Source organism: Amborella trichopoda, chromosome 8, assembly GCF_054954075.1.
Source record: "Amborella trichopoda isolate Santa Cruz 75 chromosome 8, AtrichopodaSantaCruz75HAP2 v2.0, whole genome shotgun sequence".
NCBI classification, from domain to species: domain Eukaryota; kingdom Viridiplantae; phylum Streptophyta; class Magnoliopsida; order Amborellales; family Amborellaceae; genus Amborella; species Amborella trichopoda.
Genome location: NC_142343.1, coordinates 24,459,791 through 24,603,969, shown reverse-complemented (window position 1 = coordinate 24,603,969; position 144,179 = coordinate 24,459,791). Strand labels below are relative to the sequence as shown.

General features: G+C 38.4%; 2 protein-coding genes and 1 long non-coding RNA gene across 13 annotated transcripts; 2 read left to right on the top strand and 1 right to left on the bottom strand.

The window, feature by feature from the left end:
* The first annotated feature begins 31,680 nt into the window (after nt 1–31,680).
* LOC18427365 (uncharacterized) lies at nt 31,681–35,499 on the top strand. Its single transcript, XR_966448.3, has 3 exons — nt 31,681–31,963; nt 34,399–34,616; nt 35,258–35,499. It is a non-coding gene; the product is annotated as an uncharacterized LOC18427365 (long non-coding RNA).
* Nucleotides 35,500–37,391: 1,892 nt separating this feature from the next.
* Nucleotides 37,392–40,605, top strand: LOC18427364 (Concanavalin A-like lectin protein kinase family protein). Its single transcript, XM_006836410.4, has one exon. The coding sequence runs from the start codon at nt 38,241–38,243 to the stop codon at nt 40,368–40,370; it is 2,130 nt and encodes a 709-aa protein (XP_006836473.1). The 5' UTR covers nt 37,392–38,240; the 3' UTR covers nt 40,371–40,605.
* A 1,790-nt stretch (nt 40,606–42,395) lies between these two features.
* IVD (isovaleryl-CoA-dehydrogenase) lies at nt 42,396–130,596 on the bottom strand. Of its 11 annotated transcripts, none has more exons than XM_088874377.1 (16): nt 130,466–130,596; nt 130,025–130,233; nt 127,504–127,587; nt 127,368–127,429; nt 100,812–100,936; nt 100,644–100,688; nt 80,250–80,298; nt 80,010–80,119; nt 71,726–71,802; nt 71,432–71,482; nt 71,280–71,344; nt 56,599–56,753; nt 56,408–56,448; nt 56,254–56,308; nt 49,349–49,405; nt 42,396–42,867 (listed from the first exon to the last, which is right to left on the bottom strand). In XM_088874377.1, the coding sequence occupies exons 3-16, from the start codon at nt 127,539–127,541 to the stop codon at nt 42,721–42,723; spliced, it is 1,077 nt and encodes a 358-aa protein (XP_088730503.1). In that variant the 5' UTR covers nt 127,542–127,587; nt 130,025–130,233; nt 130,466–130,596; the 3' UTR covers nt 42,396–42,720. The 11 variants fall into 11 exon arrangements, with proteins under 11 accessions (XP_088730503.1, XP_088730504.1, XP_088730507.1 ...); XM_088874378.1 differs by having other exon boundaries at nt 127,368–127,425; XM_088874381.1 differs by having other exon boundaries at nt 100,844–100,936; nt 127,368–127,425.
* Nucleotides 130,597–144,179: the final 13,583 nt, after the last annotated feature.

Below are 144,179 nucleotides of genomic sequence, written 5' to 3'. Positions count from 1 at the left end.
AGCGATGAAGCGGCAGCGAGGTTGCTGCCTGGTCGCAAGGAGCCAAAGGGGAAGAGCAGCAAAGTGGTTGAACAGGGGAGTGTGACTGAGATGGTGGTGGAAATGAAGACGAGAAGAGCAGGGGGGCATGGCTGTTGGTTGGAGCTGTTGAGGAGAGGCGGAGGTGGTTCGCAGGTGGGTGAATATGAAGAAGAGAAGGGCAGGGAGAGAGGAGTGAAAGAATCGCCATGGAGAGGAGTGTTGGTGGATGGAATGGACAGAGGAGAGATGGCTGGAAACAAAGTGGTGGCAACGAAGGTGAGGCCACGAGGTGGGGTAAGCTGGCCGGGAGGAAGAGCTGAGGCACCTGAAGATGGGGAAGATAGGTTGCGCCCGGCATTAGGGAAGGTGGGAATGCACGCACACTAGACGGCGATGAGGGGAGACGAGTGCGCACGACGACAAATCCCCATCACGCGCGGGGATAGGTTACGTTCATGCGACTTTAGGGAAATAAGCGTTTGGGGTATGATGGTCTCACGAGACCATGAGATGCGAGGAAGGGAGAGTCTCCACGAGGGTGCACCGATAAAAGGACTATGAGGAAAAATGAAAAAAAGAAGGGGAGACGGGTGAACGTGAGGGGCCATCAGAAAAAGGAAGAAGAGGTGGACCCGACGGTCCACATGGAGGAAGTGGTTATATGGGGAAAAAGAAAGAAGAAAAAAAGTCGGTAATCACAAGGGACCACGGAGAGGGAAAGAGAGAATAAAGAAAGAAGAAAGAAAGAAGAAAGAGTGACACAGACGGCGATAGGCTCTCGCTATCTGTGAAAGAAGAGAGAGAAAGAGAAAAAGGGAAGAAGAGAGCGAAGAGAGAAAGAGAGGAGAGAGAAAGAAAGGAGAGACCAAAAAATTTCTCTCCTTTCTATCTTTCCCAAGATGTGACCCAAATTTAGGCAAGATGAAAATTTTCATTTAGCAAATGAAGGGCATGTGTACAATGGTAGTACGTGGTATATATAGAAGTGTGCTCAAATATGGGTGGATGATCAAAAGTAACCCTAATTGCTTGAAATTAAGATTAAATTGAATTAAACGAAATTAAAAAATAGGTTGCAAAATGATAGATTTGCCCCTTCCTAACAATTCGTGGAATTCTAGAACAGTCCCTATATTTTCTTAGAACTTACGTGATCTTGCATGGCTGATCCGAGGTCGTTCTGATGCCCAGTTGATGTAAGATGATTGTTTTCTTGTAGGGCTCGGCATGACGATCAATTTGATACCAACTTCGAGCCATGAATTGTGTTTTTAGTGCACGATCATGTGACTTGAAATTTGAATGGATCTTGAAACTTCGGATCAATAGTGTATTCGTTCTATGATGTTTTTCAGTGATTTCTTCGTTAATTTACACTGAGTATGCCGTTACGATCGTGGAGCAACAAATGTAACTCAATTCCGTGCCCGAACGAAAATTTTGCAACTTTAGAATTTTGGCTGGATATTGAAATTCTGGTGATGAAATTTGCAGTCACTTCGTCAGCTTCGTGTGTAAAATCCGATCTTTCGTCATGTACGAGGTTCGGTTAGAGATAGCCCGAGACCTTATGCACGTGATGGAATTGGTCTCACATCAATTGAACTCGCGAGCGGCGTGATTTAACTGCTTGAGCGAGGCACGACGCTGCTGATTTTCCTACACTTTCTTCACAGATCAGCAACTTCTATCTAGCTTTTGTTCATGCTCGGGCATCGTCATGAGACATGCCACATATTGAAACGCTAGTCTTGATGAGACGAATACGCTCACAAAATTTGGGCTTGATCCGACCTCAGACGAGTGAGATATGAGCGTTGAAAGTCACTGGTCGTGACTGTCCCTTTAATGGTGTGGAGTTGCAGGGTGGCCCCACAAGAATAGTGTGCGGCTCCTCCTGTTTTACTCTTTTGCCTATAACTTCTTCCTGGAGTGACTGTTAGGGCTGAAATTTGACCCTGGGAGGTTTTTAATGGTGCAAAATCTAATTGCGGTGGTCTCATAGCAATTTGAGACACCAAAAATATAGCTCTAGTTATGGGGCCGTTTTAGGGTGCTAGAGGTCGATTCTGCCAGAACTGTTTCATAGTCTGCACTGCCTTAGACTTGTCGGAATACGATGAAACTTAGAAGGAGACTTTTGAGCGACCTTATGAAGATCTTGGCCGATTCCAGGGCTATTATGAGACAACAAAAAATTTCACTATTTGCTAGGATTTATTGAGCGTGGGGCCCCATTTTGATGAAAAGTACCTTCCAACAATGATGTCCTCCTCTAGAACACATATAATGAACCGGGCCTTAACCCAAGTGGCAGGCTGGGCCTCTATCTTTGTTTCTTCCTTTGTCTATGTTTTCTCTATTCTCTTCCCTCTGTCATGAGCGGAAGCCCATCGCCATCCATGTTTTCTTTCTCTTATTCCCTTTGTCATGGACGACAGAAGCCCATCACTGTCCGTATTTTCTCTTTCCTCTTCCCTTTATCATGGACGACAGAAGCTTATCGCAGTCCATGTTCTCTTTCCTCTTCCCTTTGTCCTGAACAGTGGAAGTCCATTGTAGTCCATGATTTCTCTTTCCTCTTCCGATTGTCATGGACGGCGGAAGCCCATCACTGTCCATGTTTTCTCTTTTTTCTTCCCTTTGTCATGGATGGCGGAAGCCCATCACCGTTCATGTTTCACTCTCCTCTTTCCTTTGTCATGGACGGCGGAAGCCCATTGTTGTCCATGTTTCTTTCTCTTCTCTCCCTCTCTCTCTTTCTCTCTCTTATCATGGACGGTGGAAGCCCATCGCTGTCCATGTTTTCACTCTCCTTTTTCCTTTGTCATGGACGATGGAACCCCATCGCCGTCCATATTTCTTTTTCTTCTCTCTTTTTACTCATGGACGGCGAAAGCTCATCGTTGTCCTTATTTTCTCTCTCCTCTTTCCTTTATCATGGACGACGGAAGCCCATCGCCGTCCATGTTTTCACTCTCCTTTTTCCTTTGTTATGGACGAGGTCCATATTTCTTTTTCTTCTTTCTCTCCTGTCATGGATGGTGGAAGCCCATCGCTATCCTTATTTTCTCTCTCCTCTTTTCTTTGTCACGGACGACAGAAGCTTATCACCGTCCATGTTTCTTTCTCTTTTGTCTCTCCTGCCATGGAAGGTGGAAGCCCATCGCCGCCCATGTCTTCTCTCTCCTCTTCCCTTTGTCATGGACGGCAGAAGCCCATCGCCATCTATGTTTCTTTCTCTTTTCTCTCTCCTATCATGGACGGATGAAGCCCATCACCGTCTATGTTTCCCTTTTTCCTTCTCTCTCTTCTTTCTCTTCTTCCTCTCTGTCTTTCTCTCTCTTCCCTCTTCCTTCTCTTTGTTCTTCTTTGTTTCTTCCTTCTTCCCATCCTCTTTTCTTTCTTCTTTCTTTTTCTCTCTTCTTTTCCCTCTCTTTCTTTCTTCTTCATTCTTTTTCTCATCTTCTTCTCTCTTCTCCCTTCTTCCACTTCATTCTTCTCTTCTTTTTCTTCTTCTTCTCTCTTCTTCTATGTTCCCTTTTCCCTCTATTTTCTCTCTTCTCTCCTCTTCCTCTCTCATTTGACTAAGGGAGGTTAAGACTAGCACTGTCATAATAGTACTGACGTCTAGCGGTAATACTGTCGTGTCGGTCTAAGTTACTGTGCCCATCTTGCTGCCACGACAGTTTAGCCATCGTGCCAGGCTAGTCAGTGCTGGTTTTATTATCTAGTAGCATTGCCGCCGTGCTGGTCTGAGTTACCATTCCCGTCATGCTACCACGCCGGTTCAATCACCTACTGGTCTAGCCACTGTGTTAGTCTAGTCGCTTGGTCAAATACTCCTCTCCCCTTTCTTTTATTCTATCTCTTTCTTTTCCTTTTCCTCACCCCAATCTCTATCCTCTTACTCTTCCCTTCTTCTTTTGGATGTGCATGCCTATGTACATTCACCCAAAGACAAGGTGGGGTCCCTTGGTCCACTTGTCTTGTAAAATTTACCATGTGTGTGTGATTGCAAAAACAGGACAGTACAGGTCAAGGGAGGCAATTTTGAACCAGTTGTCGGACTGGGGGGCTTTCTTCGTGATCAAAGAGGGCACTCATGTGAGCCAGCTCGAGTATGTCCCGGACCCAAGTGAGGTGTGTTCCTTCTCACATCAAATTCCTCTCTCACCGGTTGCTGTACCTTCCCTTATTCTTCAACAAGGTTCTCGAGAGAGTGATTTCAAGTATTGGGTTTTCTTCGAAACCCGAGACACGTGCCTTCAGGTCATCCTGACCCGGAGGGCGAGATCGAGGCATCTAACCAGGTTGGTGACTCCACTAGAGACTTATTACCTCTTTTGTCGGATTGTCCTTGTTTGACTAGTCTCTCCTTTGTTTTATTTTTTTCTGCATACACATGGCTTTTGGGTTCTTTAACCCATTCATCTGGATCGGGGATTTTCCTATCCCCGCATTCGTGAACTTCCCCCAGGAACAAGTTCCTCGAACTTCGTTCCCAACTTTCCTTCTGAGCAAAGACCTAGTGTCTAGCTCTCAAGTCTTAACCTGGATAGGTGTGAAAAGTGACTTAAAGGTTCCTAATTCTCCATCTCCTGGCTCTGGTGGAACTTCCACCAAAGCACTATGCATCGGTAGCACATCTGCTACCACTCGCAGCACACACCTCGCCACTGGCAAGTCACTTGCCAGTCGTATTGCCAAGGTATGCCGAAAGGCTGCCTAGTCCCTTTTTACAAAGGCAAGGAAGTTGTCGTTGCTCATGTGGGTCGCCTCAAGGCTACCCCCCACATTCCTCTACCACCTCGGGTCTCTATGTCTAGAGACCCAACACAACGAGGCGGAGACCATGGGGCCTCCACCTCACGCACACACCCTAAGGCTCGTGGGTCATTCACTCGAGCCTCGTGTTACCTTGAGTACGCGTCCAGGATAGGGCCTCCTTGGGTTGAAACACGTACGCATGCATCTGCATCCCACCACTCGAGGCAACGCCATTGCCATGCCGATCCGAGTACACGGAGGACGACCCCCTCGTCCTTCCTCTCAGCGCACACTAGCGCACCCTGTAAGGGGCAGGCCCTCACCTGTTCCCTTGCAGACACATGTTCACGGTTCTCGGCCTCCTAAGGCCGGACCACCTGTTCGAGCCCCCCTTAGTCACCTAGAATGCTACTTTTAGAGGCGCACATGCGCCACCTCCACATACCGCTTCTTCCTCTCGACTCAGACATCGTCGGGAGCCAGTCCCCTCTTCCTCCGCCCTTTCTCCTTCCCAAGGATACCTCAAGACCTGATACTCGAAGGTTTTCCCTAAGAGTACTATCCTCAGTCAGCCCCTTCAGGTAGGCTATGCCTTTGGAGCCCACAAAGGAGCTGGAGGCAAAGGCCTGATGATTGATGAAGTTTTACGACTTTCAAGGCAGCAGTCCAAGCTGGCCCCTGTCCATGGTCCCCATTCGTTGCCCCATCTTATGGACACGACCCTCTCATGCTCTAAGAAGGCGGGTCAACCTCGACCCCAGACACAGTTCTGTAAAGAGGTCTATCGCAGTCTTAAGCTCAAGCAAGACAGAGGACTGCAGATCCTACTAAGGAGCTGACTAGAAACGTCGGGGCACCCATCCCCAAGGGTCTCCTTCCTAAGAATCCTTTCTAACCTCTTCAAATCACATAGCCTAAAGGAAAGGTGTGAGAGTCCTGCACAGTGGTTAGTGTCATAGAAGATGACCCGATCACCCAGCAGTCGCGGTCCCATGACCGTTGAGAACCGGCCCTCACGCGGCCGGCATACAAGACTCGAGTCCAATTGGGCATGCTGAGCCATTGCTGACCGATCTGCCGCGCATGACCTGCCAACCCCGGAAGACTTCAACTGCACTTAAGCTTGACTTCCCTAGAGAACGAAGCTAGCTACTCTCACGAAGAGCACATGAATAGGTTCGAAGACATGGTGCGCGCAATGATGGAGAAGATTGATGACATGGAAATCACATGACATTCAATTAACGATGAGGCAAACTCCCATCACTCTGATGATGCAGCTCTAAGGCAACCTCCTCCCCCAGCCTCACGGGACAATTCCGTCCCTCACCCTGTCTCATAGGCAAACATCGATGCTATGGTGATGCACATCCTGAAAAATAGACAAATCCCAGGAATCTAGGGTGCAACACTTTGCTAAAAGCCATACCCCTCTTACATTGATCAGGTTTTGTTTCCCTCAAACTACAAGAAAGGGAAGTTTCCCCGGTTTAATGGTTCGACATCCCCACACCAGCATATCACACAGTTCCAAGGGGCATGTCGAGAAACAGTGGCTGAAGGGAGACTCCTCCATCAGTTCCTTGAAACTCTCGATGGCCCAGCCTTTCAGTGGTATGCTCGGCTTCCCCCAAATTCAGTACACACTTGGGAGGAAATGGAGAAATTATTCCACCAATGCTTCTATGAGGTCAAGAGAGAAGTCCAAACCATCGAGCTTCTCACCTTGGCCCAGAAGCTTGATGAACCCTTGGACCAATTCATAGCAAGGTGGAGAGATTTAGCTGCTCATCACCCTAATCCTATGCTTGAGATGGAAGCAGTCCAGACCTGTGTGCGAAACATGCGACCTGAGATCGCTCTACATGTCGAGGCCTCCAATCCGACCTCCATATCAGAGCAGATCTCTAAGTCAGTGCGCATAGAGAGTTTGTCATGCCACCATAGCGGGTCACGACAATAATCTTCAAGCTTGAGAAATAACTGTGGCAATGGCAATTCCCGAACCAACGCCCGGGGCAATAAAAAAAAAGGAGTACTCAGTGTGGCTGTCACTATAAGGGATCCAAAGAAAGCTACCTCTTAGACTTTGAACCTCTCCAAAGGGGTAGGCATAGTAAAGACAACGCCTCAAGGTGGCAAGCAGCAACAATCCTACAACCGAGTACCCCCATATGCGAACCTTAATCGAGGTGATTATTGGGCCAGGCACAAGAATAAAGTATATCCTTTTGAAAAGGAATGGGTTCCCGCACTACTCCGGTTGTTACTGGAGCAAAACATGATCGAGCTGTTTGAGACCAAGTTCCCTGATCAAGCTGGACTTGACACTCACACGAACTACTATGCTTACCATCGGAGGATAAACCACTTCACAGAGGAATGCTACACACTTAAGGACATCATTGAGGCTCTGATCCAGAAGGGCCAGATAAAACTTGAAGAGCTCAATAAAGCATTCGGGGCAACTGAGGCTGCCCACGCGATGACAGCACAAGAGGAAAGCAAAGGCCCATGCTCTTTTGATGAGCTCTCATTAGATCTCCTTCAGGCTTTGTTTTACATGAGGCTCCAACAAGGACTCATTATGCCAAAGCCGGTAAGGCAGCCCAAACGCTTTGCTCAAGGAACCGAAAGTCACTGGTGCCCATATCACCAAATATGGGTCCACGAGCTAAGCGAATGCTATGGGTTCGAAGTTGTGGTTGTGGAGAAAGTCCAGATAGGTCATATTACTTACGATGAATACCCACAAGCCAGTACTCCCATTCAGAAGAGTGTCTCAATACAGGACACCCATAAGGATGCCTCTGATCTGGCTAAACCCTCAACTTCCCAATCATGGAAAGTCTATCACGGGCGGAGCAGACTCAAGTCCTTAGAGCGAGAGGCAGTTCGTCAGGCTAGGGCTATTCACAAATCTTGCAAGATGGACTAGAAAGCTTACTAAGAGGAGACGGGCGCCAAGGGCTGCTCGATGAAGTAACAAGGTTCCTCAACCGCTGATCGAGCAGGAATTTCTCACGCCTCTTCCCCCTTTGCCCACTTTAAAGGATTTCATCCTTGTTGCCATCAACCTTACTCCTTCACTTCATTAAGAGAACATCCCTAGGCCATCTTGTACTCGGGGCACGTCCAATGAGGGTGAGGACATTAAAAGCACCCCCCAATGGTCCAAGCAGGGTAAAGACCTAAAAGACCCCCTGCACACGTCCAACTCTGATGATGACGTAAGAAGCTGCCCAAAGTGGTTTGATGAGGGGAATGACCTTAAAAGCCCCTCACCTACTAACCCTTCTTCTTCTTCCCCCTCCTCCTCTTCCATGTCTCCTGGTACAATCTTGAAATGCCCAGACTTCGAGGTTCTTGACAAGAACTCGAAGGAACCAATATAAGCAGGACACACCGGAGGTGGCTAAGAAAGAAGTTAGCCTAGCCAGCTGGATTCTTAAAAGTCGTTGATGCCTTGGTGGCTCGAGCCAAGTCAGAGCCATCCTCTTCTACTGGGAAGCGTAGAAGTCAAAGCCAAAGAAACCCCAGTGGCCACATAAGCCCGATTTTGAATAGAGGCTGAGGGAATCTAGGGGATAGAGCTTCCATTCTCAAGAAGTCTGTCACATGGTGCAGACCTCAGAAGCATCACCCAGCACGAGGCAAATGACCCTGAGATCAGGAAAAACGCTACAACCGCCACCTTAGAAGCTAGGCATCCTAAAGTCTCCTAGTTCTCTACTTCTCCCTCACCCAAACAACTTACCCATCCTTAAGCTCCCTGGGCTCCTTCCTCTCCCAAATACCCCGAGCAATCGACCCATCCTCCAATACCCTGGGACGTCTCTGGTCCTACATACCCAGTCACCTCTTAAGCCTCAACCACAAATCTCCACTTCACTAAAACCAGTTTTGATCACCCAGACTAAGCTGGTTGTGCAACCAAATTAGCCAGTAGGCCAAAATAAACCTCAGCCACCTAAACCTGCTCCTCAACCCATTATACCAGCCAAACCAATGGTAGGACCTGGAGCACAAAAGGCTGACCAAGAAAAGGTAACATATGATGTGATAGGGCACTTGAGGAAGCTTCCAGCCCTTCTCAGCATCTATGATGCTCTCATGCTCTCAAAGGATTACCATATGGCTTTGGTTCTGGCTCTTTCCAATCCAGAGGTGTATGAGACTGAAGTGGAACCTATTGAAGTGGACCTAGCGATCTTGAGTGGATGTATGGCGATCACCTTCTTAGAGGATGATTTGCAATTGGGAGAAAAATTTCACAATCGCCCTCTCTTCGTGACTTGTGAATTCCATGCATTCCCCATCAACTAAATTATATTGGATGGAGGCAGCAGTCAACCTTATCCTAAGGAGAATCCTCACTCGATTGGGATTAGGGTCTGAGGATCTCACTCCGACCCATATCATAGTGCAGGGATTCAACTAGTCAAGAGAGAAGCTGACTGACACGATTCACCTTCATCTCAAGATTGGTGAATTAAATGATTATGCCCAATTTCATGTAATCGACGTCGACACATCCTACAACATACTTCTTTACAGCCCGTGGTTCCAGGATCAAGGGTTGGTCCCTTCCACATTACACTTATGCATCAAGTATAGTCGAGATGGGAGACAATATACGATCTATAATGATAAAAGACTATTTCCTATAGCCGAAGCTCACTATGTTGATGGTAAGTATTACTTCACGGATTTGGTGTCACCCCAAAGTCAGATGATGGTGATCACAAGTCCATGAGAAAGACAAAACCTTCCCCTCATGAAGATGTTGAGGATATCAGGCGAACACTGGTGAACATGTTCAAAGAAGAGGAGAGATAAGGCAAAATCCTCCCTCTGACTCCCATTCATCCCAGCATCCCATTCACTACCCCTGAAGAAACTTCATCTTCGCCTGAAGATGAGGCTTCCCCCTCTGCTCCCAGTCTTGAGCCACCTTCACGAGAAGATGGACCAGAAGCTACCCATGAGATTGAGGAAGTAATGAGGATAGAACTCCCGACTCCAAAGGTCACCTATATGCCGGACCAACAAAACGTCCTGCATCTCCCTATTGCAATCTTAAAAGCAGAATTGACGCGCTATTTGCCGCGGAAGGCCTTCCAAAGCCCAGTTGCTATAAGTAAAGAGGATGCTCCTCGTCCCACCCGAGTCAGTTCAGACCAGTAGTCAGCTACAAGTCCTGCGCTTTCCTGATCCTATGGAAGTAGAGCAGTTCGAGAAGGATCGCTTTCTCAACCTCAAGAGCAAGATCCCCTGGCAAAGTTATGAAGCAAAGTTTGCAGTCTCCAAAGTCAATTGGAGGTTATGCGTATCACTTCAAAACATCTAAAGGAGTTCGTGCCTGAGACCAAGAGCTATGACAAACTTGCAGTGAATGTGCCTCGAGTAGAAGCCAAAGCAATCACTCCCTCTTGATTGGACCATTTTTAGTGATTAGGTTCATCAAATGATGAGAAAAATGAATTATGAGCCTCTATCCAATCAAACAGTAAGAGGAGAATAAGCAATCACTCCCCCCTTTGAGGTCATTGGAACCACATCAGTTTGTCACAAGACAAAGCAAGGCTTAGGATTTCCCTCAGTAAAAGGGAAGAAATAGTGAATGTCATAAAATGTGGCTTGCCTAAGAGCGAGAGATGAGATACAACAGAGCAAAAAGAAAGAACAAAGCCAGAAACAAAAAAAAAATTCATTTTATTCATGAATCCAAGGTTTTTACAACTGTAAGAAAAAACAAAGAAAGTACATTCTAAAAAATGATCAATGATCTTATTGATCTCTGCTCTGGATGCTACAGAAGAAGTCTCAGCATGATGAATACGCTTCTTCAGTCCAACCACCATTTATGCACAATCAATCACTAAGACGCCGACTAATGCCACATGTGAAAGCCACTGACTAACGCCGGCTGTGTTCACAAAGACTCAACCTCGGCTGTGTAGTCAAGGCTCAGTGCCGGCTGTGTTTGTTGAAGTTGATGCTAGCTGTCTTGTCAAGGTCCAATGCCGGCTGTGTTTTCAAAGCTTAGCGCCCACTATGTTTTCAAAGGTTAATGCCGATTATTTTTTCAAGGCTATTGTCGATCAACGCCACATGTGACCAACGCCGCGTGTGTTACTGACGATTGCTAGCATCATGCATGTTAATGCTACTGCCACCCGTGCTAGCGTCGTTTGCGTCAATGCTACCGCCGTGTGTGTTACGCTCCCCATGCTAATGTCGTGCATGTGCTAGCACCTGGTTACCACGGTGTGTGTCCTACAACTATCCCCAATGGAGTTGCACCCAGGCCGTGACCTGTCATCCCCAATGGAGTCAAGAGCAGGCCACTGTCTCTCATCCCTAGTAGGAGTCACACCTGTATTGCAGCTCATTGTCCCCAATGGAGTTAGGGTCATTCTTACCTCTTCGATTCCCAGTGGATCTGTTTCACTCCAAGTCATTAGTCCTTTGCTATGGGTTGCCTATTCTCAATGGAGTCTCATTTTTTACCCTCTAGAAAATCATACTTACCCTTAATCACCAATTAGGTCCGCTTCTGTTTTCCATCCCTCGTCGGGTCACCATTTCCATCTAAACCCTCTATTAGCCTTAACCATTTTATCCCTAGGGAGTCAGATTGCCATCAACAAACCTATTCCTCATGAAGCTTTGCCTACATGGCAACCCACACAATGGTTCGTCCTGCATGACCTTAAATTACATAGCCTTGGTCTAGGGGCACGACCCTAAACTGCATGGTCCAAACTATATGATCATAAGCTATAACGAAGGTCTAATTACACAATCTTAAGCTTCATGGTCCTAGCTGCAGGACTTTAAACTGTATAGCCTTGGTCTAGGTGCACGACACTAAACTGCATGGTCCAAACTATACGATCATAAACTATAGCGGAGGTCTAGTTGCATGACCTTAAACTACATAGTCCTAGCTGTAGGACTTTAAACTGCATAGCCATGGTCCAGCTGTATGACCCTAAACTGTAGTGCATGTCCTGGCTGCATGACGTTGAAAGACTTAGCACCATGGTTCGAACTATATGACCTTAAACTGTAGCGAAAGTCTAGTTGCATGACCTTAAACTACATGATTCATGCTGCATGACTCTAAACTGCACAACCATGGTTCAAGCTATATGACCTTAAAATGTAGAGTACGTCCTGGCTGCATGACGTTGAACTGCTTTGCACAGGTCCAGGAGGCATGACCTTAAACTCGTCCCCACACATACGCGCTCACCCCCTTTGCATGCACCACCTTCAACTCCCCAGTAAATCCATCTTCCTTCATTACCATCCATTATTCCCCAATGAGTCTCACCCACGCTCACAACATAACGGCAAACCATCCCACCACCCATACTTACTGTCAACTAGTCAGTCACCACTTTCCACCTTCCATCCATACATCATTCATCCCTTATAGGCAGCCTCGTGCCATCCCCCCCAAGTGACTCAAACCACCACCATGCTCACTCTATAGCCTCCACAGACTGCCATCCATCTCCACCACGGTTCAACTGTATGACCTTAAACTATACTGTACGTCCTGTTTGCATGACGTTAAAAGGCTTCGTACAGGTCCTAGAGGAATGACCCTAAACATGCCCGCACAAAAAAAAAAAAAAAAAGGAAAATAAAAACCATGAGTAAAAAGGAATAATGGGCATGGTGTATACTTGAAAAAGGGAACCCCATGAGTAAAACTGACGGACAGGCATGGTCACGAAACCATGAGTAAGAGAGTTCCTGAAAATAAAAACCCAGGCACGGTGAAACCCGAAAGGGCACCGTGAGTAAAAATGGAAGAAAAGGGTGGACATGGCCGAAAGGTCATGGGTAAAAGAGCCCCAAATAAAAGGAGGTGGGTGAAAATAATCTCTATGGTGCTGCTTCCTAGTCCAAGTAAAAACCCACAGAGGGCGCTTGGAACAATAAACAGGTTGATGCAACATACCTCCCATGAGTGGCTTCAGCCAACATTCTAAAGAAAAATCCATGGTGTCAGGATGCCCTGATATCAGGACCCAAAAATACGTGCTTCAAGAAGAATCCGACAGTCTGAGTCTGCTCATGAAAGTACTCCAAAGTCAGAAGAATCGACAAGACGGCTGGTCAGGGTCCAATGCTAAAGGATCGCATTCTCATGAAGTCAACCAAAAACAAGAAAATCACAATGGCAAACCAAAGACGCCCCCAAAGGCTAACTATAAATCCAGGAAAAGACTCCAGGGTGACGCCTCGCCAAACCCCTCATGACCGACAGGATCAGACCTTCGGGACAAGCCAACAAATAGCGCCCGACTGGACTCGACAGGACAGGGACCATAGAGGTACCCTGCTTGTCAAAACAAACCTGAGTGTAGTAGCACACATGCCCACCTAGGGTTCTTTGGTTGTCTATTAAAAACAAAATCCTTGAAACGTGGACCATAACCAGAGGACACAAAAACCCCGACTGATTGAGAAGAAAGTCCTTAAGCAAGGCACCCAACTACCAGACAAGCTTGAATTCTGACTAACTAGGTCTACAAGCTTTTGAAAGCCCCTAGCTGTCGGAACCCGAAAAAGGCTCCTGACGTGGATGATGGGCCTTCCATGAGTTGTCCCCCACCAGTAGCTCAAAATTCTCTTCTTCCCCAAAGTCTCCATGGATGGACCTGCACATTACATCCAAACATCTGAGCATCCTAGTTGCAGCATTGCGTAGATATCTCCTCGACGTTCATGTGGTCCTGTGGATAGGAAGAAAAAAGTAATAAAGCTGAGGAAATTTTCTGAATGTTGTCCTTCTCGCTACTCTCGAAGCACAACATTTGGCGGGGCAAGCTGTTTGAACACATTTTTTCAGCACCTTGGGTCCCTGATGCGGAATAAAGAAGAAGCCTGCCAATAAAACCCTGATTTACAGTGGAATTCTTGACAGTCTCAAAAATTCCCCAAAATAAGTGAAAATATTCCTAAGCACTTCAAAAGGCTGCCTACCATGTTTCGTCGCAATCCGACATGTCTAAGGCAGTGCAGACAAAGAAATAATTTTGAAAAAATCAGCCTCTAGCACCCTAAAACAGACCCTGTAACTAGAACTCTATTTTTGATACATCAAACAGCTGTGAGAATACCGCCATTGGATCCAACACGGTAAAAAACCTTTAATGGTCAAGTTTCAACTCAAACGGATGCTCTAGGACAAAGTTATGGATAAAATATCGTAAAGGGATAGGCCGCAAACTATTCCTGTGTGCTCTGCCTGCACCAAATCACCATTAATGGTTTTCACAGTTTCAGGTGGTGACTTCCAGGAGCCATATCTCCCTCGTTCTGAGTCAGTTTGCGCTCAAATTTTGTGAGCATGTTCGTCTTGCCAAGACGAGCGTTTCGAAATGTGGCACTCCCCGTGACGACGCACGAGCAGGGAGAAAAGCTAGAGAGAAGATGATGATTTGTGACAAAAGTTACAGGAAATTCAGTAGCGATGCATCTCGCTCGAGCGGCTATACCACGACGCTCGCTCATCGGATTGATGCGAGATTAGTTCCATCGCGTGCATAAGGTATGATGCTACATCTAGGCTGAGCCTTGAACATGATGAACGGTCGGATTTCACACACGAAGCCGATAAATTTGCTCTAAATTTTTACCACAGGAATTTAAATTTTGATCAAAACTAAAAGATTGCAAAATCTTAATCTAGGCACAAAATCAAGCTGTGTTTGTTGCAACGCGATCGTGATGACATGCTCAGTACAATACAATGAAGAAATCAAAGAAAAACATCTAGAAATGAGCACACCATCAATCGAAATTTTTCAAGATTCATCAAAATTTTGAGTGGCATGATCGTGGCCTAAAAACGCGATCCATGGTTTGAAGTTGGTATCAAATAGATCGTCAAGCTGAGCATCACAAGAAAGAAATCATCTTTCGGTCAAGCAAGCATTGGAGCAACCCCAAATCAGCCATGGAAGATCACGCACGTTCTAGGGCAGCAGCAGGGACTGTTTTGAAATTTCATGTATTATTAGGCAGGGGCAAAACCATCATTTTGCATCCATTTTTAGATTTTTCTTTAATTCAAATAAATTTTAATTATCATCAATTGGGCTAGATTTTAGGCATCCACCCATGTTTGGGCCCAATTCTAGAAATACATGTTAAACCTAATTGTAAAAGGTTCCACACTGATGAATAAAATTTGAAAGTTTTACATTGAAATTGTGGGCACGTCCAAGAGAGAGGAGAAAGAAGAATAAGTTTAGTACCCCTCAGTGAAGGTAACTTTCTCTCTCCTCTCCCCTTTTTTTCGCTCTCCTCTCTTCTCTCTCTTTTTCTCTCCTCTTATTCTCTCTCTTTCTCTCCTCCTCTCTTTCACTCTCCTCCTCTCTTTCTCTCTCATTTTCTTTTCTCTATCTTTCTCTCTCTTTTTCTTTCTTTCTCTCTCTTCTCTCAACATGCATAGTAGTGGGTCATTGCTGTGCCTATCTTTCATGTTCTTCTTTCTTATTTTTCTCTCCTTTCTTTCCTCTCTCTATCCTGATCTTCTTCCTTTCTTTCCTACTCTCTTATTTCTTTCTCCTTGCTCTTTCCATTCTCTCTCTTTGCTATTCATGCATGACAGAGCCTATCACCCTTCTCCTTTCTCTCTCTTCTTTCTCTTCTTCCTCTCTTTGTCTTTCTCTTCTTCCTCTCTTTCTTTCTCTCTTTTCCCTCTTCCTTCTCTCTCTTCTTCTTTCTCTCTTCCTTCTTCCCATCCTCTTTTCTTTCTTCTTTCTTTCTCTCGCTTATTTTCCCTCTCTCTTTCTTTCTTCTTCATCTTTTTCTCGTCTTCTTCTCTCTTCTCCTTTCTTTCACTCCATTCTTCTCTTCTTCTTCTTCCATTTTCACTCTCTCTTTCTTTTCTTCTCTCTCCTTACTCGTTCTTCTCTTTTCTTCTTCTATTTTCCCTTTTCCTTCTCTTTCTTTCCTCTCTTCTTTCTTCTTCCTCTCTCGTTTGACTAAGGGAGGTTAAGACTAGCACTGCCACTGTAGTCTTGTCATCTAACAGTAATGCTAACGTGTCGGTTTGAGTTACCATGCCTGTCTTGCTACTACGATAGGCTAACCATCGTGCTAGGCTGGTCAATGGTGGTTTTGTCGTTTAGTAGCATTGTCGCCGTGCTGGTCTGAGTTACCATGCCCGTCTTACTACCACGCCGGATAAATGACCTACTGGTCTTGCCACTGTATCATTCAGCCGCTTAGTCAAATTCTCCTCTCCCCTTTCTTTTATTCTATCTCTTTCTTTTCCATTTCCTCACACCAATTTCTATCCTCTTATTCTTCCCTTCTTCTTTTAGATGTGCACGCCTGTGTACATTTGCCAAAAGACAAGGTGGGGTCCGTCAGCCCACTTGTCTTGTGAAATTTACCATGTGTGTATGATTGAAGAAACATGAGAGTACATGTTAAGGGAGATGATTTCGAACTAGTTATAGGACTGGGGGGCTTTCTTTATAATCTAAGAGGGCGCCCGTGCGAGCCAACCCGAGTAAGTCCCGGACCCAGGTGAGGTGTCTTCCACCTCACACCAAATTCATTTCTCACCGATTGGTTTACCTACCCTTGTTCTTTAATAAGGTTCCCTAGAGAGCAATCTCAAGTCTCGAGTTTTCTTCAAAACCCGAGACACGTGCCGTCGGGTCATCCCGACCCGTAGGGGGAGATCGAGGCATCTAACCATGCACGTCTTGGGCACATGACATTAAACTGCTTTGCGCAACGGTCCAATTGTATAACCTTAAACTATAGTGCACGTCCTTATCGCATGATGTTAAACTGCTTCGCACAACAGTCCAGCTGTATGACCTTAAACTATAGTGCACGTTCTGACCGCATGACGGTAAATTGCTTCGCACAATGGCTTAGTCATATGACCTTAAACCATAGTGCACGTCCTAGCCGCATGGCAATAACGTGCTTTGCACAATGGTTTAGTTGTATGACATTAAACTATAGTGCACGTCCTGGCTGCATGACGTTAAATTACTTCGCACAACGGTCCAGTTGTATGACCTTAAACCATAATGCACGTCCGGCCGCATGATGTTAAACTGCTTCGCACAATAGCCCAGTTGTATGACCTTAAACCATAGTGCACGTCCTAACCGTGTGACGCTAAACTGCTTTATGCAACGGTCTAGCTGTATGACCCTAAACTATAGTGCACATCCTAGCTTCATGACGTTGAACCACTTCGCACAACGGTCCAGCTGTATGACCTTAAACCATAGTGCACGTCCTGGTCGCATGACACTAAACTGCTTCGCACAACGGTCTAGCTGTATGACCTTAAACCATAGTGCACATCTAGGCCGCATGACATTAAACTGCTTCCCATAATGGTCCAATGGTATGACCTTTAATTATAGTGCACATCCTGGTCGCATGATGCTAAACTTCTTTGTGCAATGGTCCAGATGTATGACGTTAAACTATAGTGCACATTATGGCCGCATGACGCTAAACTGCTTTGCCCAGATCCCGATGGCATGACCTTAAACACGCCTCCACTCACATGTGCTCCCCCATTGCGCTTATGCCTTTTTCATGCAGGCCTCTCCGTGCACTCATTTACACACCATCTTCACTTCATCCCCAGTGAGTCTTACCCCTGCTCATGAAATTGCAAGCCATTCCATCATCCATACTAGTCATCAGTTAGTGGGTCACCCATTATCCACCTTCCATTCAAACACCATCCATCATCCATAGACAGTCTCGAGCTATCTCCACCAAATGAGTCAATACACCACCATACCCATTCCATGGCTTCCACAGACTGTCGTCCACCAACACAATGGTCCAGTTTTATGACCCTAAACTATAATATACGTCCTGGCTACATGACGTTAAACTACTTTGCCAAGGTCTCGAAGGCATGACCTTAAACATGCCCCCACCAAAAAACTGGGCAAGGTGTAAACCTGAAAAGTGAAAGCTATGAGTAAAAATGACAGACGGGCATGGTCACAAAGCCACGAGTAAAATCGTTCCGTAAATAAAAACCTAGAACAGTGAAAACTTGAAATGGCCACCATGAGCAAAAGTGGAAGAAAAGGAAGACATGACCGCCATGCCATGGGTAAAAGAGCCTACTAAAAAGGAAGGTGGTGAAAACTGTCGTTAAGGCACCGCTCCCCCAGTCTGAGTGAAAACCCGTAAAGGGTGCTTGAATTAATAAAAGTAGGTTGATGCAACATTCGTCTTCACAGGCACCTTCAGCCGGCATTTCGAGAAAAAAAAACCCTCGATAACAGAATACCATGTTATTGAGACTCAAAAACAAGATCATTCACGAGGCAAGAAACTATCAATCCAGGCCAAGCAAAACCTGGTGAGGCCGCAAATAACGTCACTCATGCGTCCAGCAGGGTGTAGACGTTAAACTTATCTCTCAACATCCTCAACAGGTAAGAAACTGTCAAACCAGGTCAATAGTTGCCCACAACAACTAGGGTAGAGCCCTTTCAAGGCTGTCTCAACAAAACCTCTCCTTGACCAGACCAGACATTTGGGCAGGCCAACAAAAAGCCCTCAATATGACCCAGCAGAATGAGACCTCAGAGGTACCCTACTTGTCAAAGCAAACCTGGCGTAGCAGCAAACAACATCACCAAGATGTCCAATAGGGTGTAGACTTTAAAATCATCCTTCACATGCAAGAAACTATCATACCAGGCGCCCTACAAACCTGGTGTGACTGTCAACAATGCCGCTAAGATGTCCAACATGGTGTAGACTTTAAAATAATCCCTCATAGGCAAGAAACTATCATACAAGGTTCCCTGCAAACCTGGTGTGGCTGCCAACAATGCCTCGAAGATGTCCAACATGGTGCAGACTTCAAAATCATCCCTCAAAATCTCTTCTTCCCCAAGAAAAGCCTCTATGTCTGAGCACCTTGGTCATCCCTCCAGGAAGCAGCTTCTCACAACTACCCCTTCGACGGACGTGTTGATCCAGTGACCAAGAAGTTTATTTTTTAAGGCTGAAGGACCAATTTTGATTCCGAATGTTACCCTTCTCACTTCTCTCGAAGGATAACATTCGGCTCCCTGCTCGGGTGTCGTCACGGGGCGTGACACATATCAAAATGGTCATCTTGACAAGACGAACACGCTCACAAAATTTTAACGCAATCTGACTCGAGATGGGGGAGATATGGGTCTTCGAATTTTTTGCTCGTGACTGTGAAAACAGCCACCATTAATGGTGACTTGTTGCAGGGAGGCCGCACGAGAATAGTGTGCGACCTACCCCTTTTTAATGTTTCACCCCATAACTTTGTCCTCACACATATGTTTGTGCTGAAACATGACCCCCAAGGGTTTTTTACCGTGTCAGATCCAATGGTGGTGGTCCTATAGCTGTTTGATGCACCGAAAATAGAGTTATAGTCACGGGGTCTGTTTCAAGGTGTTAGAGGCCGATTTTTTCGAAACTGTTTCTTTGTTTGCATTACCTTAAACATATCGGATTGCGACAAAACCTGGCAGGTGGCCTTTTGGAGTCCTTAGGAATATTTCCACCAATTTTGGGGCAATTATAAAACTATAGAATATTCCACTGTATGCCTGGGATTTATTGGCCGACTTCCTCTTTATTCCGCATTAGGGACCCAAGGTGCTGAAAAATGTGTTCAAACAGCTTGTCCCACCGAATGTTCACCGAATGTTGTATTTCGAGAGAAGCGAGAAGGAAAACGTTTAGAAAATTTCCTTGGCTTTATTTTTTTTTTTTTCTTAGCCACAAGACCACGTGAACACCGAGGAGATATTCACACAATGTTGTAACTAGGATGCTCAGACCTTTGGATGCAATGTACAGGTCCATCTCTAGAGAATTTATTGGGAGAAGAGACTTTTTTGAGGGATGCTATCAAATTCCTCACCCTCGCGTGGACTGTTTCACTACTGGTCGGGGACATTGTATGGAATGCCCATCATCCATGTCAGGAGCTCTTTTTGGGTTCCGACGGATGGGGGGTTTCAAAAGCATGCAGGCCCAGTTAGTTAGAATATAGGCTTGACTGACAGTCGGGTGCCTTGCTTTCAGACTTTCTTTCTAATCAGTCAGGGTTTTTGTGTCCTATGGTGGTAGTATGCATTTCGAGGCTTTTTATTTGAATAGACAGCTAACAGTATTTGTTAGATTTAAAATGGGATGTCTACAGTTGCCCCTCTTTGGCACTCCCTATCCTTCGGGAGACAGGTGAGTGGCAAAGAAGTAGACACTCTGGCGTTCCCTGTCCTTCGAGGGGTAGGTGAGCATCAAAGATTTCTTTTTGAAATCACGTGGTCAGAGGGCACACCAACTAATCCATCCAAGTCATTGCGCTCACAGAGCTCACTCACCTAAGGCATTTTTCCTCATAGGGTTTTCGGCGTGAGATGTCAGTGAGTTACACAAGCTCGAAACTCGAGTTGGATTTTTTGGCCATGCCGCTTAACTTCAAGCGTTTTGTAGTTTGAAATTTTTTACCCTGACATCTTCTTTGATTTCCTTAGGGTTTTCGAAGGTTGTCTATAGGAAAGGCTTCTTATAGGAAGAGACTCATTTGGTCGAATATGAAGAGAGAGACGAGGCAGCAACGTGGTAATCGCGGCAACGTGGTAATCATCATATACGATTGTCCAAGGTCCTTCGTTTTAAAAGTATTTTTAGAAATTTTAAAGATAGAGGGATGTTTGAAATAGAATCCAGAACTTGGACAGGTTATGATTTTAATAAAAAAATTAAGGTTTTTGAAAACACAAGACATATAGTGAAATTTTTTGAAAAGAGAGATATTTCAAAAAATAAGGTTGGTTAGCAATTTTAACTCCTGCAACCGTATATCTCTCTAAGAAGTTTAGCATCATGCAGTGATGGACGGGATAGACGGAATACACCCGACCCTCTTACGTCATACAGGGATAGACATTTTTCGTTGAACAGGGTGGTTGTGTCATGAATACACCCGACCTTTTGCATCATACAGGGTTAGATGTTACCAGTCTCGGCTCTTTTATGTCGCACGAGTTTGACGTTGAACTGGATACACCCGACCTTTAACATCATATGGAGCTAGAAGGTACCTGCCTCGACTCTTTTACATTGCACGAGTTTGACGTTTTTCCATTGAACAGGGTGGTTGTGCTCTAGATACACTTGATCTTTCACGTCATACGGGGCTAGACGGTACCTGTCTCGGCTCTTTTACGTCGCATAAGTTTGACGTTTTCTGAATTGAACTTTGGTTAACAGTTTAGGATCATGTCATTGAGGAGCATTTTCTATTTTTTTTTTATTTTACTTTTGAAATTTTTGAAAATTGGTTGGCAGTTTAGGCTCATACCACTAAGGAGAGCTTCAAATGTTTTTTCAAAAAAAACATTGGTTGGCAGTTTAGGCTCATACCACCAAGGAGCGCCTGAATTTTTTTAAAAACAATTAAATAAAATGTTTTAAAATGGTCGTAAAACACATGAAAACACCAAGAACAATCCCTGGAATACCCCAAAATTGAGTCGAGGAAAATTTGAGCAAACGTTTTTTAGCGACATCAGGCGTGTCGCCCAGGTCTAGGCGACACGGCTGGTATAGCCCACCAAATAAAAACACGGCTGGTATCACCCACCTATAACAAAAACAAAAAAAAAAAATTATTAAGTGGAAATATGGGGGACTAAAGAAAAAGATTTTGGACAAAAGATTTGGGCAACACGAGGAGTGTCAACCTCACAGACTGGGTGACATGACTCGTATCGCCCATAAAATTTTATTTTATTTTTTTATTTTTATTTCAAGTTGGGGAACTAAAAAGGAGAGGTTTTGGAAAAAAATACTGGTGCCGCCTGTACGACACGCTTAGGTCACCCTCACAAACTAGGTAACACTAGGCATGTCACCCATACAAAAAATTTATTTTATTTTTTATTTTGGGGAAATGGGATTAAAAGGGACCTTTTTTTCAAAAACAAATGTGGGCGACACTACCAGTGTCGCCCTGGTGACACGGGTGGTGTCGCCCAAGTCTTAGTATGGAATTGGGCGACACCAGACTTGTCGCCCAGACCTCCAACCCTCAAAATTCATGTTTATCATTTTTATGGGTTTTAAGGTTATCTAAACATGCTATTGGTTGAAGTGGATAGCTATAGGACACATTTTGGGTCGGATTTCTTTTTTTTTCTATATAAATCATCCCCCTCACATTCTTCTCTCATCGTTCAAACTCAATTTTCTTCCTTCCATCTTGATCTCCTTCCTTCTTCGCCATATTCCCTCTGATCAAGCTGATTTTTCTTGCACTCTTCCTTAGGCTTTCATGGCTCCTAAGAAGGACAACGTGATCTCCAAGGGCAAGGGGAAGTCGAGTGGGTTGACAATGGAGGAGAGGAAGAGGCCTCCCTTCTTTTTCCTAGGGTTAGGCACTTCCTTGAAGGCCTGCCCTTCCATATTTTGCAGGGCCTTTGATCGGGTTAAGTCCCTCGATGTGTCAACGGCTTTCCTGTCATCGGGCCCTGGTTTGGGGATTGGTTTCTTTCCGCTCGACAATGGCCCGAGCTTATGGCCCTTCTGGCTTCAATTTCGATGATAGGCATCTTGAACATGGCCTCTTGCCATGTGAACTTTCCACTCCTTGAAGCTCTTGCTGAGAGGTTCAACCAACAAACAAACACTTACACTTTTTTCCTTCCTACAGGCGAGACAACGCCAACTTTGGAGGAAGTCACCAGGATTTCTAGCCTAAACCTAGCCGGGATTGCATGTCAACCTTTTACTACCACCGACGACCATTCTATCATGGGTGCGCGACTATTAGGGCTGCTTATTCTTCACCCGATCAGTGGGTAGATATGGAGTTGCTTGTTCGAAATGGAGAGCAATCTCAATCTGCCGAACATATTCGTATTTTTCTCTTTATCCTGTTGGGTTCCATTCTTTTTCTGAGTGGCCATAAGATGGTTCGCGCTTCCCTTATGCCTTGAGCCCATGCCTTCTGGAAAGGAGCGGGTTACACCATTGTTCCGACCGTGCTGGCCGGGTCACGCAAGGTGACCGATTTATTGAGGGCAGTGTCCTGATTTTGTAAGTATTATTTTTAACACAATTTTATTTTATTTTGTCTTTGGAACTCAATTTTTTGTCTGGTTTTGGGCTCTAGAACCCCTATTTTATCTAGAGGAATTAACTGGAAAAGCTTGGCCCGATCCGAGATGAGTTGGGTGACCGGCTAGTGTCACCCGGGCGGACAGTGTCACCCACATAGGCTGGACAACACTACTAGTGTCGCCCAGGTCAAACTGCCCCGGATGATTTCGGGGTCTAGGGCTCTTGTTGTGTGACCTTTTGTGGTGATTTTGGGTATTGTTTTCTGCATATTTGGGCCTATGAACACATTGTTATTGTCTGTCCTCCTCAATCAATGATGATTGTATCTGTTGCTTTAGGACTAGCGTATGTCAATGATACCTCTCGACTTCATGACGTCCACCATTATCGCAGGATTCTTGACTAGTTGTCGTCCTTTGATTGGGTGATCAGGGGTCTTGAGAAAGTGTCCCTATTGATGCCTGCTATGGGGCATTCATGTCTTATTCTGGCAAGGCAACACTTCGCAGAGGGGTACTTCCTTCAGAGGGTGCTTCGCCAGTTTCGTCATACTCAGAATTATACTTCTCCAGGAGAGGCGATCGATCGTCGCCCTATCTTTCCACTTCGATGGCACTCTTCCACTGTTCTAGTCAAGGCTGGTTTGTTGTGGAAGGGAAAGAAATCATCTTCTAGTGAGGGGTTAGCTAAGCAAGACAAGCCCAAAACCACTTCAAACTATGATTCGTGGTGGGAACGTGCCTGCCCTCTTCCACTCTGCCTCAGATCTTCTAGACTTCATGGCGAGTCTTCTGCTCCTGTTCGAGATCTCGTGCCTCCTCGAGAAGATGGTGCCTCATTTTCAAATAAACGAATCAAATCTAATGAGGACACATCTGAGATTAGCTTGGAAGAGGCTGAAGTTGAATTAGCTCAATGGGTGGCCTTCGTGGCGAAACTCAAGGAGAAGGATGTTGATCCGAAGTCAAAGACCGAATAGCCAAAATTTTTTCTTTTCTTTATTTCTTTTTTTTTTTTGGCATGAATAAGTTGATCTCATGATCATCATTATTTTTCAGTATTTTTATTTTTGTTGAAGTCTGTTAGGACAGTAGGAATTTCGGTCATAGGACCAAGTTTAATTTGAGTAAATGCATGTAATAAGTCAATTTCAATGGATAAAATCAGAGTCTTGAAATACCCAAAACTTTGTTTTCTATTCTGGTTGATCTCTGCCCCGTTTTTTTTAATTGCCCCTGTTGGAGGGTATTTCAACTTGTATGCGTATAATTGAGTCGTCAAAGCATAGCGGGATACTTTCTTTGCACACGCTTTTCACACTTAATTTTTACAAACTCAACCTCATATTTGTAGGTTTTTGTCTCGAATTTCCAACTATTGGGTCATCATACACACACACAGGGATGAGCTTGCCTCATTTTGCCTCATGGGATCCAGCCGAGAGAACGATGCTCCCAGACTAGCCAATTTTGTCATTGGCAAGGTTCACCCATCTCCAATATGTGGTAGTTGGTAGTTATACTCATACAACCATGGAGTGCCTGACTAGTTTCAAGCCTTCATAACAGGATTAGGAAGTTGGCTCCGAGAACAAGGCCAGATTTACTAACAGTTTCACCTCTTGTAGTGATGGAGGAAGTCCTTTCTAAAAGAGTTTTGTTTTTTAAAACGGATGATTTAAAAGTCAATTTGAAAAACATTCTCAAAAGGGATGAGCCTTTCAGTTTTGCCACATGTGGCCTCTTTGGTGGTCATTTTCTTTATTATATTTTACCCGAAGATGATGAAAGGATTTTCTTGTGGGATTGTGAGAACTCAAAAGTTTCGAAGTTGTCCTTTTACAGTCCATGAATAGTTCTTTAGATTCTTGCTGGGCTTCCATCTTAGAGAGGTCTCGACATTCTTCTAAGATTCGTCGAAGTCACTTCAGTTTTCCATTCATGTCATCCTCCCACATATTTTTGAGTTGGTTCTGTTGGAACTGTGGGTTTAGGAGGAGTCTTCTTCCTCAGGGTTTGCTTGTGTACTATTGCTGAACCTTGTAAGTACTTGTTTGTACTTGAGTGTTTTGAATCGAAAGCTCCTTCTTGGATATGGTTTATTCTCTTTTTTGTTTTTTTACCCGTGATGCCTTTTCAGGTTTTCACCACGTTCATTTTTTCCTTTTCTTTTTTTTTTCTTTGTGATGCCTTTTCCGATTTTCACCACGCCGTTGAGCTCATTACGGTTAGTATTTTTTGAGATACATCGCATTAATGGGATCATTGAGTTCATACCCCTCCTGATTTTTTACTTTGTAAGAATTGCCTGTGTGCTCTTAGGTAACCACGAATGGCCCCTCCCAATTAGGTTTGAACTTGCCTAACGAGTGTAGATTTGCAAGAGTGTGGAAGATTTTCTTGAGTACCATGTCCCCTTCTTTGAATTGTCGAGGAACAACTTTCCTTTGGTATGCCCTCTCGATCTTACATTATAAGTAACGATATTTTGTGTTGCTCGTAATCGTCTTTCATCCAAATTAACTAGAGCAACGATTTGTGCTTCAATCTTTTGTTCATCATCTATATTTTTATGAATGAGCACTCGGAGAGATGATATCTCAACTTCAATGGGTAACACTGCTTCCATACCATACACCAATGAGTATGGAGTCATGCCAGTAAGAGTCTTCTCAGTTGTCCTGTAGGCCCATAGCGTGTCGTTTAGCTTTTCATGCCAATCTTTGCCACCTTCTATTATTCTGTCTATTATTCTGAGAAGTCCTTTGTTTGTGGCTTCTGTTTGTCCATTTCCTTGAGCGTAGTAAGGTGTGGAGAATTTTTGCATTATCCCAAACTTTTTACACATTTCATTTGTGAAATTGGATCCATTGTCAGTAATGATTGACTCAAGAACACCAAACCTGAAAACAATGTTATTCTTTATAAAACGTGCGACAAGTTGTCTCTCAATTTTGAAAAATGATACGGCCTCTACCCATTTGGTGAAGTACTATGTAGCTGTTAATATGAAACGGTGGCCGTTTGAGGCTTTTGATGAGATCATTCCGATGATATCAAAACCCCACATAACAAAGGGCCATACGGGCGGTGTTGAATTGAGTGGTACGGATGGTGCATGGATGAGGTCTCCATAAAGTTGACATTTGGGACACCTCTTGACGAACTTCCAACAGTCTTCGACCATGGTGGTTCAGTAATAGCCTTGGCGCCTGATTTTCTGAGCTAAGGCGGTTGCTCTAGAATGACCTCCTTCATTGTGTAACTCTGTCAGTACTTGGTCGATATTTGGTGATCGAGACACCGTAGAATGATGTCATCGAAGGATTTGTTGAACAAGAGATCACCTCTTACTAAGAAACCCATAGAAAAACTTTGAAGGGCTTCTTTATCCTTTTTGGTGGCTCCTTCAGGGTGTAATCCATCTTTCAGCAAGGACAGAACATCGTGGAACCATGGTTTTTCCTTAACTAGTGAAGCCACGAGAGACACTTCCGCAACATTCTCATTTTCTTGCTCTAGTTCCTTTTTAATTCTTGGTGGGGAAGGGTCATGTTTGTTCCCGATGTAGAATGACAGCATGGTGATTTCTGGAGGAATATCAACCATTGAAGCAAGGGTCACAAGGGTGTCGACGAACCGATTATTTTCCCTAGTTACATGTTGAAAGGTGATTTTCTTAAAACATGGGATCAGCTTTTCCACCTTTTCTTGATAGGGTTTGAGATTTTCTTCTTTCACCTTTCCAATCTCTTGAACTTGGTTTATGACGAATAAGGAGTCCCCAATTACTTGTATTTGTTGGATTTTCATTCCCATGGCATTCTCACGCCTGACTATTAAGGCTTCATATTTAGCAATACTATTGGTACATGGGAAATTCAATCTGATGGCTGTTGGCATTAAAATCTTCTCGGGTGAGCATAGTATGACTCTTATACCTAACCCGTATTCGTTCTTTGCACCGTCGAAATATAGCTCTCAAATTGAGTCCTCAATTATGAAGAGGGTTTCATCAAGGAGATCTGTGTTGACGGGAGTATTATTTGACAATGCATGTTCAGCCAAGTGGTCAGCAATGGCTTGTCCTTTGATTGATTTTTTAATAACATGTTCGATCTCTAACTTCCTCAATAGCATTCTCCACTTCACCAAACGTCCATTAAGGACTGGTCTTTCCAATAAGTACTAGAGTGGGTCTATTTTTGAGATGAGCTTGACTGAATGAGATAAGACATAATGTCTTAACTTCTGCATGGCCCACACAAATGTTAAGTAGTGCTTCTCCACATTCGTGTAGCTTGTCTCATAGTCGACCATGGTTTTGATGATGTAATATATTGTTTGTTCTTTTCCATGGTCGTCGTGTTGTCCTAACATTGCCCCCATAGTCTTATCTTTCACTGACATGTATAGGAACACGGGTCTATCGGGATTAGGAGGACTAAGGATGGGAGGTTTGGTGAGGTACTCCTTGATTTGGTCGAACGCTTCTTGGCATTCATTATCTCATATGAATGGGGTATCTTTTTTAAGGAGCCTATTGAAAGGCTCACACTTGTTTGCCAGTTGTGAAATAAAACGCCTTATGGCTTGTATGCGACCTTGAAGCCCACAGATTTCTCTAATAGATGTATAGAGCAAAAAAAGAATTATTTTTAGGGTTTTCTCTCTTTAAAACTATTTTCTCTTCCTTTGACAAATAATACCATATATTTGAAAATAACAAAATGATGGGTCAATTCTTGTATCTGAAAGTTGAGGTAAGTTTCTACGTTTATTAATGTAGATATTTTACCTTAATTTTTTCTTCTTTTGGAACAGCTGACTATGAAATTAGGGATTAATTGCAAATCATATTTTTTAGCCGTTTACCTGATGATTATGGATAATGGAATTTTATTTCGTGTTTGCATGTAAAATTTCAAAGAGAAACTATGGAATTTTCATTTCGCTTTTCGTAAATTGTTTTTATACAAAATCAACAGCAACATATTAAGGTTTCCAATTTTATAGCAAGTCCTAAATTGATTCCTCTAAAATTAGGGATTATGCAAAATCAACAACCACATATTAATAATTTGATTATTTATTGAGCAGGTTGAGACTTTTGATTATCAAAGTTGAGGTAAGTTGCTCAATTTGTCTTTGTATATGGATTTTAGCCGATATTTTCTTTATAGAAGAGAATTTAGAAGCAACTCCTGAATTGACTGCTCTGAAATTAGACAATAATATTGAATTTGTATTTTTTTATAGTTATTTGCTATGAAAATGGGATGTTGCTTGGTTTATCTTTGTGCATAGATTTTGTCTAAATGGTTTCTTTGTAGAAAATAATTTTATAGCAAGTCCTTAAGTGATTCCTCTGAAATTAATAATTAATACCAAATTTGCATTTTTAAATATGGTTTGCTCTGAGATTGAGATGTTATGTGAAATTATGTTGAGGATTGTGAAGAAGGGAATTTTTTAATAATCTTACACAATTTTGCCGAATTTGCATTTTTTAAATATGGCTTGCTCTGAGATTGAGATCTTATGGGAAATTATGTGAGGATTGTGAAGAAAGGAGTTTTTTAATACTCTTATACTATTTTTTGATGTTGATGTTGGGTGTGCCCTTAGTCACATACAATACTAGATTCATTCTAACCAATGCTCGATAAAAATTGAGGTGATTATAAGACAAATATTCTAATGTACGTCAAATAAATGTCTTAATGGTAGATTATCAAGCGTGAAGATATGTCGTGGGTTAATTATGCTTATACTTGTCATATGAGGCTAAGTGTATTATAATTTACGCTTGGTATAGGTATTAATAAAAGCGTGAGTTTTATAATGAACGGTGGATAAACTGTCTTAACGAATGCTGGACAGAAGATATATAAGTTCGACAAGCTTAACCTTTAAATATATATCTTGGATGATATAAGTATTTCTTATTCCTCATATAAGACTAAGTGTGTTCTAACGAACACGATATATTGAAGATGTCAAATATACAGCAAAGTCGGTAATGCACGCTGGATGTCTTAACAGATGATCGATAAGATACGAGCATGGTTTTTTATAATACTTACTCAGATATGCCCCATGATATGAAGATATGATATGGAAGATATGCTCAGGATTCGTGATATGAAGGCCCTAATATGCATTCAGAACCCTGATCGTCAATCATCTTCTATATGTGTTCGGAACCCTGATTGTCAGTTAAACATATTCAAGTTTAACTTACGGTTGATGATTGAAGATATGAAATCCATCTCATTTTGAGACAAGTTCTAAGATACATATACTCCTAAGGCTTGATATAGCTATCCATGTGATATATGTAGCAACCTAATGCAGTTTTATATACATATTTTTTTGAATCCATCGTTAGTTACGCATGTGCATCATAACTTACTGTCTATGAAAAGAGATCATAAAGTTTCAATTTGAGACGAAACTCTGGGATATATATATATATATATATATATATATATATATATATATATATATATATATATATATATATATATATATATATATATATATATATATATATATATACTCCCATGTCACATGGGTGCCTCTCTATTGGATATTGGAGAAGTTTTTGTTGAGATGTGATATGACTGGAGTTTTTGTTGTGATGTGATATGACTATTAACTCGTCAGTTATGAATATAGGGTTTTAACAGACGGAGCATGAAGGAAACCTCGCCATATGTTGATATATTAAGGTAAATCCCTAAAGATATGCATGTTGAGGCTTTATATGCCTTAAAGCCCAAGAGTACTATAACTTGGGGAATATTTGGACTTGGCCTAATCCATGTCCATATCTACCGTTAGTTAAGGTATGTCTTGACTGACACCTTGGAACTTCATGTATTCGAATTGAGTTGAGACTCTCAGGGACCCATGTTTGATGCATCATATACCTCACCGTAAAGGTTCATGACAATCGGAGGTGGTTTAACCCATAATCTGCATATCCCAAGCCTTAAAAGCTTTATGCTATGTGCGTTATAGCCAAGATGACACCCAGTCACTAAATGGAGATTTCTCTTTCAATATGTGGAATTTTATCATGAGACTCAGACCATTGGATTCCTGACTCACTGGTTTATTACTCTTAAAAGGTGTGGCAATGATTGATTTGTATAGTGGAAGTGGTTGCATCCGCAATCCACTAATATTGCTGTGTAATTTTTAGCAAAAGCACAGTAAATTGGACGAACCATATCTATCTCATTTGAGATCCATTTGAGGTGATCTCTGCGTCCTCTCTAATATCACCAAATTTCATGTTCAAAGGATTTTCCATTTGAAAGAGGTTGCACCTGGAATCTACTGGCCTTGCTGATGCAATTTCTAGCAAAAGTAGGTTAACTTCGACGGACGAGATCTCTCTCATCCATAATCCATTTAAAGTGCAACTTGAATCGTTGTGTTCATGTCGGAGTCCTATTTCATCGTTCCAAATTTCATGATAAATAGATCTACCATCTGAAAGCGATTGAAGAAATATGAAGACATGTCGAAACTATGCTACAGAAGCTTAACTTACACTCGATAAGAGATAACAGAATCCCTGAATTTGCTCACATGATGACTCCATTAATTCTGAATTCAAATTGGTGATAAGCATTGATTGAGATGTGTGATTTATCATTAGTAGATACTCTCAGAGCATTTGAAATACATAATTATCACTTTGAAGACTGGATTAAGAAGATGAAGATGTACAATCAAAGGATATGCGAGGATCACACTTTTCGTACTTATCACTTCACAATTATAAGGATGCAAATTAGTTGATGGATAAGGATTGAAGATTTCATAGTTAACAAATCTATATAAATCTCTTTCCTTGATGAAGAGGGGGTTCGATTCCTTTAGATTGAGAGGATTGAATCAACGTGATAGGGTGAGAGAGACATAGAGAGTGATTGTTTCACCAGAACCAGTCTCTTTTATGACTGGTTTTTGAGCCATATTTGATACAGAGAGAGATATTATAGTTTTTCATGCCCACGTGAAGCCCGATCTCAAAGAAGAACAGGTCATACCACAACAAGCTCCGTTATATAGGCCTATATACCCATGATATTATTTCTATTTATATATGACTGCATATATTCTTTCCTAGAATCTAATGTATAAGTTTTAAGGCTTGAATCAAGGGTATTCGGCCCAAGTCAAGTTGATATAAATTGTAACAGAGGATTAAACCTCTGGAACTTGTCTGTTCCTAATATAAGATATTGAAAAACTTGTGTATCTATGATATAGAATGCACTAGCGAATTTGGCCTTGAATGTGTTGTCTTTTGGTCTTTGTTTGGAGTCTAATGTTTGCTTAAACATTTCAATCGATATAAGCCATCACATTTTCGGAGTATCCAGCTGAATAAATGGCTTTTCATGTGAAATCTCGAACGTCTATCCAGTTTAACAAAAACAACTAGAACCTTCACTTTAAGCAGCAACTTTAATGTCCAAGATGCATTCTTCTCTCTCTAAAGTTTTTCAGTTGAATGAGAGAAAAAACTGATCATTTTTTATTTAAATTATAAAGAACTTTATCAAACCGAAGAAAGCCATTTCTAGAAGTACAAATCAACTAATTGGGTTATTATTCGGTCTTTAATATTATAAAGGCAAACTTGAGGTAAATTGGTCTTTCATATCTACAAGAACTATTATATATGAAAATAGGTGTCATCTATATATCAAACGTGAGATGGTTTGTGACCAGCTGCCGATCAAGGGCTTTATCTCAGCCTGGGATTTTAGTTTGGATGCTAAATAAAGAGTAACAAAACAGTTACGGTTGGACAAAGCATCATCCTATCAGCACTGGTTCTCTCTCTCTCTTCACATAAAAGCAACACCGCCTCTCTCTCTTCACAGAAATTCAACCAGCAACCCTCTCCTGCACCATAAACTCACCACGGGCTCTCTCTCCACCACCGATTCTCTATTCCCACCGCATTCACACTGTTAAAGACAACCATTCAGGTATGTGATTCTAGAACCTACAATATATATACAGATGTTTTCTCAATAGATGTATAGAGCAAAAAGAGAATAATTTTTAGGGTTTCCTCTCTCTAAAACTATTTTATCTTACTTTGACAAATAGTACTATATATTTGAAAATAACAAAATGATGGGTCAATGCTTGTATCTCAGAGTTGAGGTAAGTTGCTATGTTTATTAATGTAGATATTTTACCCTACTTTTTTCTTTTTTTGGAACAGCTGACTCTGACATTAGGGATTAATTGCAAATCATTTTTTCAGCATTTTCCCTTATGATTATGGATAATGGAATTTTGTTTAGTGTTTGCATGTGAAATCTCAAAGTGAAACTATGGATTTTTCATTTCACCTTTTCGTGAATTTTTTATTATACAAAATTAGTAGCAACATGTTGAGGTTTCCAATTTTATAGCAAGTCGTAAATTGATTCCTCTGAAATTAGGGATTATGCAAAATCGACAATAACATATTGATATAGCAAGCCCTCAATTGTTTCCTTTGAAATTAATGATTAATATCGAATTTACATTTTTAAATGTGGTTTGCTCTGAGATTGAGATATTATGTGAAACTATGTTGAGGATTGTGAAGAAAGGAATTTTTTTAATGCTCTTATGCAGTTTTACTGAATTTGCATTTTAAATATGGTTTGCTCTGAGATTGAGATGTTATGTGATATTATGTTGAGGATTGTGAAGAAGGAAATTTTTTTTAATGCTCTTATACAGTTTTCTGATGCTCAATAAATGGATTTCTCAGGTGCAATATACAACATTTTTTCAGTTTCAAAAAAAAATCTAGAATCTTTTTCATTTTGAGCTGCAACTTTGTTGTCCAATAAGTGTTCTCTCTCTGAAGATTTCTAACTAAACGAGAAAAAAAACTGATCATTTTTATTTAAATTATGAAAAGCTTCATCAGAACTGAAGAAAGCCATTTCTAGAAGTACAAAAGGGCTAACTGAGTTACTATACGATCTTTAATATTAAAAAGGCAAAGCTGAGGTAAATTCCTCTTTTTTTATTTACAAAAACTATTATATATGAAAATAGGTATATTAGATATTATATCTCACAACAAAAATTAGATCTTAGAATTTTTAGTATAAATTTTTATTGAGCCACTACTTGAAAGGAGAAAAAAGTTACAGACCCAGAACATGCTGATCAAGTACAGACTTCATAAAATCACAAAGGTAAAAGCAGAGCTGAGGTAAGCTGCTCTTTTTTGGTCCATAGGAAGTAATTTTTTTTTGAACTCTTGATCATTTGTATTCTTATTATATTTCATAACATATTTAAGTAAGGGTGCAGTGTGCATACGGATGCATCCGTAGGTGTAGAGGTAAGGTGCAGCTTCAAATTTTATCATAGTATGTAATTTTGATGTAAAATGTTCTTAGGATTATCTCAAAATCTATTTTTATATTTTATTATAAAATTTTAAATTTTAAAAATGGTTAAAATCAAGTAGATCTATAAACATGTGAAAATCTTGAAAATGGATGGTGTAGATAATATGTTGTAAAATGCACTATTTCTGAGGCTTAAAAACTTTTTATTTTTCATGGTCATACATCTCGATGTCAAGATGATCAATCAAAGGGTTTTTCAACATTAAAACAAACTTTTCCGATGGATTTTTTAGGTGCATTCGTAGCTGTAGAGGTAAGGTTGCAACCATATATAAACTTTTTCCTTTTAAGTAATGTTTTAGATTTCTTTACTATGACTCTAAATCATTGGATTAGTAGATGCTTTAGTGCATTAAGTAGGTTACTTGATAGCTTCACGGTTGCTGAAGTGAGAAACATGTTGATAACTTCACATAGGCTTGATGAGATTAAAGGCTGTAGAACTTCAACATTGCAGACAACATTTTTTTATGAAATTTATAGAATGTATTTTTTTTATCTATAATGGTTGTTATTATCTTCAGTATTATTTTAGTATCTTATTCCAATATTCTGGAGCCACAAATATTGACATAAATGAGTGAGTTCAAGTAAAGAGAACAAAGAAAGACAATGTTTTAAATTCAGAGTCAAATCAAATGCTTTTAATCCTGTTGTTCATATATAAGCACACAAAGAGAGGTTAAACCGTAAGAGTAGCCTTATGCTGAACTGAATGGAGAAACATGCATGTCATTTGCCTTGTATCTAGGATTTATGGTTTCCATGCACAATGCAATGCTAAGGTTACACAATTTCACATCAATTTTGAAGTAGGTGTTTTCAATGAGAAACTTGCGTTTCAAACCAAGTATAGATTTCATTATGTTGTCAACCTACTGGTTGTACATGCATATTATTATCAATTAATGTGTTTAACACTGCTTCATCATGTTTTATTTTTCTTTATCCATGTGTTTATATTACCGCATTGTTTACATTTCTTATTACAAATGTAGCCTATGCAAGAGCTGTTGCAAAAGAAACTGATGTTCTTGAGTCAAAGGATTCATCGTTGGATGTGTCATTTGAAGAATTGCTTATTGATTTTGTCTCAACTATCGATGGACTTTCACTAGCTGAAGCACCTGCGTTTAAGATGACTCCTGGAGAAGCACCTGCCAATGTTGCGGTTAGCATCACCAAACTTGGCGGTTCATCCACTTTTATTCGGAAGGTACTTCTTAAAGCATAGAAGTAACAAAGCAAGTCCTGAATTGACCGCTCTGAAATTAGAGAATAATTTGAAATTTGTATATTTTTATAGTGATCTGCTATGAAAATGGGATGTTGCTTGATTGATCATTCCCTATTTTTTGGAATTATACATACTCTCTCTCGTGCATTACCCAAACAATAATGTGACTAGCTCTATATGTACGTTTTCCATATGTAACTCCAGATGAATATCTGCAACAAAATGTGATTTGTTTAAACCCACATTTCTTGACATTATGGTTACAATTTAGGTTAACATGAGCTTTTTATCACATATGCAACTTTCTATGAGTTTGTTATTACATTAAACTTTCTTAAATTGTAATCTGCTTAAATTGACATCTTATGGTCATTCTATAATGGAAAATACGTACGGTGATTTCAGAACCTTCTCATTTGATTGCTTATATGATTATGAAAAAATATATACATTGATTTGTCTTATTATTATTGATCACTTATTATATCATGCCAATGTTTAGATGTATCAACCCTCATTTTTCAATTCATAATCCTAAAAACGATCAATACTATAACCATAGTCAATTATTTTCATCATCTCCTCCTAATTACTAATACATTTTTATTTTGTATCCACAGGAAAACTAGGTCATCAAAATTGCCCATCACCGATAAGGACAACTCTGAAACAAGATGCCTAACATGGATATCAATCTCCTTCACCGTCTGTAGCTCATCTATTATCATATATATATAGTTATTAGTACCCATTTCTGTCACTCTTCTAATGTTCACCAATGCCATGTAAAATATTTCGCTTCTTCTAACTATTGTATCTTACACACCCTTCGCCTTGCATAATACGATATCGTCCTATTAAATTGGGTCTATTTCATAGTTAGCACATTTCCAAACACGTGCAAAGCACGTGCAACTTACTAGTAAAAAATAAATTGGTGCTAGATTGGCTAGTTCCTACCGGGAACCTCACAGTCCTAAAACTGATTGATAATTTTTGAAACATTCGATATATTTTGTTGTATATTAGTCAGGGCACCATTTACATCCATATTGTACTAAAAAAATCACTTCTCCATTTTTGATGAAAATAGGGGTGCATTTTGTATCACTTCAATAGAATAATTTTTTCATTTTCCCCATTATCTTATTAAAAAAAATCTAAAAATGCCTAGAAACTCCTACAATAGAGTATTTCTATGATTTAACCTATATTGAGCTAAATTATCAAAATTTCCTTGCCTAATGTAACAAAAAAAAAATGAGAAATTTATTATAATACACCAAATATTTGAAATATTAAACATTTTACTTCAAGGGCGTATTTGTTTTGCAAAAACTTTTAGATAGTGAGAGGCCCAAGTTCCACCAATCCTTCTCGCATATTTGTTGTACCCCTATAAAAGCTGCTAGATAGAATTAGCTCTACAACATCAAAATAAATATCTGGTAGCTCGCCTTCCACAATGAAACATACCATGAAACATGCCCATGGTGTATTTTGATAAATTCCAAAACCAATTTTGATGTGTCATTGGATGGGGCTCTTTAAAATGTGGTCAAAAGAAAGTTGGGTAATTTGAAATTACATAAAAGCAATGGGTAAGATGTTACATAGCTCAAATTATGTGTAGTATGATAACTTTATCAAAATACACATTCTGAATTTATTACTCAAAACAAGCTAGGAGCAGGAGCAGTTCATCCTTTCACTAGGCCACTTAAGCCTTGCAAAATGACACGAATACTTCTAAATTCCAAACTTATAATTAGAGTTTACATGAAAAATGGTTAGGTTTGATTCACCATACAAGTACAGTATCGATGGGATTTGCCTAGTTTCATTTAACTTGCGAGACGGTTTCAATGAGGGAAAATTGTTTCATGCGGGCTGGATCGCATTTCTACAATATGCACTCCAAAAGTATAAAGCATCTATCTTAAAGATAAATGCAAATAAGTTGTCCATCTAAAAATAAGTGTAACCAACAGTCCAAATGTTTTCTTAATATAATTATTATATCTAGTTTTTAATTTTCTTTTCATATTCATGATCTCCATGGTAAAGATTATATATTCTTTAAAACTTAGGATTAAATTATATTTAAAAATAAATTTATTGTCAAGCCTGTATTTCTACAATATGCTGGCTGGCCGCATAAAAATTGCGTCCTTCAATGAGTCGCTAACTAATCTGTTTATATGAGTTCTCTATTTGAAATCCATCTTAGTAATGGATTTTAAATCTGATAATTTTCGAGGTTGACAGTCTATGCTATGATAAACATGAGTGTAAAAAAAGTAATAATAATATTATGTAATTTATTCTTTTTAGATCATTAATTTGAAGGTGGTGGTGGGACCATCACTTTTTAACATAGATGGATTAGATTTATTAGGGGATACACATGTAGATATGCATCCTCTAACGCATGCTAAACTTTCCAAACAAGTTGGGAGTGGTTTAGTTTTTCCTTACTCAAGCTGAAGTGTATCTACATGTGCGTCCCCTGAAGAAACTAGCATCCACCTCAAAGAAGGATGCTGAAAAGGTGGTGGTCCATCCACCACCTAAGAATTAACGGTCTAAAATAATAAATCACAAAATATTATAGTAAAAAATTATATTTTATGTTTGTTCATTTTACATTTCATCATGATTGCCAATCCCTAAAAATTTAGTTTAAAATGCATAACCAAGATGTGTATTTGAGACAGAGGACTCATAAATAGATGCGTCAGCCCACTCATAAAAACCTTGTTCCCAACTTGTTCTTGATTTTAAATCCCAAATACAATTTTAGATGCATTATAGCAAACAAGTAAAGTACACTTTGACTTCTTAAATGCAAACATTTTCTAATAAGGGTACCGTTTATATAGAGTCGTGGCTCTAAACAATCAAAGTAAACTGCACCTTGAAACAGTAAAAATATGGTTCCAATTTTTGAAACCTTTGTCATAGGCTTAAAATATGTTTCTATCTTTAATTATAAAGCTTCAAAAATAGTATAGATCGAACAAATCTACAAAAAAATCAAAATCTTGAAAATTAACCGTCCAAAAATACATTACAATATACACTGTTTTTAAAATTTGAAATTCTTTTTTTTTCTCACGTCCATGCATATTGACACTGAGATAATCAATTTGAGGATATTTGGGCTTAAAAATAACCTCTTAAAGTGAAATTTTTGAAATGGGTTCTAATTTGATTGTTTAAAGCCTCGGCTCTATATAAACTTTTCGCCTTTTCTATTCTACCAAATCATCCGTTGGGTTCTATACGTTCATCCTTGGATTCCCCCCCTCCGTACGCTCCACAGCTCATTTCTTCCCTTCTCCAGACCAGTTTTGTCTTTTGTTTTTTGTTTCTCTCTCTGTGGTTATCTGTTCATCATGTCACTCTCCACCAAAAATCACACTTTTCTTCAATCCTAAGCTTCCCAAACTCTCCTGCAGCTGCCCTCCTCTCTATTTTGGATGCTTTTCTCTATCACCAACCTCGTCACAATGGATGAATGGATGTAGATGACCTGTTCACCCCAAATGGAGGACTGTGCAGAGGCTTTTGCAAGGGCCACTGCGGGTTCCTGATACAGTCATGGTCGCCTTATCTGTATTGCCACTTCTGGTGGCAATGTCAACATTAACCAGTTTCTGTCGCAGTGAAACCACCCAATTTGACTTGGCCTCTCTTACTCTCTCCAGTCTCAAGCTCTTAGGGGACTCCCATTTCAAGAATGGCACGATCGGCCTGAGCCGTGAGCTTTCTGTCCCCAATTCGAGCGCAGGCCGTGCTCTCTATGTCAAACCGGTGCGTCTCATGGATGAGAGTGGCCAAATTCCGGCCTCGTTCTCCACATTCTTTACTTTCTCTGTCACCAATGTCAACCCTGCTTCCATAGGTGCAGGCCTCACCTTTCTCCTCGTGCCTGATGACCAAACCATTGGAGATTCAGGCCCTTACCTAGGCCTCCTCAATGTAACTGCTCCTTCTTCCTCTGTAGTCGCCATAGAATTCGACACTCTCATGGATGTCCAGTTCATGGATATCAATGGCAACCATGTGGGTCTTGATCTCAACAGCATGGCCTCCTTCAAGGTCTCAGACCTGGGGGACATCAACCTAGATCTGAAGAGTGGGAACCTCATCAATGCCTGGATCGATTACAATGGCGAGAGCAGAGTGATGACCATTAGCGTCTCTTACTCGAACCAGAGGCCCTTAACTCCCCTGATGTATGTTGAGGTTGACCTAGCGCCCTACCTCCATGAGTTCATGTATGTGGGGTTCTCTGCCTCCACACAGGGCAGCACAGAGGTCCACACCATCGCGTGGTGGACCTTCTCTGCATCCACATCTCCATCTCCATCTCCGCCTCAGCAAATGCAGCAGCAGCAACAACCCCCTTCTTCAGCTCCGGTTCCTTCTGGTTTAGTCACAGTTGGAACCACCCCTTCACCGCCATCACCAAGGACCTCATCATCTTGTCACAACCAGCTCTGCAACCGTAAGCCAGCTGCAGTTGCAGGTGTTGTAACAGCGGGGGCATTCTTTCTGGCGTTCGTGACGGGTCTCCTCATATGGGGTGTCCGCTTGCGGAAGAGGCCCCCTAAACTTCTCCAAGACGAGGGGTCCAACGATTCGGACATGGACATTGTGGTTGAGGCTCCAAAGAAATTTTCATATGCAGAGCTGAGGGCCGCGACCAATGCATTCGACCCCACCAGGGTCATAGGCCACGGTGCGTTCGGCACAGTGTACAGGGGTGTGCTCCCCAGTATTGGTGTGGCGGTGGCCGTGAAGCGGTGCAGCCACGAGGGCAGTCAAGGGAAAGCCGAGTTTTTGTCGGAGCTGTCAATTGTTGGGTCACTGAGGCACCGGAACCTAGTGAGACTCCAAGGGTGGTGCAGTGAGGGCGGAGAGATCCTCCTTGTGTATGATTACATGCCCAATGGCAGTCTCGACAAGGCCCTCTTCAACCCTCACCATTACCATTTGAACTCCTCCGCTTCTCTGCCATGGGCCCACCGGCGCAAAATCCTGGTCGGTGTGGCGTCAGCCCTGTCCTACCTGCACGAGGAGTGCGAGAACCAGGTGATCCACAGGGACGTTAAGGCGAGCAACATAATGCTGGATGAAGGGTTCAACGCAAAGCTCGGGGACTTCGGTTTGGCAAGGCAGACACAGCATGACAAGACCCCAAACCCTACTGTTACTGCAGGAACAATGGGTTACCTGGCGCCCGAGTACTTGCTCTCCGGTTGTGCCACTGATAAGAGTGATGTGTTCAGTTACGGGGCTGTGGTTCTAGAGGTTGCCTGTGGTCGGAGACCCATCGACAAAGAGGGTGGGATTGGTAATTTGGTGGAGTGGGTTTGGGGGCTGCACGGGCAAGGGCGGATAGTGGAGGCGGCCGACCCGAAATTGAGAGTAGAGTTCGAGGAAGAGGAGATGAGGAGAGTTTTGATGGTGGGCTTGGCGTGTTCGCACCCAGATCCCATTGGCAGGCCTGCCATGAGGAGTGTGGTGCAGATACTGAATGGGGAAGCGCCGCTGCCACCATTGCCGACCACAAGGCCAACTATGAGCTTTACCAACGAGCTGCTCATGAATTTACAGGACAGTGTTTCAGATTGTGACTTCAATGGCAGGATCAACCATTCTGATGAGTCATCTTCTGTGGGGTCTTTCTCATCGATGATACCTCCTCCACCCCTTCCAACATAATAAGCAGCATCTGGGATTTCTTTCTTTCTTTGATTCTTAAACTGCCATGGTTTGGGTGTTGGAGCTTCAATGGGGAAAGAATGAGGGGAAGGACGTGCAGGCTCAATTCATTCTTCTTTCCTTGAAGCAAAGAAGAGAGCCTTTCATTGTTTGGGGGCTTTTGGTGATGGTGAATTAACTGACCCCATGGATGTTTTTCTAATTAATCATTAATGAATATATTCTTTCTTTTACATATATACACTTAATTTAAAAAAGGGAGCATCCAGCATCAATCACTCTCTCTTTACTCCACCAAAAACCTGTTTGCTTCATCGACCCATCCCAAGCTCCCAACAAATGAAGCAGCAGCAGCAGGCCTTTTGCAAATAAAAAAGTAAAAGGCGTCCTCTCCCTCTGCTTTTCACATCTTAATTGGTCCATTCAGGAAAATTATTGATTGATTTCAAGGATAGGGTGGTGGTGTATGTAACAAATCAGGTAGGAGTGTGCTATATATCTGTGTTTTTTTTTTTCTTATTAATATTGTTTTGAACATTGCTCTATCTCTGTTTGTTACTAGGTTTGAGTAAGAACACAGCTTCGTACTCTATAGTAGTAGTACAGAGAATAGGGAGTGCTTCTATGTTTATTTGTAGGACAGCTTCTATGATGAGTCCACGTGGAAATGAGTCACCTCTTAAAAATTTTATTTTTGAGATGGATTTTTGTATTTAATTTTCAAGAAAATGTAATCTCTAACATGGAGACCATGAATATGAATATGAAAATGTAATCTCTAACATGGAGACCATCCCAAGCTCCCAACAAATGAAGCAGCAGCAGCAGGCCTTTTGCAAATAAAAAAGTAAAAGGCGTCCTCTCCCTCTGCTTTTCACATCTTAATTGGTCCATTCAGGAAAATTATTGATTGATTTCAAGGATAGGGTGGTGGTGTATGTAACAAATCAGGTAGGAGTGTGCTATATATCTGTGTTTTTTTTTTTCTTATTAATATTGTTTTGAACATTGCTCTATCTCTGTTTGTTACTAGGTTTGAGTAAGAACACAGCTTCGTACTCTATAGTAGTAGTACAGAGAATAGGGAGTGCTTCTATGTTTATTTGTAGGACAGCTTCTATGATGAGTCCACGTGGAAATGAGTCACCTCTTAAAAATTTTATTTTTGAGATGGATTTTTGTATTTAATTTTCAAGAAAATGTAATCTCTAACATGGAGACCATGAATATGAATATGACAAAATAAATAAATTTTGAAAACTAAAAATAAAGAAAACATATTCCTTGGGGACCACAAATGTAGAAACGCGGTCCCCACCGCATAAAATTCCTGTGGAATGCATCCCATCCACCCACCAATCCGTATTGTCTTGTTTGTGGGTCCTCTTTATAATACCCAGGCTCATTTTGTCAAAGGCAAGCCCTTTGCTTGCGTTGTAAGGCACGTAAAGAAGGTGATGGGTCACTTCTTTTTTGAAACTAGGGTCACTTCCCACCGTAGTTGTTGTCGCTTTGAGAAAGTACATTTATGTTATATACTGAGATTATTGAACGATCATGCGAATAATTGGGATAGGGCTCAAATCGCCTTTATTTGTGGTGGTCAAAAGTGGGAAGATGCCACATTGAATTCTATTCCCATCAAGTTCCCAAGAACATTAAAAACAAAATCATGCGAGGCCGAGAAAAGCACCTAAGCTTAGGGCCAGCAAATTCTAGATATTCTCCATAATTATCGATACAAAATCCCCTGGAAAGTAACTTTTTTGCATGACACTCATAACTATGGCAATTCCTTAATGTCAAGGTCAATGACCAATATGGAAATGCGTTTTGCACATTATTTAGGTTTGCTATTGAAATAGATAAGATACTTTGACTTAAAAGTTCAGTCTTAGTACCATTTACCAAAGTGTGCAAGTACTGAAATAAAAAAAAAATCTGAAGATTTGTTTGACCTACACCATTTTCGGAGCTTCCAATTTCATTAGTGGTGAAAATAGATTTTTTTGGCTACTATAAGGATTTGCGGCAATGAAATTGCGTCTTTTAATAGAATTAGAAATGGGTCTCATTTTGATTGTTTAAACTTACATCATATACAAACATCAGTGAGTGAAAGTATTTATCTATAAATCTGACACTCGCGATGAACAGATTTCTTATTATGATATGCTCTTCCTCCCATCCCTTGACAAGGTGTGCATGTGGGTGAAAAAACCCAGCAGCACGGTTCATCTCCAAGCAAGGCCTGATCACCATACAGCAGCTGGATTGTATAGATCACCTCCAATAACATCGTTCACCTTTGATCTAATTATGTGACAAACCATTTTATTGGAAATGGAAACTACTGCTCTTTGAAGAGCTCTCGACCAATAATCGTTCTTCTGATCTCACTGGTTCCTGCCCCTATCTCAAATAGTTTAGCGTCGCGCAAATAACGGCCTGTAGGGTATTCGTTTACATATCCATTTCCGCCCAGACACTGAATTGCCTGCAAAATTAAATAAACACAAAGCTTCCTTATGAAGAAAATCAGTGTGATTAGTATCGATTGAAACAAGCAAGAGTGAACAATATTGAATCCGATTATTGGAAGGGATAGCATAGAGGAATCCCTGCAACGTACAAAAAGCATGTTGCTTTAGCATAATCCATAAAAAAAAAAGCAGCATGCCATGATGGTGCACTGCATAAACAGTATGTTGCACCTAGCACCAACTGTCCATTGTCAACAATGGACTGCTCCTCCACTCAAGCCTGCAAATTTCAGCTTGAGTAGATGAACCTAATTGAGACTGCATGCAGCATGCATAGGTTTTATAACAGTACTGAGTACCGACCATTTGCTGCTAAACTAGATATTGCCATATAAAGCACTATTTGAAGCTAACAGCTGCATTCATTACAGAAAACATCACAACAGAATGGCCATTCCATGGTAATATATTATACAGTTTCAAAACTTCAAAAAAAATGTTGCTTGTATCACAGTATACAATCCCAATAGATAGTTCAGATTTATGTTGCATGTATCACAGTAAACAATCCCAATAGATGGCTCAGATTAGTGAAGTATGCAAAGTCATGCAAAGTCTGCCATAAATTTGAACAAGTTCAATAAGTGAGCAGGAAATAAGAATCACCCAAGCGGATGCCTGACTCTTGCAGATTAAAAGAAATGAACAACGTAAAATTCTTTAGTACTGACAGTTGCGTCCACTATAGCAACAATTACAATAAAATGGCCATTAGTTGGTAATGTATCATAACAGTTCCAAAACCTTGCAGCATTTTGTTTGTATGCTGCATGTATTAGAGTATACAATCCGAATAGACAGTTCAGATTAGTGAAGTATAAAAAGCTGCCACAAATCTGAACAAATTCAATAAGTATGCAGGAAACAAGAATCGCCTGAGTAGATGCTTGAACAATGCAGATTGAAAAAAATGAGCAAAGTAAATTCTTCTAGAATAGATTGCAGCATTACTTTGCAACACACAATGGTGGTCCAATTGCTGCACAAAAATTGCACATCATAAGCTTGACCTAGCTATTATATTTTTCCTATAGGTCATGGCTCAGTTGCTTCATGGCGGTTTAGGAAGCAGCAAGAGTTTAAATATGACACAGAAATATTGCATCACTCTTCTTTATTGAAGGAATTTGTGGTGCCAAGGAGAGAAGTCCACACACGATTGTAATACTAAACAAGAGGTGCACTCATGACAAAATGGGGTATTAAGAAGTTCCCATAAATTGGAGACACAGGATTTTAGCATAAGGTCCCGACCTCAGTAGTAGTTGAATGTTTCATACACTACAGTTTCTTCTAAATTTTTACTCGTAATTTATGTGGCTTTAGTTACCACTTCAAGACCAAAGGAAATCAAGAAAAGGACTTGATGTAAGGAAATTTGAGAAACAATAAAATCAACAAGGAACAATCTGAACACAAGCACAAGTTAAAGAAACCTATAGTTTCTTCTCCATATGCCAAGCTAGGGTTCCAAAAGCCTAAGCTTTTTTTTCTCTTTCAATTATGAAAACCATGTGGAATGACTCTCTTGAGGCCCTACCACCTCTTCTATATTATAATTTAGTATTCAAGGACATTAAATGTCCATATAACAATTAAAATGACCCAAAAAGTCCCAACTTGAATAAAAAATCCAAAAGGACAATTTTACACCGGTGAACCAAAAAGCACCCATGAATAGGAACTATGAACAATAGCCCCATGAATAATAATTAGAGAATAATAAATTAAAATAAATAGAATAACCCTGGAATCCCTAAAAAACTTCAAAACCCTAAAACTAAAATTGAAGTAAACGTCTCTGAAATTAAACAAAAATTAAGAATTAGAATAATTTTGTCCTACCCCTAGTTGGAGAAAACTCGTCCTCAAGTTTTGAAGTGTGCTAAGAAGAATTTACCATCAAAACCACATTCTTTCAACTTTTTCTTATTTGTTGGTTCAAATATTATTTGTGGTAAGAAGAAATCCCCAAGAAATGATCCCAGTATGTATAGGAAGGAACTGATACAAACTTATTAAATTTGGTTATCTCTGAACTTGCATTGAAAATTGTGCAGAAAATTTCAAACTCAATTTTTTGTCCTTTAGAGGCTTTCTGGACATTTATTTTATTGCTCATTAATACCAGGGCTTGCGATTTATTAGTCAACAATACTTATGCCTATTATAATTCCAATGCCCTAAATCTCTTGAATGCTCCACCTCTTTGATATCCTTGAGATCTTCATCTTTTACTTCGTCATTGATCAGTTCAACCACGAAATCGTGAATCAAAAATTGGTGACAGATCTCAATCTACAACCTGTTGATTTTCGATACAAAATGCATCAAAATCAAGAATGTCCTTCGAATAAAAAACCCTAGAGTGATATTCCCCACATCTAGGTCTTCTATCACTTTCCTCTTCACTCGATTCTTCACAAGGAGAACGGAGAAAAGGGTGGTACTCGACATCTTCTTGGGCAGAAAGATGTCTTGCCCATGAATGATGCTCGTAAACTGCTCCGTGAGCTATTGAACTTGCCCTTTAAATTCCTCGATTTCATATCTAGGATCACGAAGTGGATCTACAAAAATCCCCTTCCACGACCTATTCTCGTTGTCGTAGGTTTATCGAAATCACAAACCTTAGGCAGATAATCAATAAAAACTCGTTGATGACAGCAAGAACTAGACTAGTTTGACAAAACTTGGCCCAAAATCAGTAAACACTATGCTTGGTTGTAGTTTCCCCGCTTTGTTGTTGAAGAAAACCCTAGCTTTGATGTGTGGGAATTTGAGAAACAGTAAAATCAGCAAGGAATAAACCAAACACAAGCACAAGTTAAAGAGACCTATGATTTCGTCTCTAACCCCAAGCTAGGGTTCTAAAAACCTAAGTTTTTCTTTCTCTTTCAGTTATGAAAATCATGTGGAATGACCCCCTCAAGGAATAAACCAAACACAAGCACAAGTTAAAGAGACCTATGATTTCGTCTCTAACCCCAAGCTAGGGTTCTAAAAACCTAAGTTTTTCTTTCTCTTTCAGTTATGAAAATCATGTGGAATGACCCCCTCAAGGCCCTACCAACTCTAATGCATAATAATTTACTATTTATCATCATCATCATCCGAACTTTTTGCCAACTATTTGGGTCAACTACACAAATCCTGGTCCGTCATTCTTCTCTATTAAGGGATAAGTCGCCATATATTTTCTCACTATTTCCAACCATGTCGTTTTGGGCCTACATCATGCCCTTTCTCAACCTTCCACGTCAACCACTCGCACTTCCTAAGAGGTGTTGTACTGGGTGTGCGATGCACATGGTTACTCCACCAAAGTCTATTTTTCTCATCTTATCACCTATTGGAGCCACACCTAAGTCATCCCAAAAGTATTTATTTCGCATTCTATCCTTTCTTGTCTTGCCACATCTCAACATCCTTATCTCAACTACACGCATCCTATAATTCTTGACTGCCCAACATTCCACCCCATAAAACAAAGCTAATCTCACAACTGTCCAATAGAACTTCCCCTTCAGCTTCATTGGCCTCCTCACCCAACCAGTTTTAATTCCATGTACTACATCCTCCTCAAATCTCTTCATTTCGTGATTATCGGCCCAAGATATTGCAAACGCACTCTTTTTAGTATTTCGTAGCCGTCCATCTTAACTACTTCCTCGTTTCTACTCCTATTACTATTAAACGTGCATTCCATACACTCTATCTTAGTCCAGCTAATTTTAAAACCTTTAGATTCTAGAGCATCCCTCCAAAGTTCTAACTTTGTGTTGATGCCACTTCGGGTCTCATCGATCAAAACTATTTCGTCCATGAATGACATACCCTATGGTACCTCATCTTGTAAGTGCCTAAGTCATCCATAAATAAGACATAGGTATGGGCTCAACACTGACCTCTGATGTAGACTTATTGTCACTGAAAATACACTCGTTTCTCCATTAGTTTTTTACATACGAGTTAGTGCTCCCTCAAATATATCTCTCACCTAGTCGATATAATATCTGGAAGCTCCTTTTTTTTCCAACACCCACCAAGTTAAATCTCGAGGTACTCTATCATAAGCTTTCTCTAAATCAATAAAGACCATGTGGAGGTATTTTTCGTTCGCCCTGAACTTCTCAATCGCCTCAATTATTGACTTCACTAGCCTAAAATTGAATTGGTTTTCTGACATTAAATGTCCATACAATGATTAAAATGACTTAAAAAGTCCAAACTTAAACATAAAATTTGTAAGAACAAGTTTATCCCTATGAACAGTACCGGTGACATAGTACCCACAAACACTACGTCGTGAATAGTAACTAGTGAATAGTAAATAAAAAATAAAAAGAAAAAACCCTCAAATCCCTAAAACAACTTTGAAACCATAAAACTAAAATTGAAATATACATTTTTTGAGATTAAACAAAAATTAAAAATTGGAATAATTTTGTCTTAATGACGGCCTATGGAAAGCTGAATTCCTAGTTCAAGAATGAATGAAATCAAAGGGAAAATACTCCAGCAAATTGAAGGTAATAATGAGTTCCTTGGGTAAAGCAAACGAAAATAAAGAGAGATTACTAACAAGAATCATAAGAGATGGTGATAAGCTTCTTTCAAGACTGAAGGGAATCTGCTTGATTTGAAAGAGCCAGAGACATCACTACTCCTTGAGGGAGGCAGTAGACATCAGCACTCCATTCTTATATAGGGAACTTGAAGAAGCTTGTTGCAACAATTAGGAGGTTTTGTACTTGAAGAAAACCTTGTGTAAGTCAAACAATTTGATATCTAGTCTTAAACAAGCATTAAAACAAGGACCCAATTTCTATGCGGCCAAGCCTGGATATGTAGAAATGTGGGCCTCTTAATGAATCTATTTTTGAGATGGATTTTAAGACTTAATTTTTAAGGACATGCAATCTCTAACATGGAGAATATGAATATGAAAAAATAAATAAATTTTAAAAACTGAAAAAAAATTCTAGTAGGAAAACATTTGGATTGTTAGTTCCATTGTTTTTAGATGGAACACCTACTTGCATCCATCTTTAAGATGGATACTTTACCGTATATGTCGAAATGCGGTCCAGCCCGCATGAAACAATTTTCCTTAAAACAATGCTAAATTTGCTTTGTTAGGGTTTTTTGGCCATTTAAAGGCCTTACGAGAGCATGTACTAAAACATTATAATGAAATGTTGGCTCCAGTGGGAGTGTGGCCCACTTTGGACTATGAGGCACGGCTAGTGCCATGACTCATCTGATCTTCGATTGGCTATGGCTCATAGGTGATGTTTAAAACCCGTAGTCGTGGGCATTGTGTAAGCACAACAGATGAGAGTTTTGACGTAGGGTTATCCCTAGATGATGTCGAAGTTGTGTCCAGGGCAGTTAGGCCAAGGGACTCGATGAGACCTCTATGTGTGATGGATGGCCGGAGAGGATAAGGGCCTATATCTTCATCATTACCATCACACGGTATGTACACACTAGATAGCCTTTCAGGAAGCGGCCCTTTTGGAATAGCGTGTATGATGTGGACATGTGCGGAAGAGATTCTCTGCAACATTGAATTGTGTTCGAAGGACCTATAAAGCATAGTGATGAAATAGGGCCTGGACTTGTCCTTAGGGAAGGACCTGTAATCCATGGACTAGGATCGTGTCTCCTTCACTTATTGGCTGACTTTGATAGTCCAATCTGAACCCCTACAATGGGCTGTGGGGTTATGGGAACTCTTGGGCTAGTTTGAGAAGGTGCAATGAGATACGGTCTCTTGAAAGGACAGAGTCCTTAATATATTTGTTGTAATCATAACTCACTTTGCAAAATAGCAAGATGATCTTGTTGCAAAAATATGGCGTAGTTGACACACATAGCCTCAAGACCAAAAAGAAAATAAAACCTTGATTCTAGCTGTAAAGCAGTGGATATCCTAGGATCTCATGCCATACTATGATACCATGATAAGGTTCAGGGACAAGACAGAAAAGGAGCACTCAACCACAATGATTAGGTAAAATATAGTTATCTATGTTTAAATAGTAAGATACCATACAAATTTGGTATAGATTGAGTTTTCAGGAATGTTAAGATTATTGGTCCATGTTCCTCATCGTAACATGCATCATAGGAGGTTTCCTTAATAAGTATAGCCCCATAATATTTACTACACTTATGAATAAACTAGACGTATGTATATGTGTAAGGCAGAGAAAAGCTTTAAATGTCCGAAGTGTTTTTTCGTCACACATCTCTTATAACACAAGCTAGCGACAAGTCACAACCAATAAGAAGTTTGCTATAGAAGCAAGCTTTTTAAAAGACAAATTGTCTAGCACTTCAAAGCTAAAATCCACCTAAATTGTAAAAAGGAAGGATACAAAAACAAAAGTTTGCGTGCAAAGAAGATTATAACACCTAATTATTCACCTGTAGAGCGATCTGGGTTGCATTTTCAGCTGCGAAGAGTATCACTCCTGCACAGTCCTGAAAGGTAATGATAATGTCAACCCATTACAAATTCAAGAAATCATCCAATAGAAAAAGATTACTAGTATAAGTAATTTTCTCTTCTTACGATCAGTTAGTAAAATGCATATGTTGCTGCACTATTGTTCTATTTACTCAAACATGATTATCTTCATTATGGAAATCAGTTAGTAAAATGCAAATGTTGCTGCACTATTGTTCTATTTACTCAAACATGATTATCTTCATTATGGAAGTTCATTTAAAAGATAAGAAAATGAAGTTCCATCAATAACATTTTCTCCAATATTGTTAATAACCTCAACAGTTTAGCAGACAAGAAAACATGAGTTCAAGAGATATTATAAATTCAAATAAAAAAATTCGTTCTGTGCCGAGCCAATGCAATACTTGATGCGTCATTCATGCATAACTCCATTTGTTTCCAGACCTTGGGACATGCCAGATATGTGGGTAATAGTTTTAACATAAAACATAACAAAACAATATAACATATATTCAAGGAAAAAACCCACAATTATATTTTATAGATGTCAGGGCCAAATATATTGGAAACAACTATGAAGATCAAGCGTAGTTTATTAAAATTAAACCAGATTAGAGCAATGGACGTACAAGTTATTTTAGGGTACAAAGTTACCCCCTTGGGGATATAGATGCTCCTCTCAAGAGAGGGATTACCTCTAAGCTCACAAAAATCTCAGAAATGTTGTAATGATAGTCGAAACAAATAATTCAGGTTTCATTGCTTTGCATCTTCAAATGCCTCTCCCATCATGAAGGTAACCCAACTAGCTGCCTACTCTTAGAAGGAAGGTCCATGGTTATTAAGGTTGGGGTTAGGTTGCAGCTCAATGGGGTTAACTCCTCATCATCATAAAAGCCTTGTAAAGAAGACCTAAATTCTGTCCTCGTAGAAGGGGGATTTCCATAGATCCACTTAGTGATCCCATAGATGATAGAAAATTGCGTTTCGAGTATCTTCCATGATTTTCAATGGGAGTTCACTAATAGCCGAAATTGATAAATTTGCATCGATTCCTCAATATGCATGTCAGGATCCGTTTTTTGAAGAATTATTTTCAGCACGAATATTCTTTGAGCCAACAAAGAAGAAGAAAGTTGAAGGAGGTGGTTTTGATGCTGAATTCATCTTAACACACTTCAAAACTCGAGGACAAGTTTTCTCCAACTAGGGAAGAATGATGGAGGGCAAAATTATATTTATTTTTAATTTCTATTCAATTTCTCTGTTCAGATAAGTTCACTATAATTGTATTTTATAATATTATCATTACAAATGGTGGTGACCAAAGTGGTCACACCAAACAAGCCCAAAAAGGGACAAAAAAGAAAGGCCACAAGGCAAGAGATCAAAGCAAACTAAAAGCGGAAAAGCCTTAGAGGAAGAACTAAGGAGAGCCCCTTTGGCCAAGAAGTCAGCTTCAGAATTGGCTTCTCTGAAAGCATGGCGCCAAGAGATCTAGTAGTTGCTTGACAAATACATTATCTCTTCAAAAATGTTGTCGAGGCGCCAAGGCCATAGAGAGCAGTTGGATGCCCAGAGTATGATGTTTTTGGCATCCCCTTCCACCACTATGTTGTGACTCCAAGTGTGATCAAACATCTGAAGGCCCTCCAAAAGGGCCAGGCCTCTGCAAGAGTGAAGTCCCCAAAACCAATAGGTAGTGAATAGGGTAGCAAGGTAATGCCATCACTAGAGAGAAAGCAACCCCCAATTCCTGAAGGACCAGGGTTACTGACTGAGCAACCATCGAAGTTAAGTTTCACCACTCCCGCTACGGGTGGTCTCCACCACGATGGCCTCAAAGTTAAAAGGTTTGATAAAAGCCACAAGTTGGACCAATTGCTATAGAAGTCAAAGGAGGAAGAAGAAAACTAGAAGAGAGAGTGATTGGAGGCCCAAAAGACTACTACGTTCTTGATTTTCTCCAACAACTGATTTCGACTGTTAACCTTGCACCACAAAAAATTATGTGAGTTCTCTTAGTCCACAGCACCCAAATGGTAGCTGAGAGAGCAACTTTCCAAAGAAAGCCTGCATGCCTTAGGCCAAGGGGTAGAGAGACACGCTTGAAACAAATGAGGAATGTCGTATGGGGTTACCCATACCTAGTCGAATAAGCTCAAGGTAGACCTCCAAATTGCTGGGGAGAAGACACAGTGGAGGAGGAGTTGCGACTTCTCTTCCATCAACACAGTTTGCATCTGTTTGGGAGTTGCACTCCTCTTCTTTGGAGCTCGTCCACAGTGAACAATCTCTCATGCAAGGCAATCCAACAGAATACCTGTACTCTAGCAAGAATAAAAGGGTTCCAGGCCTTGGAGGCAACGGCCTGAAGAGGGCCCGAGGAGTTGGGAGGGGCAGATAAGGTGTCAAAAAAGGAAGCCACTGAGAAATTACCTGAGGCCGAGGGTGTCCAAACAATCCTGTCCTCCCAGAGGATGGAAGGAAAACCAAGTATAAGCATTCTGCCAAAGAAGTAAGGGCTTGGAGCTCGTGGTCTAAGATGGGTCTCTTGAACAAAGGCCTCCAAGTTCTGAGGGCTCCCGAGAGACTAAAGTTCTCGACTAGAGGACTGACCATCTTGGGCTAGATGGAAAAGAGTGGGAAACTGATCCCTAAGGGGGTATGGCCTATCAAGGTATCAAGAGGATTATTCATGAGTATTGTTCATAGGGGTAAAACTATCATTACAAAATTTAAGTTATGATATGTAGGTCATTTTAATCATTGTATGGACATATAATGCCTTTGAACATTGAATTATAATATATAAATGGTATGTGGGGCCTCTCCTAATACGGTAACCTCTTTTGATAAAGAGGTCAAGTACGTCCTAGCGGACCACACGAGTAGCAGCAGAGGTGTAACCAAGCACAAAAAGACTTAGTGAAAGAGGGACAATTCCACATGATTTTTAGGAATTGAAAGAGAGAAAAGCTTAGGATTTGAAACACTAGCTTGGGGTATGAAGAAGGAACCCTAGGTTTCTTCGAATTATGCTTGTGTTTGGCTTTGTTTCTTGCTAATTTTATTGTTTCCTTCAATTTTCAAGGGTCCCCCACCTTTGGATTCTATCACTTGTGAGTAGCCTCTCTTTGTATGCTGACCAAGTGAATCAAGAGGCCTAGGGTGGATTGGGCTTCTGCATATATCTTTTAAGACCTAATTTCCATTTTCATGCTCTTTGATCAACTAAGAGACACTCTTGAGAGAGAATTATCCACCTTGAGAGGGAATCTAACTGATTCCTTCAAGCCCATCATTGCGTGATACTCTATGAGAGTGATCTTTGATGATGGATGACGTGCAATGAATGCCCCTACAAGCACATGAAATTCACCAAGTCTTGTTGAACTTTTCAAGTCACATACATCTTATCTTAGCAATGCATGATACTGACCCAATTAAAGATGACTTGGGGCAAACCCAAGTCCTCTGTCCAAGTTTAAAAATTTGCCTTGACACCAAACCAAAATTCAACTAAATTTCTGCAGACATAAAGCTTTTTAAAGGAGAGTAATAAAATCCTCATTGTTTCTTATGATAGCAAATAAAGTTTCTCTATCATGAAAGGAATTTTGTCCACTTCTGTAACACATATAATAATTATTGTGATTAACCGAACATGTGAAAAGTGGATGCTTAAAGAAAACTTATCAGCCTTGGTTAATTTCAAATATGTGGTTCCACTTTTGTTCAAATATGAAATTTGGACTCACAAGATTTAAAGATTTCGGTTTCTAATGTGCCAAGAAAATTTCACCAAGGCTTTGATAACACGTTCTTTGCATTCGAGTGTATGATTTAGTTGTCATATGAAATGAGCATGAGGGGCTTCGATACAAGTCACTATTGAAGCAGAACGACCAATGTTAGTAAAGGAATGCACACTACTATATTGTCCATATCTAAGTTACCGAGATGTGGCAATATGGGTGGCAATATGCATGGCAATAACGCAATCCCACGCTCTCAAGTGGGACCATGGTCCATCTGCAATCCCATGTCAAGGAAACTTGATCCCCAACCAATAGGAGTCAAAACGTCAGCAGACCCATATTGTTTATAGTTTTAAAGGAAAAGAAGAAACACTTGCAAAATCCATTAAAAAAAGATAGCAATAGTTACATATTTACAGGGAAAAAAACCAACAATTGCATATTGATAAAAAAGACAAGAATAATTGTTCTATCCATGTTCAATAAATTTTACAATTCATAAATTTTAAAGTAAACGAAATTCTTAACTCCACATCAATCACAAAAAAAAAAAGTTTTAAATCTAATGCTCTCAAATTCAAATTTAATGTAGGGCATGGTGGGTACAGCATTTGTCAAAAATGATTGTGGTATTATGATCCATTATCTTTTAGAATGTATATAAAAGAGAGAATGATTTCTTTATCAATTTTCTTTATCTCTTTCTCTCTATATGTCTATATATCTTTGCTCGATCTATCTCATGTTTAAATATTCCTTTTTTTTCTTCAATTGAAATGAATGGGAATATGTGAAGAAAAAGACAAGACTTGTACATGATTTCACCGAAATCATATATTTCTTTATTTATATGAGAAGATAAGCAAATAAATGTGAATTACATGATTTCACCAAAATCATATCTTTCTTTATTTATGTGAGAAGATAAGCAAATAAATGAGAATTATTCCGCTCAAATTTCATTTAGATTTATTTTTAAGTATAATTAACAATATTTCAAATATACCAATTTTGCATCTAAGTATTTTTCAAACTGTGATTACTCTTTTTTTTTTTTATATTTCTCTATTTGTACAGCCACCTTATGGTACTCCCAAACTAGGTAACTCCTAGCACACTTTCTTCCTCCTATAACTACTATGGTCCTCATATATAATTATTGCCAAGCACCTGAAAGGGAAAAAAGGAACTTAGGACTATGGAACACCATGGAGTTGACATTCATAAAAAGCTGTGAACAACTATAATAGTGACCAAGAAACTACCCTAAACTTTCAAATCACAAGAAAGAAGACCGTAATGCTCATTGAGGAAATATTTTCCATTTGGAAGTTAATTGCATCCTATACTACATAAATAGCCCACTATTCGTTCATATTTGATTTCCCCCGCATGCCTCAAACAGAAACTAAAGTCAGAAGGAAGTTATAAAGGCCCCCCACATGATCCCAATGGGATATGGAAGTAACATACTAAACCAACTAATCTACAAAACATCTGGCTTCCTAATTGCAGTCCACATTCTGTAGTCCATAAACCACCCAAAAGATAGTGAACACTTGCTTGTTGCACCACACTTCAATAGTGCAACTGCAGCCATGTTGCTCTGGATATGAGCTGACACCGCAAGTTGCAACCATAGTTACCAAGATTGGGAGTGAGATCAGAAGCCGAATCGGGATCGGACCGTGGGATTGAGAAATGCATGAACATCTGTGGGGTGGTGATCGAGATCCGTACAGCATGGTTTAAAAGAATCGTGATCCCAATATTAAAGGAGTCCGACCCAAACTTTCTAGGATCGAATGATAAAGTATATTGGATCAAGGTCTGTATAGTTTAGAATCGAGGCTCCCCACAAGCACCCAATGAGGGCACTCTAGCTCGAGAACAAAGTCAGCTAAATGACATGATTAATACTCTTTCTGAATTCAAAAACCAAAGAATCATTAAGTACAAATAATCCCGTTTTTTTTAATTTTTTGTTATCGTTGGAATATGTTTCATAATTGAGAGGTGAAATTGAAAATCCAAAATGAGGATCCAAATTACAGTCCTCTTGTATGAAAGAAGGTCGAGTGTTTGATGAAATGTGTTGCCCTTGTTTTCCCTTGTTTTGGTCCTTTCACTTACATGTGATTGGGCATGCAACTGGCCAAATTCCCTTTAGATTCAGAGGAAAAAAAGGGTCTAAAGGCAAAGAAAAGGTCAACCTGCAAAGGTCTCTATAATGGTGGACATGGTCAACCAGAGAGGATTTATGGCAAAAGATAAATTGCATAAACCTTATAGAGCTTCCAGTAAGTGAAATAAAAAGGTTTCAGGGGACAAAATGGCGAAGCTTTAGCTTTGCAACTGCTCTCCTTCATCTACAGGTTCCATACCTAATATGGCAGCAGCTTGTAAGTTATGCTATTTATTTTCGTGAATTACAAGTTCAAAGTTCAGAGTTCAACTTTCAAACCCTGGCTGCCGTTGTGGGCATTGGGACTGTTTCTCAACTAGTTGAGCTCAAATAAAAAACCAACTCAGATTTTAGAATTTTTAGGACCACAACACTACCAAAGAAGTTGCAAAGCATTGCCAACCAATTGCTAAGAGTTTGTGCTTTCAATGTTAATGAAGAAAATAACTGCATTGAATCTATTCCCATGATTGAGAACATAGGACTCATCCATCATTTCCTACTTCTTCCTCATCTTATTCTGGTGCTAATTTCCTCATTTGCAAGCCTCGAAGTTGTTTGTGTAAACAAACCAGCTCATAATGCTGCAAGTAATATACATAAAATAAGACTTAGTTGGTCATACTTCAGAAACTCCATTCGCAGTTGATGATTATCAAAAAATGCATCAGTATCATAACTATCACATAAAAGAGAAACTATAGGAATTTGAGACTAACAATTCAGAAAAGAACGGAATCAATAGAACAGAACAACTAATGAGGTCATAAAAGATTGTAATAACATTACACACTACCCAGTCACAGTTATGAATGCCAAACCAGAAATATATAGACAATACCATGCAATATGCACAAAGAAAGGTATCTTGAAGAAGTAGGAAACAAAAAAGAAATAGATTACGATGAAATACCTTTCGGTCAATTCTCCCTGAATCACAATCCCTTGCAATTGAATAAACAAATGATCTGCAAACAAGATATTTGGTAACCTCTAAAAGGAAACTTTCTTTATGAACCTCAAGGAAACCATGTCCAGGATAATCTCAATGTTTTGCAAAAAATTACCTTGATGACTGCAAGGATGTATACATGTCAGCCAACTTTCCCTGTATTTCAACAATAAACAGTAATAGTAAGTCAAAGAGAGCAGAACTCCAGGCAGGTGGGCTTCATATATTTGACAGCATGCTTATCCTTAAAAGTTAAGCCCAATGGATTAAAAGTGAATTCCATAAAATCGAATGCCAGTGGCAAACCTGTATAAACTGAAATTCACCAATAGGCTTGCCAAACTGCTCCCGTTGACGAACATACGGGATAACAATGTCAAGGCAAGCTTGCATGATACCAAGAGGGCCACCAGCTAGAACAAGCCTCTCTAAATCTAGACCTGACATCATGACATAAACACCTACAAAAAAACAATGTCACCATGAACAATGATATGGATCACTCTACCATAAAGTCCTACAGAAAAAACAATGTCACCATGAACAATGATATGGATCACTCTACAAAAACTTAAAAGCTAAACTTTTTAATGGCTATACCACTTACAGCTAGAACATGAAGTACAACAATGGACAAGAAACAGCTAACCAAGAAAAAGAAAAGGAAACCTCTACCATTTTTTCACTAGAAGTGTCAAGAATCAGGATCAAGAGATCCATGACACAAGATTATCAGCAAACGAAATATTAAAGAACTTACAAATTACGAAACCTTAGTCACATGATCTTCTGGCAAATATAGATAATCACGTACAAGTTTAATTTATTCGATAGTATGTTAGGTTTAGTGATTTCTGATGGTTGTTTTGATAAAAGAACCATTAGAGTTTTATATCACATTTACAAGTATCAAAGAATAATCAGTATCAGGAACAGTGTCATATCATGCTCACAAGAGCATACAAAAGGCTTGTTTTGATGACAATTGATATTATCAGAAGTAGGCTACCTCATCTCAAATTCTTATATTCTATATAACATTATCTTCTTAGTAGCTTGGTACATCTTATTGGGGTTATGTGGACATTTAAAGGACTTATGAGAGTATGTAAAACTATAACTATAATGATGTGATAACTCCAGTAGGAGTAGAATCCAGAGGGACCAAAGGATTATGGTTTGAAGGGACCAGAGGAGGTGGTTTTGATGTTGTGACACACCGGGGTTTCGACGAGCTAGGCCCGGGTTGATGTCTAAAACCTGTAGCCTTAGGCATAAGGCACAACCGATGGGGTTTCATGGTGGGGCCATCCCTTGATGAGGTCTGAGAGATGCCTGGGGTAGTTGGCCAGGGGACTGTTGAACCTTGCGTGCGGTGGTTGGTCGGAGAGCACAAGGGCCAAAATCCTCATCATTTCCGTCGCACAACATGTACACTGGATAGCTGTCCTCAAGGAGGAAGCTATAATTAGGGCTGTCAATAATTGAGGCCGGGCCTCAAGCTTCCAACTATTTTCGGGCCTAACCCAAGCTCGATCGGGGCTAAGAAAAAGAACGCTTTTATCCAGCCGAGCTTTTAACGAGTCAATCTAAAATGACCTGAAATCCTTCTTGCCCCTCCACCACTCACCCCTGGCTCGAAAGCCCTACCCCACTCCTCTCTCTCTCTCTCTCTCTCTCTCTCTCTCTCTCTCTCCCATCCACCATCTCTCTCCCTTCTCATTCTCCCACCCTCTCTTTCCCTTTGTCCTCACTCCACCTTTGCCTCTCAATGCTTTGAAAGAGAGGAAACATAAGGCCTCTTTTGGGGCCTTTAGTTGCTGCCTCTCATTGTCGTTGCTCGCTGAAAAGAAGAAAAGGAGGGTTCTTGGATGCCTACTACGGGTGGGAAGAGAGAGAGAGAGAGATGTGGTGGAGGAGAAGGTAAGCAAGATCGCTTGTTTGGTGGAGAGAGAAATGTACAAGCTGGTTGTAGATGGAGAGAGACCAAGGATAGAGCAGACAGAGGTGCAGTGATAGAGAGCGCGATATGCGTAGGCTGGGTGTTAAGGGAAACCACAGGAGAGTAGAGTGATATGCAGCGGTGGGTAGAATAGAAAGAGATGTAGTGGTGAGAAATGTGTTGGGTGGGGAGAGAGAGAAGCAGCGGGTGGGTAAGTGGGAGAAAGAGAAAGGGACTGCATGTGAGGAGGAGAGAGATACGCGTCACTTGATGAGAAGCGGTGGGTGGGTAAATGGGAGAAAGAGAAAGGGAAACTGCATGTGAGGGGGAGAGAGATACGCATCGCTTGATGAGAAGCGGGTGAGAAAACATTGCAAGAAATGTGTTCCCTCTTCTTTTGCTTTTTTCCTTTTTAAAAAAGAAAATAAAAACATTGATCATTTCACCCAGATGATTTTTACCCCGTTATAGGTGACTTGGCATCCCCAACTGTCCTCAAGATTTGGATGCAAATCTAGGGGTGGCAATAGGTCAATTTAGACCTGAACCCGAAGGAGTATTCTGGAACCCAAACCTGACCAGATCTGAAGTCACGGACCAGACCCAAAAATTAAAATATCTTTGTATTTAAATATATTTCATAAATTAGGAGGCGAAAACATAATGTGGGACCTGCACCCGACCAAACCCAAGTGGACCCGGACTCGGACCCAAATAGTGTTCGAGTCCAAGATTTGGACACAAACTCGATAAGCTGGAGTCCTGCAAAACCTTCAATTGCTTGAAGAAAACCCTAAAAGCTTGCCCCAATTGCTTCAATCTCAATGCATAGGGGGGTTCAATTGAATGTCATAGAAAATTGGATTTCTAAAGAGAGAGTGAATGGATATTTAGAGAGAGAAAGAGAGACGAGACGATGGGTGAGAAAACACGTTTTGAGGGAGTGTGGATTTTTAGAGAGAGAGGATGTGATCAGGATGGGGAATGAGGCGGTGAGTTGCCACATCCACTCAACCCTCTTCCCAATATTTTTTATTTCCAATGCCTTTTAAGGGATTTTAAATTTTTTAAAAAAATATTTTAGCGCGCGCGCACACACACACACACACACACATATATACATATATATATATATATATATATATATATTTATTTATTTATTTCTTTTGGCTTCCTACAAACAAGAAAAATTTTAACAGAGACAAAAAAAAAAGAAAAAGAAAGCTTCTCATTGGGTTGGCCCAGGCCCAGCCCAATAGATTCTTTTGGGCCGGGTTCCTCATCTATAAATATTAGGCCGGGCCTTACCGAGCTGGTTCAAATGGTTTTTTGGGCTTTTCCAAGCCTTGGGCTGGCCCGACCCCCCAGGCCGATGGCAATCCTATGTGGATTTTTAGAGAGAGAGGAGGCGATGAGGATGGGGAATGAGGCGGTGAGTAGCCACATCCACTCAACCCTCTTCCCAATATTTTTTATTTCTAATGCCTTTTTAAGGAATTTTAAATTTTTTGAAAACATATTTTAGCATATATATATGTGTGTGTGTGTGTATGTGTGTGTATATATATATTTATTTATTTATTTATTTCTTTATTTATTTATTTATTTATTTATTTATTTTGGCTTCCTACAAACAAGAAAATTTGTAGAGAGACACATAAAAAAAAAAGTAAAAGAAAGCTTCTCATTGGGTTGGCCCAGGCCCCGCCCAATAGATTCTTTTGGGCCGGGCTCCTCACCTATAAATATCAGGATGGGCCTTACTGAGCTGGTTCAAATGGTTTTTCGGGCTTTTCCAGGCCTTGGGCCGGCCAGCCCGATGGCAATCCTACCTGTAATCCATAGTTTGGATCGTGTTCCCTTCATTTATTAGTTGGCTTTGATGGGTGAGATATGAACCACTGCAATGGGCTGTTGGTCATGCATTCTGTTGGGTCAAATTAAGAAGATGACAGTGGGATACGGTTTTGATGAAGGGCAAAATTATACTCTTTTTTTAATTTCTATTCAATTTTAAAGGTTGTATATTTTGATTTTAGTTTTAGGATTTATTTTTAGGATTTTTAAGTTTTTTTTAGATTCTAGGGTTCCTTATATTTTCTTTATTTACTATTCGTGGTATTGTTCATAATTACTGTTTACACATAATGATCACACATTACTATTCAAAGGGATATGTTTCAAATTTTCGAATTTTAGTATTGTTTTAGGGATATTTTAGAGTTGTATATGCTACATGGATCTCAAGTTAAATTACGGTTTCATGGGCTTATAAAAGGTTGGATGTATTTTTCGAGGCCTTATGAGAATAAATTTTATTTTATGAAAGAAAATTCTCCTCTTAGTTTGATCTTCGGCTTTGTTCTTTCTCCATTAATGCTGATTTACTTGTTTAAGATTCAAGAAAAGGGTGGATTTAACTTCACACTTGTCCTTCCTGCATCAAGTCGTATCAGAGCATGGTTTGAGGACTGCTGGAAATAATGATGGCTTGTCATGGAGATCTTAGCCATAGGGATGCTGATCTAATCCAACTGCACAAGGAAATCAACAACTTAATGGAGAGGATTACAAAACTATTGGTACACAAGCGAGGCGAGCAACAAGGTGCCCTAAACGAAGTGGAATTTATGGGGAGAGATCCAAATCGTGAGGGTTATTATGAAGAATGGCGTGAATCATAGTCGAATTCAGAGTTCGAGAGAAATGATGAAGCTGCCTTCAACCACCTGTTCTATGCACGCACTCCGTGTTGGGAGCCTCATGTTCATGAGAATAAGTCATGGGATTTAGTTGATCTACATGATTAGAAGGAGAACAAGCTTGATTTTGGTGTAGGTCGTATCGAAAATCAACAAAATGTAGATGGGGATCGGCCACCAATTTTTGATACATACTTAGATGACGAACAAGATCTTGTAATAGATCAAATCTATGATGATGATGATGATGAAGATTATGTGGGTGAACCGATCTTTGACTAAGAAAAAAATGAAGATCTTAAGGACTCATAATCTGCAAATTGTGGCCCTTGTTTCAGAGAGTAATGAAATAGATGTTGAGAAGGCCTCTAAAGTACAAAAAATTGGCTTCGAGGTTTCCTACTTGATTTTCAATGGGAGCTCAAGAATAACTGAATATGATAAATTTGCAGCAGTTCCCTCAATATAGATATCAAGATTTTGTTCCTTTTGGAATTGTTACCACAAATAGTATGTGAGCCAACAAAGAAGAAGGTTGAAGAATGCAATTTTGATACTGAAATCATCTTAACACATTTAAAAATTCGCGGACGAGTTTTCTTCAACCCAGGGGAATGATGGAGGGCAAAATTATAATTATTTTTAATTTCTATTCAATTTTAAAGGATATATATTTTGATTTTAGTTTTAGGGTTTATTGTTAGGATTTTAAGTTTGTTTTGAGATTCTAGGTTTTCTAATATTTTTCTATTTACTATTCATGATACTGTTCACATGTTGAAATTTTGGAATTTTAGTATAGTTTTAGGGGTATTTAGAGTCTTAAATGTTTACTTGGATCTCAAGTTAAATTAGGGTTTCTTAAGCTTCTAAAATGTTGGATGTCACATTTTGGAAGGCATATGTTATGAGAATAAATTTTATTTTATGAAAAAAAAAAGTTATTCTCTTGGCTTGATTTACAACCATGTTCTTTTTCCATTTTTGCTGATTTTACTTGTTTAAGGTTCAGAAAAATGCTGGATTTAACTTCTCACGTTTCCTTCATGCATCAAGTTTCTAGAAAAGATAGATTCCTCAGCATATTTATGTTATCCTTGACTCTTTGGATCTAATTTCCATCAAATTCATTTTAATAGTTAAACAATGTATTTTATTTAAAATTTAGAACATTCAAATGAATTTTTAAAGCCCTCTAAATATTTTATTTTGGAAAAAAATATTTTTAAATAACCAGAACTAAATTTTTTGGATTTTATTATTTCAGAGAGAAAATAAAAATACTTAATAGACTCTAAAAACTGTTTTATTGTTTTCTTAATTAACTAGAAGGTTTAGGGGCCCATTTATGACGGGTACGGTCCATCCAATGGGGGACATGGGGCCCACTTGGGGACCACATAAGTGGCACACCCCACCTCTTCTATTTCCCTCTTTAATTTGTGGAGCAAGTCTTTTAGAAATTGTAGAGATTATCCAATGATATTTTGAGATGGCCTTGATTGATTTCATAAAGGAAATTCGATTGATTGAAATCAATATAAAATATTACTTCATTTTTTATAATTAAATATTGGATGGGAATAGGTTTCATGAAACTGAGGGATAAGGTTCAAGCACATTCATTTTAGTCACAATGGCTGATTTAAAGAATGTGATTTCGTATGCGATTGGTTAAAGAGACCCGAAGTTGGGTGTATCAAGTCCTTGGGAGTAACCCTTGGCAAGTTAATTTGGTATTCTAATGGTTCCATGTTACTTGATTCAATATCATGTATTGTGTTTTGTTTGAATGTAAGATTTGTAATGATATGCAAGTGAAGATCATAGATTGTATTAGGGTTTATTTCTGTAAATTAATGTTGTATTTTGGACACTTGTAAGTGTTCTAGCCGGTATGAATAAAAGAATGAAGAAAAAAATTTAACTGTATAAAACTTGGCTAGATCAGATTGTCGTCCTTTCATTGGTACCAAAGTTGAATCCCTTGCTGCCATTTCCCTTTTGTTTTTCCTATTCTTGTTGGTTATGAATCGGGAACTTCAGAGCCAATGGTTTTGTTGTCAAGTCATGAACCTTCGGAAGAATCCACAGCATGACATACTTTTCTTTGGCAAACCATATTATTATTTTATGTTTTTTGGATCAGTATCTCTTTGAAAAATTTCAGTCGGAGATCATGTGGGGATTGAGAGTTATGGACTGATCATTGAGAGGTCCCACATAATTCAAGAACAATATACTCTGTTCTGTGGCATTTTTTATCCAATAATTAGTATTATTTCTTAGGGGAATCTGACTTTCATTCACTCATTTTAAGTCTATTTCAAAAAAAAAAAAAAAAAAAAGGTGAGAGAATCTCCATTTTCATGGAAAGAAAATATTATTTTATTGAAGAAAGGTCATCCTTAATATATGCAGCACGATCTGTTTTTTCACGTCAGTGTCACTAATTTATTCTCCTGCTGAAAATAATTCTTTAGGGACCACAACATATTGTTATATTGTGGGTATGGGTGTAGTTTCCAAACAAAACAAAAATTGAGGGAGAAACTCTCTGTGAATTGAGAGAAAATACTATTTTATTGAGGGATGCGCATTCTGTTTTTCCGCTGTCTGAACTGAATTCTACCGTCGATGTCTCCAATTCATAGACCCACTAAATGGTATGCTTTGGGGTTGGCACTGAGTTTTATTTTCTATGTTTTGTTAGTCCACTTTTAGACCAAAAAATTTGGTGAAAGAAATTCTTTGTGAGTTGAGAAAAAATATGTTTTTATCGGAGGATACTCATATTCTTTTCTGCAATAAATCCAAAAGTGAAAAACATGAAGTCACTCATTTGTACTCCAATTGAACGGAATTGTCTTAAGACTCATTCTGAGTTCTATTATTGTGCAATGAGTCTACTTTATGGCAATAAAATTTTTGAGAGAGATCATGCAAGATTGGGGAATTATGAAACTCTATGCGAAGGGTACTCAACCTGGAAATTGTAAAAAATCAAAGTAAAGAATTACATGTACTTATAAAGGGCATCTTGGCTTTTCTTTATTTTGGACAATGAAGGGACCTGTAGATAGACTTGGAACCAGTGTAAAAACCCCAAGATCAGTGGCAAAAAATAACAGACGTTACTTCTGAAGTGATGGCATAAAGAGGTTCCTCGTTATGGAGTAGGGAGAATCCAAAGGCCTGAAATTAGAAGCTTATGTGATATACGAAGATGATGACCAACGTGGTTCTCCATCACTTAGTGAGACATGATTCCAAGACCACAAAGTTCATCAGCAAGCAAAGCAAGGATCAAGGGAGGCCCGGTACCACACTATGTGGATTGGCTGATCGAAAGGTATAAAATCTATGCCATATCACATAGTTGGGTCATATAGGAAAGAGGATTCAATATCTCAAAGCCATATGAGTCTACCCTGACCTTTATATTTTTGTTTTTGGTTATATCTTAGTAGTTTTTTATTTGGAGAGCAAAGACATTACTTGGTGAGTGCTACCAGCTTGAAAGAGCGTGTTTTAAATACCCTCTATATATATGTTCCTTCTTATACTTGTCTGAGTTCAAGGCCCATGAACTAAGTATCACACACTAGAGATGGGAATGGCTTATTCGAGCATATAGCACAAAGGGAGTGATGCACCTATTTTAGTGTTATATGTCATTCCGATAATGTCCAGTGACATGGTGTGTTGCATGAGATCAGGATCTATCTTAGCTCCCTGTGTTGCCAAGGTTGTGCAAAAAGTTTTGTTTGCACGTCGGGTTTTGGTAACCATCTAGTTTTGAGTCGTACTTTATTTTAAATCATAATTAGTAGGCATTTATGACTCATTTTTAATGGCTAAGACATGACTTGGTGAAATTAAAGTGAATGTGGTAAAAATGATTTTCAAAGATTAAATACTCTTTTTTTTTAAAATTGAATTAGGTAAAGAACCTTTGGTGTTGAAAAGACTAGATCAAAAGGATATGTTCTCTGACAGATCTCATGGTCTTACAAGGTCCACCTAGTCTGTGAAAATCATACCAAGTTCTTCGAAAACTATACCAAGTCAAGAGTTTTGATAAAGGGAGAAACATTGAGTCTTTAAAATGTTTTTTATAAAATGGGAGACGTGTCGTTCATAATTGCACCAGTTTTAAGTACTTATAAGTCATGACTCATGTTTTTCATAGTGCCAAATGTGTGACCTGATAGTCAATTAATTAGAATCGTCGATTAACTAAGACCAAGAACAATAGGCAATGTCCTAGGACGCCGATCTTGAGACGCTTCCTTGACACATATTGTGTTGATAAGATCACTTGGCTTGTATGGATTTACAACGAAGAAACTTGTGTGGCTAAACTTTCGTGGTTTAAAAAAAGCGGGTTTGCATATTGCAAAACCCGAGTAAGAGTTATTCTGGTATGAGACTTGCTAAACAAGTTCATGGTTTAACCATGAATGCATTGAGGCAGTACTTGATGTACATATGTCTAGTTTAAGTGGGAGTTACTGCATGTCCCATAGTTACCTTTAGATGCTCAGATATTCAGGCATACTAGAATTCCATAATGAACCACCAAAGGGATCCAGATGGAATACTTGCTTATGCTTGTTTAAGCAGCTATGTTGTCCACCATGGAACCTGGATATGTCTAGCTGCAAAAGAAACAACATGGTTGAATAACTTCCTCCAGCTGCTGAGATACAACCCCATGTGATGGGAGTACATGAAAATCTTTTTGTGTCAACAAGTCCATGATTCGCGTTGCTAAAGGTCACAGTTATATAAGACGATCGAGGACGTATAGATGGACTATTACCATGTTCGGGCCGAGATCTGAGCAGCAAAGATAGAGGCTTTGAGTCTCCCACAGAGGCTACATTAGTGGATCCATGAGGAAAGGATTGATGGCGAAAGAGTTCCCAAAAATGTATATAGTGTAATCGGCGTGAGAGAATAAGTGAGATGGGCATGAATGAGAGTGTAATGGGGGCATGAGAGCGTGTAAGGGAAAGATTGTAACACCAAGTGAGAAATGTTGGGGTTATGTGGCCATTTAAAAGCCTCATGAGAGCATGTAAAACTATGACTATAATGATATAACAACTCCAGTGGGAGTGGCGTCTAGAGGAACCAAAGGATTATAATACGGAGGGACCAGCGGAGCCATTTTTTATGCCATAACTCACCTAGGTTTAGACGAGCTAGGCCTAGGTTGATGTCTAAAACCCGTAGCCCTGGTCATAAGGCACAACCGATAAGGGTTTCAGAATCGGGTCATCCCTTGATGAGGTCGATGAGATGCATAGGGTAGTTGGACAAGGGACTGTGTGACCCGTATGTGCGGTGGTTAGCCAGAGATGACAAGGGCGAAAATCCTCATCATTGCCATCACATGGCATGTACACTAGATAACAATCTGGGAAGCAGCTCCATTAACAAATGTCGTGTGTATGTGCCAAAGAGATGCATCCCTGCAACATTGGATTGTGTTGGAAGGTCCTATGAGATATTGTGCTAAATGGGACATGGACTTATCCTCAGGGAAGAACCTATAATCCATAAATTAAGAATGTGTTCCCTTTATTTATTGGTTGGCTTTGATGGACCAAGGATGAACCCATATGATGGCATATGGTCTTGGATTCCGTTGGGCCAGTTTGAGAAGATTACAGTGCGATACGGTTTCTGTACAAGATGAAGTCCTCAATATATTTGTGTTAACCAAGGTTTCAAAAAACCCTAGGAGGTCGACCTGGTGCCCAATGCCCAGGTGGGCGCCCTGTAGTACAAATATTTAACAAAAATACATATATTGGCTGACCAAATGCACATATACACATAATTTGTGTCAATTTTGCAATTTAATGCATTTGAAAATAGTGTAACATACTTTTTATATACAAACATATAACATATCGCGCATGCTGAGAATTAACTTGTTCAAAATTTCAAAATTCAAACCGTACAAAACATTTAAAAGTCTAAAAGGCAATGTAAGTGTAATAGTTTGATGGTCTCCAACTCTCCAATTCTCCATATTCCATATCCACAAACCATAATAACATCTAAGTCTCCAACTCTCCAACTCTTCAACAAAGTGACTTAAAACAGTATAAAACCACACAACAAAATAGTCCAAAAGGAAAAAAACAGTTTGTCTAACATCCAAAATCCAAATGTCTAAAGCCCAAACCAAGATGGTGCAATAAAGATACTACAGAAGAAGATAGAGGATATCAATAAGAATCAGAATCATCATCGTCATTGCTCCCATCTGAATCGGAATCGAGGTCATTATCATGAAAATCAACACCTTCTTCAACATGTTCCTCTTCTTCCATACATTCTTTTGAATCTGCCTCCTCTTCTTCCATCTCCCTCTGTGAGAGTGAAGTACCAGCAGAAGTCATTACTCGAGTGGCCCTCCTATGATCAGAAGCTTGTCCCGAAGCCTCCTCAACCATTGCCCATGTCAAACCCCTCCCGAGGAAGACCTTCTAAGTACCAGGGTCACCAACTAGCCAATCTGAAGCATTCTCCATGTCTTTCAAAGCGACATGATTCTTCTTTGGCCAATTAAACTTCTCCTTGACCCTTTGATTCTCTCTAACAAAAACAAGTAATTGAGCATCCTTTGCACAAGCCTATTTCTTCTCTTTATATAAACCTAACCTATAAGGAAAAATGCAAGAGTACTAGACTATTGTGATCTTCTTACCTTCAATGCATCTATACTAGAACAATGAACTCGTAAACAACAAAAGCATACAAAATAATAAAAACCATCTCAAACGACCTTCAATTGCGCTCACAACTAGAAGAGGTAGTTGTCAAACTCAAGATCTGAATAGCCATCTTCTAGAGGTGTGAAGCACTACTCCCATGTTGTCTGCACCATTGTGCTGTAATATGTGGGCAACCATTATAATTAATTTAAGTATTTAATATTGTCATACATAATTTAATATTGCTCGCATAACTTGAAAGTTGAAAGAAAATTATAAAACAAAAGTACAAAATATATTACCTGGTTCATCTTTGTTTCTCTGTCTTAATAACATATCTTTCCCGAATGACATCAAAGCACACTCGTACGAAATGAGTACTTCATTTGATATCTTCTCTTAGATATGTGGATCGGGAACTAATCTCTCAAGGCATTTATTAAAATCATTCATAATTCTACTTTTTGCCTCAATATCAGCATCTGCATAAAAGAATTTGGGGTTCAAGTAGTATCCCACTGCATGCAATGGTCTATGAAGCCTGCCTGTCCCACTTGGTATCCATAATCTCCCAAAATGGGCCGTACTTGGCCTCATCATTGCCCAAATTCTCTACAATCTCCTTCAAGTGCATCATATATAAAGCCCATGGAGGGCTTATCAGCATCAACCAAGCGCAAGACCTTCACCAACGAAAGAAAAACTATTATCGCACGCTTTACCCCACACCAAAAATATTTGGAAAGCACAATACCCCATGCCTTCTTTCCCTTGGCATCTCTAGACCACTTACACCTACTACACTCCTCTGAAGCAAACATAGACCTCAATGGGCTCCTCCTGCTATACATGCTCCATAGACTACAGTAGGTAGTGGCAAATCTAGTGACCCCAGGACTCACTAGCTCCCTCTCCTTTGTAAACTTGCGCATCATGCTAAGGGTAATTGTGTGATTCTATATGAAGACTTAACGTCCTTGGTCTTAGAAAGAACTCCTTTAATAATAGTCAACTCACCAATGGCCTCAAGCATAAGATCTACGCAATGTGCAGTGCAAGGAGTCCAAAATATAAGAAGCCTCTTCTGTCAAAGCAAATGACCTGCAGCTAGATCGAAAGCAGCATTATCTGTGACCACTTGAATTACAAGTTCTTCCTCAACCTGCTCAATGCCCTTATCAATGAAAGAAAATATATAATGAGCATCATGAATATCATCAAAAGCATTAATGGATAGCAAAAAAACTATAGCCAAAGGACAATTTACCAACAAATTCATGATACTCCTCTTATCACTCCACATATCGATCATCAAAGAAACCTCAAATTTAGAAACCTCAAATTTAGCCCACCCCTACTTATAGGTCTTGAGATATTCTTTAGTATGTTCAACTTCTTTCTTTAATAGTGGCTCGCCGATCTCATATGGAGTTGGGTCTTTCAAACCTTGCCCAAATTAGTCACTTGCTTCCAACATTGTATGGAAGCTATTCAAGAGAGTGGTGTTAAAAAAAATGCCCACATGGTAAAACCACATAGCAATATACTGAATCACCCGACCTTTGTCTTCCTTCTTAAATCTATTTTCAAGTGTCACTTGCTTTTGCCCCTTTCCCTTCCCTTTCTAAATTACTGCCTCGGGGCTAGGAGTAAAAAACTTTCAATACGCCCTTTCATACGACGCTTCTTAGACCCAGAACCCCTCTTACTCTTAGAGCTCTGAGTACCAACAATGGTTACCTCTTCTTACCCCTCTTCAATCATTCCAGTGTCAATATCCTCATAAAAAATATGGACCCCTACCCTCAATTCGGCTATATCCTTTTCTTTTGATTTTTTTTTATTCTTTTCACCTTCAATGTACTTAAAAATTTCTTTCTTTACAAGCTCTTGGACTTTCTTACACGGGACAACATCACCACTAATACTAGCAAGATGTTTATTAAATCTATTTATGCCGGCATTAGAAACATGTCCACAAAATTTGCACATAATTTTATTCAGATCATTTTTATCCTGGTTAGCACAATGCTTTCATCCCGGATCTCCACCCCTAGTAGACCCCACAGAAGACATCTCAAATGGGAAAAATAAGACTCAAATAAAATATTAGAAAATGACCTTTTTGGCCCAATCTCTGGTCTTCGATGTTTGTTATCTCAATTGAGCTACTACTCAACACAAAGTCTTGCAATACCTCTAATAGCATCCCCAAAATAATTCCAATGAGAAAAGAAAAGTTTCAAAAAATTTTCAATTCACAAAAAATACTTTCAATTCCCAGAAAATACTTTCCATTCTCATAAATAGGTATAGCTAAGAGCTTGAGGGTGTTTTTTTAACTTTGGGGAATAAAAGGAACATGCACTCATAATAGGCATCCCTCCCCCCTCCCTCCTGCCCCTTCCTAAAAGGTCATGCAAGAATGATTAAGGCCGTCTACGTAATGCCAAAAGGAACATGCCATTGTTGCATTCCCAATAGACAACACTTGTCAACATGGATATTTCCATGTAAGCATCAAGGGTAGTTGTAGCCATCATTCTACTCCATAATTAATTAATTTACTTGATGTGACTCGATAACTTGCAAGATTATCAATTACTGCCCATGAGATGAAGCCCAACTCTTCTCCAAGCCTTGGTAGTTTTCGGTCCCATTTTAGGAGGATGAGTTCTTTCACTAATTCATATCATTGACGGGCTACCACGAACAAGCTGGATCAAAACTCCCAGAACAGAATGTCCTGACAAGCAGATCGTCAAGCAATATACAGAATGTCTCGAAATAATACCTGGTGCAGAGGTTTTAATTTACCAAAACTTAGAAGCTGAAATTTCATATCTCCCTCCAATAGATTTATCCCAATCATCTATAATACGACCCAAATATTTATTGGGCCATAAAGGCACTCATTACCTTGTTGCTATCGTTTTCACTCATACCAGGAAACTGGCTTTTAAGCTTGAACCTAGATATTACACATAAATATGTGCATCTTTAGTTAGCTCGATTCAATTCTACTTTTTTGTTGAACATGTGTTTTTTGTTGCTGAATACATTAGATTCAATCCTATTTTTCAATAGAACAAGAGAGAACAAGATAAGTCAGCATGATCCACTTTTTGGGACTTCAAGGTTAGAACCCTCGTGCAAACTCAATGCCTACCACTAGTCCAAAGCCTAGAAGACTATGGAGAAAGGTATCCTTGAAAATGAATATTTTGACAAGAAGTAGGATAACCATTGGAAAGAAATTGTGTTAACTGCAGTGAAGCAAATGCCAAAGTGAATCCCTTCAGTATCTAAAACATAATGGAAGAATATAACAATAGACATTAACACATGAAGGAACATACAATATGTATATGCATCCATAACATAAATTTTTATGGCAATATCAAGCACATTGGAGATAAAAAAACCAAGGTAATTGGAAGAATCGACATATTTTTTATGAATAATAACCAGCATTAATTGAGGAGACAAAACTTCTAAATATATAAATGCAAACTGGAAAAGTTACATAGGCAGCACATCCCCCCCATGTCTGCTGTTCAAACTAGAAATAATTCTGAGAAAATATTAAGTGAAACAAGGGCTCAATACCTTTCCCTTCCTCCCCAAGGACATTTTCATCAGGAACAAAGCAGTTGTCAAAAACAAGTTCACATCTGCAAAAACACTTTATAAGAACATGTTGATAGCTAATAAGCAAGAAAAAGAGGGACACACATTTGCATGAGGGAGCCAAATCATACGTATCACTTCCGCGCATTCCAAGCTTATCTAATTTCTGGGCAGTACTGAAGCTGCACATGAGATGTAAGAAATATTACACAATAAACTTCTTGAAACTTGGTAATCATTGCAAGAATGAGAGAATACGAGGAATTAAGGGCATCCCACAAAAGTCCTAAGAAAAGGGCAACAAGTAGACTAGACAACAATTTTTGTTTAGAGTAAAACATGGGGCATCCATAATTGAAAATAGGTTGCTAAGAAACTTCCGTTAGCAATGTCAACTCAAAATTCAATGAGTAGAAGAAAAATACCCTTTCATTCCCTTCTCAATAATAAATGCTGTTATGCCTTTTGAGCCAGCAGACACATCTGTTTTTGCATAAACAACCTACAAACAAATCATGATGAAAGCTTTCATAAAGAAGAATAAAACTGCATTACCAAACTTCCAAGGAAGCAACAATCACAACCTTCTTTTAACCATCTTGTAGATTATCACAAGAACATCTGGAACATCTGCCAGTCGAGAATGTTACAACATAATAAAGAATACAGGTATGCAGATTAATCTCAGATGAAGCTAGTAGGCTCAGCGTCAATTACACATGAGAGGAGGGGAAGCAAGCTAAAATTCCTCTATAAGCTCACAATGCACATGTCCAATAAGCTCATAAATTTTTTTTCATTTGCACACAACAGGATATATGACTTCTCAAACTTAAACTCAGCACAAATAAAGATGCTTTGCCTCAATTTGATCAAGGACAGGAAAGAGATTCATAATCATGACATACCTCCAAAAGTTACTTTGGCATTGTTTTTCTTCATAGCTACATGCATATCTTTTTAACTTAGTTTTTATCAGATTTTGGGGATTCATAAGTGTTTTGTAGAGATGCAAATGCAGCTATTATAATATCTTCGCGTTTTCAAATTTTCTCCATGGTCCAACTCCAAGTGTTTTTTTTTTCCCCCCAATGTCATTTCCACCTCTTCCATTGCCAAAATACAATACTCATCTGTTAATAAATAAACAAAGGAGTACATACCTCATTGATATTCTTACCCTGATAAATTTTCTACACTAAATGGTCATCACTTCCCTATAGCAGATGGGAGAACTTTCACAAGCCAAGAAGACATCCAACAGGTCCTCTCTAGATTTTACAAGAAACTCTTAACTAAAGATTATGGATTGAGACCATGGAGAAAGAACAATATGGCTTCTCCCAACTATCAGTCTTGAACACATCATGGTCAGAACAACCTTTTGAGATTGATCAAGTGAAATAAAACAATGTTTAGTCTAGAACATGATTTGGAACCTGAACCAGACAGCTTCCTCAGTACAATTCTCGGATATTCCTGAGAATGAAATGATGCATATGTTCACGAGGTTTTCATGAGAGATGCATTATGAACAAAGGGGCGAAGTATTCTTTAATTACCCTCATCCCTTTTTTGTTTGAAACTATTAACTTTTGTATTGAGTAAGAAAATGTACAAGCTGCCAAAAAATGGGCTTCCCACAAACTGAGAGCTGTATACAAAAGTGGGCATCCCTACACCTAGGGGCTCTATACAAAAATTAAGCATCCCATGAGCTGGAAGCCCTATACAAAAACCACAACAAAGACGGGCAGTGCCCGCCTGGGTCTGAAAGAGAGATCGATGGTGCGGTGTTGGCTTCTGAGTAATGTCTGGGATGTGTTGTAGACTGCTCCCTCTTTAGATAGTGTGTCGGGCTGTACTTGTCCTGCCACCAAATATGCCTCCATGAGACGACCATATGTTTGCAAATGTGATGAATTTCGTCAAAGATATATGTGAGAATCCAAGGGCAAGGTCTAGAGCCTGAGGCCCAAGCAATGACATTCTTGGAGTCTCCCACTAAGAGAGTTGGGCTCCAAGAGGAGTTGAAGCGTTTGAACCCTTCGAGGAGTGATACGGCCTCAGCCTGTAAGGTGCATTTGGAAAATGAAATCAGCAAGTCCGCTGCATTTGGAAAATGAGGTCAGAATCTGGCCGTCCTGGTTTCTGATGAGACTTCCTATACCTGAAGGGCCAAGGTTGCCAAGGGAGCAGCCATCAAAGTTCAATTTAGATTGGCCTGGTTCAGTTGGTCTCCAACACGAGGCACGAGAGATGCGAGGCTGCCGTGAGAAGAGCAGGGCCTACCAGTTGAGGAGAAACACAGAATGCAGAACTCTTTTGAATTACTTGTGATACGTTGCCCAAAAGCTGACTTGAGTACCAATCTTGTCGATCAATCTCTCCGGGGAGGTACTCTCACCAAGGAAGATTCTATTGTTCTAGCAGTCCAAATAACCCACAGGGTGGCTGCTGCCTTCCACAAAATAATACCAGGTTAGGGCCAAGGGAAGGGGTGGAGGGAATTGACAAATAAAGGATTGATTTGGGGGTAACCCATTGCCAATTAAACATCCAGGCCACCGGGCAGTGCATGAAAAGCTACGCATTGCTTTCCTCATCATTAGTGCACATGATATATCTATTGGGGATGGGTAATCCTCTTCTTTGCAACTGGTCAACCATGGAATCTCTTTCGAAGAAGGCTACCCAATTGAAAACTTGGGGTGCTATGGATGACCTCGCCTTGGCAATGATGAAAGTTGGATAGAGAGGGAAGGTAGGGGGTTGAGTGAGCTTGAGGTATAAGGAAGAGACCGAGAAAGATCTTGAGGGAGAGGGGCACCAAAACATCTGGTCTACCCTAGAAGGTGGAGAGGAGAGGTTAAGAAGTCAACAAATTCAAGGTCTGAGAGTGGTATCCTAAAGGTGGGGTTCCAAACTCCGGAGGAGTGGTGAAATAGTCCACCATGGTAGTGAGACGATTGAGAGCTAGGAGAAAAAGGGATGGAAATATGTCTTGGAGAGGGGTGCAACCAATCCAAAGCTCCGACCAAAAGCTCACCTGACGACCCGACCCTCTCGAGGGTGAAAGGGAATATTTGCTTTGAAATGGGTACGGGAGGTCTGAATAGACTTCCACACACCAGAATAATTGCAGTATGCCTAGCAATTAGGTACCCATTCAGAGGCCTAAAGGCAATATTTATGCCTGGCAATTAGGTACCCATTCAGAGACCTAAAGGCAATATTTATGTCAGAGTACCTACATCCAAAGTTGGTTCTCTTGATGGCTAGGTGCCACCACCAATTGCTAAGGAGGGTTGTGTTATGAATTTTACGATATCGGATGCCGAGTCCTCTCAGGCGTTCAAGCAAGTAAACCTTTTTTCCAAGAAATGAGATGAAATCTCCCCAGGTCACTCTCCCCCAACTAGAGGGAATTCCTCATGAGATGTTCAAGATGTAGGATAACGGCTGCCAGCATACAAAAGAGTGACATCTGGTAGAGGGGGATATTGGCTAAGGTGGCTTTCATGAGGGTGAGTCTGCCCGCTGGGGAGAGGTAGCTGCCCTTCCAGCTGGCTAGTTTGCGATCAAATTTATCTATGATGTGGGCTCATTGCATTATGTTTGGGATTGCCAAAACAAAGAGGCACACCCAAGTAATTGGATGACAAAGCTTCAATTTTGCACCCCCATATGTCCACGAGATCTTGGGTATCTTGAGGGGCTAAGGACACCCCAATCATCTTGGACATGGCCATATTAACTTTGAAACCAGTGGCAAACTCGAAATGTTTTAGAAAAAGGAGGGAGTCTACTTTCTGTATTGAGGCACCACTGAAGACAAGGGTGTCTTCTGCATATTGAAGGTGGGTTATAGTTGGACTCGAGCCCCACTTTTGAAACCATGTAATAGACCAGCTTAACACAGTCTATGACTCTTTATCGTGCACAAAGATGGGTAGAAATACAATATTATAGACCAGCTTAACACAATCTATGACTCTTTATCGTGCACAAAGATCGGTAGAAATACAATATTATGGGTCATAGCATCATGCAAAAGTCACTTTTTGGACTCAAAACTTAGCCAAGTCCATTCAGCTAGGTTAGTTACGAGTCTTCACAATCCCCAACATGAGCCTGTATAAAAGATTAATGAACTTATCAAATTCTAAAAGTTGTGCAAGTTTTTTAGAGGACTCATAAGTCCCTACATTTTCACCCGACAAACCAAGTCTCACACAATTTTAAGTTAGCGACTCCTTCCAAGAAACAAAAGTGATTGTTCATTTGATTGCTGACACTCCTTAGTCCTATTTTTGCCCTTTTGCAAGATCCAACCCAAAAACTACCAAAAAAGGCCAAATCCTTAAATGGGGTTATTTTGTAAAGAAACCCTGTAAAATCTTCATGACCTCAAACCCATTGGATTTCAAAGTGTTAGGGGGACATTTTGGAAAACATTAGGGCAACTTTTCGAGGCTCGGAAGCATATGTGTGCATATTTTTTTATGCATGATATGTGTAGCCAAGTTATTGTGGTCAGGGGACCCAAGTGTCCATATGTTAGGGAGCCATATGTCTATATAAATGAATGATCACAAAGTTTGTGACGAGTGATCTTGCTGATCCATTTTATTCCTCTGGTTCACTGCTCTATCACCATGTCCTTGCAAACTTTAAGTTTAAATCAGAGTCTAGGGTTTAACATGGTATCAGAGAGGTAGAAGGTCATCATTGCTGTTGTATGTAGTCTCAACAGCCAAGAAGAGTATTTAAGCAAAATCCACACCAGTAGATCCAAAACTAGGGGTGGCATCAGTTGTACTGGCTGCTGATATCAGTTGTACAAACATCTTTGGCCCCAAAATTTCTTAGCGTTTGTTATGCTCATCTAGCCAATATTTTTAAGACCACACATGGAAGACTTCCATGCTGGATTGATAGATTTTGAGGTAAAAAACTTGGCATTGGTGGATCTATTTTTGGTCCCTAAAGATTGACACTTAAGTTCTATTTTTTAATACTAAATCGTTCTCTAAGACAATATTAGGTCATTATACAAGTTTCATTATGATCATATATCAAATCTGCGAGATTTTACAAATTTTGAGGCTATTTTATTATTTCACATGCAGACCAAAGAGAGATCTGATTTGCGCATTTAAAGGGTTCATTCTGGTATGGAATTGAGTCAACTACATTCACTACCCTACTTATTCCTTGATCCAATTCTCTTGCTCATCGGATTTACTGATAGGAAGATCCAATGCGTGATGTATTGTTTGTCTCAACTCTCAGATATTTTCTTATTTGGATCATGTATTGTCAGTGCTACCCATATTGAATAAGTTGGTATTTGTCTATCATCTATTTTATGCCCTTAAAATATTCAAGTAGCCACCTATTCTTCATTATCATATCTTTGGAAATTTTGACCACTTCTGATTTGGACCTAGAGCACTACACATAGCTCAACTGAAAACCCAGAAATTCAGATTGCAATGGTATGCCTTAACAACCATAATTATTTACGATGTGCATAATCTATCACCAGTGTACATAGAGGTCCAAAACGGGGCATGTAACTAGTGCCATTCCATGCCTGGATCAGAGAGATCTGAAGTGTGAGGATTGGATGCCATCAGATGCAATCATTTAGAAGTGGCTTCTTAGTTCCCTGGAGCCCCAGAACAGCAACCATTTGTTATTTAATGGAACTACTAAGAAGATCTGGGAAGATGCAAAAGGTTCAAAAAGAGAATGGAGTCAGAATCTTTCAGCTTCACAGAGAAATAGCAAAATGCAAACAACTCCATAAGCCATTGCCTGCCAATTACTGCACTCTGAAAAGCATCTTGGTTCCATGTCCAACCCTAGTTCTCAGGTTCGAATGAGTTGCGAAGAAAATTGCAAGAATAAGACACAAACATGGGGATCCAAGACCTTCGCCACGCACCACAAGAACAAATAGAAACAAAAGATAACGAGAAGGCTCTCTCTCTCTCTCCCACTACATTAATTTTCTTTCCTTCAAAAATAAAAACAAGAGCCAAGCTCCCATCACATGAACGTCCTTTTAAAAGCCCCCTTCTCAACGTCGTTTTCCACCCTTCTTTAAAAAGACAAACCCAAACCTTCTATTGTTATTATCTCATGTACTTCTCTAAGAAGATATAAACCTCCCTAAAAATAATTCATGTATCTTTTTAAAAAGAATACCTATTACATGTTCTTATCTTCCTATCTAAAATAAGATTACCTAAAGACAAAATGTTGCCCATAATGAAAAGATAGATCATCCTAATGAAAAGATTGACTTGATAAAAAGATAAAAAGGGACTCTTTATCCTTGAAACAAACTCAACCTCCTTTTACTTCTCAACCTTTCTATACAATAATTCCAAAAAACTAAACCTAATAAAAGATAAAAATTCTACCAACATATCTAACAATAAAATAAAATTTTGAATCAACCAAGACTTGATCAACATTATTCTCCCTTGATTGGAGATAACTCGCCCTCAAGTTTTGAAACGGGCCAATATGAATCCCCCTCTAAACAGAAGGTCTTTCTAAACACGAACATTGCGAATTCACTTAGGGCTTGATCTTGGGACCTATGGATTATAGGCCTCATTAGAATATCCTCGATAATATCCTCAAATAAGTTCCTCAAGGGTTTGGTGCACCCAGATATAGTAGCCTGGCATTATGGAATAGAATCCTTTAATTGGTAACAGGAAAGATTAGTCCCATTATGGAAGAGAGAAAATAGTTATTTAGGGTCATTGCCCCCCTCTTGCCTCCTTCCTCAACTTCTTTCTTCTTTTGACTAAAATCTTAATAGGATCGAGCTCCTTTGGGTTCAAGTCAACATCTTGCTTCTCGATTTGTCTATTGATGGGGAAATTACACATCCTTGTTGATTCAAGGCCAACTTCTTTCCTTTTATCTTGTCCTTCATAAAAAATAGGCCCTTCAACAACAATGGGGTCACCTGTGCCATCAAGAAATGATGATTCCAATGAAAATCCAAACCTACTTGTTCTTCATCTTCAACTAGTTCTTCATTAAATGCAAGTAGATCTACTTTAAATGCTGAATAGATCTACTTTAAATGTTGAAATCCCATGATCTACTCTCCCAAACATGAGGCTCCCAATGCAGAGTATGTGCATAGAACGGGTTCTCAAAAGCAGCTTCCGACTCACTATCGTCATCATAATGTGTCAGAACTGAGTTTTGCGACAAGCGATGGGTGAAATCCTCAACTTGCCTTCTATCTCAATATCTCAGAGGTCTCGTTCTTGCTAGATGGGCTCGTTCCCATTTCCTAGCCGTCAAGTATGTCTGCCAGTCATGATGCCTTATCATCGGACACCATGAACCCACAAAAACTGACGCTCTAATACCATCTGACACAGCTGAAAAATCACCGACGGCCAACAACCAGCAAATACAACTGTGTTTTAGAGAAAGAAACAAAACTGAGAAGAAGATCACAAGAAGGCATAAATGTGGGGATCCGAGACCTCCGCCACACACCGCAAGAACAAAGAGAAGAAAAAAAAATACGAGAAGTCTCTCTCTCTCTCTCTCTCTCTCTCTCTCTCTCTCTCTCTCTCTCTCTCTCTCTCTCTCTCTCTCTCTCTCTGTTAATTTTTTCCTTCAAAAACAAAAACAAGAGCCAAGCTCCCATCACATTGACGTTCTTTAGAAGCCCCCTTACCAACGTCCTACCTGTACCCAATCAATAGGCTATGTGCAAAGGAAGGCAAAGTCAGTCACATTACTTATTCATAGTATATGACTTTACTTGAGCATCTGGCCCTTCTTCCTACAACTTTTGGTTCCAAATAGGTCCTTACTAAGATGCATTGTCTGCTCAACAAATTTCTTTCCTTCCTATTTTTCCCTATCCTGATTCTTTGGAGAGTCACAACTTTATCAATTTATTTGGTTAATTTGGCAATAGTAAAATAGAAGGATCCTCCAAGGCTGAAGCCTCAGTGCCCAAACAACGATTGAGAATATTACAGTTCAGGTCATCAGTCGGGTGATGGTCAAGGAAAGAATCTTGGAGCTTTCATATCATAGACATCAATTATAGGCATTCTATCACTTTAATCTCCTAGCAGAAAATGTGTTGATTCTTTAAATAGATTTTCATCTCTCTCTAAATTAGTCAAATCAAATTTTGGTGGGAGTTCTAGCAGCCATCTTGATCTGGCAGGAGTTAGGGGAGATTTTTAAGAACCATGACAGGGTGATACTGTTAACATTTTCAGGTCCAGCAGACATACGCAATGCCAAAGACATAGAGATGGGAGCCTATTGGCAGGTTATCTTTGTGTGCAATCTATTTGGGTATCACCTAATAGGAAATTCAGCCAACACTATCTCATGGGAATCTAAACCAGTCGAATGCCCGCGAAGGCTAGTGAAATTTTGAGTCATGTGCAGATTTGGGGGAAGCCAATGAATTAGTAGACTATCCAGAAAGGGGAGGAACTTCAAGATCATCATGCTTAGTCACTCAATTTTTTACTATTGCTTGATTTTTTCTTTTAAATTCCAGGTTTTGGGTTTGTCATGAATACCTACCTTGCACATAATTTACACTTCTATACTAATGAAAACAGCGAACCATTCAAAGAAAAACATATATTATGCAAAAACAAAATGAGGAAAAAAAGATTTAAGTATGGGTACCAGTGTTTGTGCAACAGGCCCATTCGTACACCACATTTTATTCCCATTTAGAACATAACCACCCTCCACACGGTCAGCTTTGCATTTCATACTAACAACATCAGAACCAGCTAAAACACAATGAAAATAAATTTGAGTTAGAAACCTTAGTGGCATGTGTATTCTTTATAGAAATCAATATGGAACCTTGTAACAACAAGATGGCGTATAAACTGAAAATTAATTGCTACTTGAACTCACAATTTGGTTCACTCATTGCTAGTGCTCCAACATGCTCCCCACTGATCAGCTTTATAAAAACACAAATTTTAGTTTAGCATGTTGAAATCCTCAAAAAAGAAAACATGTCAGCATGTTGATTTTTGAAATTTTACTGGCATATATATAACATCATAGCATGTCAAGAATATATGGACCAACATGCCTCCAGATGTACACCATGAAGCAAACACAACCATAAACTATGGGACTACAATTGCGCCAAGACGTATGCTTAAATGATGCATAACCAGACACACAAGCACATGTCTTGGATATATTTGTCGGTAAAAAAGACAAGAGTGAGATAAAAAAGACATCGATGCAAGACAAAATAAATCCTATCTCTAATTTTTAGTTAATTTATTTTTATACCAATCACGAGTTTCTATTTATGGGTATTGTTTTTTTCTTTTTAAATGTTAACTTTTAGTAGCTGGAAAGAAAGGGTACAACAAGACACAAAGTTTAGGCTATCCACAGGGCGGAAGCTCCAAGTACACAGAGAAACAGATACGAGAAAAGGGGGAGGAAGAGAAGAATCAAATAGCCTTCTTTTTGCAAGTTACAAAAACAATATCCAGCAGCCCACAAAAAGACGTCGATCCAAAAGTTCGATCCTATAAGCCATCCAGAGTAGCTGCTTCTTTAGCTAGAGTGTTTGCTGCCTAGTTTGCTTCCCTCCAGGTATGCCTCCATAAGACGTGCATATCCTTGCAAAGGTCAAGCTCATAATAATATGAGCCAAAAAACGGGGGGAGAGGGGAAGAATTTGTAGCCCATGTGATGACGTTCCTGGAATCTCCCTCTATTATAAGGGAAGAGTAACTACAACAAGAACTGAAAGCTTTAGAACCTCTTCCTCAAGCTATAATTGGAACTACTACCTTTACCTGACCTTACTGGCTGTACCAACTGACTACAAAGAAGAAATACTACGACAACTCAAAGGGAAATTGGAGCTACTCTTACCTTACCTAATTGACTGACCTACTAAAGGGAGGGAAGGTATGAAGTATAAAGGCTTTTGGAGTGATAGTTGTTCTTTGCCAAATTCTACCCTGTAAGGTTGAATAAGCTTGAGTCGATCCAAAAGTGCTATCGGCTCCGCTTCCATAGAATCAGCATGGGCAATAAACTTTGAAATGGAGACAACTGTAGAGCCAACATGGTCTCTGAGAATCGCTCTAATTCCCAACGGCCTAGGATTTCCAAAGGAGCACCCGTCGAAGTTAAGCTTGAATTGGCCCTGGTCAGGAGGTCCCCAATTTGATGCCCACGGTAAGCGCTTTCGACTGTGCTGAAGAGCAGCGGCCCAATCTTGATAAAAGGCAAAAGTGGGAACCCCTTTGAAACATTTGTGATTGGTTGTCCAAAACACCACCAAGGATTTAAGCTTGACGAGGGTGTTTTACCACGAGGATTGCTCTTCTAGAAGGATCCTATTTTTGCACTCTATCCAAATAGTCAAATAGAGGCTGCCACCGCAGATTTCCAAAGCAAAATACCTGCCTTAGGCCATGGCAAGGGTTGGATGGAGGTAAGGATGAGAGAGGTACAGTGGCAGGAAGCACCCACTGGACGTTTCTGGGTATTGTTCAAGGGTACTCTTCACAGGTTACTGTTCACAGCCATACTTCTAAAAGATATAATATTGTTTAGGGTTTATTTTTTGGGCTTTTAAGTTCTTTGAGGATTCTAGGTTAATTTTTTTCTTCTATGCTTTTGGGATCTTTAGGAGTTGTTTCGAAAAGTACTTAAGACTGTTTATGGAATATTTTGTTTTATTAGGGGTAATATGTAATGTCTTTGAACATTAAATTATATTATATAAAAAAAAAGTAGGGAGTTGAGGGGGCATTCCACGTGACCTTATTTTCAGAAAAGAAAGAGTGAAAGCTTCAGCCTTTTGAATAGTAGCTTGGGTGTGAGAAAGAAACCATAGGGTTTCTCCTAGTTTTTAATAGTGTTGGCTCAATTTCTTGCTACTTAGTATTTTATTCAATTTCACTACCTCAAATTTGGTATCAGAGCTTAGGTTTTCTTCAACAACACAACCAGGAAATGACAACCAAGTCCAGAGTTCGCTAATTTTGGGCCAAATATTGCCAAATTCAGGCTAGATCTTGCTCATTTCAACAAGAGTTTTGTTGATTCTCTGCCTAAGATATGTGATTTCGGCGAGCCTATGGCAGCAAGACTGGGTAGTAGTGGAGGGGGGTGGCGTGGTTCATAGACCCACTTAGTAATCCCAAATATGAAAAAATTGAGGCCCTTAAAAGGAAAGTTAAATAACTAAGGCAGCAGTTCGTATCTATCATGGGAAGGACAATGATCTTTTCACCCAATAATATGTAGAATACAACCCTTTTCACCTCCGCGCTTCGTGTGAATAGTCACATGAAGTAGAAAGTGATAGCAGACCTAGATGTAGAGGACATCACTCTAGGGTTTTCGACATGAAGGTTGAGATATTTTTTATTTTGAAGAGGTCGTATCCAAAATCAACAGGTTGTAGATTAGGATTCGCCATCGATTTTTGTACATGCTCAAACAAAACAACAAGATATCTAAGACAATCCAATCTATGACAAGGATCAAGATGAAGATGACGATGTTTTGGAAGAGGATCTTGCTTGTGAAGAATATGGAGAGAAGGCAGCAAGGGGACTGATCAAAATCATGGTTTTTAAAGATCTCAAGGATATGGAGATTTAAGGCATTGGAATCTAACTAGTGCAACGAAAGAATGACCAACTCATTAACCACAAATTGTAGCCCTGTTTTCGTAGAGTGATCAAATATATGTGGAGAAAGCCTATAAAGGCTAAAAAAATTAGTTTGAAATCTCTTACACAATTTTCAATGCGAATTCAAGTATAGCCAAATTTGATAAGTTTGTATCAATTCCTTACTATTCATACCGATCCATTTCCTAGGGTATTCTTCTTACCACGAACAATATTTGAGCCAACAAACAAGAAGGTGGTTTTGATGCTGAAGTGTCCTTGTCACGCACCTAGAATATTTATTATATATGATATATATAGCATGCACCATAGATGTGCATTATAAAATTGGGTGAAATTTTACCATAATAGAAACCAAATCATTCAATTTTAATATTATTTACACATGAACTACTGAAAACCCATAGTGATAGTCCTATAAAAAACTATGCGAGAACGTAGGGCCATTACAAGAAAGGGAGCTGAAATTTATCCTAGGGAAAATTATGGATATCCCTCAAAATGAACTTTGTAGACATTCTACTCCCCAATACTTTTAGTATCGCACCCATAACTCAGTTAATGTTTATTCTTGCTTTTACCCCCCCAATCAAAAAGTCATTGTTTTAAAGACTAAACTACCCTTCCCCTCCTTACCCTGCCCATTAAATCCCTCAACATGTCGTCTCTCTCTACCCTCTCTCTACTTGCCCTCTCTTTCTCTTTCTACCCATCCTCCCTCACTCCCTCTCTCTACCCGCCCTCTTTCTTTCTCTCTCTACCCACCCTCTCTCTCCCTCTCTTAACCTGCCCTCTCTCTCTCTCTCTCTCTCTCTCTCTCTCTCTCTCTCTCTTGCATTGAAAAAATACGATCAAGCACAAAGTGTATAGGACCGGCCTCTGACTTGTAGAAATCCAGAAGCCTCGTAACCAATTTAGCACACTTTTGTGCTGAACCGGAGCTAAAAAAAAAGTGATCTAGCATAAAAGTGTGTCGGACCCACTTCTGGCTTCTAGAATTCTAGAAGCGTCGTGACCGATCTGGCACACTTTTATGCTGAACCGCAAACCATTGCGATCCGGCACAAAGGTGTGCCGGACCGGCCATGAGGCTTTTAGAATTTCAGAACCCAGAAGCCATTCCGGCATACTTTTGTGCCGGACTACCTTTTTTTGCTTTGGTCCCACAAAAGAGGGTGCTGGACCGATCATGAGACTTCTAGAAGCCAGAAGCCAATGCGACACACTTTTGTGCCAGACCGCATTTTTTCAACATGGGAGAGAGAGAGATTGATATTGGGCACAGAGAGAGAGAGAGAGAAAGAGGGAGAGGGCGGGTAGAGTGAGAGAGATTTAATGGATAAGGTAAGGGAAAGGAAGGGTATTTTAGTCTTTAAAGCATTTAATTTTTTAGGCACATTGCTGCCAAGGTTGTTAAGGCCCCCTACAGAACTCGAGTAGCCTAGTTAGGTACCAAATTTGGCCATTGCGCCAGCCTAGGCGGCAATTGTTGAACCTAGGTGCCCTGCCTGGCATCTCTCTGACAAGGTGGGCACCTCAATGCCCCCGCCCCTCTCCCAATAAAAAAAGGCTGAAAAGGGTCCTTTCAAAATCCTCAAGCTTAAAATTTAGAGTGAGAAAAAAAAAAAATCAAATTCCTACATTTGGGAGATTTTCTCAATATTAGAAAAAAGTTTGGTACTTTTTATTCTTGTGGAATTGCAAGAGCAAAAAAGATGATAGTTCAAGAGATGAAGTGGTGGAAAACGAGGTGTTTCGGCCATTGATAGATGAACAGTGACACAAGTGTTTTATTTAGTACGAGTGTCGAGTATTTAGAACATCTGCCCAAAAATTCAGTTCGGCACCAAACCAATAATATGATTATATATATTATATATATTATATATATTATATATATATATAGGGAAAATATGGGATTAGCCCACTACCGCATATGAACATATGAGCCCAACGGCCCAGATTGAATCTGGACCGATCTGACGATCACGGATGTCCGATAGTGCTTGAATTTTTTTTTTTTCTACATATTCAAATCACTTGAAATTTTAGGTATGTGTTCTTCTAATCAAGGCGCATCTAATAAAAATATAAAAACAATTATTTGCGAAAAACAAACTGACCAAAATACCCCCTGAAAGTCAATTTATTTCATATAAAATATTTTTTTGATATTGTTTTTGAAGATTCACTTATTGTTGATGAACACACGGCTAAAATTTTAAGTAATTTGGATTTGTAAAAAAAAAAAGGTAAAATTCAAACACTACCGGATAACCGTGATCATCATATTGGCCCAGATTCAATCTAAAACATTCGGCTCATACGGATGCATCCGTATGAGCCGAATGTATATATATATATATATATATAGGGTGCAGTTAGCATACGATGCATCCGTAGCTATAGAGATAAAGTGCACCTTCAAATTTTATCATGGTATATAATTTTTATGTAAAATGTTCTTAGGATTATCTCAAAATCTATTTTTATATCTAATTATAAAATTTTAAATTTAAAAAATGGTTAAAATCAAGTAGATCTATAAACATATGAAATTCTTGAAAATGTTGATAATATGTTGTAAAATGCATTATTTCTGAGATTTAAAATCTTTTTATTTTTCATGGTCATACATCTCAATGTCGAGATGATCAATCAAAATCAACAGTAAAACGACCTTTTCCGATGGATTTTTGAGGTGCATCCGTAGTTCTACATTATAAGGTTGCATCCTTATATAAACTTTGTTCATATATATATATATATATATATATATATATATATATATAGGGTGTGGCTCAAGGTTGAGACCTTAAAAAATCAAAAGGAAGGCGTACCGCTAAATAAATTCAAAAGATGATTTTCAGTAGCAAAAACCTTTGTCATGGCTTGAAAATTTATTTTCATCTCTAATTATTAAATTTAAAGCTTCAAAAATAGTGTAGATTGAGCAGATCTATAAACACTTGACAATGTTTAACATTGATAGCCCAGATAATGCATTTACAAGATGCAATATTTCCCAAACTTAAAATCCATTTTTTTCCACTTCTTTACATCTTAGGGTCAAGATGACGATTTGAGGTTTTTCGACATCAAAACAACCTCTCCTAGCGAATCTTTGAGGTGCACCTTAATTTGATTATTTAGGGCCTCAACCTTATATATATATATATATATATATATATATATATATATATATATATATATATATATATATATATATATATATAAATTAAACTACATTTGTTTTCATTTTTTATATTTAAAATTGTGTTGTTTAAATCTTTTTAGTAGTAGCATTTTGTACAATATGTAAAGCATCTTTAACACTTACATATAAGTAGATCAATTAATTCTTGCAAATTCACATCCCAAGGAAAGTAATTTACATTTTAGATTATAAACCACATCTTAATTTAATAAATTAAAACAAGAAAGTCTTATAAAAGATGGTATTCCTTTTTAGTGCATATAAATTATATTCATAAAGATATGCATATGATAATTATAGCAATAAAAATATTTGTGGTAATGCATGGCCAATTGCCCATACATTAGCATTATAAGAGTTTCAGATTTTCATACATTACAGGGCAAGCATAAATATACGCATGTCTTTAATTGTTACTTTCTAATTATTACTTTCTGGGAAACAATTGCACCATTAAGCATTTACGCCATTTGATTTAGTTAATGGATACAATTTATAAACATATGTGATCTATAATTATGCATACCCTAAATGGACGCATGATGGCTACTACTTTTCATGCCATCTCAAATAGTCATGAGTTCAAGTCCCACAAAGTACCACATTTTGTAATGACCCTAAATTCTTGGGACTGCAAAACAATAACAATAACAATAATAATAATAATAACAATAATAATAACAATAACAGTAACAATAATAATAATAATAATAATAACAATAATAATTACAATAATAATTATAATTATAATAACAATAATAATAATAATAATAAAACAATAAATAAAAATAATATAAAACACCTAAATACTATTAGTTTATTGTAATATAAATGCACCATGAGAACAGTATGAATTTTCCTTTTTACGTTTATTTTAATTAAATTAAAATAATTAAATACTAAGTGGTGTGTAATTATGAGGTGATAATGTGCCATGAGGTGGCATTATAGGGTGGTAATGTGTCATGAGGTGGCATATATATAAATGTGGAAAAAGGACACATGTTTGACATATGTCAAATGAAGATTGACCTTCTTACTTATAAATACTTCTCATTGACCTATAATTAACCCATCATAAATGGGTCTTCTCTCTCCTCTCAAATGTAAGCTTCTCTTCTTTCTCTTTTAAACGAATTTCTTATAATTATATTTTTCTCTTCCATGATTATTCTCATAATGTCCATCATAATTCGTCTCCTCTCTCCTCTCAAATATAAGCGTTTCATTCTCTCTCTTTCTCATAGTATTAGTAAAATGATATCTCTCTCATAATATTAGTTATATAAACTGGTATCTTCTGTATTTAATTGTAATATTTCCATCTATCATTATGAATTTCAGACGCTATGAGTTTTACGTGCTCTTGTAATATGCTTATTTGAAAATTTGTATTTTCGAATTCAGTAAATTTGTAATGTTTCTGTCTATTATTAAGAATTATAGATAGTTGAAAATTTAATATTTGACACTAGTTTTCCATAAAGAGCTCTTTTGTTGTTAATATACTGCTGATCATATTAAATTTCAAGAATGTATCTCAGAACCACTACCTTTCTGAAATTATTGTAAAAAATGTTTGACTGGTTATTTATAGAAATGTCAGTGAAAACGATTGTATTAAAATACTTCATGTGAATTCATGTTAATGATTTCAAGGATATTCTGAAATCATTAACATGAGTATTATAAAACTTAGGGTGTTATTAAACAGTATAGTCCAAAAGAATATAAACTTGGACTATACCATACAAGTTTAATAACACTAATATTATGATATCACAGCCCAAGTCCATATACATTACAATATTTAGCAATCAGGTACGAAAATTTAGATGACTAAATTTTCTTAAGGGGAGGAGAATGTAATGACGCTAAATTTTTGGGAATGAATAATAACAATAATAATAACAACAACAACAACAACAACAACAACAATAATAATAATAATAATAATTATTATTATTATTATTATAATAATAAAACAATAAATCAAAATACTATTAAATACCTAAATAGTGATAGTTTAATGTAATATGAATGCACCATGGGACCACCATGGGATAACCCTAAATTTTCCTTTTCACATTTTTAATTAAATTAAATTAATTAAATACAAATTGATGTGTCATTATGAGATGATAATGTGTCATGAGATGGCATTACAAGGTGGTGATGTGTCATGAGGTGGCATATATATAAATGACATGTGTCAAATGAATATTGACCATCTCACTTATAAATACCCCTCATTGACCCATAATTAATCCCTCATAAATGGGTCCTCTCTCTTCTCTCAAATGTAAGCTTCTCTTCACTCTCTCTTAAAAGATTTTCTTAAAATTGTTTTTCTCTTTCATGATTATTCTCATAGTATCCATCACAATTGGTCTTCTCTCTCCTCTCAAATATATGCTTTTCATTCTCTCTTTCTCTCTCATAATATCTTTATAATGATAGCCTCATTAGCCTATTATTCTCTCTTTCTCTCTCATAATATTTGTAAAAATGATATTTACATAATGACAGCCTCATTAGCTTTTCATTCTCTCTTTCTCTCTCATAATATTAGTAAAATGATATCTTCATAATGATAGCCTCATTAGCCTTTCATTCTCTCTCTCTTTCTCATAATATTAGTAAAATGATATATTCAAAATGATGGCCTCATTTTTTTATTCTTCTCAAAAGAATAATACTCTTATAAAATTTAATATTTTCTCTCGCTACAACGAATTTCATTCTCTCTCCGTTCCCCTCTCATAATATTAATCTTATAATAATAGTATTCTTATTCTCTTAATTATAATAATTTCATAAAAATAGTTCATAAAATTCACAGTGAAGTGATATACGGACTATATGGTATCCATATGATATAATTTGTTATATATATACTTGAATGATGTATATAGTCTACAATGCCACAGCATATTCATATAAATTTAGAAACAATTTTCATATAATTCATGTCATATGGATATCATATCAATTATATGATGAGGACTGGTTACTATAATAGTCCCCATCGATCTATATTATAGTATTCACATATCTCACCTATATCTCAAATATTACATATATATGTCACTTACACAATATGGATAAAAATGATGTGTAATATCACACTATTACATATTAATAATCCAAATTTGGACTATATCATACAATTTAAATTTGTTGTTTATGTTATCGTACTATATTTTTTAATATGATTACTATATCCATAACTATAATATTACCATAAAAATAATATTATTCCATAAAAACAGTATTATTCTTTTAATAATGTTCTTATAAAAACAATGATATCTACGTTCCCTCATAACAGTTCCTCACTCTCTCATAGGCATATAATATTACTCTCTCTTATATGAACATATTTTTGTGTTCCTTGTCCCCATATAAACTCATTTGCTCTCTTTTTTCCATACCTTTAGCTGAACGCCATTAATCTCAATCATGCTCAGGCGAGAGTAGCAAGTAACATACCCATCTCGTGACATATAAAAGTAAATGATTTCATTTTACTGTAAAATAGTTATATAAACTAGTATCTTCTACATTTAATTGCAATATTTCCATTTATCATTATGAATTTTAGATACTATAAATTTTATACGTAAGTGACCTTATTTTCCTGTAAAACAGTTATTTGAAAATTTGTATTCCTAACTATGAATTTTAGACGCTATAAGTTTTATGTGTTCTTGTAACATGATTATTTGAAAATTTGTATCTGCGCATTCAATAAATTTGTAATGTTTCTGTCTATTATTAAGAATTATAGATAGTTGAAAATTTAATATTTGACACTAGATTTTCATAAAGAACTTTTCTGTTGTTAATAGACTGCTGATCATGTTAAATTTCAAGAATGTCTCTCACAACTACTACCTTTCTGAAATTATTGTCAAAAATGCTTGACTAGGTTTATAGAGATGTCAGTAAAAACGATTGCTATAAAATGCTTCATGTGAATTCATGTTAATGATTTTAAGGATATTTTGAATATACGATATTGTTGATCCTGATGTTTAAAGAGTTTCAAAAATATTTTATGTATACAAGTGAAACTATCAGGTACACCGGTAGGGATTAAGTGGACTCATCTAGTACGCCGATGAGATATAAGTGGACCTATCAGGTACTCCGGTAGGGATTAAATGGACTCATCCGATACGCCAGTGAGGTATAAATGGACCTATCCAGTACGTCAATAGGGATTACGTGGACTCATCCGGTACGCAGGTAAGGTATGAGTGAACCTACAGGGATTAAGTGGACCGATCCAGGACGTTGGTGGGATATATAGGTGACCTACTTGGGACGCCAGTAGGGTACTTTGTGAAATCTTTTGGAATTTGCATTACTATAAAAAGATTTAAATATGCACTTCCCGATATTATTTCAATATGCATGTGAAATATTTTAAATTATGTTAAAATGTGTATTTCTGAAATCGAAATAGTACACCATGTATACTCTTCTTCATATGGTTTCAATAATTCTTTTAGAAAATATTACATTTTTCAACTGTGATTTTAAGGATTATGATGATCACTTACTGAGTAGCCAAACTCATCAAACTATTATGAACTCTTTTCAGAGTAATTGCAGCCTTATTGTTTGAATGTACAGCAGGAGTAGCCCTGAAGAAGTTTGAAGTCATGTTAAATTTGCCTTTGTAATTTTTGTTGGGTAGCGATTTCATGCAACGATTGTATCATATTATAATGCAACAATCTTTAATAACCATGTTAGGGCCATTTGCTTGATCTAAATTTAAAATACACACTCTTTTCATTCTAATGAACAATCACAAAAAAGAAAATTTTGAAAATACAACTTAAAAAGCATTTTTTTAGCCCAATTAACATAGGCCGTCCATTTTGATAAGATGCTTAGATCTAGGCCTTGGAAGGATTTTTTCTACTCCAATTTTTTTAGATGGCTTTATTATCATTAGATAAACAATGTTAAAGAAGAACAAAATTATTTTGAATTTGTAAAGGCTAAGATCTTGAAATTCACCAAATAAATGGTCTAGATTCATTGTTGAAGGGGACTCATTTTAAGCATATCTAGGGCTCAAATTAAATTTTTTTTGTTTTGAGGTTGATTATTGAGATGAAGAGAGTATGTGTGCAAAATTTTGGGTCATACAAATACTGCAAACGTGATTTTCTAGATGTGTGTTTGCATTGTATTATGATACAACCGTTGCATTAGATCATTGCCCATTTTGTTCTAGCAAAATTGTATATATGTAGCCCTTCATGTTAATATAAGTTGTAAATAGACCATGTACAAATTTGAATATTGTTTAATAGAAAAATCAATTTGGGCACAATATATAGCGAAAATTTTGAATTTGTTCTATCTATAGTTTAAGAATAGACTGTCACACCTCAGGAATATTAGTGTTACGAAACTTAAGGTGTGACAATTTTGTCATATGTCCTATTTCCTCATTATATAAGTGATATAATATCCACAATATTTTGACTATACCATACAATTTTAATTTCATAGCACTAATTATTGGACTATACCTTATAATTAAGGTCACTTACGCACACAATTTCAAAATACCATGCTCTGATACCAAAATTGTCACACCCCAAGTCTCATAACACTAATATTTTTGAAGTGTGACAGTCTATTCTTAAACTATAGATAGAACATATTCAAAATTTCCGCTATATGTTGTACCAAAACTTATTTTATATATTATACCAAAACAAATTACCGTTATAAATTGTGAATTTTCACTATATATTTTACCGACACATCAGGAAGCAAAAATATTGTATATGGTATAGTTCAAATTTATATCACTTTTGGACTACATTGTTTAATAACAACCCAAGTTTCATAGTACTCATGTTAATGATTTCAAAATATCCTTGACATCATTAATATGAATTCACGCGAAGCATTTTATAGCAATCGCTTTCACTGACAATTCTATAAATAACTGGTCAAACATTTTTGGCAATAATTTCATAAAGGTAGTAGTACTGAGAGATATTCTTGAAATTTAACATGATCAGCAATCTATTAACAACAGAAGAGCTCTTTATGGAAATCTAGTGTTAAATATTAAATTTTCAACTATCTATAATTCTTAATAATGGACACAAACATTACAATTTATTGAATGCGAAGATACAAATTTTCAAATAATCATGTTACAAAAACACGTAAAACTCAGCGTCTAAAATTCACAGACAGGAATACAAATTTTTAAATAACTGTTTTACATGAAAACAAGCTCACTTTCACATAAAATTTACAATATCTAAAATTCATAATGATAGATGGAAATATGCCAATTAAATGCAGAAGATACCAATTTATATAACTATTTTACAAGAAAATAAGATCACTTTTATATGTCACAAGATGGGTATGTTGCTACTGTCGCCAGAGCAAGATTGGGATTAATGCCGTTCAGCTTAAAGTCTGGGAAAAAAGACCAAATGAGTTGATATGGGGAAAAGAAGCATAAAACTATAGGGAAAAGAAGCATAAAACTATGTTCATATAAGAGAGAGAGAGAGACAAAAATATTATATGCCTATGAGAGAGAGAGGAACTGTTATGAGGGGAGGAAGATATAATTGTTTTTATAAGAACATTATAAAGAGAAAAATATTGTTTTTACGGAATAATATTATTTTTATGGGATTATTGTAGTTATGGATATAATAATCAAATTAAAAAATATAGTAGGATAACATAAAATACAAATCAAAATTGTATGGTATAGTCCAAATTTGGATTATTAATGTGTAACAGCATGATATTACAAATCATTTTTATCCATACTGAATAAGTGACATATATATGTAATGTCAAATATAGAGGTGAGATATGTTAATAGTTAATACTATAATATAGATCGATGGGGACTGTTACAATAACCAGTCCTCATTATATAAGTGATATAATATCCAAATGACATTAATTATATAAATATGGTATCCAAATTTATATGAATTTGGTGTGATATTATAGACTTTGTACATCACTCAAGTATATATATAACAAATTATATCATATGCATACCATGTAGTCCGTTTATCACATCACCATGAATTTTATATACTATTTTTTTAAAATTTTTAAAATTAAGATAATAAGGCTACTGCTATTATAATACAATATTATGAAAGGGGAAGAGAGAGAGAGAGAACGAAATTCATTGAAAAAAGTGAGAAAATACTAAATTTTATAAGAGTATTATTCTTATAAGAAGAAAAAAATGAGGCTATCATTATGAAGATATCGTTTTACTAATTTTATGAGAGAGAAAGAGAGAGAATGAAAAGCTAATGAGGCTATCATTATGAAGATATCCTTTTACTAATATTATGAGAGAGAAAGAGAGAGAGAATGAAAAGCTAATGAAGCTATCATTATGAAGATATCATTTTACTAATATTATGAGAACGAAAGAGAGAGAATGCAAGGCTCGTACGGCTATCATTATGAAGATCTTATGAGAGAGAAAGAGAGAATGAAAGGCTTATATTTGAGAGCAGAGAGAAGACCAATTATGAGAATAATCATGGACATTATGAGAATAATCTTGGAAGAGAAAATTAATTTTAAGAAAATCGTTTAAAAGAGAGTGAAGAGAAGCTTACATTTGAGAGGAGAGAGAAGATCCATTTATGATAGATTAATTATGGGTCAATGAAGGGTATTTACAAGTGAGAAGGTCAATCTTCATTTGACACATGTCAAACATGTGTCCCTTTTCCTCATTTATATATATGCCACCTCTTGACACATCACCACCCTATAATGCCACCTCACGACATTTTATCACCTCATAATGACACATTATCATCTCATAATGACACATCACTTTGTATTTAATTATCTTAATCTAATTAAAACAAACGTGAAAAGAAAAATTTAGTGTGGTCCCATGGTGCATTCATATTACAATGAATAGTCACTATTTAGGTGTTTTATATTATTTTTATTTATTGTTTTATTTTATTATCATTATTTTTTTTATTTTATTTTTTTTCAGTCCCAAAAATTTACGGTCATGACATTCTCCTCCCCTTAAGGAAATCTAGTCCTCTAAATTTTCGTACGTGATTGCTGAATATTGTGATGTATATAGAATTGGGGTGTGACATTATAATATTAGTTTAATAATAGTGTTAATAAACTTGTATGGTAGATGTATCACTTTTGGACTATACTGTTTAATAACACCCTAAGTTGCGTAGTACTCATGTTAATGATTTCAAAATATCCTAGAAATCATTAACATGTATTCACATGAAGCATTTTATAGTAATTGCTTTCATTGACATTTTTGGCAATATTTAATAACACCCTAAGTTTCATAGTACTCATGTTCTGAGAGACATTCTTGAAATTTAACATGATCAACAGTCTATTAAATACAGAAGAGCTCTTTATGGAAATCTAGAGTTAAATATTAAATTTTCAACTATCAATAATTCTTAATAAGAGACAAACATTACAAATTTAAGGCTTGTTAGGGTATATGGATTTTAAAGCATGGATTCTTAATATCTTGGATATTGTCAAAATCCACCATTTGGATTGCTTAATGACTAGGATACTTAAAATCAGAAAAATCAAAATCATGGAAATAAGATCTACTTTTCCATGATTTTATTTCCACACCAAAACCTATTTTTTTGCATTTCCAAAGCCCATAGAATTCACTCATAGGCTCCCTCGACCCAAAACATACAGAGCATTTAGTAGATATGAAAATTTTAGAACGAGAAAGTACCTAAATTTTTTAAAGAGAAAAGCTATCTCAAAATTTTCAAAGAGAAAAACTATCTCAAATTTTAACATTTTGTGAGAGAAAGTATGTTAATTTAGAGACAGAAAGTATGTTAAAATTTTAGAAAGTATAAGTATGTTCAAATTTTAGAAAGTATCAAATTTTTTAGAGAGATGAACTATCTCAAAATTTTAGATAGAGAAACTATCTCAAATTTAACTTGTAGAGAGAGAAAGTATGTTAAAATTTTACAGAGAGAAAGTATGTTAAAATTTTACAGAGAGAAAGTACCAAATGTTTTTTAAAAGAAAAACTATCTCAAAATTTTAGAGAGAAACTATCTCAAATTTTAAATTTTAGAGAGAAACTACTTTAGAGAGAGAGTACATGCAAATTTTCAGAGAGAAACTATTTCAAAAATTTTAGAAAAACAATATCATATTTTAATTTTTAGAGAGAGAAACTATATGAAATTTTAGAGAGAGTACTTAAAACGTTTTCGAGATAGAAACTATCTCAAAAAATTTTAGAGAGAGAAACTATATGAAGTCTTAAGTTTTATAGAGAAATTATTCTTAAAATTGTAGAAAGAAAATATTCTTAAAACTAGAAACTACCAAAAAAATTAGAGAAAAACAACTTGTTTTTTAAAGAGAGAAACTCTCGAATATTGAGTTTTAGAGAGAAACTATCTCGAATTTCGAATTTTAGAGAGAGAATATATTAAAATTATATATATATACAAATTATATATAATTTTAGAGAGAGAAACTACCTAAAATAATTTAGAGATAGAAACTATCTCAAAATTTTTGGAGAAAGAAACTTTCACAATATTTATGTTTTAAAGAGAAAGTATCTTAAAATTTTAGGGATAAACTATTTACATAAAATTTTTAGAAAGAGAAACTTTCTTAAAAAAATTTAGAGAGAGAATCTATATCAAATTTTAAGTTTTAGAGAGAATCTCAAATTTTATACTTTAGAGAGAGAGTATCTCAAATTTTAAGCTTTAGAGAGAGAAAGTATATAAAATTTTAGAGAGACTATACTATTTACAAATTTTAAAGAGAGAAACTATATCAAGCTTAAAGTTTCAGAGAGAGAAAGCATTTTAAAATTTAAGAGAATAACTACATCAAATTTTAGAGAGAGAAAGTTCATAAAAAATTTAAAAAAAAGAAACTATCACAAAAATTTTAAAGAGAAATTATATCAAATTTTAGCTTTTAGAAAGAGAAAGTAGCTTAAAATTTGAGAGACAGACGATCATATTTTAGAGAGAGAAACTACTTAAAATTGTTTGGAGAGAAACAATATCAAAATTTTTGAAGAGGGGAACTATCTCAAGCTTTAGGTTTTAAAAAGAGTATATTAAAATGTTAGAAAGAGAAACTATATTAAAATTTAAAGAGAGTAAAGCATCTAAAAATTTTAGAGAGAGATTATCTTAAAATTTTTAGATAGGCAATTTTAAATTTTGGATAGAAAGTACATTAAAATTTAGAAAGAGAAACCATATCAAATTTTAGAGAGAGAAATTATCTCAAAATTTTTATAGATATACCATCCCAAATTTTGAGTTTTAGAGAAAGAAAGTATATAAAAATTTTAGAGAAAAAAGTTTTATCAAGTTTTGTTACCAAACAATGAACATGGAAGTGATTGCAAAGAATCTATGAATTTTATATAGTTTATCCAAACAAGAGATTGGAGGAATCCATGATAAAAATCCTTGATATTGAAAATCCATAGATTTCTTTAGATTTCAAATATCTAAGATTTCTAATTTCCTCCTATCCAAACGTGCCTTTATTGAATGCAGAGATATAAATTTTCAAATAATCATGTTACAAGAACACGTAAAACTCATAGCGTCTAAAATTCATAGACAGGAATACAAATTTTCAAATAACTGTTTTACAAAAAAATAAAGTCACGTACACAAAAAATTTACCGTATCTAAAATTCATAATTATAGATGGAAATATTACAATTAAATACAGAAGATACCAGTTTATATAACTATTTTACAAGAAAATGAGATCACTAACTTTTATATATCACAAGATGGGTATGTTGCAACTGTCGCCAGAGCAAGATTGGGATTAATGACATTCAATTAAAGGTATAGAAAAAGAGACCAAATAAGCTTATATGGGGAGAAGAAGCATAAAAATATGTTCCTATAAGAGAGAGAGAGAGAGAGAGAAATATTATATGCTTATGAGAGAGGGGGAACTGTTTTGAAGGGAGGAAGATATAATTGTTTTTATAAGATCATTATTAAGAGAATAATATATTGCTTTTATGGAATAATATTATTTTTATTGGATAATTGGAGTTAGGGATATAATAATCATATTAAAATATATAGTACGATAATATAAAAGACGAATTAAAATTGTATGGTATAGTCCAAATTTGGATTATTAATGTGTAACAGTGATATTACACATCATTTTTATCCATACTGAATAAGTGACAAATATATGAAATATCTAATATATAGGTGAGATATGTGAATACTATAATATAGATCGATGGGGACTATTATAGTAACCAATCCTCATTATATAAGTGATATAATATCCATATGACATTAATTATATGAATATGGTATCCAAATTTATAGGAATTTGGTGTGACAATACACTATATATATCGCACAAGTATATATATAACAAATTATATCATATGGATACCATATAGTCCGTTATCACATCACCAAGAATTTTATATACTAGTATAATATATTATAATACTAATATCATGAGGGAAAGAGAGAATGACATTTGTTGAAGAGAGAGAAAATATTAAATTTTATAAGAGTATTATTCTTATGAGAAGAAGAAAAAAATGAGGCAATCATTATGAAGATATCATTTTACTAATGTTATGAGAGAGCGAGAATGAAAAGCTAATGAGGTTATCATTATGAAGATATCATTTTACTACTATTATGAGAGAATGAAAAGCTAATGAAGCTATCATTATGAAGATATCATTTTACTAATATTACGAGAGAAAAAGAGAGAGAATGCAAGGCTAATGAGGCTATCATTATGAAGATATTATGAGAGAGAAAGAGAGAGAATGAAAGGCTTATATTTGAGAGGAAAGAGAAGATGAATTCTGATGGATATTATGAAAATAATCATGGAAGAGAGAAAAATAATTGTAAGCAAATCGTTTAAGAGAGAGAAGAGAAGCTTACCTTTGAGAGAGAGAAGACCCATTTATCATGAATTAATTATGGGTCAATGAGGGGTATTTATAAGTGAGAGGGCCACTCGTTATTTTACACATGTCAAACATGTGTCCTTTTTTCTCATTTATAAATATAACACCTCATGATACATCACCACCCTATAATGCCACCTCATAACACATTATCACCTCATAATGACACATTATCACCTCATAATGACACATCACTTAATATTAATTAAAATTAATGTCAAAAGGAAAATTTAGGGTGGTCCCATGGTCGTCTCATGGTGCATTCATATTACAATGAACTATCACTATTTTGGTGTTTTACATTATTTTTATTTATTGTTTTATTGTATTATTATTATTATTATTACTATTACTATTACTATTACTATTACTATTACTATTACTATTACTATTACTATTACTTACTCTTATTCTTACTCTTACTCTTACTCTTACTCTTACTCTTACTATTACTATTACTATTACTATTACTATTACTATTACTATTACTATTACTATTACTATTACTATTACTATTACTATTACTATTACTATTATTATTATTATTGCTATTTGTTGTTGTTGTTCAGTCCCAAAATTTAGGGCCATTACACTTTCAATATAAAATCAAATAGGACATTGTGTGTCTATAAATTTGACACTATGTAAATGTGCCACACGCCATGTTGGGATGGAAACTCAAACAAAACATACCAATAGCATGTCGATCATGTGTCTGGGTGTGTCAACACGTATCCATGTATTAACATGTGATACCAAAGATAAATGACAGTGATACTTGTTTCGGCAACCTAGACTCCCCAATTGGAGGTAAAATCGGGTTTTGAAAGGTTGTATTTCAATTTTGGATTTAAGGTATGGTTATATATGGAAATATTGGCTTTTGATTTATTTATTTTTCAAGTTTGGAATTTTTTTTTTTCACTTATGGCCTTTTGGGGTTTTTCAAAAAGCAAAAGAAAAAAAAAGAATACTTTAATACTTTTTACTTAAGTTCAATTAGGGGGTTTGGAAGAGAAGTGAGCATAGGCATCCCACGTGAAGTGAGCATACGCATCCCCAGTGTTTCAAAAAGCACTAGGCGGCACCTAGGCGGTCGGGGGGGTCCAGGCCACCCAGTGCCTAGGCGTGCACCCAGAACCTGGGCAGCCCAGTAGAATTTTTTTTTTTTGGGTTTTTCTCTCTCTAAAATAGGTTCTAATGGGTTTTAGGTTTCAAATGAACCTAAACCCCACAATTTGGCACCTTTAGTATTAAAAAATTGACCAACGAGGGGCATTTCCGCCCCTAGGCAGGGCGCAGGCCCTGGGCGGCCGCCTAGGCGGGTTCCCAGGCCCCTAGGCAAGCATCCAGGGATATCCGTTTTTTTTTTGGGCACCTAGGCCTGGGCGATGCTCCCAGGCCCTCAGAATCATCTAGGCGCTTGGCGATCCGCTTTTTAAAACACTACGCATCCCAGATTAATATGACATATCGTACATGTATTGTGTCAACTAATGGCATCAATTCAAGAAACCCCATCTTTTTTGTCTTTAACAAAACATTTAACAGTACATGAGCATCTGCAACAGTGAGATGGGGGCACTTTTTTAAGAGGTAATAGTCCTGGATTGCCATTACTTATTCACTTGAAGTGAACAGTATTTAAAGGTGAATGTCGTTAACTTTTTTCACCATCCACTTTCACAATTTTTCTGCCACTTTTTCTGGATCACATGAAAATCAGATTCTATGTTTCATTTGGTGACTTCTAAATGCTTGGAAGAGTAATAAGCAACCCTTATTCAGCTTCCCAACCCCCAAGCAGCAAAGACATAAAAGTTCCAAGGCTAAATTAAAAGGTAGACCTGCGTCATTCATTTTCTATCTAATAAAATTTCAGCATCCCTCGTATTACAGACCTGGGAACATGTGTTCCCTCAAGTTCTAGTATATGCATTCTGGTAACCACATGCAAAACTGCATGTTAAGAAACATCATATGGGTATACAAGATTTTGTATTAACCAATAATCAACATCAATAATAACTAAAACATGTTTACTTTATCAACCTCCCAGGCAGGATAGAATCATGTGCAACACAAATGCCATCTCCCCATTGAAGATGTGCATCATGCAAGTGCAAGCATAATATGGCAAGCTTAGGGACAAAACGATGAAATTATCACGAGATATGAAGCACCAAATTAAGATCTCAATAATTACTAGTGACCAACAGCTATCTGTGAACATGTTCAAGAACTGGACAATTTATATATTTATTTTTCTAGAGAATGAAGAGATCAACATTCTAACGACCCATACAACAAATCTATATAGAGAAAAATTACACTAGTACATGCAATTTAGTGAACATGAATACTGGAAATCAAACCTTAGGTAAATACTTTTCCTTTTGACTAGCATTCCCATTCCTCACCTACAATCATTTAGAAATTAAGATCAATACATAGCTAAAAGTACAAACACATGTGTTTGCAGCTAAATACGTACATATACCAAACGTCAAAGAATCAATCATTGAGTACCAGAGAGGAAATACCAATTGATTAATGCAAAGGTTCGAGTGTGCACCATAAGAGAGGCCAACAGATCCAGAAGCACGACTAATTTCTTCCATAGCTATGCAATGGTACAAGTAGCCAAGACCAAGCCCTCCATATTCCTCTGTATTTAAAAATGTTAATCAAAAAACATGGTACAATATGCTGCACACTCAACACAATTAACTACCAAACACAAACTGCATGGGAAACATTGATTTCCAAATGTTACACTCATCAAACACAAACTGTATAATACTCCACATTTGAGAAGACAACTACGCTGAGAATTTCACCAAGCAATTCTAGTTATGTTAGCCAATCTCAACCACAATTTACAATATCTTTAACTATCTTTTACTAAGAGTCATGCAAGTTATTTGATCTGGCTGAGTCTTACTAAGCCGACTTGGCTATGACTAGGTTGAAACCAGAACCAATTTCATGTTTCGCAACTATTATCTCAATACTAATGTCTTCATGCAAATTCCACATTTAAAGTTGTCGACACTCTCACAAATGTGAGATCAGAATAAATTGAATAAACAAAAAATATTGCATAAGGTGAAATGAAATGTTTATCGACAAGAGTTACGTTTCCTGGAAGTGGATTAGTTAAATGTAAAGTATTTACATATATAGGGATGGCAGAGGGTTAGGCCAGCCCTGGCCAGGGTCCTCAAAGTGCCAGGTCAGCCAAGGCCAGGCTGAGGCCGCCCAGGCCCTATCTAGGTGGGGTCGACCAGGCTAATAAACTTAGAGGAAAAAAAGAAGACAAATTAGCGAAACACAAGCCGGGTAGCCCAGGCTCGGCCCAGCCCTCGGCCATGGTGGCCCGCCCCTAGCACAGATGTGGCCTAGGGCCTAGTTATTCAGGGCCAGGCTAGGCCACCCAGCCCATTACTGGTCTTATCCATTTCAATCAACTAGAATTATGTGTAAAAAGGACAAAGTACATTTCCATCTGCAACATGAAGATCTCAATCGTAGGTAAGAAAGCTAGAAATGATAGAAATGGCACTATAAAATTTCAAACTAAATGCATGTTGAAAGGATCATGTTTCTAAATTCCACATGTAAATAAAATGTGAGGATAAAGTTGGAGCATAAAAGATCTCTTAACTTTTTCCCTATGATGTTCAATTAAAGGATGTGAAATATTCAAAAGTACTTTCTTACCCGTGTACTTTTCTAGGTAAATACTACCTGTGTATTATTTACTGGTTTTCCACGTGTACTTCATTGTAACATGTGTACTTCATTGCAATTATTTCCTACTTCATCTTATTCTATGTCCCAGGATACATCATATTTTGTATGCTCCTATGTATCGAATCAAGGGATATGAAACCCTAATGCTGTTTTCTCCAACTTGTAAAGGGATGTTCTCCTCTCATCCACCTTTCTCTATTTTATAATGATTATTTCAAACTTACATGGCAAGCGAAGGGAGTTTCCACCAAAAATAACATCCAGATTTGTGGTTTGTGGTGTGTATCATCATCCACCAGACCTGATAAATTTGTTGAACAGAAATGACGATCAAGAACTTAGATATCTCTCGGAGATATATCATCCTCCAAGCAGTCTGGAACTGTCCAGAATTTGGAATATCAGTATATATGGCGTGGTGATCCTTTTTTACTGATATATAGCATGGTGATCCTTTTTCTATTGTTTTCTTGGCTCACATGCGCACATGTACCACATGTGCGGCTTAGCCTGGTCGTAGTACAGCTAGCAATGAATACCAAATCAGGTTATATATCTGAAACATTTATGGACGAAAGAGTTTCCTGATTTGGGTCCTACCCTCCTCAAAATTCACATACCTCTCGTTCACATATGGAACTTCTATTTCCATGACCAGGTTAGGTAAATCTAGAGCTACATCAAGTTCACTTTTGAGGCGAATCTCGCAACTTATACAGATCTATCAGATTTTCTTCCAGCTGGATACATTTTTCAGGTTTTTTTAGCAATTTGAGAAAGATCTCTGAACCAATTTAATTATGCCATAGATCTGTGTCTAACATAAGTTATCTTATGTCAAATCAAGGTTGAATGATCCACACAATTGGAATCACCCGATCCAATATAAATGACTTGTGCTAAGGCAGCTTCCGATCTCAAGTTGCAAATGACTCTAAACCTCAATAGTATGAGTCATCTAGCACACATCCATCAACAGAAAAGTACTGGAGAAATGCTCCAGCTAGATGTGTTGTCCCAAATACATCATTTGCGATATGTTACCTATCAAAAAAAAAAAAAAAAGTTGGCATATAAACAATTCAACACTAGTGGGTTGCCATCTTGGTTCCATGGAGCACCATATTAGCAATGGACTCATTTTCGGCCAAGAGCAGAGTACTCTAGAATATCATGAATGAACCATTTTTCTTACATTGGCTGAAGGCTTGAGATTTTCCAGGATCAACTCATTGGACCCTGACAGGAGAGGGGAACACCCTCAATTATCTAGTGCCCTCACTCATGTGGTGGGTGTCAGGATGGTCTACATAGCCTGGAAGCCTAACCACCTGTAGGAAGACTCCAAACACATTCTCAGTTCTACATGGCTACTTACACAAGAAATAAAGGAAACAAAACGCTCGAAGCTGGGAGCTACCATCAATTGCCTTTCAGTCTAGAATTTAACTCGGAAAAGGATAGTACAAAAACAAGTACGGAAAGCTTAGGTCAGACAACCAAACATCTCACTAGAGAGAAACCTCAAAGTATCTCACATGTCAACGCATGCATGCATGCATACCAGCATGCATACATACATATGAAATGTTTGTCGCACATATCTAATGCACATTCGTGCTGTATTAACTGTTTGACAAAACAAAACAGATTTAATTATCATCACATGATGCCCTTAAAACATCAAAGGGGTACATTCTAATTTGAGAACTGATCCAACCCCAACATGAAAGTATTGAAATTAAAGCAATGTTAAGTGAAACACAAGAATCTAACCAACAAAGCAGTCATGAGATTCACAAGTGCTAAGCCATCACCAAGTTTGTTTTAAGGCGGAGAATTATCCTCCTGATGTCATGTCTCCTCTAACCAGTGTTCCTCCAGTTTGTCGCATAGTATTCTGTTTCTTTTATTTTCTAGAAAGCCACTTCTCGAAACTTCCACATGGGGGACTTAGAAGAGGCTTCTCATTCTAAAATATGGGTTCCCCTCTCATTCTAAAATATGGGTTCGCCTCACCAAACTCCACTTGATTGAAAGGGGCCCTTATGGACTACACCATTCACCTAGGGCCTACACTATCATGGCTGAAATTTCCTTCTTTTTATTGTGGATGGGGCGTAAATAGGCTAAAATTTCCTTCTTTTTGCTAAAACGTCATTTCTAATTTTGCCATGTTCCTATTTTCATTTTCCCTAAAGACAAGGGGCTTTGCACATCTTAAGAGGGGCAGCACTAGGACTCTATTGCTTGCAGCTTTAACCCAAATACTAGGACTACATAAGCTTTTAGGAGAGGATATTGTGCCATACACAAAGCTCTTTGGAGCTCTCTTGTGCCATACACAAAGCTCTTTGGAGCTCTCTCTAAGACCTCTCTCTCATGACATCCGAGTGGGAAGAGAACTAGGTTTGTGCCTCACACTATGGAAGGTTTGCAGCTGTCATTAGGTGATACTAGTGAAACTTTTCTCTTGATATTTCCTTTATTTTTTTCTTTAGTTTCTCACTTAAGTGCATTCAGTTGTCTACTGCAAGGGTGTGGGTTTGCAGTAGGACACTCTTTTTCTCTCAGAGCAATCCGCCATTGTGATGCGTCTACTATTGCCCGAATCAGTGAATTTTCTTTTTTTCGGTTATCAATTTTTAGTTGTTATGTATATAAGATATAAATGTAATTAGCATCACAAAATTGAGACAAATACTCAAATCACAATAAGAAATACAAATAGAGAGTTACAAAATGACTAACATTCCACTCTTATTGGGGGGGGGGAGCGGTTTGAAAACTAGGTTGGACCTCAACTCCCCTTCAAAGGCAGGAGCATTGTTCGAAATTTTGGCCACCTCACCCCCTAGGCAGTCAAGAATGGCCACCAAAGCAAAGAGGCCTAGGCGGACGCCCCAGCGGGAAATTTACCTCGCCAGCCACTTAGACACGTAAGGGTCTGCTTACGCTAGGCACTAGGCGAATGCCATCTTCTTCATATCTTCCTCTTCTTCTTTTTCATAGTTTTATTTATTTTATTTACTTGCTATCTTCACTTGGACTTTAGGACATCCCTCTCAAATAAAGAAAGCTTTGAAACTTTACTGCTTACGCTTATTTGTGGGAAATTGTGAGAGAGAGAGTGCTTGCGTACTGACGAAAACTGAGATGACGTTCGCGCAAATAACTAAATGTATGGTTTATTTTTAATCATTCTTCATTCATCAGTGCTTCAACATAGCCAAAATATAAAAAAACAACAAAAAGCAATGTCTACTTGGTAGATATTTCGTGAGGGGAATTGATTAATGTACAACTCGGCCAAAAATATATATAAATAATGTAAAGGTGGAGATATTGGAGAGAGGGATGGGATGTTCCTAACGAAGGAAGGAGAAGACTTGTGAGTAAAGATTTCAGTCTCCTGCATAATACAAGTGTATGGTCTATCTTTAAACACCAATAGAGTAATGCGAAGGTGTCAATCTTTTATATAAGTGAACACCGTTTACAAAGCTATTATTTATACGGTTTTGTTTTGCAAAAAGACTAATACACTCCCCCATCTTAAGTGAAATGGCATCCATGATAAAAGTCCCTCACACACCATCTTAAATAAAACGCCATCCATAATGACACCCCCATTCTTTTTTTCTTCTTCTGGCCACTACCCTGACCCCAAAAAAAAAAAATCCAACAATGGGGCGCCTCTCAGTAACAAGGTGGCTGGCCAGCTGACTAGGACCCTGGCTACCTAGGAGGATGAAAGGTAGCTACATAAATTTCAAGGTAATAAATTCAAAAACTTATTTCTTTTCTTTTATTAATTGCTGGAAATTCTACTTACAAGTTCAACAAATACAATAAATCCAGCCTACTACAATCTGGGGGATCGCTCTGAAATGTGGATATGTTAAGAAAAGGAATGTTTAGACAAACATTAGACTCCAAATAGAAAACCAGAGGACATCACATTCGGGGCCAAATTCACCAATGCACTTTATATCAGAAACACAGGCTTTATATTTATACTGGGCACTGAGCAATTTCAGAGGTTTAATCTTTTGTTACAATTTCCAATGACTTAAGAAAAGAAAATAAGCCGAAAACCTATGATTCTGGCCTTGAAAGCTATACATTCGTTTCTAAAGAAGAAAATACAGACATGTTAAAAGGAAAAGATAACATCGAGGGCATATCAGCCCATATACCTGTAGATATACACGGGGATGTGTTATCCTTCAAGTCTGGCCTTCCAAAGAGAATGGGTCTCAAACGAGTCATAGGAAACAATTACCTCTCTCTTCATGTCTTGAATATCACTCACTTTTCTACTCTTGGTTCTTATCGGGGCTGAACCTCTGAAGAACACTTCTATCTCTACTAGATTGTATTTATCAAAAATGTGCGACCACTCTTTAATCAAGAAGTCTCCTTTTTATACTGCTAAATTATGGTTTTTCAAGGGATAACCATGTATTTCCCATCTTCGAACCTTCACCCTCCACCTTCATCCTGAGTTTATCCACTCATTTGAATCACAGATCTTGCAGTGCGTAGTCCTTATCTTCATAATGTTGTTTACCTCTTGTGTTTATTTTTTCATGTTGTCGATCTCATTGCTGGGTTGTTCTCACAGATACAATCGTTGGCGCTTGTCTTTTGAATTTCAAACTTTCGAACCTCACGATCTCGCAGAAGCAGAATCAGGGATTTATTGGCATCATCAATGGACTGCAACCACTTTCATTGTTCAACTCAATCCATGTTACACCTTTTAAGGGTGATAAAGCAAGGAGCCAAGAGTTCAACGGTGCTGATTTCATGAGAGAATTCCTTAATCCGAAGAAACAATTCACTTTTTTTGCAGTAACTGATTTTCCATATGATCTATAAGGCTTTTAAGGCTTTAACTGCCAGACAATGATGTTGATGATGAGTTAAGACATCGTTTAGGCTGTTCAAGACTTTTGTTGATTGAGATGGGTTAAGTCATCTCTGGTCAGCTTGAGACTACTGTTGAAACTGAGATGGGTTAAGCCATCTCTGGGCAGCTTGAGACTGCCGTTGAGGCTGAGATGGGTTAAGTCATCTGTGGGCAGCTTAAGACTGCCATTGAAACTGAGATGGGTTATGCAATCTTTGGGTAGCTTGGACTGCCATTGAGGCTGAGATAGGTTAAGCCATCTCTGGGCAGCTTGAGACTGTCGTTGAGGCTGAGATGGGTTAAGCCATCACTGGGCCTGGGCAGCTTGAGACTGTCGTTGAGGCTGAGATGGGTTAAGCCATCACTGGGCAGCTTGAGACTGCCATTGAGACTGAGATGGGTTATACCATCCCTGGGCAGCTTCAGACTGCCGTTGAGGCTGAGATGGGTTAAACCATCTATAGGCAGCTTGAGACTACCGTTGAGACTGACATTGGTTAAGCCATCTCTAAGCAGCTTGAAACTGTCATTGAGATTGAGATGGGTTAAGCGAGACTGAGATGGGTTAAGCGAGATTGAGATGGGTTAAGCCATCTTTGGATAGCTTTGAGACTGCCATTGAGATTGAGATGGGTTAAGCCATCTCTGGGCAGCTTTGAGACTGAGATGGGTTAAGCCATCTCTAGGCATCTTGAGATTGCCTTTGAGGGTGAGATGGGTTAAGCCATCTCTAGGGAGCTTGAGACTGCCATTGAGGCTGAGATGGATTTAAGCCATCTCTGGGCAGCTTGAGACTGCCGTTGAGACTGAAATGGGTTAAGCCATCTCTAAGCAGATTGAGATTGTCGTATCGAGAATCTTCATCGAATCCCGAAATTCATGGACTAAGCTATGCTCGAAGTATAGTCAAATAGGGTACACTTTGAACAATGTTATTAAGGACCATACTCATTCTTGATACTTCATGATCATCCATCGTATGTTCGCTGCATGTCTTCAAGTGGGTATTCTTAGTCATGCATTGAAAGTAAATAATTATACTTTTCAATGGCAAAGCATGAGCCATCATCAACTCAATCTTGGTTAAGTATTGATCGGAATGTATCTGATCTTGTTTAAGATAAAAGTACACCCAACAAAACTGCCCCGGACGCTTCACTCATGAGAGAACTTCGAAAGGTGTGCAGCGTTCAGCCAATCTTGCGTGGACTCGTTAACATCATACGTCTTACACCCTCTTCATTAAGGCCGCGCATGCGCACTTGTTCCCAACTATCTTAATTAAACGCGGGAACGAATAGCCATCTCATCCGTCATTTCCCTACGCAACCGTCACCATTTCTCGGGAAAAGGCCCCTCAGCTTCTTCACGAGATTCTATAAATCCGTCAACTACCCTGGTTTGTCAATCCATCTTCCCAGCAGTTTCTGACTCCTTACTTCCTTTTAAAACATGTCTTCCCCTGTTCTTCCCAGACATCTTTCTATCTCTCTCAATCCTGAACTTATTGCCACTATTTGTGGCAGTGACAGTGAGGAAGAGAGTCATACTAACACCCCTATGGCTGCTGGTCTGTCTGAGACCGAGAAGTGCATAACCGCCTTTGTTGTTGACGGCTTGGTCTCTTCATCAAAGGAGGCTATTACTGCTAAGATTATCTCCATGCCTACGGAGGAGATTCTCGAAGTCGGGCTTATGCTAGACCCAAAGTCCAGGGAGCTCGCAAGCTTGAGGTAATAGCGATTCGTCCCCGTCGAGAGGTGAAGCACCATCAAAATATGTCCGACTTCTATCGAGGAGAGGTTGAACGAGTGAAGGTGCTTCTGGCCACAGTGAGGCGAAAGCTATCTAAGATTAGCAGAATGATTTTCTTTGAGGAGTGATGCCCCAAGGCATGTGCCGGCAAAGCTTCTCCTTCTTCCTCTTTTCTTTTTTTTTATGTAAGGGCTAAGTCCCACCTTTTGCTATCAATGAAGCTTTTTGGTTTGAATAAGTGCCTTGTGCTGCGTAATTTCTCATTCTGCATCTTTCGGATATGCATATCATTTCGTACACTGACTGTTTGCATTCCTATCTCTTGCTTATTTGATGCAAGATGAGCTCGATTTCAAAAGTCAAAATTTTTACCCTTTCATTTCAAATAATGCCAAGGGAAATCGGGGAATATGAGAATAAGACAAAAAGACTTCACATTCCTTGCAGGGAATTTTGGCATCATTTCATCCTCAACCTCGGCCTTTGGAAATCTTCTGCCTTACGCTATTATTTCTGATATCCTTCTATTTTCCTTCTAACAGATCTTCTTCATCAGAGAAACCTTTTGCATCTTCTTCAAAGAGAGCGCTTTGCATCCTCCTCAGGAGGGCTTTCTGCATCTTCTTCAAACTTAAGAGAAGTTTTAGACCTTGCTCTTTGATTTCCTGAGAAGTTTCCTGCTTCTGGTTCAAACAATCTGAGGTAAGTCTTCCTTCTTTCTAAGGATTTGCTTCGCCTTTTCATCCTTGTTTTGTTTATTTTTATCTTCTTCTTTTTTTTCATCCTGTTTGCAATCCTTTTCCTTAAGAAGATGCTTATTCCGGAAAGAAGATTCATTAACTCCAGGATTAATCCCTTTTTTTCTTGATCAGGGTTTGCTGCTTCTAAGAATTCTAGTTTCGACCTTCAATCTTCTGGTCTCAAGGGACCATCTCCCTGGTTCTTAATACTTCCTAGATAGATTTCACCGGGCCTTGTTCAACTCCATTCAGTGTTCTTTAAGAGTCTGGCTGAACTCTCCCTAAGATATTGGTCCGAGAGTCAAAGACTTCCATCGAGTCCCTTTGATTTCTGATGATGGACTCTGACCCTGAGATCGAACGCTTAATGCATTTGGTCATCAGGCCTTGGATCTGTGCTTATGATGCTTTTGATTACCTCCGTTCGTTGGTCTGATAAGAGCATCGGTTGTCTTCTAAGTTCAAGAGTTCAAACCTCGTCTTGGGTCATGAAGACATCGGGCGTAAGTTTGAAAATCATGAATCCTGTGGAAGATGAGTGGGACCAAGGGTCGAACCTCATTTTGAGCCATAAGGCATCGATCGTAGGCTTCGAAACCGAGTCGTATCTTTTAATCTTTAAGTCATATGACCTTTGGCCCTTTTCTTTTCTTTAGGCATCATGCGCTCCATACCTTTTCCGAAGGAAGATGAAAGCTAGAGAAAGAAATGTACCAGCATCTCAGTGACACGGAACTCTCCTGTGTGCCGCTCTGACGGCAAATTTCCAACACATCTCTCATGGCCTGCCGATATCAATTTTCTGGTGGACTAGGTTGAGTGCGGGGAATTCACACCTAACTCCTTCCATGGCCTCCCCCGACAGAATCTCTTGCTCCATTTTGCTCATGCAAATATTGTTGTGGCCAAGACTTTTCCAATCTTGGGGCAAGAAATCTGTGATAATAATGCTGCTTGGACAGACGTAGGCTTTAAATACGAAGGGAAGATCGGATTCATTTCGAGGTACTATTCTTGGACCCAAGACGTATGCGAGCGTTTTTCTATCACTCTTGAAAGCGCATGGCTTCTTGGTGCCTATGCAAACTCAGCCTTCCCATATGACCGCTGCTCAAATGTCATGCGAGCCTTCCTGTAAACTTGGGGTGCCGAGACAAGCACCAATTACTTCAGTTATGGCGAGAGTGGCATGTCCCTTTTGGAGTTGCACTTTATCGATGGCCTCTCTCTCCTGGGAGAATGCTATGAGGAATTCACCCCTAAGAATGAAATTATTTTTGGAGGTGGTTCTTACTCTGGGCTCCGAAAGCCCAGTTGTTTAAAAAGCATATTCAAAGAATACGCAAAACTGGTCGTTGTAAGTGGGAGCAAAGATATCCCCTTCCAAATATGGATCAACCATTTCTTTCATATGGAGAAAGCGAAAGGGGAGCCTACATTGCTTTATTCTTATGTCATTTTGCGCTTCCGGACTCCAGAGGGCATGAGGTCAAGCCGGAATGCCTTTATGCTGCTTGTAATATGGCCGAAGGCCATAGATATGCATTAGCCCAGGCCTTGCTATGTTGTATGCACAATGGGTTAACATCTACAACAGATCCTGAGAGGTTCTAGGGGATTCCAAAATTCCTTTCCCCATCCACTACGTTTATGGGTGGCTCAGTAGTCGGTGCCTATTTTCCAAGCACCTATAAGTATCCTTCAGACTCTAAAGTCGACACCTTCCCCTTCTTGCTCCGCCTAATGGGCTGCAACACAATCTTTCACTCATCTGTTCAGGCACGACAATTGTTTTGGGAGGACAACTTCCTTCAGTTCAAACCCTTTCCTATTGGGGGTACCCGGGACGGCCTCTTTACAGATGAATATGCTCTTGGGATTAAAAGGAGCCCAAGTACTGATTGGGAGATCATATCCCTTGTGAACATCCAAGGATCCCTACTTCCTTTGAGGGTGGAACCATAGGTTGGTTGAGACCTACAACCCTCATTGCTCTGCGAGGCAACATCGAATGGACCAAGGTTGTTCTGTCTTCTACGACTTTACCAGGCACGAGTCCTGGTCAAATCATGTGACGTCGGCATGGGACTCCTGCACACTGTTGGGTGGTGAGGGCCTGGTCTTCCCTCTACCTCCCTGGTGCTGGTGACACGAGGGGGAGCAAGGCCCTCTCTCGAACAACCGCACGGGACCACGTGCTCCTTGGTGGTGCACGTGTGCTCTTTTTTAATGCGAATAGGAACCAACAGTGAGAGAGATTTTAATCGACAAAGAAGCATTTAGACGCCTACCTAGCCGTTTGGGGTTCGGGATACGCCCGTGCAGTCACCCTCTTAGACCAATTACGAAGCCCTCCGGCTGTCCAACAGCACGGTTTGGATGCGGACCCCATTCGAACTCAACACGTCACTTCGCTTCCTTATCTCAAAAATCGCTATGGAGGTTCAAGTAAAATACTCCTCTCAAATTCGTTATTTGAGTGAGCTGGTTGGCAAATAGAGGATGAAGAAAGAAGGGTGATGGAAGCTCTTAATCACTCGAGTGTTACGAGACTTAGTGATCAGAGCACTCAAAAGAGTGAGAACTCTATGGGATGCTAACTCGGGATGACCCCATCTGAGTGAGTGAGGGCAAGAGCACCTATATCTCTCGCAACTCAACTCAACTATACGGATTGGAAGTTAGAGTAGCAATATGAGAGTTCAAACTCTTAAAACAGCTCTAAGAAATACTAAGTTGAATGCTCGAGTGACAAAAGAGGTTATCAACATAGTATTAAGAAAGTGAGGGGTTAGAGTTGTGGATCTGTGCGGCTAAAAGTAGGCTTATTGCGGCAAAGGCAAGGAAGGAATGGAAAAGAGGGTTGTCTGCACAAAGGAGTGGCCACGAGTTCAAGTGCAAATGAGAAAGGGGAGGTTGAAGACACGAGGGCAAGAGAAGGTGAGTCCGCTATAGGGCACGTGCCCGTGTGTTTGAAGGGTGCAGAAAGAGGGACGAGAATTGAGTAGGATGTGAGGCCGCCTCTAGGCGCAGCTGCGTGTCTTTTTGGGGGAAAGTGGAAAGGAGGAAGACGGGGCTGAACAAGCCGAATGAACTGAGTCTACACAAAGGTGCGGCCATAAGCTTTGGTAAAAGAGAAGAACGAAGGGGAGAGAGACGGGGTTGCTGATAGGTGCGGCCTTGAGGTGCACATGACAGCGGGGGGAAGAAGAGTGAAGAAGAAAGGAGGTGAGACGGGGCCGTTGGTAGTTGCGGCCCTATGTCTTGCTTACAGCAGGAAGAGGGGAAGGGCAACGAAGGATGAAGAGGAAGAGACGGGGCCGCTAGCAGTGGCGGGCCCTAAGCCTTGCGTGCACAACAATGGGGGAGAAGAGAAGGGCAACGAGAGAGGGGACGGGCATGTAGAGCAGGGGGAGAAGAGAAGGGCAAAGAGAGAAGAGACGGGGCTGATGGCAGTGGCGGCCCTGAGCCTTGGGCAAAGACGAGAGTGGTAGAGAGAGAAAGGAAGAAAGCGGGGAAAGAGGGGAGAGAGTAGGCTCAGGGTGTGTCCTAGCCTAGGTGCACCCCATTGGCCTTCTTGCATGCACATGCGAGAGAGAAGGGGCTAGGTTTAGGTCTAGGTTGGGGTGTGGTGTATGGACTAGGAGGGTAGGCTTGGGTGTATGGTGTATGGTGTAGGGTAGGGGGTATGGACTACGGTGTAGGGTGTGGTGTATGGACTAGGGTGTATGGGCTAGGGGTAGTTTCTCTATCTACCTAAATTTTCTCTCCTCACAACTTGATCGAACACTTGGAAGCAAGGCAAAATAATGAACTCATCTCACTCTTCAATGCTCAAATTTTCATAAAATGATCAAGCGCCTTTACAAATTGACTTAAGCTCACTTATATAGAGCAACCACAAAACAAGGGTGCAATGCTCAAAACTAAGCCAAATTGTGAAAAATTACATATTAAATGAATTAAAACAAAATGCCGTTTTTGGATAAAATGACCAAAATACCCCTTATACTTTTCACCAAATGACAAAACCATCCCTCCATGAGGAGCCTATTACCATGGCTAGACTTCAAGAGCTTTTTCGGACGCTTGCAGCAGTAATTCGGCCAATCAATCACCGTAGAATCAATGCTTGATCTATCACGAACATTTTGATGCCCTTTGATCGTCTTGAAACGAACTTTTCATGAAGAACCAAAAATCCGATCAAGTCCGTAAACTTCGACCACCAATCGGGAACGATTCATGATGTTTTGTGTCCTCATTTTGATCACAAATTGAAGAGGACATCGTCATGATTATTTTGCAATAAATTTCGTCCGATTTGGTTTTTGTTTGAGCATATTCTAAATTTGGGAAGTCTTCAGAAAATGGGATTCCAACGACCAGAAAATCTTGCCTTTTTTAACCTTAATCACACTATCCGGCCTCCAATTGTGCGTAAAAAACATACCAAATCGTAGCCCTTAACGATACAGTAGCAACGGATCTATTTTTGCGACGATCCGACACCCAGATCTCAAGTTATGACTTCATGAAGTTTGGGATGTCTTCTTGTATAAAATCTGATTTTTAAGCTTTCGAGCTCATCTTCTCTCTAGAAATTCTTTCGTTTCGGGACACATCATGACGCGTGCCATATATCAAAACGACCGGGTCGTCGAGACCTAGCTTTTATCCAAATTTGAGTTTGTTTCGACTCAATTAAAACGAGCAAGTTATGAGCATTTGAAAATCATCCCGAAATGGGAAAACACAGTTTTCATAAATGAAAACTGGTTCGCCAAGGCTGCAGCGCAATAGTGTAAAACCCACCCTTTTATGGTATGTTGGCCCCAGAATGGTCTTGAAAGATCTGATTGAGCCCAAATTTGGTCCCTGGGGGGGTTTTTCGACGTTCCAGATGTAATGGTGGTGGTCTGATACTGTTTTGAAGCCCCAAAAATAGAATTGTAGTTATAAGGTCCCTTTTTAGCATGATAGGAACTGGATGTGAGGACCGAATTTCGTCCTGATCATATCAAAATTTATCAGGATGTGACAAAACTTTAAGAGCGTCCTTCGGGCATCCCAAACAACCATTTTCATGCCTAGGCTTCCCTAATTGTAAGGTGTGTTATTGAAGCAAGATCCCGTGCGCCATCGGTGGAGAAGGCCCAGTTTGGGTTGTACGAAATCCTTGAGGGTAACCAGAGGCAAGGTACGCAATATTTCACACTTCGTGTTTTTGTTGCTTCTATAGCTTCCTTAGGTAATTTTCAGTTCTACATGATGTACATTTTCTTTTAATGGCATGCAAGTGAGAGGTCTTGACTATGTCATTAAGTTAAAATTGTATTTTGGACATTTCTAAGTGATCCTGGTGGCAACACGTATAAAAGAGTAGAAAAATTTTAATCGGTATTGACTTGCCCGGTCACCTAGTCCACCTTTTAGATATGGCCCTCACTCTCACAAGCCCTTCTTCCATGTATAAGAGACCATACAGCTCTCTTGGCCTACAAACGTCTCTAGCCATCTCTCCGACCTCAACAAAGGATGACTCACGATAAACCCTCAATGCTAGTGCTACATGCCCAGGGGTAAGTGTTTTGGACATGACCCGGGCTATAGACAATCCAACCTTAGGTCAATCAGCCACAGTCCACTCCCACTGAAGTGCACAAAACACTATAAAAGATTTTATATACAAGCTCTCTTGGACTTTAAAGGCCACAAACCCAAACAGAAGTTGAATCCGCTGTTTACAAAATTGTGCTAGAGATTCTGCAAGTTGATTGGACTCCGGCCATATATATAAAAAGATGACTCTTTCACAAGAGCATCATCACTCATCTTCATAAATACGTGAGAACTCATTAAGGAGATGTAGATTCTTTCTTAGCCCATGAAATCATATTCATAGAGTCTCCTATTGTCAAGGGCCCCAATGTTGGTGTGTATGGTCGGCGCAAGTAGAACTATAGAACTACAGATTCATTGTCACTAGCGCCACAAGGCCTGGCTAGCCGAAAGAAAGTAAGAATAATTGCACCATGTGTCTCCCTAAAAGCTGCCACGATTCCAGCAGGCTCAGCAGTATCACTTGAGTTTACATCAAAATTCAACATCACAGTAAGCACAATAGACAGCACCCATCTGTCTAACCCTTTTTGGTTCGATGCTCCAATTTCCAGTGCACATCAACATTTGAAATTGTTAAACACCAACTTTCCTTATCAAGACCAAATCTATCACCAATGTCATCATGTCAAACAAATTGCTGATTTGGTTCTGGACCCACTTTCAAATGTTTTCTTGTTACGTTCTACGCATAATGACCAAAAGATGGAAACTGTAGCTAGATGCCATAAAGTTGGACCCTTAGATGGAATCAAGGGCCGAAACCATCATTGAAACAAGGTCACCGACAGGTGGGCTCACCCACGACCACCCAAAGGATTTCAAAATTTAGGAGCAAACAGTCAATGCGGATCCACAATGGAGAAAAACAGGTTAAGGAATAGGGAATAGACAGATCTTGTTTTTGTAGATTATTCACAGAACTTTTGTATGAGGCGTAATACCCCAGGCAAAAGCTTGGCATTTAGAGGAAGCCGGTAACACCAAAGCCCGTCTTACAGTAGCTACTTCTCATGCAGCCATGGTTAAAATAGCATAAGACGACCTCGCAGAAAATATACCTCCGGCACTGGGGCTCCAAATAAATCTTCTCCTCAAGTTGAAACCCTTTTAGGCTCTTTAGCAGAGCATGTAGATCTTCAACCTCTTCACCTTCAAGATTATGTCTGAATATTAGCTTTCACACAATCTGTTCATCATTGCATCTGAAGTACTGAATCATAGTAGTATGAATAGTAATCGCAAACATTAGGGAAACAAACACCTTATGTTGCAGCCAGTCCAGAAATATATCCAAAAGCTGATTTTGGTACCAACCCCCCCTGATAACCGCAGAATGCATTTGAACATTGCGTAATGCAACTGAAATTGTTGATCCACCTATGTTATGTTTGGCTACACAGCAGCAAGGTTTTGATCTATGCTTATGTTGTATAACATCTTTTCGTAGATCCTGTATCTTGGCTGTCTGATTCCTTGACCCCCAATCGCTTCGGTAAAGAAACCCGATACCAGATGAGTAAACAAAGTGGTACGGTTTTCAGCCAAAGCCCTTACGAGGCAGTCACTTTGTAATTGTTCTAATTTCCTTAGAATACTTCCTGGCATGCTGAATAAAGACAAGCAGTATAGAAGGAGATTAAATAAGGCTACCTAGATAAGGTTAATATGAGCTGTAAGTGAGATAATTACATTTCCAAGAATCTAATCCCTTCTCAAAACGTTGGACAACCCAATCCCTAGAAGCTTTCCTTGGTTTTCCAAAGGAAAGAGGGAGGCCAAGATAAGTACTCCTGAGCTGGATTTCACTACAACCTAGGCGATGTGCCAAAGAAGTCAACATTGCATCCTCTACCCGAATCGTGGTTTACTGCATTTTGACTCGTAAACCAGAAACTTTAGAAGCACCTAAGGAGGAGTATATAAATTTGAGCATCTAAAGATTCATAAAATAATGATGCATCATTTGTGCAATGTAATTGTCATAGGACTAACCAAGCCACAAACCCAAAGCCCCCCACGCACCTCCCTTCCAGCCCCCATTACTTAAAAACCTCACGAGAGACTTGCATGGTGAACTCTATCAATTTTTTGACTAAATGCATAAGCCACTATAGCTGATAGAAAGGGTGACAGTAGCCGCTCAGGCCCAGACCTTTAAGCTATGGAAGAGGTTGTTACTGGTACCATTTATGAACAAACAGAACGAAACCATGGTACACCCCTGCATCCAATGTTGTTCAATGCGCACCAAACTTCAGGACTGGCATTCAAGCCTTTAAAGGAATTTTTCAGCCAGGTTTGCTGGGATATTACAGAGCTTATGTTTTTATTTCCAAAATAGGGTCATAATAGCAATTTTGACATATGAGCGAAAAGTTAAGCCTATGCAAAGTCAGGGTTAGTTGCAGGACAAGTTGGTCTTAACTTATTTCGTTAAGGGCAAATGTGCAAGTTCAAGCCCAATTTTCATTGGCAGTTCTAATTACATTAGAATTATGACTAAGAACTCAGTTAAAGTCTATAAATAGGGTTTACGTTAGGGTTTTGTCAAATTGAGTTATTGTTTAGAAACACTGTTTCCTTGAATTCTTGAGAATTCTATAGAGGTGTTGAAGGTAGACTTGTTACCTTCTTTTTAGTTTCGAATGAATTCATCATCTTGCTTTGATGAAATCTGTGTTTTTTTCTAGTATGAATCTGCATTATCTGGTATCAGGAGCAAGTCTTCTCTCCCAAAGCACCGATAGACCAGTTGAAATTTCGCAATGACAGCTAGAGGAAGACATGATGGTCACAGCCAAGATGGCAAAGTTATACCAACACATGACGATTTTGAGAATCTGATGAGGAGAGACATCAAATTGGTGCTTCAAGTGCAGCATCCCACCCGCTCTGAATGAGGACATTTTGTCTCAATAACAATGATGGATCTGAGGCCAAGAAAGTGAACCGATTCCATAACTAGGAGAGAGTCAACTCCTTATTACAAGATTGCTTGGTTCGAGCACTAGAAGGATCAATTCAGACATTCAGGTCGTTCTTCTTTTCTAGGTAGATCGCAGTCTATAATTTATTAGATTGGCTTGCTATAGTGGAAAGCTTCTTTGAATGGAATGAATTACCAAAAGAAAAGAAGTAAAAAGGGTCATGCTCTAATCAGGTGGCAACAATTACAGGCAAATAAATTTAGAAAGGAAAGAGAAAATCAGGACTTACTCGATAAAGTTGTCTTGGGAGAAGTTTGCCCATGTAGATTATGAGATTATGCACAGATCATATATCAAAGATTTCACCATTTACAACAAAAAGAACTAAGCATGCAAGAATTCACCTATGACTTCTATCTCTTGATGAGTAGGACCGAGATTAACAAAAGTGATCATCAACTAGTTGCGAGGTATGTATGTGGTCTAAAATTGCAAATTCAAGATGAACTAACTTTATACAAAATTATTAGTCTTGAAGTAGCATATCAGTTAGCCTTAAAAGTTGCGACAATATAGAAGAGGGGACCTATAAATTATTTGTTTGGTAATGGAGCAGTCTCCATTCAAATATGGTGTAAGGTAAACTAGAATTGAGAAGAAATTGGCTCTAGTTCTTAGAATACTGATGCATCAAAAAGTAAAGCCCCGACTATGAATAAGCCTCTTCAAATTTGAGAGCAAGGACCTAAGTTCTTTAATTATAGCGAGCTTGGACATCAATCTTTTGAGCGCCCTAAAAGGCAGCGCCCTAAAAGGCAGGGTGGGACACATCTATTTCGGCATTTTGGTATCATATAAGATGGCGGACAAGATGAAATTGATGTGTGAGAAGCATCCTCAACCAAACGAAATATTTGAGGTTCAAAAGAGGTAACAAAACCCCTGTTAATTCTAGATGTTTGAATAAGTTTTTCTATGGGAAAAACTTATGTCTGTACAGTGTGATGTGTTACCTATAGATGCATGTCATATACTATGGCAATATGACCGCTTAGGTACACATGGAAAACACAATACGTATACTTTTTGGAAGATGAGTTGAACTTACCCTGCTACCATATAGGAAGATGATGCCGATAAAAATTAGGAAATGTAATTTTATTATTTTTTAAATTTATCTTTTTAGGAATGGGTAGCATGATTTGTTAGAAAAGGTAAATCTTGATATGAGTTAGATTTTTTAAGCTTATCTTAGATTTAGTAAGATTTTTGAGAGGAAATAGAGAGATATGCATGGAGAGAAAGATAAGGGAAAGTGCGTGACTTTTAGGGAGAGATGATAAAGGAAAGTGCATGATTTTTAGGGAGAGATGATATTTCGTCAAGAGAGAAAATAGGGAAAGAGAGAGAGAGAGAAAATAGGGAAGAGATAAAATTAGGGAAAGTACGTAGAAGAGAGAATTATCTTTGTGGGTTTTTCTTTCAAAGTTTATTTAAAGGGAGAGGTCCCTCATTGTAAACAGATCAGAGAATGATCAGAGAGGGTTGAATAAAGTTGATCTTGTGATAAGACCTTTTGGGGTGGATTCCCTTGCAGACTTTATTTTTTGGGTGGATTCCCTTGCAGACCATGCTTTTGGGGTGGATTCCCTTACAGACTTTATTTTTTGGGTGGATTCCCTTGCAGACCATGTTTTTGGGGTGGATTCCCTTGCAGACCTTGAGAGAGGGTTTATTCTCTCAACTATTTTTCTTTCTTTTCTTTTTTTTTTAAATTCTGGTTGTTATTTTCTCCTTGCCTCAGTTGGTATCAGAGCCGTAAGATCCATGTTGATATGGAGAGCCTTAAGATCTTAGAAGATGCTTGAAGCAAAGTTCGTGACATGAATCAGCGGTGGCAGCGATTGGATCAAAGATTTGAAAGAATCAAAGAAGACCTAGTAAAGAGCACTAGCAAAGTAGTTGAAAATTGTCTACGAGATGTATTTCATAGATTGCAATCAGAACAAGAGGAAGAAGAATATGAACAGGTAGGTCTCGATACAAAAGGCAACACCGATGTGCAAGAAATTTCCAATATCAATTGCGAAGAAAAAGAATAAATTTTGAAAATCAATTATAAGGAAGAAGATATGTGTGATGTAATATTTGAAATCCAACCAACTAAATCTAAAGCAAAAATCAAGATTGAGCCCGAAATCAATGTGTTCTACTTCAAGATAAGCACGAAGCATTCGATAAATCAGTTTAATGAAGAAATTGAAGAAAAGGTTTCAAGGTGCATGGTGGGATTACATAACCAATTAGTAGAGGGTGATTGGCTTCAAGCTTGAGGTCGAGCTTCTCCCAACCCAGTGAGAATGATGCAAATAAAAATTAGGAATTGTAATTTTATTATTTTTTGAATTTATCTTTTTAGGAATGGGTAGCATGATTTTTTTGGAAAGGTAAATCTTGGTGTGAGTTCGATTTTTTAGGCTTATCTTAGATTTAGTGAGAGATTTGAGAGGACATAGAGAGATATACGTGGAGCGAAAGATAAGGGAAAGTGCATGACTTTTAGGGAGAGATGATAAGGGAAAACGCATGAGTTATAGGGAGAGGTGATATTTTGCTAAGACAGAAAATAGGGAGAGAGTTTAGGTGGTACTTGAGAGAGAAAATACTGAGGAAAGATAAAATTAGGGAAAGTACGTAGAAGAGAGAGAGAGAGAGAATTATCTTTGTGGGTTTTTCTTCTAAAGTTTATTTAAATGGAGAGGTCCCTCATTGTAAGCAAATCAGAGAATGATCAGAGAGAGTTGAATAAAGTTGATCTTGTGATAAGATCTTTTGGGGTGGATTCCCTTGCAAACTTTGTTTTTGGGCTGGATTCCCTTGCAGACCTTGTTTTTGGGCTGAATTCCCTTGCTGACCATGAGAGAGGGTTTATTCTCTCAACTGTTTTTCTTTTTTTTTTTATTATTATTCTGGTTGTTATTTTCTCCTGCATAAGAAGATAATGAGTCTGAACCCAAGAAGGGGGAAGAGAGGTTATACTCTCTTTAAACATGTTTCTTGATGAGAGCAAAGGGGTTACGTATGCTTTGGTAGAAAAGGATAATTCATGTTTTATTTCTATTCCTACCCCTGTTATGCCTTTTATTAAGGAATTTGGGGATGTTATGCCTAAGGATTTGCATCATAGTTTACCCCCATGAGAGATATTCAACATTGTATTGATTTGATCCCTGATGCTACTCTTCATAACTTTCCATATTATCGTATGAACCCCAAAGAACATGAACAATTGCATAGGCAGGTAATTGAGTTGTTGAATAAGGGATTCATTCGGGAGAGTTTGAGTCCATGTGCAATTCCTGCCCGTCTAACACCAAATAAAGATGGCTCATAGTGTATGCATGTGGATAGCAAGACTTAATAAAATTACAATAAAATACCGCTTCCTATTCCTCATCTTGATGATATGTTAGATATATTATCGTAATCTAAGGCTTTCTTAAAAATTGATTTTGAGATATATTCCAAGGGGTGGTGATCCCCTCTTGGACTCTCGATCCAGTAATCCCAGAGCTGGAGCCCGAGTGGTACTCGTTTCCTCCCATCAAGGGATCTTGATCCTTGCCTCTTGGGATCTCGATTCTTAACTTAAGGGGAACTTGATCCTTGGGTGCAAAGGATCTTAATCCACTCCAAATTGTCTATATAATTTATGACTTTCATTATTTTATATCATTTCAAAGTGTATTTTAATGATGGAATTATTTATATATTTGCTTTTTCTCTCTTCACTTTCATTTAAAATTTGTAATTTATAATAAAAAAATCTTTTCTTGGATTTCACGATGCCTTTTGTGTCATTTCATGCATTTATTGTATCTCACTTCAAATCTTCCTTAAAATCTTTTCCTTAATGTTTAATTATTAAAATTTGTGTACATTATATTTTTTTTACTCAAAATGTCTTTCCTACCATTCAAGAGTGTATTCAATGGATGACGTTTTCATATTATATTATTCGAAAGTATATGAAAATAATGACATTTTCAATAATGTATTTATTCTCTTAAGTTTTCATTTAAAGATTTTTCTTTATAGTAGAAAATATTTTCTTTGACTGTCTTATTCCCTTTGTCTTTCATTTCTTAAATAATCAATTTAATATCATAAAATGTATTCATTATATCTCACTTTAAATCTTTTTCCTAAAAACTTTTCCTTGATTTTTAATTATTAAGATTTCGTACATTTCATTTTTTAACACAAAATGCCTCTTTAATTTTGTATAAATTATTCTTTTTATAATAGAAAATCTATGTCTAGATTTCGTGACTTTCTTATGTCTTTCACTTGTATTCTTTTTTTTTTTTTTTGAAAGGTTAACTATCATTTGTATTCTTAGATCTATAGACTTTGTGTACTCTTTATTTAGATTTCATAACTTTTAATGGGATTTTCTAGCAATAAAGTTATTATTAGCATGTGTTCAGTATATTAATAATGTTAAAAGATTGATCATTTATTCTTTTAGATTTAAAATATCACTTCTGGAAAATTTGATAGGACGTACTTGTAAGTATATGCATACACATACATTTATGATTTATCGTTCAGGTAATTGTAATAACATAGTAATAATTGAGGACACCATGGGCACACACACACACACGCAGAGACCCCCACACACATACCCCCACACCCACACGCACACATGCATGCGCACACACAAATCTATATACTATGGGGTGTTCCCCCTTCACTCCCATATACATGTAGTGCATATATAGATAGGAGATCACTCCCAAGTCACTCCCTAAGCAGCAATCTTAAGCGCTCCAAGGGTAGGGAGCTTCAACCAAGGTCCTAGGCTCCCGCACCCGCACCCACACCCACACCCACACCCACACCCACACCGCTTCCGCTCCCAACGACTATGGGCTACACCGAAAACAATGGGTGAGGTGAAGAGTTTCCATGGTTTAGTTACATTTGATAAAATATTTATCAGAAATTTTAGCAGTATCATTGTACCTATAATGAATTGAAAGAAGAAAGGGCCCTTAGAGTGGACAAAGGAAGCAAAACTTTAAGCTTGTGAAAGCAAAAATGACGAGGACACGTGTTATGGCATTGCATATTTTGAGAAGATTTTCAGGTGGAGTGTGAAGCTTCACATATGGGTATTGGAGCTATCCATAGTGAAGGAGGAGGCCCACAGCCTTTTTCAGTGAAAAGTTGAATGAACCAATGGATAGGTACTCTACCTATGTTGTGGAATTTTATGCTATTGTTTAGGCTTAATTTCATTGGAGGCATAATCTAATTCAATGCAAGTTTATTCAGTTTTCTAACCATGAGGCCTAGAAATTGTTTAGCGCTCCAAAGAAATTGAACAGGCCTCATGCAAAATTAATTTCTTATCTGCTGGCATTTACATTTGTGATATGGCATAAGAATGCAGTAACTAATGCCCTAAGAAAGAGATCTTATTTGCTTGAAACTCTTGCCAGTTTCTGTGATTTGAAACTTATTTTTACAAAACTGTTGAAGACTATGTGCATGGAAACATATCTTGTTTTGATTATATTTTGCAAGACGAATTTCTTCGCCATTTTCTGTGATTTGACCCTTATTTTTAAAAAATTGTTGAGGAATGTGTGCAAGGAAACATATCTTCATTTGATTATACTTTGCAAGATGGATTTCTTCTTAAAGGGTGTCAACTATGCATTCCAAAAGGGTCTCTTCGCATCCAGATTGTTGGTGAGCTACATGGGGGAGGTCTTAGTCGAAACTTTGGGCAAGACAAGACAATTTCGTTGTTGGAGGAGAAATATTATTGGCCGAAGCTCAGAAGAGATTGAGAGATGCAGGGTATGTCAGCTAGCCAAAGGTCAGTCTTACAAAAATGGCTTGTATTCCCCTCTTCCTATTCCTACTGCCCCATACAACCCGCAAAGCCAACAGTTCAGATTCCATATTTGTGGTTGTGGACAGATTTTGAAAGAAGCCACATTTTACTCAGTTAAGTTGATCTTCAAGGCGGTGGTTCATCTTCATGGTATGCCCAAGACTATAACTTCAGTCAAAGGCACAAGGTTCATGAGTCTTTTCTGGCATATCCTATGGAAGAAGTTTGGCATTTAGCTTTGGTGCAGTAGTGCATATCATCTGCAGACTGATAGACAAGCTGGGGTTGTTAACAAAAGCTTGGAAAATCTATTGAGGAGCCTCGTAGGAGACGAGCCTTCACAATGGCATCAAATTCTGCCACAAGCGGAACTTGTTTGGAAAAAGAAGATCAATCAGTCCACAAGCCACCATTTGAGGTCATGTATCAGGCGATCTCTGAATAAGTGCTGGTTGATGCCTCCACCAAAGAAAAAGCAAGTAATGACAATGAAGTCTTAGTTGACCATCTGCTAAAGATTCATCAGCAAGTACAAGAAAAGCTTCAAGAAAGTTACAAGTACAAGGCTAATGTTAATAAATACCGACACCAAAAGGAATTCAAAGGGTGATTTAGTGATGGTGTGCCATAGATGAGAATTCCTAGTTGAACATATCACAAGCTCTAGTACAAAAAGATTGGTCCTTGTTGTGTGCATTAGAAGATTGGCATTAATGCATACAAATTTGAGCATCGAGATGGAAATGGAATGTTTGTTATATTTAATGTCTCTGATCTGCATGAGTATCATGGAGAGCCTATTGATGTAGAGGTTGCTGAATGGAAAGTGCAGATACTTAAGCAGTTCATAATCGGGTCCAAAAGGTTCTGGACAATCGAATCATTACTACCCATCATGGTTTCTACAATCAGTATTTGGTCTAATGGAAAGGCAACCTGAGTTAGAGAGTGCACGAATTTCAGAGGAAGAAAAAAAGAAAATAGATGCAGAAGCCTTCAAGAAACTCATGGAAGACCTGAGGGGCGAGTTCTCTCTAACCAACGGAGAATAATGCTCTAGCAATTCACACCAAACATCAAGGCCGGCATTCATGCCTTTAGAGGCATTCTCAGCCTGGTTTGCAAGGGAAAATCTTATGCTTCAATTTCCGAAATAAGTCCATAATAGCAATTTCGATATCAGAGCAAAGACTTATGCCTATGCAAAGTCAAGGTATTTCTTTAGGGTTATTTTTAGGACGAGTCTGTCTTTTATCATCAATTGCAAAAGTGTCAAGTTCGAGTCTAATTTTAATTGGGAATTCTAACTACATTGGATTAGGATTAGCATGTCTCAATAAAGTCTACAAATAGGTGTTAAGTTAGGATTTTGGTTCAAATTTGAGTTACTGTTTCCTTGAATTCTCGTGAATTTTGTAGAGCCATTGAAGCTAGGCTTGTTAGCTTCCTTTTAGTTTCAAATCAACCCATTAGTTCTTTTATAGAAATCATGTTTTTTTCTAACTACAGATTCACATCAACCACCTAACTCCAAAACCCATTTCCAAATAATGCCTCTAACCATACTTCCATATCTCACATTAATGCATCCAGGAGCTACTAGGTTGTCAATAAGGATTCCGGAACCTTTCATAAACATGCCTCTAACAATGTGACAATCCTTATATATAAAATTCCATAAAGTATAGGAGCACAATGTAGATATCACTTGAAAATGAGTCACTCTAATAAAGTCAAACTTCCAATTGATCTGAACACTTAATACATGAGAATGAAGAGATTGAGAAAGATCTCGCGCATAGAATTAGAGTTGGGTGGATGAAATGGAAATGTGCTTCTAGAGTTTTATGCAATCATTATATACCAATGAAACTTAAGAAGAAGTTCTATAGGACGGCTGTAAGACCAGCCATGTTTTATGGTCAAGAAACAACATATCCATACAATGAATATAGTTGAGATGAGACTGTTGAGATGGATGAATGGCAAGGTAAGAAAATATATGATTCAAAATGAATACATTAGAGGGAACTCAGGGTAGCTCCATAGGCAATAAGAGAAAGTAGATTTGGTGGTCTGGCTATATGTAGCGTCGACCTAAAACAGCACCAGTTAGGAGGGGTGTTTTGGTTCAAGTGGAAAGCTCAACAAGGGAAGGGGAAACCCAAAAGAACATGGATAGAAGTAGTGAGAAGAGATATAGAGACTTATGGCCTGACTGAAGTTATGGCCCTTGATAAGACGGAATGACAGAACATGATTCATGTAGCCAACCCCAAATTGTTGAGATAACGCTCAGATGATGATGATGGTGATGATGACGATGAATTGATCCAGACACTTGACATCCTATGGATAACGATACGATCATCCTATTGAATTTCCGACATTCACTATTGTTCCATTGACCACGTCGTTCTCTTTTAGCAACTTTTCTTCTTTCAATCAATCTAAACTTGAAATATGCTCCTAGTAAAACTAGCTTCTTGCTATTAATGTCAACAAAACAGTCTTTGTTTGATTTTTTTATTCTTGCTTTAATTAACTTAAGCTTTTTATGCCTGATTGTGCATTACATGTTTGTGATTAGGTGTTGAGTGTAGGCATCTAGATCACAATTTACCAATATTGAGACCAATGATTTCCAGTAGGAACAATTGGAATAAACTATGAATACATAGGAGAGGAAGTTCCAAATGGCAGAAACAAACAATGTATGCAAATCAAAGATTCCACACAGTGCATATCAAATAGCAAAGTATATCTAGGTTCATAGGCACAGAAGATCAAATAGCAAGTAGCAGACATACTTATAAAAGGGTTATCAAAGGAATGGCATCAGCATTTGAAGGACAACTAGTACATGGTAAAACAAAATGGACAACTTGAGGGGGAGTGTTGGTCCTAACTGGTCAGAGGTATATTACAAATTTTGTATACCGCCTTAACTTATTCGTTTATTTTTTGTTCATGTTCATTGTAAAGGATAGATATATAATTTTGGGTTTATTTGTACCCTTAACTAACAATCAATTAATTAGGATTAAAAACAATATAGCAGCCCTTCACTCAAAAACGAATTAGGTGGTCATGTATTCTCCTTTGGCTTCCACTCTATCCATCTCTATCTATGCCACAACTTGTTCTTCCCTCTCAAGTACTCAAGGTGATATTTTAACACCTACTCCTAGGCAATAGACCCGAAGCTCTCACCCAACTAGGTACCTAGGAAGGCAACGTTTTACACACTGCTATTATATAATTCTACATCACAAGTACACAAATGAAGTTTATGATACTTCCTCCAACAATCACTCAACAAACCCAAGAAACATACCCCAATTTACATACGAATTCCTTGTAAGCTAGTAATAAGTACAAAGCACACCAATGAAAATCACAAAAATAAGATCACAAAAGTACACATCCATTGTATATTCTGAAATTTAAATCACAGCTTAAAAAAATACCAGGGGCAGTAATTCCATGCAGGTTGAAATCACCCATAAGCTTCCACAAGTTGACATCCTGTCTAAAAGAAATTAATCACAAAAATACTGCAAACAAGTTTCATACTGCAATTCAATATTTGTATTCTCTTACAACCTTTGGAAAATTGTTGGTTGCATCAATCTTAGAAGCATGGGGAGCAATGTTTTCTTGTGCGAACTGCGCAACACTTTCTTTGAACTGAAAATGCCAATGCCATACGTCAAGAAAGTTTAAAAATCTAAGATATAATCAACGAAAAGTAGATGAAGAATTCGGGCAGCTACTAGAATGATGATGAAAAAAATTGACAAATTATGATCAGTTTTTGACAATTAACGGATCATATTGTGCGTTTAATCAATAAGAATTGAAAGTACCTTCAAGCAATAAAAATTGTCTGATTTGTCTCATGAATCTATAACTAATGAAGATGAGCTGAAAACATGCATTTAGAAAAGGAAAAACAGTCAATGGGGTATAATTTATGCTCTAGTCCCATTTAATTTTCATGAATAAAAAATAGTCTTAATTTTTCTTCTATTTTACGTTCAAGTCCCCACCCCGGTTCCGTCATTAAATGTCCAAACCAAGGGTACAATGGGAATAAAAAATCTAAAAAAGTGAGACTTGAATGTAAAATAAAAATTAAAAGGATAACTTTTTTAATTCCAAAAATTAAAAGTCTGGTTTCAATGGCTTGTAAGAGGGCCCAAAGACACTTCAAAATGGGAACTAAGTTCCTGATTTTTGAGATTTTACAGCAAAAAATTTGATTCCAGCAGGGAATAGTATCCCTCTTTTAAAAGACTCAGATTGGCTTATGATAAAGAAACTACTTTTTAAATGAGACACATTTTACAGCAGCAGTTTCAAACAACTAACATGGGATTTTTATCATATTTTCTTGGTCTAAAGATTACTTGGTTGGCTCTGAGTGATCAAAGTCACTCAATGCTGGTATGCTCGTGAACCTCATTACCTAAGCTAACTTCATTGACTCTAAGATTGTAGATACCCCAGTAGAACTTAATGTTCATTTATCTGCATCTGATGGGACTTGCTATCTGATCCAATTCCATACCAGCCATTAGTTTGTGGATGCAATATTTCAATATTAACAGGATAAATATCAATAATGCAATTAATTATGTCCGCCAATTTGTTTAGGCTCCTCAAGCAACTAAAATGGTTGTTGGAAATCTAATCGTTCACTTTATTCAATACAAACTTGTTCATGGACTCTTTTCTTAGCATCCTCTGATCTTCAACCGGTAGGATTTGCTGGCCTTACTTAGACCTGCTGTCCACACACTCAATCGAATATAAGGTATTGTATTTTTCATGTTGATTCACTTGTTTCTTGGCAAAGGTGCAAAGCATGAAAGAAGATGTATTTTCCAAATCAACAGCCAAAGCTTTACATCATGCAATGCCATCTGCCTCTGTTGAGATTGTATGGATTCTCATGCTTCTCTTTCATTTAGGTGCCCCTTGTTTGTCATCTATGCCTCTCCATGGGGATGGTATCAATGTGTATGGGATTGCCATCAATCTTGTATTTCATGATTGGACCAAGTATATGGAGGCCGATTATCATTCCATTCGAGAAATATTTCCCTATGGCCATCTTACTCTCCTTTATATTTCTTCTAAAGATCAACTTGCTAACCTGTTTACCAAAGTTATTCCTAAACAGCAACATGATTATTTTATGAACAAACTTTCACAGATTTCTATTGATTGCACCAGTTTGAGGTGGGAAATATAAGATGCATATTTGTCTTGTAATTTAGTCTGTGTCATTTATTGATTAGTTTGAAGGTAGCTTCATAATAATTAGTCTATAGGAGTATTTATGCACTTTGTACAACCTAGCCAGCTGTATATATGGGACTGATCCCTAATTCTAATCAATGAGAATTTTCTCCGAGTTTCTTTGATTCTTAGCATATTACCATAGTACCACTACAGTGATTGCTACAGATTTGCTACAGTACTGCCAATCGCAAATCTATGATTTTGAAATATAACCACACTCAGATTTGTGACCCGATGTCAAAAATTTATTACCCACAGAATATTAAATGATGTTTGTACACTGAACTGATTTTTCATTACATATGTGGACAGATTAGAGTTTTGCATGCAAGCTTAGCCCTGATACCATGTTAAGATTCAGAAAAGCTTGGGCAGAATTCTGAATCACATACATATTTATACTGCATATGGATTTTCCCTTATATACACAATATATGTGGTACGAACGACTAAAACAACCTTACACAGAGGACAATGTACAAATATAACTATCATAAGATGTATGCCTCCCAAACACCAAACGTGGTTTGTCCAGTTGATGAGTTCTTGGCCGATCTGTAGATTTTTAGAACCGCACTTGTGACTTACAAGTTTAAGTATTTTTGTTCTTTAAATGACTATAGCCCATTATAAATAAGGTACTCAAAAACTGAAAGGCCATTTACTTGATCAAACTCTATACTTCTTCTGGATTGAACTCCTCGTATACAAAGACTCTCAGCTGACCAAGTTTTTTAATCAAAAAAGGAAAAATATTGGATCCGAGGAACCCCAAGTTTATAATCCTTTAAATTATTTAATGGATTAAGTGAGACACCTGCAACTCCAGCTTATCGAAAATAGGCTTGATTCCTCTTTCCTAATATAAATGTTAGCGCACTAATGTAAAGCAGCTCACTGATCATCTCCACGTCTCCGATTTCAGTGGGCACCCATAAACTGGTAGGAAACATAATAGACAGAAAATGAATGAAAGTATATCCCAACTCTTATTCAATGGAACCCCACCCTTTCTTCTGTATTAATCTGAAACACCATAAACGAAAATATTGAAAATATCCAGCTTTCCTGTCCTCACATTGCACATAATAATAAACAAAAAAAAAAAGGATTAAAGAGCTAAAAATTAACAAAACATGAGATCTTTCCATATTTAGTTTCATTTGCTTAGAATCAGGGAAAAGAAAAAAAACCTATATCTAGTCATCAGAAAAGTGATGGGAGAAATAAAAAGCAAGGAGAAGGGAAGAGAGGATACTTGTTTTTGGGTATCATCAAAGAGTGCAGATGTTGAAAATCTCAGCAAGGAGGCCTGGCGCAGTATCTGGAACTGAGGAGCGACAGCTCTAAAAGAAGATGACAACCTCTGCATTTATTCTGGTTCCCTTTCTTTTCCTTGAAGAGAGACCAACAAATCGCTCTAACTCCTTATACCTTCCCAACAATTTCTCCCTTCTACACGCGTCAATGGATAATCATCAACTCTCTCACTTTATGTTGGCTTAGGTGGGCGGGAAATGTGATACCCCGAAGAAACTATGACCCGGATTACCAGGGAGGGGTCAGAGCCGGGCCGCCGTCCCAAATACTTTTTTTTTTCTTTTTCGTTTTTTATTTGAGTCTGTTAGTCACTGCCGGCAGGCCCGACATGGGAAAGTACACCATAGATGAGCTAGGACTTGGGCCTCTATAGCCTGATACAAGCTGAGGAGGTTTAAACTCAAATAGGCTGATAAGACTAGGGTTGGCCTGCTTTGGGCTTGCCAATAAGGGTGGCATCAGGTTGGGCCAGGCATGGATCTAGCCTGGCTTTGGTGGTACTTAGAGGGTCGGCTTAGCCGTCTAGGGAGTTCATACTCAAGCACAATGAGGTATAAAAGCATAAGGTCTTCAAAACCGGCTCTCTCAAATTTGTTAGCACCTAACACGTAATGTCCATACACTCCATACATATTCAAATAGCCAAAAATAAAGAACAAAAAAAAAAAGTATATGAAACTTAAAATAAAATGTTTACTGAATCCTCTTTTCCTATATGATCTTATCATATAATATAAAATAGATTTCATACTTCAAAATCATGTAGTGTGGTACCTGAGCTTTCTTGATTCTTTGCTTTTACTTGTTGACGAGTTTTTGTGATCTTGGAAGAACACGCAACTGATAGAGAATATAGTGTTCATCGATTTCACATGTTACGAAGTGTCCATCTCTTCGGCACTTGAATTTTCCCTATTTCCCATCGTGAAGAAAATAATCTTCTTCATCCTATCATTTCAAATATCACAAATTTGATTCTTCCACTGATCTTTAACTTTTCTTTGCTACCACCAAGTCTCTCTATGTATTCGTTCATCTCGAATAAACCAAGATGCTTTTAGAGTATTACGTTTCTTCTTCTTTATGTTATTCTCATATCGAATACTCTTCATATAGAGTATCATATCTTGTCAACTATGTATTACATCTCTCTGAAGTTGTACTATAATAAACCATACTCATGACACACTATAAAACCTTTTAAAATAAGTCTTAAAAAAATCTCCATAATTAGGAATCCAAATATGTGCATTAACATGTAACATCTTTTAATATATTGCAGCATAGAACATACGCATCCCACAATAAAAATATGATATCTCTCAACTTAAAAAAAAATTATCTCTGAATCTTTTTTAGTATTGAAATAGACCAAAAAATATAAAATAGTGCTCAGTTCCATCCCTAAATCATACCGTTTAATCTATCTTTGTTTTTGTGACATTACGTCACACAGCAATTTTTTCAGCGGAAAATCAAGTTGAGCACCTCTCAATACAAATTTTTTGTTTATCTCAATTCTCAAAGAATTTCTTTCCAAAATATTTTTTAAAAAAAACTAGACCTAAAACCAGATCATAACATCATGGTTTGAATCCCAAATAATATTTTTTTCAGAGAAATAGATAAGTGACATTCAGATCACAAAATAAATCATACTGCAGAATTTCAAGATATTATTGTCTAGTAAAATTGTATTTTCTCTCTACCTTTGTGGAGTTTTCGTTTCAAACTTATTTTGTTTAAAAGTAGACACATAATGGTAGCACATATATTTCCACAAGCCTCCTATCACTTAGTTACTTACGCTTGATAATTATAGCTACTTAAGTCTCAATGAAGAGCACACCATAATTGCAGAAAATTTAGGATGACCTCTCTTCAATCTAAAATTTTTATTCATCTTTTCCTATAGATATTTCCCTCTCAAATAAATTTCATTATAAATTAGTCTCAGAATAGAATCCTAAAAACTTAGTGTAAGCCATAAAACATTATGTTAAGAATAGAAATAAAATATTGATTTCCAAGTCATATAAATAATTTTCGTTGCAGAAAGCAACAATTGTGCACTTTTCAATATATCGATCATATCTTTTAAACCGCATGGAATTTATTGATGAAGTTTTTTTTGTTTGAAAGTAGGCTCAATATATGTGTCATAAAAAAATTTCAGTAAGAAATAAGATTATATTATTGGTGGCAAAAATCATGGAACTCAGTGGACAGTTCCTAGATTTTGCATGGTCAGAACTGTCAAATTTCATTCATGAGTCCGTAACTCTCAATTCCCTAAGGATCTCCCACTGTAATTTTGTAAAGATACACAAAAACACTGCAGTATGTAATTGAAGAATACATCATTATCTTCTTCATATAACTGCTCCAAAATGGCATAGAATACCAATTCTGTAGAGTGCCTTTCTCGGTGTGTTGAATATTTTAACAATTCTTAACTAGTGTGTATTACTTAACTACAAAGATTATTAGCTTTCTCGTATCTCATTCCCAAGCTTGGTCTCGACTCAAAAAAGAGAAAAGACATCTAATGGCATCAAATATCAACCTTTATTTGATATCGATGAAAGAAATGCCAATATGATCTTGCCGGGATTTTTTTTTTGTTTTTTTACACACCCATGTTCTTTTCTTTTCCTTTTTCTTTTTGGCAACGATCACATATAAGTAGCCTTATTACAATAACTCTTACTTCAAAGAAAATAAAACCTTACAAATCCAAGATATTAAAAACTTGGTTACCACTAGACCAATTTTGTTTAATAAAAAAAAATAACCTCAAATATTGTGCTTGAAAATATAAAAATTGTACAATTAAATATGCAAGAAACAAAATAGAAGAGTGTTAGAGATTACCTCAACCGAGCTTATTACACCCCACACAGAGTCACCACCATCCGATAGCGCAGGATTAATGGTCTAGCTTCAATTTCGATCCGAGAAAGCAATTTTTAGTTAAACTATTTTATACAACCCTTTTGTAGCTCATCAAGCTTAGATCCTACCCTCAAAATACTTTTAGCATATTTCCCAACCCTTAGGATATAAGATGAGAGAGAAAGTGGGAGGAAACCAAGGTTTAGGGTGTGCCCCCCTCTATGGGTAGGAGATAGAAGATGTAGAGAGGGGGAGAGGAGATAGAGTGGGGCGAGCCCCTTAGAGAGAGAAGAGAGGAGAGAAAGAGATGTAGGAGAGAAGAGAGAGGCTGCGAATAAAATAGGGAGGATAAACCCATATTTATAGTGAAAAATTGGTTTAGGGTGTCTTAGGGTTTCTCATAGTTTGTATCTTAAGTGATATTGAACATAGACTGTCGATCAAGGGTGACTTGTGGAGTGAGAGTTCTGAGTCATCCATTCCATAGATGGGCCATTAATATTATGGAAGATGCATGAACCCTTATCCCCATTTCCAAAACCATTTTCCCATCAATAGAAATTAGATAAAATAAATTTAATCAAAATATTCTGCATATTATAAAATAGCACAAGTCTACTCAATCTTTCCACAAAATTTTTCAAAGATATATCAAGTCAGTATTTAGTCAATATCTTCCAGTCATACGGCTGCATGCCATATCATCACCAAAATGGGAAAGATAATAAGGGTGGGGCGTGCCACCCAAGGGAGACACTCATGGGCCCCACCTTTTAGAAATATTGTGGGCTTATATGCACAATGGACCCTCATGATATTTTTAAATTAATAAAATAATTTTATTATTTGAATATTAAACCATTGTAAAATCATTACCTTTAATTTTATAAATCCAAAAATAAAATATCCAGTAATTCATAAAAATTCAAATAATAATTCTAAAATAATTTCTATCATAAAACAAACACAGTTAAATTAATTTGATAGGAAAAAGATCCATATGGTTTAGGAATTGAATCAACAATCATGAGGCTCTCCACCATCAACTGTGGACTATAGACTATACTTGCTTTATCAGACCGACTCAATATTTCTCATGACCCACAGTCCAAGCAGGGGCTCATTAGCAGGTCATTAAAGTCTAGCCAATGAGCTAAAGGGTTGCAATCCCAGTTTGTGGATTACAGGTCCTCCTCTATAAACGAGTCATGGTCAACAAGACTTGATGCGACCACAACTCAATGGCGCATAGAGGTATCTCTTGCACATGCATATGCTTCACCCTAAAAGGTGAATTTCTGGCTTTCCTGAATGATCTATCGATATGCATGCCGTGTGATGGCACATGGATAAGGATTTGGCTCCCGTCTACCATCACACACAAGGGTCACACAGTCCCTCAGCTCACTCATCTAGGCATTGTCTCCGACCTCATCAAGGGCTAACCCATTTGAACCCTTATCGATTTGTTATTTATGCCCAGGTAAAATGGGTTTTTTCTAACTGACTAGCCTAGATCGTCAATTACACTTTGGTATCAAATAACATCGTTTGCTTAGTATGGTCTACGAGGGATCACACTCCCACAGAGTTCATGTTCCACTATATCATTTCATTTTACAAGCACTCATAAGTCCTTTAAAGGCCACTTATCCCCAATATAAAATCCCGAGAATTAAATTCTCTTAAGTCCATTCTTAATTTGAAAATATTTTCTAATCTTCATAGTGGTTTGATTAGGATCATGTATTAGTGAGAGCGATATTAGTTGTATAGGTTGAATACCAACTTTTTCTTTCCTTTTTTTTTTTTTTTGGTCTTTTGCCAATTGGATTTGTTGTCAATGTAGTTTTGGTCTCTAGTACTTCTTGTAGAAACCCGATATTTGTAATTTGGAAAGGGAGATCTTTTATATATGTATAAATTTCTTATATGTGAGAATATGTGAGAAACTAGGCCAAAATGTGAACTTAAAGAAAACTCAAATCATTGGGGTGGTTGCTAATGGGAGATCAAATGTATTATGGGATCCTCTAATCCAAAGAATGTAATATAAGTTGGATTCATGGAAATTCAAGCTTTTATCTTTAAGGGGTAGATTGACTTTAGTAAAGGTACCCCTCGCTAATTTGCCTATATATTATATATCCTTTTTCCAAATACCTAATAAGGTGATTAAGAAATTGAAGCAGATTATGAACAGGTCCTTATAGGGGGAGAGTGAAGGAAAGAAATGCTTTAATCTAGTGAAATGGGAAATAGTGTGTACCCCTTCTTGTGATAGAGGTATGGGGGTAAAAAGATTGAAATTTATGAATAGTGCTTTATTGACTAAATGGTGGTGGAGATGTGCATAAGAAAATTTCCAACTGTGGAGGTGGATTCTTTTGGAAAAATATGGTGAAGATCTAGAAAATGGTATTGTAGCAAAAAGGGCAAATAAAAAAGGTAAATAAATCATGTGGAAAGGGATTGTATCCTATAGAAATTTATTCTTAAGTAATTCAAGAATGTTGGTTGGAAGGGGATAAAGTGCGATTTTGACAATAAAAATGGCTTGGAGATATGCCTTTGAAAATTTAGTTTCCTAGCCTTTTTGCTAAAGTAACTTTCAAAAAATAAGATGATATGTCAAATGGTGGAAGCCCTAGGTTTCAACACTAGCTAGGATATTAGATGTAACTATCGAAGAGTAAGTAATCAAGTTATAGATGAGTATATACGATGCATTGGATTGCTGCAACTGTATTATTGTTGCCCTCACAATGAAGATAGCGTGGTATGGGAACTTAGTAATAGTGGTAAATTCTCTGTTAAATTTGGTTAGTCCTTTTTTTTTTTAATGACAAAATTAGATAAAAGGATTCTGACTGTGGAAAAATATGGAAATAGCCTACCCCTCAAAAAATGAGATGTTTTATTTGATTAGTGCATTTGAAAAAGATATTAATAGTGGATATGCTAAGAAAGTGAGGAAAAATTATGCCAAATGTGTGCATTTTGTGCAAAGAAGATGAGGAATACATAGGTCATTTGTTTCTAAGTTGCAAGTATGCAAGATCGATTTGGGGATGGGTACTTAATTGGCTGGATGTACAAATGAATATCCCATTGCTAGTGGATCACATTATTAATCAATGGAAGATTGCTGGTATAGGAAAAAAAGGGAAGATTATTTGGAAAGTAGTTAAAGGAATAGTGGTATGAGAAATATGGAAAGAGAGAAATAGAATGGTATTAGAGAATTAAGCAAAACCCAGTTAGAAATTCGAGATAAGATCAGGGTATTAGTAGCCAAATGGTTGGCTGTTAGAGTTGAATGGTGGGGAGTGAGTAGGACATATATCATATATAATTTACATGAACTTCTTAATGAAAAATCGATTACGAGGATTAAAGTAGGAATTTGGAGAGAACCTGAAATGAGTTGGCTCAAATTAAATTTTAACGGTAGTTTAGCTGGGAATCCAGGGCCTACTGGAATTGGTGGTTTAGTTAGAGATTGTGGAGGGAATGTTCTACTAAAATATTATGGACTAGTGGGGAGGAAAGCTATAAATAAAACTGAATTGAGGGCTCTGCTTAAAGGTTTGAAGTTGGTAAAAGAATTTAACAAACTTATAATAGCTGAAGGGGATTCTCTTAATGTCATAAACTGGATAAAGAAAGAGAATAATTATCCATGGAGATTGCAAGAATTGAATAGAGAAGCAGATATTGTGTGTTTGGGAATGGAAGTTTCTTTCATGCATGTGTATAGAAAAAGCAATCTGGAGGTTGATCGTTTGGCTAACGATGGAGTTGTAGCTGAAGAAATTTCAATCATTAGAATAAATTTGATTTGAAATTTTAGATTGTTTAGTTTTCGTTTCCGTTTGATGTAATAGGTTGTTTAATTTTATTTTTATGTTTCCTGGTTTTGTATGTAGTTTGATGCAATAGTTTAAGAGAAATAAAATTGTCACTGTTTGTCAATATATATATATAGGTATTATTTGTACTAGGGAAAATATCTTTGTACACCATCTTTTTAAGTTTCATTTTTCAACAGATCCAAAGTTTCAAAATATATCTTGCTACATAGAGATATTATATATTCTAACCCCTTGACCAACTTTACCCCAAACAAAAGTTTAAAAGACTTGATACATAGAAATCTCATGTGTTATATCTTTTAACCCCTAGACCAACTTTACCTCATCTTTATATATCAAATAAAAGTTTAAAAGACATCATTTTTTTCTATTCCTATCTAAACCCCATTCTCTCTCTTCCTATGTTTCTCCCCAATATTTTCCTGTTTTTTCAATATTGAAAAAATATCTTTTTTTAATCTTGGAAAAAAGAGAGAAAGGTTTGGAGATAAACACGGGAAGAGAGAAAAAAGGGGGTTTATAATGGAATAGAAAAAATATCTTTTGAACTTTTGTTTGGGTTAAAAAGACTAGTCAAAGTTAGTCTAAGTGAGTTAGAAGTTATAATACATGGCATCTCTATGATGCAAGATATGTTTTGAAACCTTATATATGTTGAGAAATGAAACTTAAAAAGATAGTGTATAGATATATTTTTCCTAAACTATATATATATGGAAAATGATCCTGTGAGCCAGTTAGCTCATAAGTAAAAATGAGCCCAATGGCCCAGATTGAATCTGGCCCGATCTGACGATCACAGATGCCCGAAAGTGTTTGAATTTAAATTTTTTTTCTACAAATCTAAATCACTTGAAATTTTAGAAATGTATTCATAAAAAATATTTAAATCTTCGAAAACTATCAAAAAAATATTTTAAATGAAAAAATTTACGAAAATACCTCTATAAAGATTCGAGCATATTTTGATCAATTTTGTTTTTTTGGATAATTTTTTTTAATTTTTTTATTAGGTGCGGCTTGATGAGAAGAACACACGCCTAAAATTCCAAGTGATTTGAATTTGTAGAAAAAAAATTAAAATTCAAACACTATCAAGCATCCGTGATCGTTTGATCGGCCCAGATTCATTATGGGCCGTTGGGCTCATTTTTACTTGTGAGCCCACTGACTCACAAGAGCATATATATATATATATATATATATATATATATATATATATATATATATATATATATATATATATATATATATATATATATATAGAAAGAGAGAGAGATAATACGAAAAAATGTTTGAAGCTTTTCTTGCCGTCTATTTTCTAAATATGATTTATCCTTCTTCCTTTTTATTTTGGTTCTTGGACTCTGAACATTTGAGAGATTGTTGGAGTTTGTCATCTATTTTAATTGTTTGTTATTTATTTTATGTCTTTGCCATCTCTCTCTCTACTTTTCCATTTATAGACTATTGAAAAAAATTATGGTGTAATTTTTTTGTAAAAAACGTTGGACATATGCTTTTGAGTTGCTAAGAAGAAGACTTTACAACCCTAATGAAATGCCACTATCGAATAAATAGCGTTTGCTAGCACTATTTCCATTTTATTTTTACTTTCATGCCCTTAAAGTGTTAGATACCCTAACACCCAAAATATTATAAATATATACTATAAGTCGCTTCACTTAAAATAAAGCATAAAAGATTCCTAATTTACCCCTAAGTTTAACTAAAATACTAGATAACAAAAAATTACAAAACAACAATAAACCAAAAATAAATTTCTTCAAAAAGTCGGTCTTCTCCTTCTAAATCTCTATGCAACCTTGAGATATGGATCAACAAAAAGGAGCCATAAAATGATGGATTGATTGGGTCAAATGTCGAATGGGAACTTTCTTGACTAATCGATGGATTGCCAAGTGCATCACTAACGATATTTGGGATTTCTATGAACATTTAAAAAGAATCTACTGTGGATTGGTTATGGATTGTGGTTCAGTTTATCCCATAGTAAACTGGGATGATCTTCCTTACAACTTTAGAATTCAGAAATAAACCTAAATTTGGAGGGTGTGTCTATATTTCCCCCTCTTTTGGCGGTCCTTGTCATTTGAAGGACAAAAAAATGGCAAAGAAGTCGATACTTACGTTGGTGCAAAGTTGATAGGCCTAGAACCAAATAGTCAGAGTATATTGGCCTCACCAGGTTCGTCTGTTTGGGGGTATTTTATCTCAAATAAAAGGTCACCAGACTCAAGGAGTGATGATGTCCAGTCAAATAAATTCCCAACATGATAACTACTAAACTATTGTAGAGACTACCAAAAGTGGTTCTAGTGGATAAAAAGCCTGCCTTGTAATAAATATTGAGATTAAAAATCCCCTAAATAGGACAAAATAAATCTTCCTTTCAAAAATTAGAAAGATATAAGCCCAATCATGCCTGAAAAAGCAATTGAACGGTCCAAGAGAAGGCACATTCAACTCTGATAAAATGGACCAAAATGGTAATCCGACAGATTAATATTTAGTTCAAGGTATTCTAAAGCTACTCTCCAAAAATCAGGCCAATATGAGACTAGATGACCAAGATATGGTTCAACAAAACTCAACCATCCATTTCACAACATTGATCTCAGTCCAATTTACAAAGCTTCCTCAAGATATACAAAGATTAAGGACCCAATAACTTTATGGGAAGAATGATTTAGTATAAGAAGTCTATGGACCAAATTTGAGCTCAATCTGACATTGGATGAAGGAGAAATGACATATTATACTTCTTGAACCGCATGTAGGGTCGATCTAAATTGGTTCAACTTTACAAGAGGATCCCTAGAAACAAGTGGCTAATGAGCTTCAAACTTTCATGAGAAGAAGTTCATGATGACAAATGCTATTGATACAAATTTCAGCCAAATTGGATACCCAAAAGTGCATTTTTGAGCACCACTTTTAATGCTCTCCAACTCGTTTAGAGTTGCTCCAAAATGAGAAAGCACCTCTGGTGCCGTCCCGACCGCAGTAGTCCCAGCAAACTCCCTTAGCCTGGCCAAACCTACTCCTAGCTCATTGAAAGGCAGCTCCCTTAAGCCCGGAAGGCCTGCTCTAAGCATGCCTTCAATCATGCTAGAAACACCACCGAAAATAAGCCTGGACGGTGCTGCTAAGGCCACCACTACGGAAGACACCTCAACCTTAAGGGACCGGGCTTGTTGAAGAGATAGCCATCTGAGCCACTGGCTCCTCTGAAACAAGGGCAAAGGCTAGAGCTTCTTCCCCTTCGGGCTCATGGATAGCCCCGACCTCAATCTTCATGGGCTCTTCGATGACAGCCTCGCTGTCTGGACCCTCTCTTATGGGGACCTCTACTTCTATCCCAACAGGCTGTAGAGGAACTTGTTCCCCTTGCTCCTCACACTCTTGGTTTGTCACCTTATCATCATCAAGTTCAGGAATTGCCCCTTCTCTTTGGCCTTCGCCAGCCGACTCATCCCTGGCAGTGGCTTCCTCCACTTAGCCTTCGCCTTCAACAGCTAGAACCTTGGCCACAAAGAGCTCAGTCCCCTCATCTTCATGACTCGGGGCCACGGGAGCGGCAACCTCTTGGTGCTCGGGCACGTCATCAACTTCAGGCTCTTCTCCTCGAGCCATAGCCCCTGCCTCAGTCGGGGCACTAAACTCCTCGTGCATGGAGGCCACATCGACATCTGAGCCCCTATCTGGAGCAGTTGCTGCAAGGCTTTCATCCTTCTCAGTCTCCACTAGAGCCGCCTCAGACTTAGGAACTACCCCTGAACTCAAGGGTGTCTCCCTAAGATCCGGAGTCCTCTCCCAATCAGAAGCAATGCCAATAAACTCAGAGCTGTTGAAGTCCTCTGCCTCGGTTTTTGAAGAAAAAGAAAGCATTTTAGTAGAAGAAGAAGATGGTTCGGAAAGCACAAAGAGTGATACTCGAAGAATTCTTAAAAGATCAGAAGAGGCCTACCTCCTTTTTCTTACACCACAGGAAGCTTGACACTTTTCCGCCTCTGAATCCACCCACTAGCTGAAGACGCTGCAAGGGTGTTCGCAGTAGTCGGGCGCTTTCTTTTCTTTCCCCCTCCTGGAGTAGGAGCTACCGCTTCAGATCCACCACCTTGAGAAGGCCTTCCAGCCAATTTGTTGTGGGTATTGTTCCCGATTAGGGCATTCAGGTCCTGTGGTGGACGCTTCTCGTAACCAGGGAGTTGTCGGCCCCCATCCAATTCAAAGATTGAGCTAAGATTATCGAAGACACTCCCAGTCATTGTCTTTATTGCAAGGAATTCTGGTGAGGCCTCATCAACTACTATCTCGCGCGAAAGCTCCAAAGCTCGCCAGTTGGAGGGATAATCCTAGGTAAATACCCTGTCGGGAGCAAGAGCAGGAGCATCCACCAGCCTCCTTTGCCTGGTGTCCTGGCGCCAATTGCCATTCACTCCTTTCCAAGGGTGATCCTTCTCCCAATAGCCTTTACTGGCGATTCTCCACCAGTTCACATATGGCTTGGTGGTTCGAACTCTCCTACGGAAGTGAGGTAGCACATATTTGCTGGTCTCTGTCATTTCAAGACACATAGACCAAGCGGTCCGTATATGCTCCGACAGCCAACACTCTCAGAAAGTTCCAAACTCTTCTGCCCTCCCCTTACACACCTTACTCCCGCACTTTTTGAAGAATACCGAGAAGGGGCAGCCTTCGTCAAGCCCGTGCTGATGAGCAAAGCGGTGGGAGAAATACCCCTCTAACCGGGCACTGTGTGAAGTTCGTTAAGGTAAGAGTCCCCTTCTGATGCTCAACATGAACATGAGTTCCTTAATCGTTGTTGGGGCACCGTCCAATTCCTTCCCCAACTCATCAATAAAAAGCATGGTCGGTGAAGCTTCCGACCGGAAAGGGGACCCGTCTCATGTTCAAAGAATCATTTCCAAACAGACCCCGAGCTTCCCCTGGGGTATGGAAGATAACCCTCTGGTTTGCAATCCTCATCAAGAAGGGCCACAATTTATTTCCTGAGCATTGATGCTTGGCATAGGTGTCAGGGAAATAATCCCCTAGCCACCCATACACGTAATACGAAGGGAATAGAGTTTTAAAGCCTCTAAGAAAGCTTCTCCTCCTACAATGTTGTTCCCTCCCTCTTTGGCCTTATAGGCCTTTTCGCAGGAGATGGCCCCCAAGCCATAGTATATGTTGCACAGGACTGGCTGAGCAAGGGCATACTCACGCCCTCTAGCAATGTCACACGCCACATATAGTACCCCAGGACGAATGTAGTCCCCCCAGCCAGGAAGCACAAACTTACACAAGAACAGGGCCTAGTAAGCAGCCAAGAAAACACGGTCATCACTAGTCTCGAGTTGATATAAGGTAGACGTCTCTTTTGCAACTGCCTTCACTTTCCCCTTCGGAGTACCCTGATCGCCCTCAGGACAATCCCCATAAAAGAATTTCACCCATTCTGTAAATGTGACCTTGCCATTGGTATATCGGCCTACAATCAACTGATAGGCCTCAAAGATCTTTGGAAGACTGGCCGGCGGCACTTCACCCCCCAAGTTAACACTACAGAAGACGACTGAGTTTGAGGGCACAAACTCGTCATACATAGCGTCGAGCATCAAGAGACCTCCAATAAAGTGATGATCCAGTAAAGTGATTCCCACTTCGCCATGACCAAGAAGCCAAGGATTGCTCACGTGGCTCCATGTCTCCAGCAATACCTTTATTGTTTTGGAACAATGGTCGTAGTAGCTGCCCGAACACTGGACCGCTGTTAATAGCGAAGCATGCTCGAGAACGCTTCCATACAAAGCCGATACCTTGACAGTCCAGGAAGTGTGTCCCTTCAGGTATTGGTGCTCTCCCTGAATCCGGAGGCCTTTTACCAACCACCTCAGTAATCCCTTCAACTGGACCATTCGCTTCCCCAAGGTGGCCAAGTTCTCCTCGAAAGCTTTGTTTCGATGCATACAGTGAAGAAGTACCATTCGTTCTTCAATACAGACATTGGGATCATTTCCCACCTGTACTTCAAAGCATACGGGGTCAATAATGAAAGTGACGCTAAGAGGCCACTTTGGCTCGTACACTGGTTGGGTCAGCTAAATGGGTTCGCCCCTTGATAAAACTTCACCCATAAAATCACGGGCGCTGATTTCCCCTTCCCTTGGGAGCCTCTTCACAACGGGGATTTGGTAAGAAGAACCAACCATTACAAAGGACTTAATGGTTCATTCCTAAAGAGTTGCTAAGGCACTAGAACAACGCTGATTGAGTTTGTCCAACACTCAGCGCGGATTGAGCCTCTCAAACACTTAGCGTCGGGTGAGCTCCTCAATGCCCAGCGTTGGTTATGTGTTAACGATTAGCGCTGGGTGAGTTTGTCGAACACTCAGCGCCGATTGAGCTTCTCAATGCCCAGTGCCAGTTGAGCGCCAACAACTAGCATCGGTTGAGTCTTTTAGCACTCAACTATAGAACAGATTGCTAACACCCTAGTGCCAGTTGAACTTTCCAAAGGCCAACGCCGACTGAGAGTAAATCCCTCACACGTGCCACAAATCCTAGTCGTGACACTTTGAATTCAATGGCACTGACTGACAACCGTCGCCACGTCCTTCAGCACTGCCTCACACGAGCAACTGATAACCCTATGCCTTCCTTCCGACGGTTCACCTCCTGCAGTCGTACGACCCACTTCCTACGACTGTTTGTCTTCCACCGGAATTGCTCCCACACGGTCGGAAACTCACAGGAAAACTTTCCCGCCTATGTCTTTTGGCCTGAACTTCACCAGAACCTCACCGAGAAACCTCTGCGACACGGCTAATAGTGTAGAAAAGTGGAGGAAACCCT

Bases quoted from the DNA above. Each gene is read 5' to 3' on its own strand.
- LOC18427364 (XM_006836410.4), top strand. From the start codon at position 38,241: ATGGTCGCCTTATCTGTATTGCCACTTCTGGTGGCAATGTCAACATTA.
- IVD (XM_006836408.4), bottom strand. From the start codon at position 130,579: ATGCAGAGGTTGTCATCTTCTTTTAGAGCTGTCGCTCCTCAGTTCCAG. The intron at 56,754-71,279 runs GTATTGAGCCCT...GTTTTTTTGTAG, and splicing joins CCTTGGGGAGGAAGGGAAAG to GTGTTTATGTCATGATGTCA. The intron at 49,406-56,253 runs GTATTTCATCGT...ATTACCTTTCAG, and splicing joins CAGGGAGAATTGACCGAAAG to GACTGTGCAGGAGTGATACT.